Genomic DNA, 127,391 nt, shown 5'->3' with positions numbered 1-127,391 from the left:
TCCTCTTATAGAGGAATCAGTCTTATGGGATGTGATACAAAGATTTTGTGTAAAGCCCTCTCTAGGAGATTAGATAAGTACCTGCCCACTTTAATAATAGATGATCAACAAGGATTTATTAAAGCAAGACAAGGCTACCATAATATAAGACGGGTTCTTAATGTACTGCATGAAAAACATAATTGTAAGGACACAGCAATGTTATCATTAGATGCACGTCAAGCTTTTGATAGAATAGAGTGGGATTATCTGTTTGAAGTGCTCCCCAAATATGGATTTGGTGAAACCTTTCTAAAATGGATACGACTATTATATACTGATCCCAAAGCACAAGTTTTAACTAATAATAACATGTCAAAACTTTTTAATTTACAACGGTCAACTAGACAGGGTTGCCCCCTGTCACCACTACTTTTTGTATTGGCAATAGAACCTCTGGCAATGGCTGTTAGAGCAAATACAGGAATATCTGGTATTAGAATTGGAGGAAGAGATCATCTCATTTCCCTGTTTGTGGATCATACCATATTTTTCATGAGTAATCTGAAGATCAGTATTCCTAAATTATTACATCTAATAAAGGAATTCTGTGAATTTTCAGGATATACAATTAATAATTCTAAATCAGAGTTAATGTTTCTTAATGAAGAAGAAAGGAGAAGTCCTATTGTGACTACCCCATTTAAAACAACAACAAAAGGTTTTACATACTTGGGCATTAAGGTCACCCCATCTCTTAATGAAATAAGCATAACAAATTATAACCCCCTTGTGGAAAAAGTTACAGAAATGCTAAATAGATGGTCAAACCTGCCTATATCTATAATAGGCCGAATAAATTTATTAAAAATGACAATCTTGCCCAAATTTTTGTATTATTTTCAAACACTTCCATTACCGCTGTCAGATTCATTTTATGACAGTCTGGATAAACTATTTAATCAATTTATTTGGAGTAATAGAAAAGCAAGACTCCGCTTAAAACTACTCTATCTGCCCTATGAAAGAGGTGGACTTCAAGTCCCTAATCTCAGATGGTATTATATGGCCGCCCAACTAACATCAGCTACCCATTACTTTTGCCCGACGACACCTCCAGCCTGGGTAGATATTGAACAGCAATCTGTTCCAGATTTCCCCTTAAATACCTTTCTATATTCTTCGGACCTAAAGACATTAAAAAAGACCACAAAAAAACCCTTTTTAAAAAATACGATTATAAACTGGTATGCAGCACACAAACATGTAGGTGAGCATCCAGAGCTATCACAATTTGCCCCAATCTGGGGTAATGAAAGGTTCATCCCAGGGAAAAATGATGGAGGATTTAAACTATGGAAAACCAAAGGCATTCAGAAAATTAAAGATCTGTATGTTGATGGTAAGTTACTTACTTTTGATCAGCTATGTAAGAAGTATTTAATACCCCCGAAACATTCTTTTAAATACTTGCAATTGAAAAACTTTATGTCATCAAAACTGAAACAAATAGTTGACATTCCACCCTTAACAAAAATAGAAGAGGTGTGTGTTGGAGACTCAAAAGGGAAAGGTTTTCTCTCTGTGTTCTATAATTTGTTAATGCTTTCCTCTAGGAACTCAGCAATAGATAAGTTGGACGCTTGGAGAAGAGATACTTTCGAAGATATAGATGAGGAAGACTGGAATCAGGCCTGTTTAAAAGCACAAAAACAAACGATAAACACACGATTTAAACTTTTACAATATAAATGGCTTATGAGAACCTATATAACACCAGTTAAGCTTCATCATATGTCCAGTGATATTCCAGATACTTGCACTAAATGTTTGTTTGAAAAAGGAACTCTTCTCCATTGTTTGTGGGAATGTCTTAAAATTCAGAAGTTTTGGAAGGATGTTATTGGGTGTCTATCTGAATTGTTTAAGGTAAAAGTCCCATTAGAGGTTAAAATCTGTGTGCTAGGAATATACCCAGTGGAATTTAAACAATTACAGAGGAAAACTAAATTGACTTCTTCAACCCAGAAGATCTATAGCATTATGCTGGAGAGGCATGGATGCACCCTCCCTGGGACTTTGGAAGAAGGAAATTGCAAATTCGCTCGGACTGGAAAAGCTAACATACATCGCCAAGGGTAAACAACGGGATTTTGAGACTCTCTGGGAGCCATATATGAAGACCATAGGGACTGAAGGTGGAACTTATTAACGGATGTCTTGTCTACAGTTTCTATTCATATATTGTTCTGTTACTTTTCTTTCTTTTTTCTCTAAGTCAATCTAAAAGATTTTTGGTATTTTTGGAACCAAACAAATGCAGGTTTGAAGGGTGAGTGTGGGAGTGAATGCAAGAGTGTATAAGTACATGTTATAATGTTAAGTTTGTTGTGTGTAAATTTGTTATGTCAAAAAAGAGAAAATTCAATAAAAAAAATAAATTAAAAAAAAGTGCTAAAAGCTTGAGGTCAAGGGTGCATCTAAAAATATTAGAATATGGTGAAAAATGTTTAATATTGTATTTTGTAACTCATTTCAGAAAGTGAATTCAGTTTAGGTACACTGAATAAAAATACTTATTTTCCTCTCTCTCTGAAGTAGTACCAAACCAAAGATGTTTTGTTTGTTAGAATTACCAAAATTATTTGCCTGAAGCCACAATAATGACACAATATGTCAGAGATTAATTTCATAATGTATTCAAATCAGAAGTTTACCTTATTTTCCTCAGTATTTGCTAGCACTCCCTTTGAACTGCTTTGGTCAAATATTTTGTGTTTCCTCCCTCAAGCTTTAGTTTGATAGTCCCAATAGTTTGATCCACTCCTCCTGACATAACTGATGGAACTGGGTCAGTAACAAAGTCAATGTTATTGGGTCAAAGTCAATAACATTGACTTTATTGACAAAGTCAGAATTTGACTATTATTAACTGTTGATAGCATTTGTCAATGTATACATGTGGGCGTGCACGTGTGTGTGAAGGATGTTGGTGTATATATATATATATATATTTTTTTTTTTTTCTCACTATATATACTGTATATAGTGAGAAAAATAAGTATTTACCCAGCAACATTGCAAGTTGGAAATTTTCATCTTAGGTGCATGTCCACTGTGGGAGACATAATCTAAAACTAAGAAATAATAATATATATGTATGTATATGTTTATACATATGCATATATAGCTGTATGGTGGAGAAAATGTATATGCATATACATACATACTGTATGTATATACAGTATGTTGCACAGGGGAAACATGATTGTTTTTATTTTATTTGTGTTGTACTTTGCATGTTAAATTGTGTTGGTTTTTGTTTATTTTCCCATTTAACAATCCAAACACGCTGAACTGAAGGTGGTTGTCTAAGGAGGTGGAGCTCAATAATTAGCCCCCAATACAGGTGTCAGTAGAGAATGATTGAAGCCAAATAAAAGTAGCTGGGATGGAAGGAGGAGGTGAACTAATTCTGCGACGAACTGCAAGCTACAGCAACGAACACGCTACAGAGCGAGGGGCGGACGGAATCCACAAGGCAGGTGCAGAGTACCAGAAGGTAGCCAGACGGCTACCTCTGCCCGCGCCTGTAAGTAGTGCTCCGTCTCGACCAGAGATTACCGGCAGCCAACATGCCCTCCGACAAAGTCATGGTGCGGGGATGCTGGCATGTCCAGTTTTTTTTCCTTTAGCTGGATCGGGCTGAAGGTGGTGTGGCACGCCGAGGAGTGGCGCAGTGCTGGAGCATTGCAGAGTCAGCTGTGTGTCGCTGCACGGGATCGCCTCCAACCAGAACGGCACAGGTTACCAGAAGTGGCCCCCAACTGGTGACTCTTAGAGAGGCAATTATTGAATTCTGGACTTTATTTGAAAAAAGGAAAGAACTGTTTTATTGGGTCACCACTGAAGGTGATTTTTCTTTGCAATAAAACATCTTAAACTTGACTATTTTGCTCCCTGGGTTTTTGAGTTGCTTGCTCCCCCTTGTGCCAAAGACAGAGTGTGGGGCCATACCGGCCACATATACATGTGTACACATACACACATATATCACCATATAAAGAAGAGAACATTGGGGGCTGTAATGTGAACACAGAACTCAGGCCTAGGTATCAGACAGTGGTTCAGAACCAGTACCACCACTGCTAGATCTAGAGAAGTACAGGAGTTTAAAAGTAGCTCTGAGAATAACTGCATGGATGAAAAAAAATTGTAGGAAATTTACGCTCAGGTCAGAAAATTCAGGGAGACCTATCATCTGAAGAGCTAAGTGCAGCAGAGGTGTATTGGGTTAAAACAGTTCAAGGGGCAAAGTTTCAGCCAGGACATTTGTCAATTAGAAGCATTCCAGAAGGAAGGATTCAAAAATAAAAGATTTGAAGCCTTTCTTAGATAGAAAGCACATCATTTGAGTTGGAGGCCGGCTGCAATGTTCTGATTCTAGTTTCAGGGAACATCACCCTTTGGGTATTACCTACAAGGCATAGATTTACAGAGCTAATGGCAATGTTTTGTTATGAGAGAGTGACGCATTCTGGGGTTAGTGATACTTTAGTCCAACTGACAGAAAACGTCTGGGTTTTAAAGCGAAAACAGCTTATCATGCGTGTGTTATCACAATGCTATGGTAGGAGGAAGCTGAAGGTGAAACCAGCTCAGCAAGTTACTGCTCCACTGCCCAGAGACAGGTTCACAGAGGCTCCATCTTTTGAAGTCATTAGAGTAGATTTTGCAGGACCTGTGATGGTCAGATCCAGTAGTCAACCTAAAAAGGCATACATTGCACTTTTAACATGTGCTGTTGTAACCCAACCCTAGAATTTACCCGGGTTCAGGTAGGAATTTTCTATCAACCAGTTATGTTTATTACAAGTCACTGGACTGAAACACATCCAACTTTGTCTTAACTTGGCCATAGAGTTTACCTGGAAAACCAACAAGAAAAACATTCACTCCAAACATGAGGGGAATATATTCATTGTTCCCACAACCACTTACACCTTCTCACTTTCTGATTGGGAAAAGACTCATCTCTTTGACTGCTGTGTAGCGTAGCAGCAGCTTCAGCAGCAGAGATTCGACGTTACAGTGGGTCAAACGGCACCGGATCCTTTCTGCGCGGTAACCTCAGCTACTGTAGTTTTTTCTGTTTTCCTCAGTCTTTTTGTTATAAAGAACTAATTTTAAAGAGTATTTTAAAAGAATTTAATAAATAGCTTTTTGTACATTTGAAACTGTCTCAGATGTCTCAATCTATGCATGACCAAACCTGTGTGCCTTAAAAAGAAGGTAATATACCCCGGGTGAAATTCCCAGGGTGGCGTTGTTGAGCAATTTATTTGGGTCCAGAAATTTAAATTGCACAATATTCCTGATTTCAGTCTAGTGTCGCCACATTTTTGGCGCTGTGAGCAGGAGACTATGTGTAACTGGGTCTATATTATTAGTTGTATATTTTCACAAAATGTTTTCTTTAATTTATTTGTCCTCTTATACTTGTCTGTCTTTGTGTTCTTCTGTGTCTGCTATAAGGGGTTTTGTCCTCCAGCTCCGCCCTACTTTCTTCTTCTGTTGTTCAGGGTCCTCCAGCACCATTATAAATATTAAGTTGTTAATTTCCTCTTCCCTTTTGTTACTCGTTCCACTGGGAAGAGGCAAGTTTTATAATCCATTGTAATCCTTTCATTTATATTGTTCAAATGTTTATTTTTTTCTTCTGTATTAATGTTAGGGTTTGGATACTTTCATTTGAGTTACTATTACGCATTTATAACATTTGATGCATGTTAACATTATTATTTTGTATAGATCGGGTTGGAGAACTGGAGCACATGCTATGTGCTAATGCTAATATCTCCCGATTGACAGGTATGTTAGCTGCCCTTTTGTAACTCATTCCACTGGGAAGAGATCGGGTTGGAGAACTGGAGCACATGCTATGTGCTAATGCTAATATCTCCCGATTGACAGATTGAATAAACGGAGACCGCCTCCAAACCCAGACTTGGTGTTTTGTGGTTTGTCCGATCAACACGTAACACACAACGCAGAAGTCCACCGGTCACATATGCTTTTTATGAACATCTGAGACAAGTATTTAAGTTTTTCAATGTTTGTGAAAAGAAGTCCATAACGCTTGTGCACCTTTTGAGCCTGTTTGGTTAGAAAGGGACCAAAACAGTCCATTCCACAAAATGTAAGCGGTGGCGATGGCTCTAAGCACACTGTTGGTAGATCAGACATTTTCTGTTCCTCTGTTCCTCTTCTGAGTCTGCGACACTTTACACATTGGTGTTTGCTACGGCTTTGTTGATGCCAGGAATCCAAATTCCATTTGATCTCATCTCATTGATTGTCATTCCTTTCCCTTGGTGTAGCACCTTACTGTGGAAATGAGCAATTAGTAGCTGAGTGACATGGTGACCCTTTGGAACTAATACTGGATGTTTCAGTGAGGAAGAGAAAGAAGCATCCTTTAGCCTTCCTCCCACCTTAAGGAGTCCATCACTATCAAGAAAAGTGTATATTTGAAACAGCTTGTTTTTGTGAGGAAGTGTCTTTCCATGTTTAAGCATCTTTATATCCTCTGCATATTCATTTGCTTGTACGTCCTTTAGAATAACACATTTAGCATTTTGTCTTTCTTGTGCTGTGCTATGACCTGTTGTTTTATCTCTCTTGGCACAGCAAATCAGTCGAGCAATGGCTTGAGTGGCTTTGTAGTACCAAGAAGAAAGCTTTGTTAACTTGTCTGCCAAACCTTTCTTCTCTGTTTTGAAAGTGTTCAGCGCATGTGCCCTTTCAACCTCTGGATCTCCGAGTGGTAAGTTCATGTCGATCTTCGCAGCTGGAGGGATTTCTTTGTCCCACAGAAACTGTGGCCTTTTGAATCAGTCTGATGAGATGAGCTCACCTGCGCTTGAACCTCTGGAGGCAATATCTGCTGGATTTTACTCAGAAGAAACATATCTCCACTGCTGAGGGGTGCTGTTGAGCCTTATCTTTTGAACTCGTTTGGAGACAAATGTGTGAAGACGGCGTGCTTCATTATTGATGTAGCCTAAAACTACCTTAGAGTCCTTCCAGAAATACTCAATCTGTGTCAATCCAAGCTCATCCTTTAGCATGTTGCTTGCAGTAATGGAGACAACAGCAGCTGTTAGTTCAAGTCTTGGTATTGTTGTTACCTTAATAGGAGCAACTGCTGTAACTAAAGCACAATGCACCTTATCGTCTTTGTTAACATATCTTAAATATGAACACTGACCATAACCATATGAACTTGTGTCAGAAAAATGATGCAGCTCGGTTTTTACTATTTGATCAAAGTCTTTAGGAACATAACAGCGTGACATTGTGATTTTCTCCAAGTTCTTCAAGTCATCTTTCCAGTTATCCCACACTGGCTTTAGTTCACCGGGAAGGGGATCATCCCAGCCTGTGCCTTGTTTGCATGTCTCTTGAAGCACTCTTTTGCCTGTGAGTACAAAGGGGGAGATGAATCCCAATGGGTCGTACAAAGCTGCAACCATAGATAGAATGCCACGCCTTAGCAGGTTGGTCATTCGAAAGCGAAACCTTAGTGTGTCTGAGTCAATGTGCCAGTGAATGCCCAACACTCTTTCAAGTTTGGAGTCATTAAACGCTAGGTGGAGAGGCACGTTCAAATGGTGGAATACTTTCTAACACTGTTTTATCATTACTTACAAACTTGTGTAGTCTGAGGCCACCTGAAGCACAAAGTGTCTGAGCCTCCTGGGCGAGCTGAATAGCTTCCTTGATGCTTGCATTACTTGTTACACCATCATCGACATAGAAATCTCTCATTATGAACTGAAATGCAAGGGGAAACTGTCTTGTTTTCTTTTGCCAGATGTTTTAGTCCATAATTGGCACATCCTGGTGAGGATGTGGCACCGAAAAGATGCATCTTCATTCGAAACTCTTGGGGCTTGTTAAGGAGGAATAATTTATAAATTAACTTTGGAAAAAGTTTGTCTCTCTCTTCCTCTGATCCCAGGCCCTCTCAGCGGGCGACGTGCGGCCACAAGGAAAACAACAATGCGTGTTAACGTCACAGAGTTACAGAGTTTAATCCCATACAAAGCAACGTATGAATTAACAACAAAACTGCATAGGAACAGAGATATATATTCATTACCTTATACAGACAAGACAGACAAACAAAGACAGACAAACAAAGACAAAGACGCGTCTTTGGAGAGAACTGATGCAAAAAAGCAAAATAGTGGCAGCAATCTGAATTTTTACTCCTGTGCACGAAGTCTTATACTGAAGGTGTGTCTTTCCTTTTTAATATATTCAATTAAGGCGTACCTCTGGTTGACCAACTGGAAGCTACCTTGGACACTCAGAGAAACTTAGAACTCCCCCTAATTTACGCCAAAGATCAAAGGCCATTTGCTCTCTGCTTTTCAACAAAAGAGCCAACAGCTGCGTCCTGGCCTCCTGGATTCTACGGTCATTTGAGCAAAGAAAAACATGAGATAAGATTTCACAGATACCTGTGAAATCCGAAGTCTCTCCCGTTATCTCTCCTTACATAAATTCTCAGGAGAAACTTAAATGCAGTAATTTGGTTCAAAGAAAGGTTATCTTCACAAGACCCCCTTTAGCATAAATCCTGAGCAATTTTCTAATACTAAACAAAACATTTTCATTCAAACAATTTCCATTTGATTCTGATATTGTCACAGATAGTACAATTTTCAAATACATTCATCATTTACTCAATCTCCATTAAAAACATGCTATTAATACTTAGAAAAATGTCTTAGAAATTAAATGTTAGTGGTTTCAACATTCTATGTTGTATTCAGTTTTACACCATCCCAGATGTTGTTTCTGCAAGACTTTTGATCCTCTGTGAACCAAACAGACTTCTCTCCTCCAAGCTCAAGTGATAGTGCCTTGGAGGAGATGCTAATTTTATGGCCTCCTGCTCTCCGAGAACACAGCAGGAGCCCCATTGAGAGATTCCCTTTGATCTGCATTTGGTTCCTGTACTTTTAAATACTTACCCATCAATGGTTTAGTTTTAAATCCTTAACACAAACCTGTTCAAAATTAAGAAATTTGTTCAAAATAAGAATGTTCAATATACCTTTTACACATGCCGTAAGATTAACTGTATTAAGCACTAAAAATAATCATTTTTCCTCAACAGGTTCAGTGTCCAGGTTGCCATTTCTCCACCATAAAAATCTTAAATAGTCTCTATCTGCTTCATACACATGAAATTGATGGAACAGTTTTTCAATGTCACATAGTAATGCAACTTGATGCCCTCTGACTCTGATTAGAACACCATTTAGATTGTTCAATCTGGGCCTGAGCAAATTATCATTGAGACTGTTACCTTTGTATTTTGCTGAGGTGTCAAAGACTACTCTGAGTTTGTCTGGTTTTTGGGGATGATATATTCCGTGGTGGGGAATATACCACCTTTCTCCTTCTTTTGCTTCGTTGTGAACTTCCTCTGCATCACCCTTGTCTATGACTTCATCCATAAACTTTACATATTGCTCCTTGTATCTTTGGTCTTTTAACAGTTTGGTTTTTGAGGCTTTGAAGTTGCACAGTGGCCATTTGCGTATTGTCTGGTGACAGAGGTCTCTCCTTAAATGGAAGTGGCATTTCATAATGTCCTTCATCGTTTTTATAAATGCCTTCCTTTAGTGTATTCAGAAAGAGAATATCATCTTGAGACACTGATTTGTTATCAGTGTCTTGTTATTATCCTTAAAGTCAGACTCGAGAATCTTGAGTGCATCAGTGGGAGTCATTAAAGGGAGTTCTTTGACTGTGACTCTGTGGCACACAGTAGATATGCTAAAAGAATCATTGTGAGATGATGTGGGGCCTACAATACTCCAGCCCAATGCTGTGCGGACAGCATATTGTTCACCTTCTCCTCCTAAGATGACCTGCTTTGGCGCTAATGTCTTGGAACAGTTGTAGCCAATTAAACGCCCAACTTCACGTTCTAGCTGTGGTGGAATCTCATTCACTATTACCTTTAGATGATCCCATTGCCTTGCCGTTTCACAGGAAGGAATGTGAGAGCGGTTAACTGGTATACAGTCTTTAGTGTAAGCAGGAGGGAGTTCAATTATTTCTGAGGAGTTGTAGCCTCTCACTTTGAGACCTGAGACATGCTTGCTTGGCACAACTGCATCTTTACCAAGCATTGTGGTGAATCTTAACCTTATTGGGATTGACTTAGCTTTGAGATTGTTAGACACGTCTTGGTCAATGAATACTGTATCACTTTGGGTGTCCAAGAGTGCATAAACAAGCCTTTCTTCATCTGGTTGTTGCTCTGAAGAAACCCATACTGGTACAATCATAGAAGTGCTTACACATTGTTCATTGGTTTCTGCATTGAGAGACAGGGTTGTTGCAGCCTGTTCTGTACTCTTTTGAATTTGGTTTGTCTGTGATTTGTCGCTGTCATAGTTAAAGTTGTGCAGACAGGTAGGGTGTTTTTTCTTACACATTTCACATGCAAGTCGATAATGACAGTCCTTTGCGCTGTACCCGGGTTTGAGACAACCGTAACAAAGTCTTTTATCTTTTATGTATTTTCTTCGTTCCTCAAGTGATTTGCCTTTGAACTGAGGACAATTGTGAAGCTTGTGTCCGTCGTCTTGACAGAGCATGCATGGTGGTTTAATATTTGACCTTTGTTTGGTGCTTTCCGTTTCTGTTACCACCTGCGTATGGAGAACACTGGAGGTGGGCCTTTTTTCTTTCTGGTAAACTTTACTGGTGATGTTGGTGAAGTCTGTTGAGTGGAGAGCCTGACATGACGTGATTGGATTGCACACAATCTCAGCTTCAGAAGACATGAACTCAGTAAAGTTTAGACCTTGGGACTGATCCCTGATTGGGACAGTTTTTGTCGTGGAAAAAAAACTATTTCCAAGCACTGTTTGGAAATATATTGTGCACAATACAGAGAGCTTGTAGGACAACCAGTAATGAAGCAGGTCTGGGTGAAAGCTCTGCCAGGCAGAGACAACACATGAGTTTTATACAAAGGGATGTGGGATCCTAACCATGGGAAACAGACTGGTTCCCATGCAACTTTGAAAAACAACGTCCGACCTTGTACATGTAACCAAAATAGTTTAACTTGGTGGGAATATACTGGAACTTAGAATAAACATATAGCAATACAACTAGCAGGTGTGACCTTACTTTAATTTTTCCACTACAGTTTTGAATCGGCCATCGCCGGGTCGACGATGCAAGAACAGGGGGTAGAATGTAGTGGTATAGAAATACAGTACACATATTTTTACACAAACAGTTTCCAGGTAAGAAGTTCCAGTTGGGTAAAGTGGGCGTGGTATATAAGAAGCCGCTGCGTCCAGTCAGACACTGTGTGGCTCGCGTCTCAGGGGTTCTGGCGGTAAAAAGGCAACATATCGCAAAGTGTGGTGCATGCTGCTCTGATTTATTGGTGGGAGGTCTCCTCTCTCCCTGCACTATGGCTGATCTTTATCAAAAAAATCTACATTTAAGTGTGGTCGTAGGTAAAACGCTACTGTGCTGCTCTCCTCCTGTGAGTGTGTGTGTGTGTTTGTGTGGATTGGCAGGTAAGGAATTAACCCTCATTGTAAGCTCCAGTTTGTTGCACTTCTGTTTGAAATGGTGACTAACTTTTGTACTTCTCCCCATATTTGGACCATTGCTGCTCTTTTGTCTCCCGGATTACTGCACGTTACTAATCAGAGTCGGACTGTGGTGGCGGCTACACGCCCTAATTAAAGTGGTGTTTGGAGTGCGGCATCAGTGCGCCCAGTTCGCCTCCTGCTGCAGCGTGGCCAGAGGGCCACACCTGGTTCTGATGAGATTTTAACTTGTATTTTCTATGTTTTCTTATTTATTTTGTTTCCAGCTCTTTCGGTTCTTTATATAACTGTTTATTAATTTGGGCTGACATTGTTTTCTTTTGTTGTATTAGGTTTAAAGGTTGTTGCATTTATTAACTGTCTTTTTCTGTTGGTAGTTGCTGAGGTCCGGTGGCGGTGCTGGTGTGGTGATGGTGTCTTCCTCTTCTGTGTGCCGTGATTCTGGAGTTTGGGGCGTGCTGTGGTGGCGCAGGGGGTTAGCACGCCCCACATTTGGAGGCCTTAGACCCGCGGACGTCGCGACTTCGACTCCTGGTCCCGACGATTTTTGCCGCATGTCCTCCTTCAAAAATGGTGCCGGCTCAGCTGGCTGCCTGCAGACGCAGCTCCTGTCGTGTGTGTGTTAATCTGTGTATAAAAAAATTCTTAGACTGACTTTATTGTCATTTTGCATGCACAGGGTGTATACAGAACGAAATTTCGTTGCATACGGCTCAGGACAGTGTTTTGAGCTTTCAATGTTGTGAGGTTACTCCAGAATAAAATAAAATACAGTATAAAATATGAATATACATCTAAATATAAAATATAAAGTGCAGGAATGACAGTAAAATAGAAGTTATTTAGCTCTGTACATGTGCAAGGTATAAAGTGGAGACCAGTTTTTGAGTTCAGCAGTCTGATGGCAAGTGGGAAAAAGCTGTTTCGGAACCTGGTGGACCTGCACCGGATGCTGCGGAACCTCTTTCCAGAGGGCAGCAGGGAGAACAGTCCATGGTTGGGGTGTGAGGGGTCACTGATGATGTTTCGGCCTCGGGACACGCAGCACTGGGGTGAAATGTCCTGAATGGAGGGAAGGGGGGCCCCGATGACCCTCTCTGCTGTCCGCACCACTCTCCTCATGTTCTTCCAGTCGGAGGTGCTGCAGCCTCCACACCACACAGAGAGGCAGCTGGTCAGAATGCTCTCTATGGTGCTTCTGTAGAACGTCTTGAGGATGGGCGGGGGCAGGTGTGCTCTTCTCATTCTCCGCAGGAAGTACAAGCGTTTCTGTGCCCTCTTGACCAGAAACGTGGTGTTCCCAGTCCAGGTGAGGTCGATTGTGATATGCACCCCCAGGAATTTAGTGCTGCTGACCACCTCCACAGCCGAGTTGTTGATGAGCAGTGGAGCGTGGCTGGGCCGGTTCTTCCTGAAGTCGACGATAATCTCCTTCGTCTTGTCAACGTTCAGGATCAGGCTGTTGTCTCTGCACCAGTCCACCAGCTGCTCCACCTCCTCTCTGTAGTCCAGGTCGTTGTCGTCTCTGATGAGGCCCACCACCGTTGTGTTGTCCGCGAACTTCACGATGTGGTTGGTGGCGAACCTGGGGACACAGTCGTGTGTCATCAGAGTCAGCAGAGGGCTCAGGACGCAGCCCTGAGGGGAGCCTGTGCTGAGGGTGAAGACATTGGAGGTGTGTTGTCCGATCCGGACTGACTGAGGTCTGTCGGTGAGGAAGTCTAGTAGCCAGTTGCGCAGGGGGGTGCTGAAGCCCAGGTGTCCCAGTTTTCCTGCCAGATGCTGTGGGATGATTGTGTTGAACGCTGAGCTGAAGTCCAGGAACAACATCCGCATATGAGTGTTCTTCTCCTCCAGGTGAGCCAGGCTCAGGTGTAGGGCGGAGGAGATGGTGTCCTCAGTGGAGCGGTACTCTTATAAAAAATTTCTATACTCCAGCTTTTGGTTTATGTATTCATGTTCAGTGAGTTTAATAGATGAACTCTCACCTTGCCAGACATTTATAGCTTTTGTGTTTACGTTAGCGACGGGATTTGACACCTTTGTCACACACAGAAACACATCTACAGGGGCGCAACTACATACTTTCTGAAGTGTATGTGAACATGTTATCCCTCCCCCCCAACGACATAAACTTGTACAACTCATTTTTAATTAAAGTATCAATAATAATAAATGTACATATATGTGAATAAATTGCTGCCTACAGGGCAATTAAAAAAGAATGAAACAAAAAATGTTGCAATATTTCATCATTTAATATATTTGAGCCAAAGAGCCACTTCTGTTAGCCTGTGTCTAGAACCGCCTGTGGGCTGCAGGTCTGAGGCTTTTTGTTAGCATGTTTTCTATCATTCTTATATTTTGATAGGAAGCCTTATCCAAACTGACAACCCACATTAATAAAATGGTGAAATATATTGACCACAAAGGTGCGAAATAATTTCCCTGCTGGGATGAATAAAGTAATTCTTCTTCTTCTTTGTCTCACTGCGTCTGATGCTTTAAAGCAGTGGTACCCAACCCCCAGGCAGCAGACCGGTACCGGTCCATGGACCAATTGGTACCAGGCCGTGCAAGAAATAATTAAATAGTTCCATTTTATGTATTATTTGAATCTGGAGGATTTTTTATTTTGAAAATCCTTTACCCGGATTCTCTCGGTTACGTCTTGCGTGCCAACATTGAGCCCACAAGCAGCAAAATGAGTAATAAACCGATCAGATGTCCTTGGAAAGTTTCTTTGCGAAGGGGAAAAGGCCCAGAGAAGAGACAGGAGAATGGATTTATCCCGGTAGGTGATTTCCACCTTCCAAGCTCTGCATGATATGATATGATATGATATGATATGATATGATATGGTGACCGGCTCGTTAATGAGGCAATGAAGCCTTCAAACTGCTTCGCTACTAGAGACCAAGCACCCTGTGCATAAGCAACACTTCGGGTGTCATTGTCTCTCATTGCTCCCAGATGGGACCGTCTGGTTGCAGAGAAACAAGCTCATGACTCCCTTTAGTCGTTATCAGTTAAAATTTTCACGAAAGTAATATGTTAATTTTTGTGGAGCATCTGTATTTTGTATCTTATTTTGAAGGCGGCGCGTGTAGATGCAGCGGCTTTGTGCTCACCGACTCGAAGTTTGTCTTTTCCACTTTGCGCGGTTAAAAACACCTACAACCGACAAAATTTACTGGCCATTGGTCAAGCAATCGGGGAAAGTCTGTCACAGGACCTTTTCCGTGTCCACAACAACATTCCGGTCGATATTGCACGGATACCGGGCTCTCCCTGGATTACAATCCCAATATCTACGACAGGGCGACGGCGCAGAGACTGTAAACAAAAGAGGGGGTGTTGCAGCGGCATGTTAGCGAGGCTCAAGAAACAGCCACACAAACCACCGCTACCTAGCATTTTTCTCTCCAACGTGAGGTCTCTCGCTAACAAACTGGACAAATGGAAGCTGTGGGTTGCAACTGACAACCTCATCCGGGAATGCTGCATTCTGTTGATCACGGAGACGTGGTTAAATCCAACCATATCGGACCCGGAGATCGAGCTAGCAGGCTATACAGCACACCGACAGGACCGATCAGCGAGCTCCGGTAAGAAAAGGGGAGGTGGACTATGTGTTTATGTAAATAACAGCTGGTGTACGAACTCCACAGTAGTTCTTAGCCACTGTTCTCCAGGAGTGGAGTTCATCACAATTAAATGCAGACCCCCGATACCTCCCACGTGAGTTTAACGCCATTCTACTCACTGCGGTTTACATAGCACCGGATGCTAATGCTAGCTCCCCAAATTCCATCAACACGTAAAGTGCTAAAAACTCTGGACAAGCTGTACACAAACATCAGACAAGCATACAGGGCTAAACCCTTAGCACACCTTGGCTAGTCTGATCACGTGTCCCTGCTACTGATCCCTGCTTACACCCCCCTGCGGAAACGTGTCCCCAGTACAACCCGGACTGTCACCATCTGGCCTGAGGATGCCTCTCACCAACTACAGGACTGCTTCCAGAGAACTGACTGGGAGGTTTTTGCACATCAGGACCTGGAGAACTACACCTCAGCAGTCTTGGACTACATCAGGTTCTACACGGACAATGTCACCAGGAACAGACTCATGAGGATCTATCCGAATAGGAAACCCTGGATGACTAAGGAGGTCCAGGGCCTCTTGAAAGCCAGGAACGCTGCTTTCAGGTCTGGGGACAAAGCACTCTACAGTTCTGCCAGAGCCAACTTGAGAAGAGGCATCTGCCAAGCTAAGGCATCATACAGAGGGAGAATACAGAAGCAGCTCAGGAGCAACAACACCAGGCAGGTGTGGCAGGGTGTTCAGCACATCACAAACTACAGATCCAGCAACCACCCATGCACGGAAGGAACCACTTCCCTGGCAGAGGAGATGAATATCTTCTTTGCCCGCTTTGAGGCGACACCTACCACAGCTCCATCACAGCTGTCTGTCCACAGCAGCTCTGCTCTCACAGTAGAGGAGTGTGAGGTGAGGCAGGTGATGAGGAAGGTGCCAAAGGAAGGCTGCGGGACCTGATGGTGTGTCGGGACGGGTGCTTAAAGACTGTGCAGACCAACTGGCTGGAATCTTCACAAAGATTTTTAACCAGTCCCTGTCTCAAGCCACTGTCCCTCCCTGCCTAAAGTCCTCTACCATTGTCCCCCTGCCAAAAAGAACCAACATCAACACCCTGAACGACTACCGTCCAGTGGCACTCACACCGATCATCATGAAGTGCTTCGAGAGACTGGTGCGGAGTCACATCCTCGCTGGCCTGCCTGCTGAGCTGGACCCTCTCCAATTTGCCTACAAAGCAAAGAGGTCCACAGAGGACGCTGTATCCACTGCACTTCATGCTGCCCTGACCCACTTAGAGAAGCAGGGGAGCTATGTCAGAATGCTCTTCGTGGACTTCAGCTCAGCATTTAATACTATACTTCCCCAACGTCTGGTGTCCAAGCTAGCAAACCTTGGGCTCCCATCAGCCACCTGCAGTTGGATCCTGGACTTCCTAACAGGTTGCTCCCAGAGGGTCAGACTGGGCCCCCACACCTCCACTGCTCTGAGCCTGAAACCGGATCGCCACAGGGTTGCGTGCTCAGCCCACTTCTCGACACCCTCTACACTCATGACTGTGTCTCCAACCACCTCAGCAACAAGATCATAAAGTTTGCAGATGACACGACTGTTGTTGGTCTCATCTCAGGCGGGAAGGGGGAGCTGGAGTACAGGGATGAGGTGAAGCGGCTGTCAGAGTGGTGCAAAGTCAATAACCTGCTCCTCAACAACTCCAAAACAAAGGAGCTGGTGATCGACTTCAGGAAGAACAAAACGGACATCGAGCCTCTCACCATCAGTGTGTGGAGAGGGTCCCAGTGTTCAGGTTTCTGGGCATGGAGTTGGAGGACAAGCTAACCTGGAGCACCAACACCAGGGAGCTGTTGAAGAAGGCACAGCAGAGACTGTACTTTCTGAGAATACTCAAGAAGAACCGTCTCCCCTCAGACCTGCTGCAGGCCTTCTATCACTGCTCCATAGAGAGTGTGCTCAAGTACGGTCTGTGTGTCTGGTACGGCAGAAGCACATCCGCGGACAAGAAGGCGCTCCAGAGGGTTGTTAGGGCAGCAGAGAGAACCATAGGCTGCCCCCTCCCCACTATGGAACAGATTTACACTTCCAGGCTCCACAAGAAAGTTTTGGACATTTTAAATGACTCTTCACACCCTGGCCATGGTCTCTTCCAGCTGCTGCCATCAGGCAAGAGATACAGAGCAATAAAAACCAGGACAAATCGCCTAAAAAACAGTTTTTACCCGATGGCAATCATGGCACTAAATTCAAAGGCATAAGAACTTCTGCTCTTGACACCACTTTGTTAAAAATGTAAATTCTGTTGCGACACCTCCAGGCGCTGCAACCATCTTCTGATGTCTATTTATTTCTCATTTTGTACTATTTATTTCTTTATCTTTGTATATTATGTATATACACATAACCTGCATCTTAACTCGAGTCAAGCAAATCTCAATCTCGTTGTAATCTGTTGATGACAATGACAATAAATCTTATCTTATCTTATCTTATCTTATCTTAAGGGATATGTAAACGTTACCATAGCGACCAGAGTCAGAGCATTAGCAGTGGTCGAGACGAGACGAGAGGAGTAGAACTTGTGAGTTTTAGGTCTGGTTCACACGGCACGATTTAAGGATTGTCGGCCGATTTTCCAAACCTCTGTGACCACAGAGCCGATAAAAGTCCAACAGGTTCGATCGGTTCATGTGTCCAGCCACAGGGCAGGAGCAACACACCACAGAACCGATTCCACATGAAAATCCAGTAAAACTCCAACATACCATACGTGAATTTAGAATAATCAAACACGGATGACGATGTAGAAGCAGTAGTGACAGTTTGTGGACTAATTTTAAGCGATAAAAAAGAAAAGGCGTTTGATAAGAGACGGCGGGAGCAGCCGCTCTATTTGCTGCTCTATGATTTGGAGGCAAGTTATGTTTGTTTGTAGTTAACATTTTTAACTGAATAAGCATAACCACATATAATAAACATGTATAAAAATGACCTTTACATATAGCAATAATCATTTCCACATATCACCTCTGATGTCCACCGGACTCTCAGTTGCCACGTCAACGGTTTGGGATTTCCCTCCGTTCTTACATCACCGCGCTTTCTGATTGGCTACCTGTGACATTCAACAGGCTGCGTTCTCGCTCCTAGTCAGGGAAAACCCCACAGGCTGTAATAATCGGGCCAAGACAATGTTGAATATGCCCGATTTTACATCGGGCATATCCAACACACCACACACTGCAGGATGTTGTAAGATTGTCGTAAAGGGAAAATCGGAGCCAAAAAAAAAAAAAAAGGCTTTAGCGGGAACACCAACATGCAGAAGCATTACCTGACGCCCCCTACCCCCCGGGCCGCAGCAAAATTGCCAAGTCCTGACCGGTCCGCGGTAATAAAAAGGTTGGGGACCACTGCTTTAAAGGGTTTTTGTTTGCTGTGTTTGGTGGATGCCGTCCCTATTGCGGCCCCTTCTGCCGGTAACCTCAGCTACTGTAGTTTTTTCTGTTTTCCTCAGTTTTTTTGTTATAAAGAACTATTTTTAAAGAGTATTTTAAAAGAATTTAATAAATAGCTTTTTGTACATTTGAAACTGTCTCAGATGTCTCAATCTATGCATGACCAAACCTGTTTGTCTTAAAAAGAAGGTAATATACCCTGGGTGAAATTCCCAGGATGGCGTTGTTGAGCAACTTATTTGGGTCCAGAAATTTAAATTGCACATTATTCCTGATTTCAGTCTAGTGTCGCCACAAAAGCAATTGGTATACTTGAGCAAATACATATTTTATTCACTTAAAGTATACTTTTATATAATTTTTTTAAAGTGTATTTTGGTACAATTATATTTAAGTGTGTTTTAAGTTATAATGTCAAAATTGGTACAGGCATACTTTTAGTATACTTTGTATATATTTAAAGGTAGTACACTTAAAACTTAGTATACTTAAAATGTACTTACACAATTGTTAGTATATTTGAAATATACTAAAGTATTTTTTTTTCACTAGGGCAGCCACGAACAGCACAACAGTTACCCGAGCTCCGGAATGGCACAGACATTCCAGTGGCAATTGCTCTCTATAACATGTTAATGTGTGATTCAGTTCGGTTCTAGTTCAATGGGGAGATTCTCCATATTACGGGCTGAAGCACAGCAACTGCGGTCATTTCTCCGCTGAGTTGCAGTGACACTCACCAACGGAGAACCTTGAGGTTCTGGTTGTAATGGACTAAATAAACCTAGATTTCTTATTTTGGCTTATAAAAAGTTTCTTTGCTGGCCCAAACATAATGATAAAGACTCAGATCATGAACTTTATTATTTTTTAAATTCAAATGAAAAATTTAATTCACATCACACCAAGCTAATATGTTGTGGAAGTCAGCAGAAAAAGACGAAAATATAATTTGAGTCTTGTTTTATTCTCAATGTCTTCCAATCCAAACCAAAAATAGAATGTAGTACAACCTTTGGTGTCTTCTCACCTCATGTTCTCCCCTTCACAATAACAGTATACATTCGGGTGTGAAATATACACATTGTTTATGCCACACAGGCCCCCCCTGAACACACAGAATATCACAAATACAAAAGCACATAACATGTGAAACAACGTCACAAGTACATAAAAGAAAACGCACTCAAAGGAAAAACTAAACAGCAGCAACAAACAAAACAATTGAAATACCTAACGGTAACGACTAGGGAGTTTAATAAGTTGGCCACCACGGCTTCTTTTCACAGGAACGGGTTGAAATTGAAAGAGACTCTCCAGGTCGACTGCTACCAAACTGTTCACCTGAGGGAGACAAACCAGCGGTAAGGGGAGGACCCGGAAGAGTGGGCAAAGAAACTGGGGGACAACCACGGCGAGGTGGCTGAACCAACTCAACTGGGTCCCCTGGTAACACATGAGCTGGCTTCAAACAAAGAAATACTCTCTTGATTACCCCCCAACTACACCAAAAGAATCCTTAGGTCCCCTCCTAAATTGCCCTGGTACCCTCAAAGGCTGGCCCAGGATCAACTCAGCTGAAGAAAACTGCAGGTCCTCTTTTAGAGCCGAACACAGGCCCAACAAAACCCAAGTCATGCGATTTATCCAGCTATTATCCACCAACGAGGCCTGCAATGTAGCCTTCATTGTGCAGTGGAACCTCTCACAAAGACCATTATCCTGTGGATGGTAGGCAGCAGTACGATGGAGTTTAACCCCAAGGCTCTCTGCCACTGCAGTCCACAACTCTGAAGTGAACTGGGGACCTCTGTCGGAGGTCAAGTCCAATGGAACACCACACCGGGACACCCAGGAGGAGATAAATGCCCGAGCCACATCAACCGGAGTGGTTGATGACAGCGGAACTGTCTCCGGCCACCGAGTAGTTCTGTCCACCATCGTCAGGAGATAGGTAAAACCTCTGGAAGTTGGAAGCGGCCCCACTACGTCCACATGCACATGTTCAAACTTCTGTTGCGGAACAGGAACGTGCTCCAGTGGAGCCTGAGTGTGCCATTGCACCTTGGCACGCTGGCAAGCCAAACAGGAAGTTGCCCATGTCCGTACATCTTTACGGAGTCTCGGCCACACAAACTTTGCCCCTACCAGTTTAACAGAAACTTTAACGCGCCGGTGTGAAAGGGAATGAACTGCATCAAAAGCCCGCTGACGCCAACCAGTAGGGACCCAAGGTCGAGGTTTGCCAGTCAAGACATCGCAAGGAAGGTTTGCACCACACTCATGAAAGGAAACCTCCTTTAAATGCAAACTGGATTCAGCCGCTTTAAAGGCCAGAATATCCTGGTCGGTCAGTTGGTCTGTGGCCATGGCGAGGGAGTCCACACCTAAATGCACAGAAGCAACCTTTGCTCTGGACAGACAGTCAGCCACCAGATTATTCTTGCCAGCCACATGCTGAATGTCAGTGGTGAACTCTGAAATGGCAGACAAATGCTGTTGTTGCTGAGCTGACCACGGTTCAGAAACTTTTGCCATAGCAAAAGTGAGAGGCTTGTGATCAACAAAAGCAGTAAAGTCCCTGACCTCCAACATGAAGCGGAAATGGCATGTTGCCAGAAAAAGTTTTTTTTACCGCATGTCTTCCTCCCTCTCTTTCCCCTTTTCCTGTCAGACTACTTTCATATAAGGGCCACTAGAGCCCACAAAAAGACCCCTGGAGGGGAGGGGGGGGAATGCGTGATAACTGCGGTTTTGGGTACATCTAAGGGATACACTGGAACCTGATGGTAACCTTGCACCAAGTCTGCCTTAGAGAAAATGGTTGCTCCAGCCAGGCGGGCAGTCCTGAATGTGAGGAATTGGGTACCTGTCATTACTGGTGGAATTGTTGAGTCACCGAAAATCCCCACAGGGTCACCAACCCCCGTCTGCTTTGGGAACCATGTGCAACGGAGCTGCCCATAGAGTTTTGGAGCGCCGTACAATGTCAAGACGCTCATGTTTGCAAACTCCTCTCTAGCTATTGCTAACTTAGCGGTGTCTAGGCGACGTGTTCACGCAAAAACACGTCGCCTGTGTTAGTGACTTTTATTATTTTTTTGGTAATAAAATACCTTGCGCCTGATCGCTTTTCCGTTTGGGTTTTTGAGTTGTTTGCTCTCCCTTGTACCAAGGACAGAGTGTGGGGCCATATTGGCTGTCAACATTATTTTGGCGCTGTGAGCAGGGTACAAGCAGGGAGCAACACTCTTCCCAAAAGTAAGAACACAACATGATGATGCCAGTCTTCCCTGGTGCACCTTGGGTGCCCAAGTACAAAGGGATTGAAAGTGAACTAAAATATGAGGACTGGAAAGAACAAGTGCACGGACTTTTAAATGCTCAAGAATTAGTAGAGGCAAGAAAAGTGGACATTTTAATAGGGGCCTTAGCTGGGGAAGCGAAGCAACAGGTTAATGTTTTAGATGAGGGTGAGCGAGATCGGGTCCGTAAGATTTTTAATTATTTGGACTCATTGTATGGTGATAATACTCCGGTTGCTGTGTTAAGGTCACAATTTTTTGGTTGCATTCAGAAACCTGATGAATCTGTAAAGTCCTTTACTTTAAGGTTGAGAGAACTGTGCTGCAGGTTGAGGCAGCGCAGCCCTGATGATGCACCTACTGACGCAAACTTATTGGACCAGATGCTACTTGGCCTGCGTGAAGGTCCCCTGTCCCACACGCTCAGAGCCTATGTGCGACACAATCCTGGAGAGGATTTTGTCGCTGTTCATCGAGAGGCATTGCAGCTTGAAGAGGAGCATAATGGCTCACAAAGACTACAGAGTATGTGTTTTGTAGTAAGTGAGCCAACACATAACCGATTGTTGTCCAACTCTAACTGGAAAGAAGATTTTAAAAAAGAAATAATGCATGACGTTAAAGAACAAATGAAAGATTTGGCAAAAGAAGTAATTAATGAGATCAGGCCTCTTTTACAACAAAGTCAGGGGGATGTTGCTGCTTCAGGGGTGTCAAGACTACCACAAAGACGGCCTGGGTACTCCCGGGGCTGGACCAGAGATGGACAACCTATCTGTAGGCAGTGTAAGCGGGCGGGCCATATTGCCAGGTTTTGCCAAGCACCTGATGGGGAACAGCCAGCTTTAAACTAGGTAACCCTACTGCCGAGGCCCAGGCAGTCGGGACGGGTTGTATAACAAATGGCCAAGGGGCCACAGCACCATTCATTGGTAAATGTCCTACCATAGAGTTATCTATGGGTGGAGTGAGAATGACAGCTTTGTTGGATACTGGTTCTCAAGTCACACTGGTCCAACAACAAGTAATGGACTCTTATTTTCCTCACATGAAAAGCGACAGATCTTTGGTGTTCACGTTAAAAGCAGCAAATGGCCTCACCATCCCATATTCTGGGTATGCTATTATGGACTTTGAGGTTGAAGGGTTTAAAATACCCGAAAAAGGTGTTGTGATTGTAAAAGATGACTGCTCCACCCACTCACTTATTGTGGGCATGAATGTTATTGGTGCTTGTTGGGACACTGTTTTTAAAAGTGGCACGTCAGCTTTCTCCCCTCAGAAGTGGAAGTCCTACCAGGTCTGGGAAGAGGCATTTACCATCTGCCAGAGGATTTCTGCTACTAAGATGGAAGGGGATCCCCTGGGGTACGTCCGACCTGCCTGTCGCCAAGGAATACAGGTGCCCCCTAATTGTGAAACAATGATTTGGGGCCGTGCTCCTCAGAAGATGAGGTCCAGGAATGGGTTGGTGTTTATTGAGGCACTACCTGGATCAGAACAATGGGGGGTGGCAAGAACTTTGTCAGTGGTTGATCGGGGTTGGCTTCCTGTCAGAGTCTGCAACCCTCACCCATATCCAATAAAAATAGGGCCCTACGAGAAGTTAGGTCGACTGCATCAAGTGGAGGAGACTGAAATTCAGGGTACTGGCGACCTTAGTCTAACTGTGGGATCTGATGGGGTGGTCGAAGTTGGTGTAACAGAAGTTGTAGGGATGGAAGAAACAAACAGCTGTGAAGAGGTGAACAAACTCTTAACTTCTGTGGATTTAGCCCCACAGCAGAAGGGGGAGCTCCAGGCCTTTCTGCAGAGGTGGAAAAAGGTGTTTTCTGTGGATGAGGAAGATGTTGGCAGAACAGACTTGGTCCAGCATAGCATACACACAGGTAATGCAGCACCTATTAAAGAGAGGCATCGACCTTTGCCTCCTTTAATGTACAAAGAGATGAAGACACTTCTGGCAGATATGCTAAATAAAGGAATTATCTGTGAGAGCAAGAGCCCATGGGCTGCACCAATCGTTCTGGTGAGGAAGAAAGATGGGAGCTTGCGATTTTGTGTAGACTACAGGAAGCTTAATGCGGTCACTCATAAGGATGCTTTTCCCCTTCCTAGGATCGAGGAGACCTTGACATCTTTAACAAAGGCTGAATGGTTTTCAACACTGGATCTGGCCAGCGGCTACTGGCAGGTAGAGATGGACCCTAAGGACCAAGAGAAGACTGCATTTACTACACCACTCGGACTCTTTGAGTTCGAACGCATGCCGTTTGGGCTCTGTAATGCCCCTGCCACATTTCAACGTTTGATGCAGCAATGCTTAAGTGGCGAACTTACAGACTCTGCCTTGGTCTATTTGGATGATATTATTATATACTCACCAGATTTTTCCTCTCATTTGCAACACCTTGAAAATGTTTTCCAGAGACTTTGTCAGCATGGCCTGAAACTTAGATTGGACAAATGCAAGTTGTTTCAAACTCAGGTAAAGTTCCTTGGCCACCTTGTTGACAAGAATGGGGTGAGACCTGATCCTGAAAAAAATAGTGCTGTCAAGAGTTACCCTGCTCCGAATACCATTCGCCAGGTCAGAGCTTTTCTGGGCCTGGCTGGGTACTATAGGAGGTTTGTTCCTGGTTTTGCCAAAATGGCTCGCCCTTTGAACTCTTTGTTGATTGGGATACCCGCTAATAAGAGGTCAGAAATGAAGATTACTTGGACAGCCGATTGTCAGGAAGCATTCGAACAGTTAAAAACTGCACTTACACAAGCCCCTGTTCTCGCCTATGCTGACTTCTCTCTACCATTTGTCCTTTATACTGACGCAAGTAAACATGGGTTGGGTGCTATCCTAGCCCAGGTGCAAAATGGGAGAGAACATGTGATTGCCTATGCTAGTCGGAGTTTGCATCCTGCTGAAAGGAACGATGCGAATTACAGTTCTTTCAAGCTGGAACTGTTAGCCTTAAAGTGGGCAATCACCGAAAAGTTTAAGGATTATCTGACAGGAGCCAAATTTACAGTCTTTACAGATAACAATCCAGTGGCACACCTTCAAACTGCCCACTTGGGGGCAACAGAACAACGTTGGGTAGCGCAGTTAGCCTCCTTCGATTTTATCGTGAAATATCGGGCAGGGAAGGAGAACGTTAATGCTGATGCCTTGTCCCGATTTCCTGTAGGCCTGTCATCAGAGGACCAATTTGCCTATGCAACCAATGTAGCTCTTTCTCCAAATCCTTCGGAGCCTGGACTACAGACACAGGATTGGAAGACTGCTCAAGAGTTAGATGTGGACTTGAAAGCTGTGCAAAGGTATGTGAGGCAGGGGACTTTACCGGAAGCACAAACTAGAAAGGACTTGCCAGCCAGTACACGCAAAATTCTGAAACAGTGGGGGAAACTCGTACTCCGGGATGGTGTTGTGTGTCGAAAAGTAACAGACTGTAAAACTAATGCAACTTTTTTCCAAGTTGTATGCCCCACAAGCAAGCGCAGGGAGGTGTGGGAGAAGTACCATCAAGCAACTGCCCATGCAGGAGGGGAGAGGACATTGTCCAGAATTCGTCGGTTCTTCTATTGGCCCAATATGGAGAAGGAGGTGCATCAGTTTCAGTTGGGCTGTGCTGCCTGTAGCTTGCAAAACAGGGCAGAGCCTAAGGCCCCACTGCACCCCATATCTGTGTCTTACCCCCTTGAGGTTATAGGCCTAGATTTTCTTTCTCTGGGTAGACCTACAGATAGGTACCAGAATATTTTGGTCATGACTGATTGGTTCACACGATATTCATGGGCTGTTCCAACAAAAGATCAAACTGCCCAGACAACAGTTCAGGTGCTATGGTCACATGTGATACAGACATTTGGTTGCCCAGCTAGATTTCATACAGATAGAGGGGCCAATTTTGAGTCTGCTTTACTGCAAGAGCTTTGTAAGTGCTACGGTATCACTAAAAGCAGGACCACTCCGTATCATCCCTCAGGGAACGGAAGTGTGGAGAGGATGAACCAAACTCTCTTGAATCTGTTGCGGTCCCTTGGATCAGAGAGACAACACAGGTGGCCAGAGTATCTACCTGAACTGTTGCAGGCTTATAACAACACTGTTCATGGCTCTACAGGTTATGCCCCTTCATTTCTGATGTTTGGCAGACACTTGAGGCAGCCGGTGGATGTGGGCTTAGGAGTGGGACAACTCCAGTCTCAGCATGACATGGGAGGATGGGTTAAAGACCATCATGCAAAGCTGTCCTTTGCTTATGAGCTTGCTAAAAAGCACATGACAAAAGCTGCTTTTTATGGCAAGAAGCAATATGAGAGGAAAGCGCAGGCCCTGCCTTTGGCACCTGGTGAGAGGGTGTGGGTGAGAGATAGAAATAGGAAAGGACAAGGTAAACTGCATCCAGGATGGAATGATGAACCACATGTTATTCTGGAGCAAGTAGGTGAAACAGGGGTGGTATACAAAGTGCAGCCAGAGAAGGGAGGCCGTGAAATGACCCTGCACCGCAATGCATTGAAACTTTGTATTGCTCCTTTAAAGGAGGAACCCCAGCTGGTGGCTAGTAAGGAGAGTGTGGTAGAGACTTGCATAAGTCCCCCATTTTTTGGTGTCATGTTTACCCCGTCAGCTCCTTTTCAGGAAGAGGTTTTAGGACCTCGGCGCTCTGCGAGAGCAAACCTAGGACAACCACCTGCTCGCTATCGAGCAGCAGATTAGTGACAGGGACTGTCATTGTAAATGTGTGGGGGGATGTTGTACAGGGGAAAATATGATTGTGTTTTTATTTTTGTTGTGCTTTGCATGCTTGGGGTTTGTTTTTCTTTTTTTCCCCCGTTAACAATCCAAACGTACTAGACTGAAGGTGCTTGTCTAGGGAGGCGGAGCGCACTAATTGGCCGCCGATACAGGTGTCAGCAGAGGCTGATTAAAGCCAAAATAAAAGGAGCCTGGATGGAAGGAGGGGAGAGGAACAAACAACCTGTTTCTGTAGGCTACAGAAACCGACACGCTGCCGAGCGAGGGGAAGACAGAATCTGCACGTCAGGCGCAGAAGACCGGGAGCTAGATAAACGGCCCAGTACCAAGGATTAGGGCAGAGGAGAACCTCTGCCCGCGCCTGTAAGTAGCGCTCTATTTTGATCAAGAGAGTAGCCATTAGCAGGAAGTACGTCTTCCGGCGGAGTTTTGGTGCGGGGATGCTGGCGCTTTCCTGCTCTTTCTTTTAGCTGGATCGGGCGGAAGAAGGGCGTTGCACGCCGAAGAGTGGAGCGGTGCTGGAGCATCGTCCCGGCAGCTGGGGATTGGCAACGGAGTGCGCTGCAGACGGATTACCTCCACCAGAAGCAACCTAAGAAGCGGAGCCCAGCCTATGGCCTCGGATTGGTGACTTTTAGACAATTACTGAGCCCTGGATTTTATTGAGGACAGGAGGGCGGTTTTATTGTGCCACTATTAGTGACTTTTATTATTTTTTTGGTAATAAAATACCTTGCGCCTGATCGCTTTTCCGTTTGGGTTTTTGAGTTGTTTGCTCTCCCTTGTACCAAGGACAGAGTGTGGGGCCATATTGGCTGTCAACATACACACACATATAACTTATTAGTATGGTGTAGGGCCTCCTTTTGTGGCCAATACAGCGTCAATTCGTCTTGGGAATGACATATACAAGTTCTGCACAGTGGTCAGAGGGATTTTAAGCCATTCTTCTTGCAGGATAGTGGCCAGGTCACGACGTGATGCTGGTGGAGGAAAATGTTTCCTGACTCGCTCCTCCAAAACACCCCAAAGTGGCTCAATAATATTTAGATCTGGTGACTGTGCAGTCCATGGGAGACGTTCAACTTCACTTTCATGTTCATCAAACCAATCTTTCACCAGTCTTGCTGTGTGTATTGGTGCATTGTCATCCTGATACACGGCACCGCCTTCAGGATACAATGTTTGAACCATTGGATGCACATGGTCCTCCAGAATGGTTCGGTAGTCCTTGGCAGTGACGTGCCCATCTAGCACAAGTATGGGGCCAAGGGAATGCCATGATATGGCAGCCCAAACCATCACTGATCCACCCCCATGCTTCACTCTGGGCATGCAACAGTCTGGGTGGTACGCTTCTTTGGGGCTTCTCCACACCGTAACTCTCCCGGATGTGGGGAAAACAGTAAAGGTGGACTCATCAGCGAACAATACATGTTTCACATTGTCCACAGCCCAAGATTTGCACTCCTTGCACCATTGAAACCGATGTTTGGCATTGGCACGAGTGACCAAAGGTTTGGCTATAGCAGCCCGGCCGTGTATATTGACCCTGTGGACCTCCCGACGGACAGTTTTGGTGGAAACAGGAGAGTTGAGGTGCACATTTAATTCTGCCGTGATTTGGGCAGCCGTGGTTTTATGTGTTTTGGATACAGGGTTAGCACCCGAACATCCCTTTCAGACAGCTTCCTCTTGTGTCCACAGTTAATCCTGTTGGATGTGGTTCGTCCTTCTTCGTGGTATGCTGACATTACCCTGGATACCGTGGCTCTTGATACATCACAAAGACTTGCTGTCTTGGTCACAGATGCGCCAGCAAGACGTGCACCAACAATTTGTCCTCTTTTGAACTCTGGTATGTCACCCATAATGTTGTGTGCATTGCAATATTTTGAGCAAAACTGGGCTCTTACCCTGCTAATTGGACCTTCACACTCTGCTCTTATTGGTTCAATGTGCAATTAATGAAGATTGGGCACCAGGCTGGTCCAATTTACCCATGAAACCTCCCACACTAAAATGAGAGGTGTTTCAGTTTCATTGTCCAACCCCTGTATATATATATATTTTTTTGTGTGTGGGTGTGTAGATGTACTGTGGACAACCTTCCCAGAGGAGTTGGGAAGGCTAGCTGTTCTGGCTGCGAAGGATGGACCAACATCATATTGAACCCTATGTATTAGGAATGGGATGTCACTTAAGCTCATATGTGAGTCAAGGCAGGTGTGCAAATACTTTTGGCAATATAGTGTATGTATGTAGAGAGAGAAAAGTGAATAAATAAAACAGCAGCTGGTTGCTTTATTCTGCTTTTATTCAGTTAACAGCTGAGGTCCAGTCCTACTTTCACAATACAAACTTGCTCAATTCTGCAAAGCAACACAACTTAAATGCACACATACTGAGCAACAGACACAGCAATCCCTCACACATCTTTTTGAAACACAGTTTTAAAGGAACAAAATGGTAGTCTTGTATTCTAAGTTCATAGGGAAGAGCGCAGTCACAATAACAGAGGGAGAGAAAAGCAGCCAGCACCCAAAGAGAACCACCACAGTACATGTTGACAGCACTTTAGACTCAGCTGAATCTCCAAATCATATGTGATTTTCACAACATATGAGTGAATCTCTAAGAGCAGCCTTTAAAACATGTTCACTCAGTTAAACATGGAACAATTTTTGAAAAAAGTAACTTAAAGGACCAGAGTGTTTAACTGACAGCTGACTCTCATTTGGACTATATCTGTTGTCAATCAGAGTTCCAGTATTTTGTACATTCTCCTAAATAAAACTATCCTGCAAACTATAACTTCCAAAACTAACTGCTCATTTTGATATCCTTATGAAAAACTCACTGAGAGGATCCAATGCAGATAGGATTTGTCAGGTTTTACCTGAAACAAGCAAAATGAACTTTAATCATGCCACACTGATAACAGTTTTCTCTTATATAAATCCTGTTTTGGGAATAAAATAACATTTGTTTGTTGGAGAACAAACACTGCTTTCTAAAATACATTGTCACATTAATGGCCAGTATCAGGCTGCCGGTGTTAAGGTATTCATTGTATTCATATTCATTTTGCTTGATAAAAACTATATACAGTATGTACACTGTTCAAAAAAATAAAGGGAACACTCAAATAACACAGCCTAGATCTGAATGAAAGAAATATTCTCATTGAATACTTTGTTCTGTACAAAGTTGAATGTGCTGACAACAAAATCACACAAAAATCATCAATGGGAATCAAATTTATTAACCAATGGAGGCCTGGATTTGGAGCCACACACAACATTAAAGTGAAATAACACTACACGCTGATCCAACTTTAATGTAATGTCCTTAAAACAAGTCAAAATGAGGCTCAGTATTGTGTGTGGCCTCCACGTGCCTGTATGACCTCCCTACAACGCCTGGGCATGCTCCTGATGAGGTGGCGGATGGTCTCCTGAGGAATCTCCTCCCAGACCTGGACTAAAGCATCCGCCAACTCCTGGACAGTCTGTGGTGCAATGTGACGTTGGTGGATGGAGCGAGACATGATGTCCCAGATGTGCTCAATCGGATTCAGGTCTGGGGAACGGGCTGGCCAGTCCATAGCTTCAATGCCTTCATCTTGCAGGAACTGCTGACACACTCCAGCCACATGAGGTCTAGCATTGTTCTGCATTAGGAGGAACCCAGGGCCAACCGCACCAGCATATGGTCTCAGGCAGTGACCCACTGCCAAACCGGTCATGCTGAAGGATGTTGCAGGCAGCAGACCGCTCTCCACGGCGTCTCCAGACTCTGTCACGTCTGTCCCATGTGCTCAGTGTGAAACTGCTTTCATCTGTGAAGAGCACAAGGCGCCAGTGGCGAATTTGCCAATCCTGGTGTTCTCTGGCAAATGCCAAGCGTCCTGCACGGTGTTGGGCTGTGAGCACAACCCCTATCTGTGGACGTCGGGCCCTCATACCATCCTCATGGAGTCGGTTTCTAACCGTTTGTGCAGACACATGCACATTTGTGGCCTGCTGGAGGTCATTTTGCAGGGCTCTGGCAGTGCTCCTCCTTCTTGCACAAAGGCGGAGGTAGCGGTCCTGCTGCTGGGTTGTTGCCCTCCTACGGCCTCCTCCACGTCTCCTGGTGTACTGGCCTGTCTCCTGGTAGCGCCTCCAGCCTCTGGACACTACGCTGACAGACACAGCAAACCTTCTTGCCACAGCTCGCATTGATGTGCCATCCTGGATGAGCTGCAGTACCTGAGCCACTTGTGTGGGTTGTGGAGTCCGTCTCATGTTACCATGAGTGTGAAAGCACCACCAACATTCAAAACTGACCAAAACATCAGCCAGACAACATAGGTACTGAGAAGTGGTCTGTGGTCCCAACTGCAGAACCACTCCTTTATTGCTTCTCGACCTTTTGGCTAAGACAGCGGTCCCCTCCTTTGGGTGATGATAGCGGTAGTCTTTGTGACTTGGCTGTTACCACTGATTTAGAGGTTCAGTAAATTTTGTCCCCGGTTAAGATATTGACCACTAAGTAGTGGAAAATATCTTTTACCTTTTATTGGTGTTTCCTAACTATTTATTGGTTTTAGTAAAGGAATTTGGACCTCCAGAAACTTGCTGGTGAGCAGGCGCAGGCAGATGCCCCCCGTGGCTGTGATCCGGATGGCAGCAGCAACAAGAGCAACATCAAGGGCTGCAGGTGGCACGCCAAGGACACAGCCACCAAGAAGAATCGCCTGCACCTCCGTGGACGAACGAGCCGGCGCTACACGAGTAGAGGTCCAAGCAGCGGCGGCCTGGCTCTCTGGGTGAGGCAGGAGGGAAGGAGCTTCAGGGCGGGATCCCCTCTGAGCACCAGCGCTGTCTGGAAGGTGGATACGGCTCCGGACTTGGAGGGAGTCACCCCGGTCCTGCTCAACTTTTAACCCACAGAGTTTTTCTGTTTTATACTCTTGTTCTTAGCTTCTTTTAGCCTAATTTGATGAATTTGTACGTTTCTTGAAAAATTTCTGGATAATTGAAATAATGTAATGTTTTTAAATGTTTACAGTAACAATAAAATTTTTCGAAAGAAAAAAAACCACTCCTTTATTGAGTGTGTCTTGCTAATTACCAATAATTTCCACCTGTTGTCTATTCCATTTGCACAACAGCAGGTGAAATTGATTGTCAATCAGTGTTGCTTCCTAAGTGGACAGTTTAATTTCACAGATGTTTGATTTACTTGGAGTTATATTGTGTTGTTTAAGTGTTCCCTTTATTTTTTTTTTAGCAGTGTATATAGTGATGGCATAGTTACTTTGAAAAAGTAACTTTAATCAGATTACTGATTACTCCTTGAAAAAGTGTTAGATTACTGATTACTTTATTTGGAAAGTAACTAAGTTAGATTAACAGTAACTTTTATTTACTTTCAGCAGCTGCTAACAACAACGCTCTCCCACCTGTGCTCTCCCACCTGTGAAAATTACATTAATCTTTGCCAATACGTAATTGCAAGCTATTATATGATGGTAACGTCAACAATATATCTCAACTTATAAGGTTGAACTGAAGGGGAGATTGCTTAATGGTTACAACAGTACAAAAAAACTATAGTAATTTGTGTGTGTTTTAGTGTGTTCCAGTATTGTCTGGAAAACTATAAGTAGGACTTTAGAGCCCCCCGCCCCTTCTCTCCTCTGCCTCCAGGTTCTGCGTTACAGCCCTGCGTTTGGCAGCACACAGTGCTCCTCCTGCGGCTAAACAACTCAGATGTCTCGCTGCACAGATTTGTGACATTTATCTTAATATTAATAATTATAATGCTGTTTAGTTGCACAACTTTACGGACTTGTTCATTCGTAGCTGTTTTCACATTTATTGCACTGTTCATATTAGTCACAATGTTTGCAGTTTTTTTGGAGAGCAACTCGAAGCTCAACGTCATTCACAGGTAATATATTAACTTGACATTAACAAAGACACAGCGGGACGGATTATCCGGGAAATGATGGACAGGGAGAGTCTAACTAAAACTAACTGGATGTCAGACAAATTCTGGGCTTTATGTCTGTTTAATTCCAAGTCCAAAAACCGCAACCTGCGATTCATGAAAATCTGCAAGCGACTTTAAAAAATACAAGCCCAAAGCTGCTTATAATAATCGGACATAGCAAGCGAAACTCAAAATAGTTCCTGTTTTCCATCTATCCATCCATTTTCTTCCACTTATACGGTGTCGGGTCGGGGGGGGTAGCAGCTTCAGAAGGGAGACACAGACTTCCCTCTCCCCAGCCACTTGTTCCAGCTCCTCCGGGGGAATCTCAAAGCGTTCCCAGGCCAGCCGAGAGACATAGTCCCTCCAGCATGTCCTGGGTCTTCCCCGAGGCCTCCTCCCGGTGGGACGTGCCCGGAACACCTCACCAGGGAGGCGTCCAGGAGGCATCCTGACCAGATGCCCAGGCCACCTCAACTGGCTCCTCTTGATGTGAAGGAGCAGCGGCTCTACTCTGAGTCTCTCCCGAATTAGCTTCTCACCCTATCTCTAAGGGAGAGCCCAGAAACCCTACGGAGAAAACCCATTTCGGCCGCTTGTATCCGCGATCTCGTTCTTTCGGTCTTGACCCAAAGCTTATGACCATAGATGAGGCTGGGAATGTAGATCGACCGGTGAATCAAGAGCTTCACTTTTTGGCTCAGCTCTCTTCACCACGACGGACTGATACAGCGGCCGCTTGACGGCAGACGCTGCGCCAATCCGCCTATCGATCTTCTGCTCCCTTCTTCCCCCATTCGTGAACAAGATTCCGAGATACTTGAGCTCCTCCACTTGGGGCAGGACACCGGAGAAGGCACAAGACCCTTTTCCGGCTCAAGACCATGACCTCGGAGTTGGAGGCACTGATCCTCATCCCGGCCGGTTCACACTCGGCTGCGAACCACTCCAGCGAGAATGGTGGATCATGACCTAATGAAACCAATAGGACCACATCATCTGCAAAAAGCAAAAACGCGATCCTAAGGCCACCAAAACAGATCCCCTCAACACCTTGGCTGTGCCTAGAAATTCTGTCCATGAAAGTGATGAACAGAATTGGTGACAAAGGGCAACCCTGGTGGAGTCCAACTCTCACCGGAAATGAGCCCGACTTACTGCCGACAATACGGACCAGACTCTGACACCGGTCATACAGAGACCTGACAGCCCATATCAAAGGGCCCGGTACCCCATGCTCCCAAAGAACCCCCGCACTGGGCTCCCTGAGGGACACGGTCGAATGCCTTCTCCAAGTCCACAAAACACATGTAGACCGGTTGGGCGAACTCCCACGCACCCACCAGGACCCTGCCGAGGGTGTAGAGCTGGTCCAGTGTTCCACGACCAGGATGAAAACCACACTGCACTTCCTGAATCTGAGATTCGACTATCCAACAGACCCTCCTCTCCAGGAACCCTGATTAGACCTTGCCAGGGAGACTGAAGAGTGTGACCCCCCTGTAATTGGAGCACACCCTCTGATCCCCCTTTTTTAATAGGGGAACCACCACCCCAGTCTGCCAATCCAGCGGAACTGCCTCCAATGTCCATGCGATATTGCAGAGTCGCGTCAGCCGACACAACCCCGCAACATCCAGAGCCTTAAGGAACTCCAGGGGAATCTCATCCACGCCTGGGGCCCTTCCACCGAGCAGCTTTTTAACCACCTCGGCGACCTCGTCCCCAGAGATTGGAGAGCCCAACCCAGAGTCCCCAGGCTCATCTTCCTCAATGGAATACATATTGGTGGGATTGAGGAGGTCTTCGAAGTATTCTGCCCACCGGCCCACAACATCCCGGGTTGAGGTCAGCAGCACTCCATCCCCACTTAAACAGTGCTGGTGCTGTACTGCTTCCCCCTTCTGAGACACCGTATGGTGGACCAGAAACGCCTCGAAGCCGTACGGAAGTCTTTCTCCATGGCCTCTCCAAACTCCTCCCACGCCTGAGTTTTTGCCTCAGCACCTACCCGAGACGCATGCCGCTTCGCCCACCGGTACCCATCAGCTGCTTTCAGAGTCCCAGAGAACAAAAAGGCCCGACAGGACTCCTTCTTCAGCCTGACAGCATCCCTCATCGAAGGTATCTACCAACGGGTTCAAGGGTTGCCGCCGCGACAGGCACCGACAACCTTGCAGACACAGCTCCGATAAGCCGCCTTGACAATGGAGGCACGGAACATGGTCCACTCAGACTCAATGTCCCCCACCTCCCCCAGAATGTGTTCGAAGTTCTGCCGGAGATGGGAGTTAAAGCTCCGTCTCACAGGGGAGTCCGACCAATGTTCCCAGCAGACCCTCACAACACGTTTGGACCTGCCAGGTCTGACCGGCATCCTCCCCCACCACTGGAGCCAAATCACCACCAGGTAGTGGTCAGTGGACAGCTCCGCATATATATATAGCACCTCTCTTCACCCGAATGTCCAAGACATACGGCCGCAGATCCAATGAAATAATGACAATGTCGATAATCGAACTGCGGCCTAGGGTGTCTTGGTGCCAAGTGCACATGTGGGCACCCTTATGCTTGAACATGGTGTTCGTTATGGACAATCCATGACGAGCACAGACGTCCAACAACAGAACACTGCTTGAGTTCAGATCGGGGGGCCGTTCCTCCCAACCACGTCCCTCCAGGTCTCACTGTCCTGCACTGTCCTGTGTGTTCCTGTTTTTCCAGCAACAAAATGCGCACCTCTCTCCTTTCCTTCATTGTTTATATTTCTGTCGCTGCTGATAACTGCCACATAGAAACTGCGGTTACTCCCCAAGATGCATAGAGGAAATAAAATTTAATTACAAAAGATAATAGTAACGCACAGAAACGCAAGGTGATTTCGATAAGTAACTGTAGACTACTGGATTTGAAATAGTAACGTGTTAGATTACTCGTTACTGAAAAAAGTGGTTCGACGTCCACTGACATCACTATATACACTGCTCAAAAAAATAAAGGGAACACTCAAATAACACATCCTAGATCTGAATGAAAGAAATATTCCCATTGAATACTTTGTTCTGTACAAAGTTCCATTTGCACAACAGCAGGTGAAATTGATTGTCAATCAGTGTTGCTTCCTAGTGGACAGTTTGATTTCACAGAAGTTTGATGTACTTGGAGTTATATTGTGTTGTTTAAGTGTTCCCTTTATTTTTTTTGAGCAGTATATATATATATATATATATATATATATATATATATATATATATATATATATATATATAGAGAGAGAGAGAGAGAGAGAGATACATAGATAAAGTCATAAATAGATATAGATATTAGATTATATTCCATACAGCCCAACCTTATAGTGCTGTATAATCTAAGACCAGGGGAATGCATTTTAATGCTCAATATTACCCATCAAATACCGTTCCCCCTGTGTTAAAGGGGGGGAATGGTATCTGATGGATGATTTTTAGCCATCAGATACCGTTCCCCTTGTGTGAGCAAGCCTAAAGTTTGCAGAGTTGCAGGCTTGCTTATGCTAACTGGACTTTTAAAAGGTTTCACCTTAAAACAGTAATGGGCGGTGCTTCTTTACTTTCTATTCTGGTTTTCCCTCAATGACTTTCCAAAGAGCTGACTTTTTCAACTTGAAAATAAAATAAAATAAAATGAGTTAGAAGTCATGCATTGAAGGATGGGAAGGAGAGACGATCACTCATGAAATGTTTCTGGCATTTATTACAGAATGGCATTTATTCTTATAAGTAAACTCTAAGAGACGTATGAGGAGAAACTAAAAAATAAAAGTATAATACCATGGTAGGGCTGCACAGAGGCGCAGTTGAAAGCACTGTTGCCTTGTAGCAAGAAGGTGCTGGGTTCAATTCCCAGCCCGGGGTCTTTCTGCATGGAGTTTGCATGTTCTTCCTGAGCATGCAAGGGTTCTCTCCAGGTACTCCGGCTTCATCCCACAGTCCAAAAACATGACTGTCAGGTTAATTGGGTTCTCTAAATTGCATGTGAGTGATAGCATGCATGGTGGTTTGTCTAGTGTTGCCCTTCGATGGACTGCTACCTGTCCAGGGTGTACCCTGCCTCTCATTAGAAATGTCTCACTGGAGATAGGCACCCCTCCCAATTCCACTAGGGATAAGGGTGTAAAGAAATGGATCAAAACCATGGTACAATCGAACCCAGCCTATTCAGTATTTGAGGATTCACCTATTTGCAGTTTCCAATACCAATTCCAATGATTTCTTCATAGAGCATATCTAAAATATAAAAAAGAAACTGTAGTTTGCATCGAGCCAAGATTGAGATGGATAAAGAACTCTGCAGCTGAAGAAGAGCCGGGGCCACAGAACCGTAGACTGTCCTGCGCATGGGGACCAACCCATCAACCCCGCAACATGTGGCTTCAAATCGCACTTCTCTCATCAGCTGGGTTCATACCTCAAAGACAAAGACCAAGGCAAAGACAAAGAAGAAGAACTGGTGCCTTCCTTCGAGGAGGTCAGCTCGTCTACATCTCAACGGACCAGAAAGATTGTGAGACAAGGTGAAGGGAGCTTCAGAGCCGCAAGACAAGAAGCTGAGGAACGCTACACACGAGAAAGTCATCCTAAGACCCAAGACCTGCCGCTCTAAGTCAGTACTCTTCCTGCCAGCACCCAAGTCCTGTGTGACCTCACCATACATTCAGAGACGAAAGCTCATCAGACCAACAGAGATCCCTGCCTTCGTTGATCAACTTCGTCCTCCTGCTGCAACGCCTTCTTCATCATCAGGCAAGTTCTGGGGTTTGAAACGCCATAACTCTGTCTGTCTCTCTCAAAAGTTCCCTTTTTAGTTCTCAGTATCAGAATTAGGGAAAGATAGGCTGGATGATTGATTTTACTTATTTGATTATTTCTGCTACTGAATTAAGCTGTACTGACCCTTGCAAAAATGTCTTACTAATAAAATACTTAGCATAAAGAAAATCTAAAAGATGTTGTGTACATTCAATTAATGAGTCACCTCAAAGTTCTTGATGGTCATAAAATACCTATGATGTTTGATTCTGGAGAAGAAAAAGTAGAAAATGTTTTATAGGTTGCTTTAAGCCCAAAACTATATGTAAAACAACTTGGGACTCACCCGAGTCACTAAAACCAACCTGGTTCAGTAACAAATGCAAGTTGTAATAAAGAGAAAGAGTGACCGTTAACAGGTGTTTTCTGTGAAACTAGTTGACTGCAGGCTGCTCAGTCTGGCTGATTCACAGGGGGAAGAAGGGTGAGGCATCTGAAAGAAGGTCGCCAGGAACCAGGCGAGTCTTTCTCGACACCAGCTTCAAACAGTTTACTTCAGTTCTGGACAGGGTAAATCCCAGCATGTTTTGGCTCATACATCATGTTGGTCTATGCATTCAGCTGAGCTGCACCTAAACCTGGCCTGGGTAAAAACCAGTTTCTCTTCTACTATACTTTGCTTCATACAGTATACTACTGTTAAAATGTTGAAATAAGCTGTTCAATTCTCAACAGCTCTTGGCTGTTGAGAAATGATTGCTTCCTGGAGGCAACCCTGTGCTAAGGTTTTAAATTTCATCCAATCGCTAACATTTGCGTATGTAATGCTCTCAGTTTGACACTAAGAAGCTAACCGGAAGTTGCCAGCAACAACCATTGACCACTGTGAAGAGAGACGTGCCGATCCGAATGATTCGGCTGTTAATGTTCATTCAGTTTTTGGAATTGTGGCCAATATGGACTGAACGGCTTTCTTCACTTCCTCTGCTGCCATTGCTAAAACTACAATTATAAAACATCAACCAAACCAAAATCGATGTTATTAATTTTGTGGTGAACTTCTTTTGTTTGACCCTAGTCAAAAATCGACCAGGTTCAAGGGGAGCAATACTAGACTGTGCTGGAAGCAAAAACTTTTTTGAGCGAAAATGCACAGGAAGGCAATGACCAAGCTAGCTAAAATCATAACACAGCCATCTTAAAATATCCTACCCCAGTTTGTAATGGTGGCACCTCACAGCATTGTAAAGGGAAGAAAACACTAATGTCTGATTCAAAATGAGAGAAAAAACCTCCAGAGATTTCTGATCTATTGGGACGTATTTCCTGCTTTGCTTCATCTGGCCTTCTATTAGTTAAACTGTGGTGGTTTCTTCAATTCCTCTCTTTCAACGGCTCTTCCTAAGCTCTGTCCTGAAGGAAAGATACACACACTCACAATATTATTTTACAGCCACAAAATCTGTCAGTGGTCTTAGAAACGTGATAAGACATTAATTCTCTCCTCTTCTTTCGAAGTGCATGATGGACTGCACAGTTGGCCCACACAGTCTGTCACCACAAAAGAGCTATTATTAGTGCAATCCTCAATAATCATCACTTCTACTCACACAAAAAGATAAAATATGAAGTCAAGGTTGCTCAGGCTAAAATCTTCTTTTAAAGTCTCAGGTTCTGAAGTCTTACAAAATCCAAAGGACCCCATTTAAGTAATTCAATTGTGTTTAACTTTCCTACTCCATGAACATTTTGAGTAGTTCTGCTCCAGAGGACCTTGAGCCTGGAGTGCTGACTAACTGTTATTTTCAGCTGTCATGTACTTCAGAGCAGCAAAGCCAAAGCGACGAGACATGTTCTGCTGAAACTCCTCCTTCAGGGTCTTAAGGCAGACCCGGTACTGCTTATTGGAGCGAAACTTTGTGATGTCGAAGCTGGGAGCATGGGGCATATGGATCATATAGGCATTTGGCAGGACCACAAACTCATACTCCTAGAGAGACAGAGAGAGACAGAAAACACTGCAGTAACTGTAAATATCATTGGCAAAACCTGGTTGAGTCAAAACATTTCAAAATTAAACGGTACATCAACTAAACAAAACAATAAAATTCTTGATAGGTTTATTGGATACAAGACCTCCCTCTCAAAAGATTTTATTGTACAATGCTCACAAAATTAAAGGGAACACTAAAATAACACATCTTAGATCTCAATAAATTAAAGATTCTCATTAAACACTTTAAGACAGTGTAATTGATTGAGAAGAAAGTAACACAAAAATCATCAATGTAAATCAAAATTATTACACTAGGACTTGAATTTCAATATGAAAGTGGAAAATAACATCACAGTGTATATTCCTCAAGACTACAGGAGGCTAAGTAGAGTATATGGCCTTCACATGGCATTGTCAAGCATGCTCCTACAACACCTGGGCATGCTTCTGATGAGACGTCAGATGTTCTCCTAAAGGATCTCTTCCCAGATCTGATCAGAGAGTATCAGGTAGTTCCTGGACAGTCTATAGCGTGACGTAGATGTGGATTGACCGAAACATGATGTCCTAGATGTGCTGAATTGGATTCAGGTCTGGGGAACAGGCAAGCCAATTCATAACAGCAATGTCCTCATCATACAGGAACTGCTGACACGCATCAGTCACATGAGGCCTAGCACTGCGATGCATAAGAAGGAACCCAGGGCCCACTGCACCTACATATGGTCTGGCAATGTGTCTGAGGATCTCAGACACATTGCCTGAGATGTACCATAAGGTATGCCATAAGGTGCCATACCTTATGGCATTCAGGGCACCTCTGGCTGCTGTACAGCTACCAAAAGAAATGCATCCCCACACCATGACTGACCCACCACCAAACTAGTCATGCTGGAGTATGTTGCATTTTAGTGTTCCCTAGCAAACGGCAATCATCCTGCACGGTACTGGGCTGTAAGTACAGGTCCTACATGTGCCTGTGCTTACAGGCAAAGGGCACATATAGGGTGGTATGAGGGCCTTATATGTTGAGCTCCAATAACACCTCATAGAGACTGTTTCTGACAGTTAGGGTTGGAACCTTAGTGGCCTGCTGGAGGTCATTTTGAGGTCATTGTGCAAGGACACCTCCCATTCCTCCTTGCACAATCCGGTACCTTATAGCAGTCAGGGCACCTCTGACTAGCACTTGGAGGGCTAGGGGGACCAAAGAAATGCCTCCCCACACCATGGGGACAAGGTAGCTGCTGTAGCCCTCTAATTTGCTCACGCTTCAGAGCATCTAAGGAGAGTATTTGTCATCAGCAATGGCTGAAATAAATGGAACATTTATTAATGTGAACTGATAACAGAAGTTTTCTGAGAAATAATTTTTTTTAATGAACTCATCTGAACAGTTCAAGGTCACAGGTGCACCTTAAGACCACTAGTCTGAACTGTGACAGGAAGATTTCCTGCCTCAGCATCAAGTTTGAACTCATTCTTGGATATACAGTATACTTGCATGTCTGAAAATTTTACATGAAAGGCATTTTCTACATTCCTTGCTAATGTGCCCTGTATGCAGGCAACAAAATCAGAATCACCATTCTTCCATAGAAATGAAATTTTCTCATTAGGAGGTCTCTTTTCAAGCAGAGATCATAACTCCAGTATGTGTCCTCTTTTGTAAAACAAATCTTCACAGCAATCTAATGGTCTTGAGGCTCTGATTTATTATTTCTCTAAACAGCAGAGGTAATTATGCCAAAGCTACTCGCTTTAGTTCTTGGGCGAGGAGACCGTTTCCTTCCATTGCTGCTTTTGGCTGATAAATTTGTTGATGGAGCATCACATAGACTTCCAAAGACAGGATCTGTAGTAATTTTAACTTGAGGCTCAATGAAGAAAACAGTGCCAATAAGTGTAGCTCTGTGATGCTGCTTCTCCTAGATGTCACATGTTATTGTTTGGCATTTACCTTAGCATTTAATATGGCAATCTTCTAGTCAGAGCAAGCATATTGGCACCTGTGATTAATTCAGAAAGATCATGAACTTCCTCCGTCACATTGCAACATCTACGTAAGAACAAACAGTATGCCTGAAGAGCTTTTCCATGAGTGAACTTTATTAAGATAAGCAGACGCAATAACATGTCCATTTCCATAGTGCTCATACAGCACAGTCTTTGCTTTTACATATCCAGCACCATATGTTGACAACTTTTGACAAGTTCATTGGGCTGCCCACTGGAGTACTGTGTGGTAATGCATGCAATCATCCGAATTACCAATTTTGCTTCGACAATCTTTTCAAATGTGCACATAAAGGCCTGAAAACGGAGAGGATCACAATCAAAATTTTGAATTTCACTTTTGCCGATAAACCAACATGCAAGCTAATTACTTTTGTTTCTCCATAATGAACAACAGATTTTCATTGGCTACTGAGTGAGCAGCTTGCTGCAGAGGGCCTTCTGATCTTATTGGGATCAGAAGGGCCAATAAGTAGAGTTGCAGGCTTTCTTCTTTATCATACTCTGGTGCACTGTTTTTACTTGAAGCTCTGCATTGTCATTAACAGTATTTCTCTTGTGGAACAAAAGTCTTTGCATCTGCTTTAAGGATCTCAAAAGCATTTTATTATGTTTTAAAATATGACTCCATTTAATTGGATTTCTGTGAAGTTGTGATTCGCATTGTGGATCCAGTTTTCAGCACCTTTACTTTTGCAGCAGTTGGAGCTATTTTTGTAGTCTCTAATTGCTAGTTTACACTCTATTAGTTGTTACTGAATCAGTTCTGACTCAGTCATTTTAGACATTGTGCCTAGTTGTTTGTTAACTAGAATCCATTACCTGTTAATTGTTGCCATGTCCCATCTTTCTCAACCATCTTTTTCATCTTTTTCAAAATTATTCCATCTCAACCGTCGGTGTTTGTTGTTTGAAGTGGTGTTCTTATCTTCCTTTTCACGCTTTACATTGGTAGATTTACTTACTCTCCAAGTACTCTGGTTCAACCAGGATCACTCTCGCTATGTGGCCATCTTGATGGTGGTCTGACCTGGAAGCCTCCCTCTCCCATCTTAAGACCATGACTACCCCCTCCTGGACCTGCGTCAGTTTGCCTACAGAGCTAGCAGGTCTGTAGATGGTGCCAACAATTTGGCTCTTCATTTCTATTTGCAACATCTGGATTCCGCAAGAGCCAACAACAGGATCCTGTTTGTAGGCTTCAGTTCCACATTCAATACAATCTTGCCAGATCTGCTCCAAGTCAAGTTCTCTCAGCTCAATGTTCCCGACACCATCGCCAACTTCCCGATGGATCGGAGGCAGTATGTACAGCTGGGGAAGAACACCTAAGAGACTCAGATCACAGACCCACTATTCCCTCTTGTTTTCAGGGACCTTTCCATCTCCTTCGTGAACTCCTCTTCCTGAGCACCACCATCACCAGTACCTCAAGTAGGAGCCAAATCAGTTCAACTGAGACTGATGTCATTCACGAAGACCCAATATAGGATGTTCTGAGACAACTCAAACTGCTAACTAAAGTGTTGGTGCAGTTTTATACAGAGTCCATCCTCACCTCCTATGTCACCATATGTACACTGGGGCCACATCCAGGGCATTGTGTGCGCTGAGAAAGTTATCGTCTGTAACCTCTGACCTGTATAAAGGACCTGTTCTCCTCCAGGACTCTAGGTCATGCAGGTCGGATTGTGGCAGACCTTTCTCACACCGGGCACAGCCCATTTAACCTCGTCCCCTTAGGCAAGAGACTATAGTTCATCCTGACCAGAACTACCCGCCACAAAAACAGTTTCTTTTCCTCATCCATCAGACTGATGAACAATTGTTAAATTACTCTGGCATAGCACAGTCACTTTATCTACCTGCTACTCAGAATGTGTATACGTATTTCATATTTTTCTATTTTTCTTTTTCATATTTTATTTTATTATCATTAATAATAACATTTATTTATTTATTTATTTTTGCACAGTGACAAAGTAATTTCTTAGCCAGTGAACTTGTTTACTGGCAATAGCAAAAAAGTGATTCTGATTAAAATTATTCCAAGAAAACTTGGTATTAACTTCAAAGTAATAAAGCTCTGCAAAAGGAAAAATAACTGAGAAAAACCTTCTCAAACGGAAATATTTATAACAAAAGAAAAAAATTTTTTTAGCTTAATTGTTTTAGTTTATGTAAAAAAAGAAATTGATGAATAACCTGTGCATCAAGCTCCATGATATGAGCCACCTTGTTCCAGCCAAAGCCCACAAAACGGCGGTCATACTCAGGACTGTCTCTCTTCACCATCACATAGGGCTCAAAGTCGGCCTCCCACAGCACTTTGTAAGGTGTGGTGGCTGTCCGCCATTTGGCAAAGTTAGTTGGCGCATGGCCTTTGGTCCACACGTGGTATCTATAAGGACCAGAGAATGAAAAGAGGAGAAATTAGACAATGCAATGAACTGCAATAAACAATTTTTTACAAACCAAATTAGATTTGATAACTGCTTTTTGACAATGCTTTCACTATGGCACTATGAACAAAAAAAATAACAGCTAATGACTCATACACTGCAAAATTTATTTTGTTTCATATTTAACATAACTACTGTCTTGATTTACAAAGCTATATATTAGTTGGCATACCTATAAGCCAAATATTATAAGCCAGTTTTCCATTATTTTTAACCACAATTTTTGTAAGCTAACTTCAGTGTCACACTTTGAGCTCATGTTATGGTAAATAAATGGTTGTTTACATGCAGTAGGTACATGCGGACCACTAAGGTGTGCCAGCGAACCACCAGTGTTCCAGGGACCACAGTTTGAAAGACTGCTGTAAATGGACTATCAATCTGGGTCAGTAGGACACAATCATGGGGAAGACTGCTGACTGGACAGATGTGCCGAAGACAGTTATTAACACTACCCATAATTAGTGGTAGCCACTGGTTACTCAGAGTGCTGTATCCAATCATATTCATATAAAGTTAAGTGGAAAGAAAACATTTACCTTGATTTGGGTGAACCACCTCTAGACTAAACATGAATCACCACTACAGTAAACTTGCTCTTCTAAGGATAATTTTTTGCTGCGAATGGAATGTACCCTGGTGAAAATACATTAGTATACTAAGGTATATTTTAAATATACTGTATTTTTCTGAAGAACACTTTTAATATGTTATCAAGTGGGAATACTTATTAAGATTATATTAAAAGTGTAAACTAAATGCACTTTTAGAAACATGCTTCTAGAACTTTTTTTTCAACCCTCCATTGGGTCTTTTGTGGGCTATAGTGTCCATTATATAAGTGAGGCAATATATAAAATAATAGGTGAGGTGAAAGCAGTCAAAACGTTAAGAGATGGTAATCTATTGATGTTATGCAGAGATAGAGACCAGGTGCAGGGACTAATGAGATGCAAGACATTATTGGGAAAAGCTATCAAGCCACCAAATATGGCAGGACAAAGGAAAAGTAATGGGAGTAATATCTGGAGTATCAACTAATCTGACGGAGGAAGAGATTAAAGGTAATGTAATAGGGGCTCGGGTGATTAAAGTGAAATGCTTGTTTGTTACAAGAGAAGGAGTTAAAAGTCTTAATAAGTCAGTTATGTTAATCCTAGAAGAAGACAGATTACCCGAAAAGGTGATGATTGGGTATGTCAGTTATACAATAAGGCAATACATTCCTCCACTAACCAGATGCTATAATTGTCAAAGGTTTGGACATATTGCTGCTGCTTGCAGAGCTAAGACTAGGTGTGCCAAGTGTGGAGGGGAACATCAGTATGGAAAATGTTCTGAAGGAACTAAGTTAAAGTGTTGTAATTGTGGTGGGGAGCATAGTGCTGCATTTAAATGATGCAAAGCTCATAAAAGAGCAGTGCAGGTACAAATTTTACCTGCACTGTGCAAAGGAAAAAGTAACATATGCAGATGCAGTTAAAAAAGTAAGTAATTTAAATGTTAATGCTAAAAACATTTCTTTGCCCTAAACGCTATCTCACATAACAGAGCAAATGCAGAGCCAGAGAACCTTAGGAAGTACAATGATTGTGGAGAAGAAATGTGTTGCATTTATTATTGAAGTAATAAATTGTTCACCACAGACAGATAGTAGAACAGAGGGAATTAAAACAATAAAGCAGCAGAAAAATAAACTGAGGTGGAAGACTTGTCTTTTGAGTCAATCAGTGCAGTTTTAACAACGGGGATAAATGAAAGTCAACAGTTCAGTAATGGTGAAATTTGATGGTTTTATCCATCAAGTGGAATGCAAGAAACTTAATTGCTAATGGTCAACAGTTTAAATTTTTTATTGAAAGACAGCATGTTGAACCAAATATAGTCTGTATTCAAGAAACCTGGTTTAAACCATCACTTGATTTTATTCTCAATGGATTTCTTTCTAAAGATAGAAATCCAAATGTACGAGGAGGTGTTGCTATATTTGTTCAGCAAGGAATTAGTTATAAAGTTTTGAATATAAATGAAGAAATATAAGTTATAGGGGTGGAGGTATGGATTAGTAAATCAAAATTCACGACAATATATTTTTATAACCTTCGTAAAAAATAAGTAGAGAAAGATTTGATGATATTTATGTGAAGGAAAATGGAAGAAATATTTTATGTGGAGATTTTAATGCTCATAATACCTTATGGGGAAGTAAAAGGACTGATGAAAATTGGAACATAATTGAGGAGTTTATGGATAATTATAATTTAACTTGTCTAAATGATGGAAGAGGTACTAGATTTGATGTAGGACAAGGAGCAGAATCTGCAATTGATCTTACTATAGTGTCAGATCAGATAGCAGGAATTACTATCATTATTTACTTCCCATTAGTCAATGGGAAGTAAATAATGATAACCCCCTTGGAAGTGATCATTATTCTATTCTGCTGAAGTTTTATAATTTTAAGGTAGTTGTTGAAGAAAATTGGTATCCTAAATGGAGAATGGGGGGGGCTAATTGGGCAATATATAATAAGATAGCAAGTAACAAACTTATGAAGATTATGTCAAATTTAAGCAATGATATTGAAGAATTAAATTCAATGATTACAAATATAATATGTGAAATCTGCAGAAAAGACCATTGGCAAATCTACTGTATTAAAGGAAAAGAAAATGGTTCCTTGGTGGAACAATGAATGTAAAGAAGCTATTAAAGTTAGAAATAAAGCATTTAGAAGGTTAACATTAAATCATTGATTTGAGAATTTAATATTATACAAAAAAGCACAGTCTAAAGTTAAGAGAATAGTTAAATTATCTAAAAAGAATTATTGGAGGGGGTTTTGTAGTACAATTGGAACAGAAGTTAAAGTAAACGAGATCGGAGGAATGATTAGAAAGATGGGAGGAATTAGAAGGGATTTTTCTTTACCTCTTTTTCTTTTCTATAATTAAAGATAATCAGTGTGAAGCTATAACAAACAAGGACAACGCAGAGATGTTTGCTAGGTTCTTTGTGAAAGTGCATAGTTCTCAAAATTTAACAAATGAAGAATTAACCTGAGTGAAGTTGCCCCCCACCCACCTTCTCCAAATCAGACTAAATTGGTGTCAAACGTTGGTGCTGTGTTTGTGCTCCGTTTGTGCAGCAAAAATTTTCGTGTGTGCTGTTATTATTTTAAAGATATAAAAAAATGTTTCTAGAGGTCATCAAATGTCAACCAGCCCCCACCACCTTCTTCAAATCAGACGAAATGGTTGTCAATTAAATCGACTATGTTTGTGCTGGTTTGTGCAGCAAAATTTTTTGTTTGTGCTGCTTTGGCTTTGAAGATATTAATGAAAGGTTAAAGGTCAAAAGGTCAACCAGCGCCCCCACTTTTATAAAATCAAACAAAATAGGTGTCAATCAACTCGGCTACGTTTGTGCTGGTTTGAGGAGCAAAAATTTTTGTTTGTGCTGCTATCATTCTAAAGACATTAAGAAAAATGTTCTCTAGGGGGTCATTAGAGGTCAACCATTCCCCTGGCCCTGCGCACATTTAAATTTATTTATTTAATTGCCAAACCGTCCCACCAGATCATTCGAACGTGGCAGTGACAATTTCCAGTCTCTCCTATCGGAGTCTAAGAAGACCCAGGAGGTTTCGGAGTCCATCCTTTGCCTGGTAGGGCCGCAACCTGTCCAACGCACCTCTGGCCGCTGGAGGGACCAACGTGGCCGCCGTCAACAACAGAGATGGACCACAGCTGCTGCAGCCTCTTCCTGTTTCGCTCCTCTGCCACCCTCCTCTACCTCTCGGCAGTTCTTCCCAGTGCGACAGCCAGCGATGCAGCGTCTCCCAAGAGGACGTCAGCCCGAACCATCCGGAACCGGCCAACCGCAGTGTCCACAGAGAAGGCAAGCTAGGAAATGACTAGCTGGGGGGAATGTGTGTGACAACTTGAAATGTTTTGAAATAAAACACAAACATATAGCTGAGAGCAACATTTCTGCAGGTTCCAGCTCTGTCAGATCAACTTATCTCACAGCAGCTTCCTCGCACACATTCCCCACACACAGCGAGCAGGTGGCCTCTAGACAGCTGTTTAGGAGCTCCGCGGTTTCTACACAGAATTTTTCTGTCTTAGTGGATAAGTCTCCCTCTTCTGAGCAGTCTGAATCTGAGAGTGCGTTCTGTGAACAGTCACAGCCTACTGTGATTCCGGCTGCAGCTTTGCATTCATCTCACCTTGTGAGTGGCGACTGTTTGTCATCTGTCCGGCATCGGTCCATGCCGAAACGGCGTCTTAAGCACCCTGACCCCCCTTCAGGAAGCAAGTGGCATGAACGTGGTCGAGTCATGCGGCATGGAGGCTAATGACCAGCCCTTTCTGGCTGAGCCTCCATGGGTCCCCCCCAGAGAATCTCCGAAGCAGGGGACAGCGGTAGGGGCTTTGACTTGGCTGGAGTTCATGCGAACCACAGCACCTCACATGAATGCACGCCCGCTTTCAGAACATTATTCAGAGTGATGGGGCGCATGCTCCCTGGACAGGTGGATGGGTTGGCTAATCAGCAGGGGTTACACGCTGTAGTTTGGAGGCACAAACAACAGCTCGATCGAGGATAGGCCATTCCACATGCTAACAATCAGACAAGTGCTGGAAAACGTTCACCAGGATGACTGATTCACCTCCATAGATTTAAAAGATGCATACTTCCACGTCCCCATCATCCTTAAACACCGGAAGTATCTGCGTTTCTCCTTCCAGGGGACACAGTATCAGTACAACCGTCTGCCGTTCAGTTATTCTCTCGCCCCATGCACATTTTCCAAATGTGTGGAAACAGCGCTGCAGCCACGGCACATGGCAGGGATGAGAGTTCTCTTCTATCTGGATGACCTGCTTTTACTGGCTTGGTCCAGAGAGGAAGCCGCAATGCAGACCCAGAAGCTGGCAACACATATGCTGAGCCTGGGATTTTCCATTAACTTGAAAAGAGTTTGGTTATTCCATCTCAGATGATCGTTTATCTGGGAGTGGAGCTGAACTCAGTTATGATGAGAGCCCAATTGGCACAGCCGAGAATCGAGGCTCCGCCGTGTCAGATCTCGCAGCGTAGTGACCGCTCTGTCAGTCATGCAGCTGCTGGGAATGATGTCAGCGACTCACGTGGTGATTCCGCTGGGTTTGTTGCACATGAGATGCCTCCAGAGATGGTTTGCTCCCCTGCGAATAGATCCTGTGCGTCAGGAGAGGCGCAGGATCTCTATTCCTCCTCCAATGGGTGCCGATCTGACCCACTGGGGAAGCCCCAGCATTCTGCAGAGGGGGTTCCCTTCAGCAGTATCGGTGTTCACAGACGCATCCCTGTCAGGATGGGGAGGAACGTGTCTGTCTCAGGTGGTTGGAGCACAGTGACCAGACGACATGACTCTTCATATAAACGTGCTGGAGCTCCTCACAGTGCTTAAGGTGACTCAACACTTTGCTCCTCTGCTGAAGGTCAGCATGTTCTGATCCACACGGACAACAGAGTGGCAGCAGCCTACATAAATCGCCAGGGAGGCGTGCGCTCCGCTCAGCTGTTAAACATTACCAGACAGCTGCTGTGCTGGGCGCGCGTATACCTGCTCTCAATCAGAGTGGTGTACATCCCCAGCATCTTGAACAGAGAAGCGGACATCATGTCCAGGGGTGGTCCTCACCATGGGGACTGGAGTCTCCATCCCGAACTGGTCGCTCAAACATGGAGCAGATTTGGCAGAGTGGTAGTAGACCTGTTTGCCACGCGGGAGAACGTGCAGTGCCAGCTGTGGTTCTCACTGAGCCCACGGGAGAACCCATCATTAGGGGTGGATGCCTTCGCCAAAAATCCTCCTTTATGCGTTTCCCTTAGTTCCATTGATTCCACGGCTCCTGGATCGAGTTTGGGAGGATCAGCTGTCGGTAATTCTGGTGGCACCTGAGCGCAAGAACGCGGCGTGGTTTTCCAGTCTGCAGCAGCTGGTGTCAGGTGGACCGTGGAAGCTGCCATGAAGGGAGCTCTCTCCGCTCCTCCAGGCCGGGGAAGTGATCAGGATCCACCCAGAGATAGGCCAGCGTCTCTGGGTCTGGTGGCTGAACAGGAGCGCCTAGAGAGGCTCAGTCTCTCTCAGGATGTGGTGCGCACCATTCAGGGCGCACAAGCCACTTCTACCACAGCGTTATATGCTTCGAAATGGTCAGCCTTTCAACTCTGGTGTGCACACTAGCATTGAAAAGCTCCATGCCCTCAGGGAGAGGGCGTGGAACCCATTTCATGTCCTTTAGGCTGCATGCTGTCATTTCTCCAGCAGCTGATGGACAGAAATTTAGCTTTTAGCACCATTAAAATTTGTGCTGTAGCTATTCCCTTCTGCCATGAGGGTTTTGGTGACAGAACGGTCTTCAACCACTGATGAAGCTGTTTTTGAGAGGTGTGTGCAGAAGCAGACCTGTGTCACGCCCACTTGCTCCTCCGTGGGATTTGACCCTGGTCCTGTGAACTCCGGTCGAAGCTCCATTCGAGCCTTTAACTCAGGCTCCTCTTAAGTTCCTGTCTTTTAAAACTGCTCTGCTGTTGGCCCTTACGTCTGCAAAGAGAGTGATCGATTTTTCCGCTCTCTCTGTTGTTCCCTCGTCTCAAAATACGAGCAACGGCACTCAGCTGTGCTGCATCCCAATCCTGCTTTTACTCCTAAAAGCATCACAAGCTCGTTCAGATCGAGGGAGATATCTTTGGAGGGTTTTCACCCTCCTCCTCATAACTCTGAGGAAGAAGATGCATCTCATCTTCTCTGCCCCGTGCGTGTGCTCTCTTGTTATGTCTTTCATACGTCTGCACTGCGTCGTTCTCAGCACCTGTTCGTGCATTACAGAGAAAACTCAGTGAGGTGTCCTCTGTCCACCAGGATCTTTCTCACTGGTTGTGTGAGGCCATCTCACAGGCTTACACTTCTTCTTGACTGGATTCTCCAGAGAATCTGAGAGCTCACTCTACCAGTGGGATTTCATCCTCCACAGCTCTGCATGGAGGAATGTCTGCGGAGGACATTTGCACGGCAGCTTCCTGGTCATCTCCATGCTCATTTATTCAGTCTTACCTGTGTGACGTTTCCACATTCTCTATGACCCATTCTGTTCTCAGAGTTTTGACAGAATAATTATTTTTGTTACGCGTTATTTTTTTCCTGGAGAGTTCTACATTTATTTACAAAGCATTTGAGAACAACATGGTTGTCCAAAGTGATGTATAATAAGTTACCTGTTCTGTTCATCCTTACACCTTACAGTTCGTAACCTTTGTTGTTCCTGTTCACAGCAGCAGGTCTGTTTATCTCAACCTTTCTAACCTTTCTAACCCTCTGTATGGGAGGCCGGGAGTGCGTAATTACGCACTCTAGGCTGAGACTGTTTTTTGTTATATGCGAGTAGATGCTTCATGGTGGTGGTCTGGATGGACCCAGTGAGGCATAGACTACATCCTGATTCGCCATTAACCCACTTGCGATAGCCTTAAAGAGAAAAGCCTATACGATATAGAACGTTGGTTACGTATTGTAACCCCAGATTCTATGAGTATAGGCGCAGCCCTTTAACCTGTGGGCCTCACTGGTTCCTGAATAGCTGAAGAAAAACGCTGTTAGGGAGCCGTTTGTCCGGTCTGACTGTTATTTATACAGACCGGGGAGGGGTCCTCCCAGTAGGTGGGCGTGAACTAAGCTTTTTTCAGTGCTGCGCTGCGTGCGAGGGATAAACCCACTAGCGATAGCTAGCTGTGCCTATACTCATAGAATCTGGGGTTACAATACGTAACCAACGTTTGTAAACTGCCAGATAACGCTATAGAAGAAGAAGAAAAGAGATGCGCTGCTCTTCAAATTCACCATGTTTAATTCGCACAATATTGCTTTGAAAGTAGAGAGGACCTTGACAATAGTTAGTGGTTTTTGTAATTTCAAGCTGGTGACCTCCTTTTTCGAGTTAGATGATAACAGAACAGGACAAGGACTGGATGGAAACTAAATGTGGGTCATGAAAGGAGCCTGAAGGGACGAAGGCTGCTAACGTGTTGCTAGGTGGTAGTAAGTTTGCTTAAAAATGTTAATTATCTTCAATTACTTATAAACAATGCAGTACATATACAAACAAACTTACGTTTGTGTCATAAATAGATATTTCATCAATTTTATTGTGATTATTAGTATTGTAACAGTCATTCAACTTCATGTTATAACTGCATGGAGGCACTGTGTGTTGTGACTTAATGTAGTTTTCTTCACAAACATAACCTAGTTTAATTTAGACTCAGTATGCCAAAGAGACTTTGACATTGTGAGGCTGTTATAACTTGTTCATCATTGTTATCTTCAACATATCTTTGCAGTTTAAGCAAATCAAGATTACAAACCTAAAGACTTCCCTGTCTCAGAAAAAACCCTGACTCCATCAGATCACTATACCAGTTATGAGAATGAATCTCCACAACATTTTCATGGTGTAAACTATGCTTTTTTGACAAACCTAAAGACTTCCCTGTCTCAGACTCCTGACTGTTACAGATCGGACTATCAGAGACAGCTGTGTTGACATGACCACAGATTCCTGGCTTCATTCAAGAATCCCAGACTCATCAGCCATTGAGGTAATAGTCTACATCATATGGCGTTTTGATAAGACCACGGACTGTGTGTATATCAACAGCTGGTGTACAGATACTGTGACTGTGGACAGACACTGCTCTCCTGACTTGTAGTATGTGACTCTGAAATGCAGACCCCTCTACCTTCCTAGGGAGTTCACTATAGTAATCATCACTGTTGTTTACATTCTACCCTCTGCCAAAGCAAATTCGGTTCTGAGAACACTGTACAGCAGCAATCAACAGAGCCTCTCTCCAGGGGCAGTTTTCATTACTGTCAGAGATTTTAATCATGTCAACTCAAAGATAGTGCTCCTCAAATTCCATCAACATGTAAAGTGTGCTATCGGAGGACTCGATGCGTTGGGTAAGGTCTTGTAACAGCCGTAATTGTGTAGTGTGTCTTTAAGATACTCTATTATTGCTAATGATGTCAGAAGAATGCGCCACGGATTCTCTGTAGAGAGCGTGGGAGAAACGTGATATAGATGGACACATGAACCGAGACTGACATGTTAGCTCCCTAACTTTTCAGTAATGTTACGGGTTGTTTGGACTCTGCTCAATTTTCATGTTTGATGATATAGCAGCCGTTCAACCGGGCTTTGTAAGGTTGGTGAAGAAAGTATTTATTAAAGGACAACACTGTGGAATTCCCATTACCAGTGTGGTTGTGAGTTTTTGACCATCCTGATGAGTCTGCTGTCTCCCCTCCTCCCTTAAACACAACCCAAGCGTTACAATCTACTCTAACATCAAATTGGGTTACAGAGGAATTGATAGGAATTGATACTGCTGGAGGCTAAAGGAGGTACAGCTTATCCTGCGTTCTTTAGTTTTTATAATTTTATATATTTTATTATTTCACCTTTTTATAATTTTCTATAAATACTCTAACATTTACATATATATATTTTTTTACAACTAGTCTTATATTGGCAACATCATAACTGGACTACTACAAAGCTAAGGACCATGGGATTCTCCTCTTTTTTACTTTTTGTTTTTTTTTTACTGGTTAACATGGACACTATCAGCAGCATTATACAGACTTGTAACTGTGCTGTCCTTTGTAAGTTAAGCTGGACCAGCAAGGTTGAAAACTTCACTAGATTGCTCCCTGGTAGATATTTTGTTATGTTGTTTGGTGACACTAAAGAAAAAGAAAATAGATCCAAGATGGTGGAACGCAACACCGAACAGTTTATGGAATTAAGCTGATTATTATCTTTATATTTTGTGTTTCAGACAAGATTTGTTTGTAAGTAGAAAAACACTAGACCGGAAACCTGAAATGAAAAGACAATACACAGAGTTCATTCAAAACATGCTGGACAACGACCACGCAGAGGTCGCTTCACCTTTGGACTCAGACAAAGAACACTGGTACTTACTATTCTTTGGTGTGTACCACCCACAAAAACCTGACCAGCTGAGGATAGTTGTTGACTCAAGTGTGGAGTTTGAAAGACTGTCCCTTAACAAAGTCTTATTAAGGGGACCCGACCTAAACAACACGCTAATACATGTTTTTATGCATTTTAGAAAAGAGCCAGTAGCAAATGTTTTACTGTGTTGAAGTGAGAGAGGACCATGGGGATTATTTGAGATTCCTTTGGTATGTGAATAATGATATCAACAAAGTCATTTGTGACTACCAAATAAAGGTTCATGTCTTTAGTAATAGTCCATCCCCAGCTGTGGCTACTTATTGCATGAGGCGCAGTTGAGGGAAAAGAAGACTTTGGCTATGATGCAAAGCAGTTTATAATGAGACATTTTTATGTTGATGATGACCTTTCATCCACAGCAACAAGATAAAAAGCTGTTGAGATACTCATGAATGCACAAAACATGGTGGCTCAGTCAAATTTAAAGCTACATAATATAGCTTCTAATTATCACAAAACAGTGGACGCATTTTCTGCTGCAGAAGGAGCCAAAGATCTAAAAGACTTGGACTTGGAGTTGGACGACATACCAAAGCAAAGGAGCTTAAGAGTGCTGTGGAATCTTAAAAGTGATTGTTTCACTTTTCATGCCACAACTGAGAAAAAGCCATTCACCAGAAGAGGTGTCTTGGCCACCGTTAACAGTTTATACAACCCATTAGGCTTTGTTTCACCCATCACAATGCAGGGAAAAGCTCTTCTCCGTGACCTATCCACAGAGCGGAAAGATTGGGATGAACCACTTCCGGCAGATAGAGAAGAGGAATGGGACAAATGGAGAAATTCGTTGAAGGATCTGGAGCAGCTACAAATACCAAGGTGCTACTTCTCTTTCTCCTAGTCCGTCGCTGCAAGGAAAGAACTGTGCATATTTTCAGACACCTCCACCATCCTATAGGACAGGGGTGTCAAACTCCAGTCCTCAAGGGCCGCTGTCCTGCAGTTTTTAGATGTGCCACAGGTACGAAACGCTGGAAGGAAATGGCTTAATTACCTCCTCCTTGTGTAGATCAGTTCTCCACAGCCTTGCTAATGACCTAATTATTCTATTCAGGTGTGGTGCAGCAGAGGCACATCTAAAAGTTGCAGGACAGCGGCCCTTGAGGACTGGAGTTTGACACATGTGCTATAGGAGCAGTGGCATACCTGAGAGCTCTTGACAGTGAAGGTCAGTGGCACACAGGTTTCATCACTGGCAAGTCCAAAGTTGCCCCCCGACCCACTCATACTGTTCCTAGATTGGAATTATGCGCAGCAGTTTTAACTGTAGAAATGTACAAACTCATTAGAGACTCATGAACATTGAAGTGGACACTGTCAGATTTTTCACAGATAGCAAAATCGTCCTTGTTACATACACAACAACGCAATGAGATTCTATACCTATGTGGCCAACCGAGTGATTCAAATCAGGAAGACCACACATCCAGCACAGTATTTCTACATATCCACTTGTGACAATCCAGCAGACACAGCTACTAGACCAATCCCAGCTTCCACATTAGCTTCCACAAACTGGTTTAGTGGTCCTTCCTTTTTGACACTACATGGCATTGAGACATCACACTGTGATAGTTTTACTCTCATTGACCCTGAAACAGATAGAGATCAGTGCTGATATGTAAACCTTTGTTACTAAAACCTCAGTAACGCAGCTGGAACCATCTTGTTTTGAAAGATTCTCTCATTGGATGAGATTGTGTTGCACTATAGCATCACTGAAACGTGTGGCAGCATCATTCATGAAAACGGACACAAAAAGTAAAGGCTGGAAGTGTTTCAGTGATAGTAACACTGTAGGAGAAATATCCAAAGCAGCCAAGTTTATCATTCACAAAGTGAAAACATTCAAAGAGGAGCTCGGGTGCATAAAAACAAATCAACCACTTCCAAATCAGAGTTGTCTCCAAAGGTTGAACCCTGTCATTGATGAAGAAGGACTTCTCAGAATAGGAGGACGCTTGGCACCTGCTAGCCTAACAAAAGAGGAGAAACATCCTGTCATTATTCCAAGGTCTCATCACATATCTATCCTTCTTATCAGATACCATAAGAAGGATGGTATCTGACAAGATAAAATCTGAATTTTCGTCCTGAAAGTAGCGCATCAGGGGCGTCACATAACAGAAGGAGCACTCAAAGGAGCTGGATTTTGGATTACTGGCAGTAAACGGCTTATTTCTTCCATCATTCACAAATGTGTCCTTTGTCAAAAACTTAGAGGACAAATGCAGATGGCATTTGATGGCAAAAGATGGCAGATTTACCCACTGACAGACTGTCAATCATTCCACCATTCACTAGTGTGGACAGTCTCCACACGTCGCACCAGAGGAGGAAGTGCAGACAGCAAACGCTGGGCTGTACTTTTCACCTGCATGTCCACAAGAACTGTGCACATTGAGCTCAATGTTAATATCAAACTTCATTAATGCACTAAGTAGATTCTTTTGCATCTGTGGACCTGCTCAAACACTCTGCTCTGACAGAGGGACAAATTTTATCGGAGCACGCAATAAACTGCAAATTGGTCATAAAGACACAGAGCTGAACTCTTACCTGCTGGAGAAAAGATGCACATGGCTGTTCAACTCTCCCCGCTCCTCACATGGGTGGATCGTGGGAGCGACTCATCAGAGATGCAAGGCGCATCCTGGAAGGTATTCTTTTGAAAACCGGACACATCCAACTCACACATGAAGAGTTAAGTACATTCTTGGCAGAAGTAATGGCAATAATGAATGCAAGACCACTTGTACCAATTTCAACAGATCCAGACAAACCAAACCTCCTCACTCCAGCAATGCTCCTCACCCAAAAGACAAATGCGCCATCTGCACCAGCAAGAAGCTTTGCACCTCCAGATCTCTACTCAAAAGCAATGGAAGCAAGTACAATGTCTGGTAGACACTTTTTGGAAACAGTGGAAAAGTGAATACTCATCAACTTTGCAAAAACAGAGAAAATGGACTGATGATAACCGAACATTAAAGTTGGTAACATTGTGTTATTGAAAGACGCCTCGCTCACAGAAACAACTGGTCCTTTGGAAAAGTTGTGAGAACATTTGAGAGCAAGGACAATAAGGTTCGAAAAGCAGAAGTAAAAACCGTAAAAGACGGAAACGAAAAAGTGCTTTTGAGACCCGTTACTGATATGGTTTTGCTTTTATCGGATGAAAATTTAAATATTATAGCTGTAAACAGTTCAAAATGTTTATTGGAAAAGATTGTTTGTAGTGGCACAATTATATTGTACCAGACGGGGAGTGTGCTGCCCTTTGTTAGTTAAGCTGGACCAGCAAGGTTGAAAACCGCACTAAAACGACCTCTGGTGGATATTTTGTTATAACACTCTTTCTGCTATGACAGAGACAATACTCTAACAATGGATCAGCCTAATATTGAAACTCTAGTTGTGCATGTTGAAGCTAATGATCTGGTAAAACAACAAACGGAGATTCTGAAAAAAGACTTTACCATTCTTCTGAAAGCAATAGGAAAATTAAAATTGAAGATTTTTCTTAGTGGCCCTGTCCCAGCGGCAGGATGGGTGACCTGAAATACTCTCAACGGCTTTTTATAAACAAATGACTAATAAAAGTATGTGCTGCCAGCACAGTGACATTCATCGATAACCACGGGATCTTCTCTGAATGTTTCCACTTTTTCAGATCTGACAGACGCCATCTTAACAAACATGGGACAAAGCTGTTTGCACTTACTCTCTGCAAACTTATTTAATTTCATCAACTGGAGCAACAACATGGCCACAGAACAACCGACCGAAGGACGCCTGATTAAGAAGGAACCCACCGCATATCAGGAACAAGCTGTTCCTAAACAAACAAACAAAACATCAACTGGAGAAGGAGCGACTGCTCTCCCCACTCCTCCCTGCTCCGGTGCCCGAACCCCCTTCTTCTCAGAGCCCTGGCCTCCTGGAGCACCAACTGGACAAGGAGCTGTGGACAGATGCCCCACTGACTCCACCCTCCCCACCCCTGCTGCGCCTCATCTCATCCAGGTCAGGACGACTCCACACCTCCACATACTCCTTCATCGCCTAATGCAGGGGTGTCCAAAGTCGGTCCTCAAGGGCTGGCATCCTGCATGTTTTAGTTCTCTCCCTGGTGGCACCAACAACCTTTTCAGTATGTCAATGTTCTACTTAGGCTTCTAGCGAGCCATCATTTGATCCAGCTGTGTTAAACCAGGGAGAGAACTAAAACATGCAGGATGCAAGCCCTTGAGGACCGACTTTGGGCACCCCTGGCCTAATGAGAACCAAGACTCTTCTCTAAAGGCCTCATCTCATCAAGACCTGGACAGCTCATCAGAAATCTCTACACCTGAACTGAGTTTTCTTAACTTCAATGAAAAACTGAAATGGCTTTTCTCTTGAGCACCCAAAAGGTATGTTTTCCAGATAAAACTACTTATTTTCTTAGTGCTCAAAGAGCAAAACTACCTGACTATGATTCCCCAGAGTACCCTCCAATTGTTTCTGTAGTCTGAGATTGGGTGCCAGACATTATCTTTACACCTGTCTTCTCCAAGAATGCATCTAGCCCTCCAGCACTACATAATAGGACCTGTCTGGATCACTAAAAGAAAACTTACAAAAAACAGAAATACAAAATACAGCACCCTGAAATCAAACATCAGACCCATCCCCTGCCTAAAGGAACTTGAATCTAAAGAACTATTTCCCACTAACTCACTCAAGCTGGCTCTTTTAAATATTCAATCGTTAACACCAAAAGCTTTACTAATTAATGGCTTTGTCACCCAGCATACTATTGATGTTGTGTTCCGGACAGAAACATGGTTGGATGACAATACGGAATCACCTGTACTAATTGAATCGGCACCTCAGAATTAATTTTTTTTAAACTGAGAATAGAAAACATAAAAAAGGGGGAGGTGTGGCTTCTTAAGAATATCATAAATTGTTACAAAATCTTTTTGGGTAATTTTACTTCTTTTTTATAATCTGGGTATTGAGGTAAAAGGTCATAAACTAACTAATTTTATACAAAACTGCAATGTAGAAAACTTCCTTACTGATTTTGATGAACTTTGTTGTGAAAACTGGCATAAAGTAGTAAGATCTTTCCAGATTAATGCAGAAAACAGATCATAAAAGCCTGAAAGACATAAGTAATCTTGTATTTTGATTTACTGATGGCTATAAAATAAGTAATCTTGTATTTGATTTATTGATGATTATACAAAGAGTTCGATGTAATAAAAAGCAGGTCAAGAAATGAATAGCATGATGAATAAAATGGTGAATTGAAGAATATAATTAAACTCATATGATTATTAAAAGAAGTTATGTTTGAAGAAATAAATTAAAAAGATGACTGTGTTTAATGATGATCATACAGCATAGATAGAATTGTAACTGAAGTAATCATACATTGTGTGAAGCATAGTGACATGTGATTCTCAGACTGTGTTATAATTAGAGCAGAGGTCAGGGCCAGTAAAGGGGCAGGAAGACAGGGGAACTCCAAAGAGGAACTGGAAGGTTTTCTCTAAACCAGATTAAGGAAGTGGAACCAGATGGTAAGTGGACAAACAACAAAAAAGGAGAAGTGAACAAGGCGTTGACCGGTGTGGAAAGGTTTGGTACTGTCCATGAAGCCATCGAACATTCAAGAAGTCATGTAAACCATCACCCCATACACAACTATGGGGTGAGAAAGTACACTGCTCAAAAAAATAAAGGGAACACTCAAATAACACATCCTAGATCTGAATGAAAGAAATATTCTCATTGAATACTTTGTTCTGTACAAAGTTGAATGTGCTGACAACAAAATCACACAAAAATCATCAATGGAAATCACATTTATTAACCAATGGAGGACTGGATTTGGAGCCACACACAACATTAAAGTGAAATAACACTACACGCTGATCCAACTTTAATGTAATGTCCTTAAAACAAGTCAAAATGAGGCTCAGTATTGTGTGTGGCCTCCAAGTGCCTGTATGACCTCCCTACAACGCCTGGGCATGCTCCTGATGAGGTGGTGGATGGTCTCCTGAGGGATCTCCTCCCAGACCTGGACTAAAGCATCCGCCAACTCCTGGACAGTCTGTGGTGCAACGTGACGTTGGTGGATGGAGCGAGACATGATGTCCCAGATGTGCTCAATCGGATTCAGGTCTGGGGAACAGGCTGGCCAGTCCATAGCTTCAATGCCTTCATCTTGCAGGAACTGCTGACACAATCCAGCCACATGAGGTCTAGCATTGTCCTGCATTAGGAGGAATCCAGGGCCAACCGCACTAGCATATGGTCTCACAAGGGGTCTGAGGATCTCATCACGGTACCTAATGGCAGTCAGGCTACCTCTGGTGAGCACATGGAGGGCTGTGCGGCCCTCCAAAGAAATGCCACCCCACACCATTACTGACCCACTGCCAAACCGGTCATGCTGAAGGATGTTGCAGGCAGCAGACCGCTCTCCACGGCGTATCCAGACTCTGTCACGTCTGTCACATGTGCTCAGTGTGAACCTGCTTTCATCTGTGAAGAGCACAAGGCGCCAGTGGCGAATTTGCCAATCCTGGTGTTCTCTGGCAAATGCCAAGCGTCCTGCATGGTGTTGGGCTGTGAGCACAACCCCCATCTGTGGATGTCGGGCCCTCATACTATCCTCATGGAGTCGGTTTCTAACCGTTTGTGCAGACACATGCACATTTGTGGCCTGCTGGAGGTCATTTTGCAGGGCTCTGGCAGTGCTCCTCCTGTTCCTTCTTGCACAAAGGCGGAGGTAGCGGTCCTGCTGCTGGGTTGTTGCCCTCCTACGGCCTCCTCCACGTCTCCTGGTGTACTGGCCTGTCTCCTGATAGCGCTTCCAGCCTCTGGACACTACGCTGACAGACACAGCAAACCTTCTTGCCACAGCTCGCATTGATGTGCCATCCTGGATGAGCTGCACTACCTGAGCCACTTGTGTGGGTTGTGGAGTCCGTCTCATGCTACCACGAGTGTGAAAGCACCACCAACATTCAAAACTGACCAAAACATCAGCCAGACAGCATAGGTACTGAGAAGTGGTCTGTGGTCCCAACTGCAGAACCACTCCTTTATTGAGTGTGTCTTGCTAATTGCCAATAATTTCCACCTGTTGTCTATTCCATTTGCACAACAGCAGGTGAAATTGATTGTCAATCAGTGTGGCTTCCTAAGTGGACAGTTTGATTTCACAGAAGTTTGATTTACTTGGAGTTATATTGTGTTGTTTAAGTGTTCCCTTTATTTTGTTGAGCAGTGTATAAAAACCCATGAAACGAGGAACAAGTGTTCTTAGTCTCTGGTGCTGAAGTCAAGCCAACAAGAAAATGCAGACAAAAGATGAGCAGAGGACCACAACCTGGAACCAAGGGGAGGTGAAGACTCTGAACTGCTAGAATGGGATAAGATAAGATAAGATAAGATAAGATAAGATAAGATAAGATAAATCTTTATTGTCATTGTCACAAGGACAACAAAATTTAAAAGGTGCCATCAGTCAGTGCATATGCTTAAAAACAAAAAATAACTGTCTCACAATTCACACACAATGTAAGAATGAACAAATAACTGGTAAAAAAACCAATCAAACAAAAAAACTAATAAATAAGAACAGCCACATTCTCACATACATCATTTGTGATAATTAATGGTTGTTTTCGATTGCATTTAGTTTTGTTATTGCTATCGGGTAAAAACTGTCTCTGAGGCGGTTGGTTCTTGTTCTGGTTGCTCTGTATCTTCTGCCTGAAGGCAGCAGTGTGAATAGAGAATGTCCGGGGTGAGAAGTGTCCTTTGTGATGTGTTGTGCTTTTCTTAGACAGTGGTCGCTGTGCAAGTCCTCCAGTGAGGGGAGAGGGCAGCCAATGATTTTTTGGGCTGTATTCAAAGCCCTTTGGAGAGCTTTCCTTTGAGCTGTAGTGCTACTGTTAAACCATACGCAGATACAGTAGGTCAGTATGCTCTCTATGGAGCACTTGTAGAAGGACACCAGCAGATTCTCCTTGATGTTGTTCCTCCTGAGAACCCTCAGGAAGTACAGTCTTTGCTGGGCCTTTTTTATCAGCTTGAAGGTGTTCATGTTCCATGTGAGGCCCTGCTCAATGTGGACCCCCAGGAAACGGAAATCAGCTACCCTCTCCACACATTTTCCCCCAATGGTTAGTGGTGTAATGTCTGTTTTATTCCTCCTGTAATCTATTATGAGTTCTTTTGTCTTTGAGTTGTTGAGGAGCAGATTGTTCTCCCTGGACCACTGCAACAGCCGCTCCACCTCTCCCCTGTAGGCGGACTCGTCGCCTCCTGAGATGAGCCCCACCACTGTGGTGTCATCAGCAAACTTGATGATGGTGTTGCTGTGGTGGGCAGAGGTGCAGTCGTATGTGTACAGACCATAGAGCAGGGGGCTCAGCACACAGCCCTGTGGAGAGCCAGTACTAAGGCTGAGGGCAGTGGATGTATGTTTTCCCACCCTAACTCTCTGCTGTCGGTTGGTCAGGAAGCTCAGAATCCACATGCAGGTGGAGTGAGGGAGGCCCAGGTCCCCCAATTTGTCCACCAGTCTGTGAGGGAGGATGGTATTAAAAGCAGAGCTGTAGTCTACAAAGAGCATCCGCACATAGCTCCCCTGCTGCTCCAGATGTGACAGAGCAGCATGGAGGGCCGTGATCACAGCGTCCTCTGTGGATCTGTTGGCTCTGTAGGCGAACTGGTGGTGGTCAAAGCCAGGAGGGAGAAGTGCTGTGATGTGACCCTGGACCAGTTTTTCAAAACACTTCGTCACCACAGGGGTTAGTGCCACTGGCCGGTAGTCGTTGAGGTTTCTTGGGTATGGGGACTATGGTGGAAGATTTCAGGCAGGATGGGACTGTAGACAGGGCTAAGGACTGGTTGAAGATCCTGGTGAAGACTCCAGCCAGCTGATCGGCACAGTCTTTCAGGACACGTCCAGGGACGCCATCAGGTCCAGCAGCCTTCCTTGGGTTGACAGCCCGCAGTGTGCGCCTCACCTCGTGCTCCTTTACAACGAGGGCTGTGGTATTGTGGGTCGCTTGGTGTAGTGTGGCTGCCTCTGTTGGCTTCACCTCAAAGCGGGCAAAGAAGAGGTTCAGCTCCTCTGCCAGCGTGGCGTCGCCTTCCGCAGCTGCGAGGTTGGTCCTGTAGTTGGTGAGACCCATCGACCCTCAACCCTGGTTCCTGATTCGACTGCCACTCTGCGCTCTACCCAAGGATCTCAAGGCTGCTGCAACAGACTTGGTGAATGGACAAAGGTCACTGAGTGATGAAGATCTGAGTGTTCGTAAGACAACAACCGGTTCTGCTTTGCTTCTATTCAGAAGAGGATTTTGCCGTACAAAGACAAAGACTTTGACCAACATCGAAGCCTTCTGTTGCCGAGATCATCCATCATCTGGGTACGAGTTGAACTGCAACCCCAAAGCCTCGCTCAGTAAATTAGTAACACAGTAAAGGGAAAGGATGAATGTGATTTTACTAATTTTTATTTTTTATTCTTAATTTGTAATCATTGATAAATTACCTATCTGTCACTAACCGCTGCTAATAGCTTTCTTAAAAAAGATGCATTAAAATTCTAATGAGATCTGTGGACAGTGAAATTAATTGATTCAACTATTGTTTTTGGTTCTTCTAGTGTAAAATCCATGAACATGTTTCTAGAAATGTGGCGGCTTCAGATGTTCCTTTAGTGTTGGTAAAATAATGACCTTGGGGCTTATGTTGAGCCACTAAAAATTGTCTAGTCTGTAACTGTCATGGAGCAGGGGTTTTTGGTTTTCTTTGTGGGTTTTCTTTTTTCTCTTTTTTGTTACTCACTGTTCAACCACCAGATGGAGTCAAACTCACCTCTTCTCCAGAGATCGGTGCATTACTTGCACACTGGTGTTTCATCACCTCATCAGCCCGTGAGTACAAGAGGAACAGGCTGCCAGTACTTCGACGCCAGAGGGTTAGCCAGCAATGGTATTCTGAGGCCTCTAGAGGCCCCTAGTCTCTGTGTTTTCTCAAGAGTATTTCTCTGAGTGACTCCTCTTGTGCTTTTTCCCCGTCTTCAGGTGTTCCCTTTTGAGACGCCTTGGATCTTCCCGTGACGATCAAGTCTGGTTCCCATTCTGGATTCTCTCCCTCGTGACGCCGTGGACCATACCCACTGGTTGCCCGAGTTCCATCCTCTAGTTCCCCGTTGGATCACACGTCTTCCCTAGTTTTCTCCGGCTGGTTGCCGAACCGCTCCTCTGTCTCCGGTCTGCCCGAACTTACCTGCCCATCCTCCGCCGCGCCTCAACGGACTCCCTAGACTGTTTCCTCGCTAAGAGCCTTGAACCCTGGACCCACAAGAGACTACAAGACCTGAATCCACGGACTACTGCCCCCGGACCGAGTTTTCTCATCCACCCCAGTAAGATTGATCCATTGTTTCTGTCGTCACTCCTCTTTCCCACCGTCTGTGAACTCACCTTTTCCCCCGCTGTCTCAGAGTTCTGACTGCTCCAAGAGACTTTTCCCCCTTCCAACCCGGACCAACACCTGCAGTTTATTTTGTATATATGTATATGAATAAACCTTCTTTCACCTCTTTTCCATTTTTCCAGTGTAGTGTTCTGCATGTGGGCAAGACAAATAGAACCCATCATGACAGTAACAAGTGCTCGTTGTCGATAGGGAGAGAGGTACCTTTAACAAGAGTGGTTATTGAAGCTATGCAGTTGCGAGGGCTACTCAGCTGGTTGCTTCTTAACTGAAAAGGGTCATAACTTTTTTAAATGAAGGTAGTCAAAGGCTAGATGAGTCTCTCTCGACACCAGCTTAGACAGATTATCTCTCCTAGACCTGTCTCAGGGTAAGACTCGAGGGTTTTAGAGATTTTCCAGACCCGTTAGACGGAGAGCTGGTCAGTGGTCAGTCCATGGGAGTTGTGAGGTTTAGGGTGGGGCTGGCTATTGTGCAATAACAACTTTTATCTATAATATGCATTTACTATGATTGTTTAATAATTGTCAGTGACTACAACATTCATTTTGATCACCCCCAAGACAGAGGAACAAAAAAGCTGTGTGATATTCTTGATAATTTAGGTCTAATTCAACATATTAACCAAGCAACACACAATCGAGGTCACACTCTGGACCTGGTATTTTCAATGTCTCTGTGACTGAACTTCACGTTTATTATAAAATCTACAAAGAAAGACTGCGTAGCTGTCACTCAACACTAAAACATGCAAAGGAAACATTCTTTGCAGATTCTTAAGCAAAAACATTAGCAATGCTTAAGGTTTATTTGGAACAGTTGACAGTGACGTTACCACCTGAATTTTCCTCTCCCGGTATTTGCTATTTCAAACCAATCTTCTTCCAGGTGGTGTAGGAGAGTTACTCAGCCAGGCTCTCCTTTGGCTTGATCAAGGGGACAGGCAAACCACCCTCATGTCCTTCGTCACCTCTGCTGCTGTCTTGTGTTGAGGGAGAACAAGTGTAGCTTCCCAGCTAAGCCACACTTGTAGTTTAGCAGGGAAGGAGTCTGGAAACAAATATTTCTCTGCTTCAGGACCCATTTAGTTTCAGAGTATTTCTTGTACTATGGGAAGGGTAGTCATGATGAAAATATATCAGTTTCCCATGTAGAAGTCCTGCTTTCTCCCCCCATGCTTTTCGTACAATATCTTCCTTGGTTCTGCTGCAGAGAAATTTAACAACAATAGATCGCAGCCTGTTGTTTCTGTCCCCAGCAGGTGGTGGAGCTAGCTCTCAATGTGCCCTCTCCACTTTTTCTTGTTGCTCAATATCTGCTCCATGTTCTGTGCACACTCCTCCCCCTCCCCTTCATTTTTTTTTAACCCCTCCAGGGGGTCTTTTTGTGGGCTCTAGTGTCCCTTATATGATAGTAGGCTGACAGGAAACGGGGAAGGAGAGGGGAGAAGACATGCGGCAAATGTCGTCGGGTCCGGGAGTCGAACCCGCGATGGCCGCGTCAAGGACTCAAGGCCTCCAAATACGAGTCGCGCTAACCGCTACGCCACCATGGCACGCCCCCTCCTTCATTTTTTGATGTACCTTGATAAGTTCTGAGTAAATATTATCCAGCTGTTTTGTGTCTTTTTGAAATTTATGTAGTATTAAAATGTCCTGAGACACTGAAATTTTAATTTTCATGATCTCTAAACCATTATCAAAACAATAAATATCTATGAATCTGAGTTTCACTTTCTGAGATGATAGACAAAAATGTTTCCATCTAATTTTTTGAGGTGTACCTCTATTAAAGAATGTTTAAACGCCTATATTCTTAACTCAGAGATGTTACTTTAGACTATTATGAAAATGCTATATTTTTAATAAAAGTAAAGGAGAAGTAAAGCTGCTTGAAGTAACACTTAAACATGACAAGAAATAGTATAAGTGTTTCTCTTTCGCACCTAAAGGTGAAGAGTGTGCCCATGTCCAGCTGGGAGAGTAATTCTGCCTTAGACTTTGGGAAGGAGAGGCGATATCGCAGAGTCTCAAAGGCTGGAACTACTAGGGCTTTTTTGTTGTTGGCCATGTCAAGCTGTACCACTGATTTCCTGCAAGCAAAGACAATGAATGCAAATGAAGTCGTGCACAATAATAAAATTTAAAAAATTAATTGAAAGACTTGTCTTTCTTACCTGAGATACTCATAGAGGCCATACATGGGGAGGAAATCAATGTCTGATAGGAACATATAGTTTGTGTTGACTTGCTGCATGGCCACGTTTCGCAGGAGATTGACCGGATAGAATTGCCCCTCTTTGTAGACTACATGGTAACCTACATTTCCGCGGCCCATCAGCACCTCAGATCCTTGTGCATATCGCAAGAACTGCTGTGCCTCAGCATCTGAAAGGTATAGGGCCAAACTGATGGGGCCTTCCCAGTGCTTACAGATAGCCTCTAACATCTGGAGCCTACAGAGGGGGAAGGACAAGTATGGTGACCTTATAAAATATGAGTCACTATAATCAACCATACTTTCCAAACACTTGAGTTTGATAGGCTTACCACTGTAAGTATGTACTGTAGTTCCACTGAACTACAGTACATACCCCAACAGCTAAAATCTGCAAATCCTTGAGACATCCACTAAAAATGTTTATAGCTGCCTATTTTAATAGGGTAAAAACCAAATATACATAAAAGGGCACAGTGGAAATAGTCTTGGCACTGACACAGATGGTAAACTCCACAGTCTTCCTTTTTGCCACTCTTGGTGATTCAGCCAACCAGTGCCAAGGAAAATACATGACGCTCCTGTATTAGGGGCTGTCCAAACGGAAGACAATAGTGTATCAAGTAGAAATATGTCGAAGTATTTTAGCTTCCCAAGCTGCATTTTTTTTCTTTAAGTATTTTAGATATCGTCACCTTCCTAGAATAATGGCATAAGTCATTTTTGACAAAAGTGATTTTGCAGGGAATGACTTTCCAAGAAAACAAAAAAAAAACTGATGAAGGCCATTATTTTATGTTCTAAAAAAATCTGCAAACAGGCTTATTTTCCACAAATAATTTGGTGTTAGGTTCTGCAGAAAAATATTGAACTGCCAATGGACAGGGTCCACTGTGAAGCAAATTTTGGCTAACCAGTCTTTAAAAGATTACTTATTTTTAAGCAACCAAAAGTGGTGGTGTAACAACAATGAACTTTGCCTTAGAGCATACTGCAAATGACATAGCACCAAGAAAGTGTATTTAGTATTGGAAAAAATTTCCTGGCACAACATAATGACTTAGCAGATCCTTCAAATTTCCAATCGCAGTTATTTTAGAACTATTTGAAAAACTGTGCTGCCTTTATACATACCGATTCTGGGCTGGAATTGTGCCATTCCAGTTGTGTAGGGCAGAATTATCAAAAGAGACCATATTGATAAAATTCTCATAATATGGAGTTGAACAGTTAGAACAACAGGACAAATGAACACAATTTGCAGTCATAGAAAATCTTCCTCATGTAATCGATGCTATGATATATCCACTTTAACAGATGTACCAAAAATGTTTAGTGTACATCTCTGAAATGCAAAGAGTATATGACTCAGGTGTACAGCAGTACCTGTCCATAGATAGCTGGGCAACAAGAGTGACATCACTTTGGTCAGAACTGGGCTCATACTCATAGTGGAGAAAGTAAAGATGCGTTCGATGAACTGTAAATCTCTCTCGCCGAAACTCGTAACAGGGGTCATCTTCATCAAGCTCTGAAAGAGTCTTTTGTAGCTGCAAGCAAAGGAAAAAACACAGAAACAATTTAATGGCTGAAATACCTGAGTTACAGTTAGTGCAGAGAAATCACCCCAGCACTCCATGTTTACATTCTTCATCTAGTTACAAAATGACGGATAACTAATCATAAATCCTTAGCGATCATATTTTGAGAATAATTTTTGCAATTTAGCATATCAGCTTACTGAGTTTTTTTAAGTTGCTGACTTTGTCAAATAATGGGAAATATATTAAAGAATCTAGAGGAAAATGTATGCACTATAAGATGGTACATAGATTTTATTTCACCCTATCCAGGCTTCATAGAATGGGTCTACTCACCAATAACCTATGCTGGAAATGCAAAACGGAATCCAGAACTTTTATACATATGATCTGGGAATGTAAATGCATTTCCCCATTCTGGAAAGCAGTATTACAACACATTGGAAAGTGGATAGGTGTGGAGATACCCATGTCACCAAGACTATGCTTTTTGACGGATCAAACAGTGATGCCTAATATATCAAAACACCAAAGCACCGTATGTGTTCTGAAATAATAAAAACTTAAATAACAAAAGTTGCTGACTCTGACGCTGATATCCCCATAATATGATGGCAAAACAAATTGCATTCTCCACAGCAAATGTATGTGTTTCCATGCCAAGCCACAAAGCAGTCAACCAGCTCTCTGAACTCGGCCTCTTGTCCATTTCTGATACACCAAACAAATAAAGACTCATCCGAAATATTCTTTAGACGATAGGACTCTGACAAATACTGGGAGTCTGAGATGTACAAAGTGAAAAGTCTTAAGAACGGTCTGCTGTCTGCACCTTTTCATACATTTGAGGCCGTAATAGTCAACCTTCACTGGCAGCTTTCCTAACACTTCTAATCCACCTTTTGTTACAAATCTATCTATCTGCCCACACAGTCCGAAAGGCAGGCAGAGAGATACGGGAGTAGAATCAAATTAAGAGTTAAGTGTTAAGTTACTGAACACTTAACTCTGCATGCCCAATATGCTGACTTGATTCTTGTCAGTACTTCAAGTTCATCCCTTTTATTTGTCAAGGACCTCATAATGAGAAAAAAAGCAATGGTTTCAACTTCCTCCTTCTCGTCTTCACTTTATTTCTGCTTTGCCTCTACAACTTCTCTTCAACTTATCTGGGTTGTGGGTTCTCAGTGTCTATATAATTTCAGCTTTTTAAATATTGACCAGCTGAAGCCGGCTCTAAAAACTGTTGTTGCTATGTTTATGCAAACAGTATGAAAGTAACACCAAAAATTTTGTCTGCAGCCCATAATCAAAAACCACAATAAAGTAATCTTTCAGAAAACAATGTTTGGACCAAAAAAAGGGAGGAAGGAAGGTTTTTAAAGAAGACGTTATGCAAAAGATGTCATCTTGTGAAGCAAAAATTTCTAGTTAGGATTTCTTGAAAATACTGAAAAGAAATGTCAAAATTAACATGACATTAAAAAGTTTGGGTATTGCAGTTCCTCATAAGGCCAAAAGACTATTAGAAAGTTATTTTACAATTGAAAAAGCACTGTTCATAGCACATAAGTGGTCTTCAGGGGTTTTTTGATAGCACATAAGTGCTATGAACAGTTGGTTTATTAATTTCTTAACTGTCCATAGCTCTACCGTGCTGCAATACAAGGTATTTCAGAAAATGTTTCACCTACATTTTCACTGTTGGGGTCAGCCTCGCTTGGACAGCCAAACAGCTCCCGTCGCAGTAGGTTACCATCATACTCCAGAAAAGTAAGATAAAGATTTCGAAAGAACTCAACATGCTTATTTTTGACTCGTAGCTTCTTGGGGGAGTTCCAATGGATCACCTGTTTAGGAGAACCATACAGAAAAGTTAAATCAACTTCCAACAGCTTAGAAAACGCTTAGCCACTGGGCTGGTAGTCAGCCTCTTCAACATTTGTTTTATTTCCTACTGTACCACATCTCATCTGATGGATAGGCAAAAAGTTAAGTCACGTATGTTCCAAGTCATATTATTTTTGTTGTCATTGTAATGGATTACTTACTTGTTCCAGGTTAGAGAAACTATATTGTTCCATGAATTTCAGTGTCTTCTTGCTTATGTTCATTAGCTTGGTTTTTAACCGACATGTTTCTGTTCCACAATGCTCTTGTGCATCAGTTGATAAATTCAAGAAATATTTACAATAATTCACACAAAGTCTGATGAACACAGTGAAGTTTACTTTCTCTTTGAGCAGATATCAAAACAATTCTTCAGTGTTGCACAGCATTCCACAAATAACGGTCAAAAAAACTGCATGGAACCAAGCTAACTATATTACATCCATTTTTCTTTCTTATCTACTGTCACACAGCACATTTCGTATGATTTTTCAAGTACTAGATGACTCTTACACAAAAACATACTAATTGAAGATATTACTGCTAAGGAAATACTGTATCTAAATATACAAAATGTATACAATAATCATACACAATAATAAGCAATGTAACAAAATTACATTTTTGTTTTTTACAGTCACCTTAAATATTGGCAAAGACTGATTGTAGAAACACCTGATCTCACCTTCAGGTCTGATACATCTTTGTAGCATTTTTCAGAGCGTGTGTGGTCTGACAGTTGAACGTTCCAATAGCAGGGCAGCTGGTAAACAAGGAACGGGTTCTGCTTGATCACTGCATTAAAGATGTCCTAAGGACCAAATGGCATACATGACAGTGACAGATTTGACAAATTTGAATAAAAAACAATAAACATTTAGTTGTCTACTATTTTCTTTTTTTTAATTCAAATAAATTTAGCAAGTTTTAGATTTTGTATCTAAATGTGAGTTTGTGAAAGATTAACTTACAGTAATAAGTTGTGTTAACCTTTATTAATTTTGTCAAACCTCCAAGAGTTGAATAAACTAGAGTTTTTAGGTTAGCACTTAAAAAACTGAAATAAGACATAGACCAAAGTGGGAACTATTTCCCAGTGTGCTTAGCAGCATGTTTTTGCACTCTGCGTTGCGCCGCAAGTCAGATGGAAGTGTGTTACATTGATCTGATGCTTGTGTGTTAAGGCAAATGTTCATTTTAATACAAGTCTCAGTTTGCAAAGCTTGAGGATAATGTCCTGATCACACTAAATGTTTTTAAACATAATTTATTGTGATGTTTAATAAAATTCATTATCAAATTAGAAATTTTGTTTGTGCAATTTGAAACAAGAATTTTAATAATTCTAAAGTAAAAATAAATAGTTATTATTAACTTGATATTATGAGTGAAAATAAAAGAGAATGTGTCCTCTGTAACTAGGTGAGGGCAGTTTTTTCTTACATATTGTGAAATAAGTGGTTTAAAATGCAGCATTAAGTTAAAACTCACAATTCAAGATCAATGAACTTAAAAAGCAATGTTTAGACAACTTGTCTCTTGTTTTTAAACCAACTTTATGAACTTTAATTTTTGAGTTAAAACCAATACAATTTTCTTGTTGGGCAGCAAGTGAACTTTCATTTTCAAGTTAGAAAGTGAAATTTTGAAAGTTACGGTGTCTCTTCAGGATTAATTGAGCATATTTCAGTTTACACTGAAATTATACACATTTCCAACATTTATTAGATTAGCTATGATTTTTATAAAACATTTGAAAAATAATAATCAAGTTTGTGCAGGTGCAGAAAAGAATCTGTATTAATGTAACCTGGTCTGCCAATGAGGTGGACAGCATGCTCATTAGTTCTCTTTCTGCAGTCAGTCTCCACATCTGCTCCCATCTGACCTTCCGTAACCGATCCAGGAGAAGTAAAATAACCCCTAAAAAATGCAAAAACATACAGGATTATGTTACAGTTTCAAATAATGTTCTTCTGAAGTTCAAGCAAAAAGTGGACTTATGAGCTAAATGAAGAAACTCAGTTGGGCAAAAGGGTGAGAACAAAAATGCATACAGCTCAATCTATTGTTTATTCAGATCGATTAGAGCACTATCAACAGTCTTTCACTGACTGAAATATTTTATAACCATTAGGAAAATTAAGAACTACGTAGAACTAAGATTGAGAACTATTTTTCCAGAACTTTGTTTGGTAACACTTTATTTGACGGGGTGTGAATAAGACTGTCATGACACTGTCATAAACATGAATAAGTCTTGTCTGTTATTACGCAATAGCCAGCCCCGCCCTCTTCATCACAACTCCCTTGGGCTGACTACTGACCAGTTCTCCGTCTAACAGGTCCGGAAAATCTCTGAGACCTGGGTATTACCCTAAAAGTGATCTATGAGAGATAATCTGTTTAAACTGGTGGCGAAAGCGATTCGTCTAGCTCTAACTACCTCCGATCTAGAAGTTACGACCCTTTACAGTTAAGAAACAATCAGCTGAGTAGCCCTCGCAGCTGCATAATTCCAATAACCACTTCTGTTAACGGTAGCTCGCTTTCTAAAATATAACTCGCTCTTGGAACCGGCTAGATTAAGTTTAGTGACTTAGATATAAGTCCCAGGGTCATTATTTACACTCACCAAAGGAAATTACAAAGCCACCTATTTACTGGAATCATGTACATTAGTTTTACCTCAATTAAAAGAACTGAAAAATGATTAAATGACTCAATTAATTCCAATGTCCACCAACCTCATTAGAATTTTATATTATAAATTTATTAAGCAAGCTTAAGCAGGGATATGTGACATACAAATCAATAATCAATCGTATATAATTCGAGAGCAGTATAATAAAATCCACATGTATAACCATACTATCCTGCCTCTTTTCCCTAACTTATGTCGCAAATTCTGAGATAGATTTTTAGGGAGCAGATTCAACTCACACCCAGTTGTTAATGGATCTTTTGCAACGGGAACATCCAGAAGCCTTGGTCAGAGTCTTTGTCCTTGTGTGGGAAAATCCTCCTTAGAATAGATGCAAAGCAGAACGGGTCCAAATCCTTCGAAAACCCAGCTCCTTTATCCCTTCGGGACCTTTGTCTTTTCTCCAAGTCTGTTGCAATATTTGAGTTGAGGCATGACCGACGGTCGAATCAGGAACCAGGGCTTGGGCGTCCGGTTCTTGTCCCTTCTTGGCGGCGCGGAGTTTCGACTTCCCCGTGGTTCCGAGCTGCGGACCTCTGCTATTTTTCAATCTGCTTCCCCGTGTTAACTCTTCTCCAACGGCGCGGACTAAGAACAGTTGGTTCCTCTTTTCATCCTGTTTTTATACACTCCTCCACCATATGTGTGTATGTGGAGGTTTTGGTCTACGTGACTTCCTGAACATCTGCTGTTTTTCATGGAAAGCCCCGATGGCCCCTCCTGTCTGCTGACTCTTGTGGAAACTCCCTTCTTTCCCCAACTTGCGACACCACCTTGGCAGCAGGCTCACCCATCCTGCTGACTGTAACATTATAACTTCCTCTCTTTTCTATAACTCACTATCATCTGTTACAAATCCTTAAACACATTCAACTTGTTTTAAAACATTTAAATCACTTTTCAAATCATCATAGCTTTGATATTCATTTAAGATTTAAGAATTAATCACATTCCTTACTTATCATAATCATTTCATTGTTATAATTGTTACAATAATCAGTAAACATAATCATTACATTGTCGTATTCGTTACATATCATTGTTCAGAAACACATTTCAGAAAGTTATTTAGTGATTACTCATACCCATATTACCGATTGTATTCATACATTTCAACTTAATTATTATTTTAATCAAATCACAAGATCGCTTTATTTCTCTCAGGCCTTCATGCACCTTTTCTGCGTGTACCTGGAAAGATCTCACAACCCCATGCCAGTTTTCTTGACAGTCTTCATGAATATTTATGTCTGTTGTGATAAAGTGTCATTTGGTAAATCATGACACTTTTAATACAAAGTTGACATTATTCAAAATATCTTTGTTTTGACAACTTGACATTAACCAAGAATTCGTTATAACAACTTGGCATTAACCAAGAAATGACATAAATTTGTTATAAAAGTATTACTTTAATAACATAAAACTACATAATAGCTTTATGTTTTCATATTTTAATAGATGCGGGGTTCACCCTGGACAGGTCGCCAGTCTGTCGCAGGGCAACACATAGACAGACAGGACACACAACCATGCACACTCACACCTAGGGAGAATTTAGAGAGACCAATTAACATGTTTTTGGACTGTGAGAGGAAGCCGGAGAACCCGGAGAGAATCCACCATGAACAGGGAGAACAAAAACTCCATGCAGAAAGACCCCGGGCCGGGAATCAAACCCAGGACCTTCTTGCTGCAAGGCAACAGCTCTACCAACTGCGCCACTGTGCAGCCCCATTTGTCAACTTTTTATGTTCAAATATAAGACCCTGACTAGGTTTACTTGTGAGAGCCCAGGAAGTAGTGGCTTCACAGGCTTCACTGTGAAACTATCTCATATACTGACACAGACATGTGTCTAATTTTAGTTTTTGTATTAATTTTACTATAAGGCGGGTCAGCACCCATTAGTGCTTCAATAATGTCAGAATATAATCCAGGTATATTGGTCCTATGCTCGATATTAGGGCAATTACAGTTTGTACATGTAACTGCCTCTCTTGGTAATTTAATGGGACATAACAATTGATCAGTTTGGGCATAGTAACAGGCTATTTGTTCAGTAGTTAAAGAAAACCAGTCGATACGTGTCTGATTTGGATTTCTGTTCACATTTACAGTTGCGTGTATATGATCAAATCTAACTGACACCTCTAAGGGGATGTAATCAACAGCAGACACCTTATATAGAACCCAGGGTCAGTGCAGATGTGAGTTAAGTGAAGATCTCAAAGTTGACAAAAACCAGGAAGCACAGGTAACACGACACAGACTGGACAATGGGAGGGAGGACAAAACCACAACAAGGATCCGGCAGGAAGCAGGGGACACAGGTGAGGTTAAATACACGAGGGATAATCAGGGTAATAGCTGGGGATCAAACAGGGGGAGGATACGACAACACAGGGACTAAATTAACATAAAAACACACACAAAAATCTACACCCTCACACGTACAGATGCAGGCACTACCCTCCGATAATACGTATGCTGCAGGCACCCTTGCATCTGTGCATAATTCTGAACTTTATCCCTAGAAAAGATTACTACGTTTTATACATACAGTATTTATATTAAACATTTCTATAATTTATCTTTATTTATTTTCTACATGTAAACAGATGTTATTACCTCAATGTAAAAACATTTAATTAAAAAATTTTTTGGCCGTGCTCCCTGATAACAATTACTACTTTTAGAACTTGCTCTACCACATGCCAGTTTTCTTGACAGGCACCATGTTGGTGACTCTTCCTCTACAGAGTATACATTTCACCCTCTGTCAATGCAAATTCAGCTCTGGGAACACTGTACAGTAGTTTAACAATTTACAGAGCCGCTATCCAGATGCAGTTTTTATTATTGCTGGAGATTTCAATCATGTCAACTTAAAGGTAGTGCTCCCCAAATTCTATCCACATGTACAGTGCACCACCAGAGGATTCAATACATTGGATAAGGTCTCCTCCAACATCAATGCTCTATTGAAAACATCATCTTTTAATTGTCTCTGTGTGTGATTCTCCAGCAGCCCAGCAGCACATAGAAAGACTCTCCAGAGAATCATAAAATCTGTCCAGAAGAAAATCAGATGTTCTCTTAAACGTGTTGTTTGAAGCATCAGAATATGAGTGACTTAAAACCTCCATCACCCTCAAAACACTTACATATCAGACAATGGTTCCAAGAAGACACTAGTGTCCTCAGGACAGTTAAGAGGTTAAAATCCTAAATGTTATCTTGAATGAAGGATTTACTCTATTTTATGCAAGAGTCACCTGGAAACATAGGCTTTGAAATAAAATCAGTTAACTGATAGTACTCACCAGTGTTGAAACCTCTACCTAGTGCTGGCCAGGGTCGATGGTTCTTCCAGAGATTCCCCAGATACCAGTCACTCTGGTTCTCTACTAGACCCAGAACCTGCTGACCTGAACAAAGCACAAACAGCAGTTTTTCTCTAGAGACAGTCAAGGTCAATTAATTTGTTAGGTATTTAATGTTGGCATTTAATATTAATATGTCTAATTTTGGCTGAAATGGTCTGAAACCACCACCCAATTTTCCCAGTTTTGTGTTTAAGTTTCAAGGAGTCTCCGGCTCAGCCCACTGTCTTACCCTGTCTGAAGTCCTCCACTACTTTTCCCCCTGCCAGTTGCCTCATTGACAACTGGCCAGATGTTCTCATTCCTGTAATAAAATGCTTTGAGAAAATGGTCATGCAGTTTCTAGATCCAGATTTCATGAAAAAAATTTTATTCCCAACTTTCAGAGCTTTACTCAGTAAACTCCTTCCTATATTTCTGATACAACTTAAATAAATCCCTCTTCCTGTAGTCTTATGGTGTGTTCACACCAAAAGCGTTTTGAGAGTCAGGTGTGTCTGGTTTACATTCAAAGTCTATGTTGAGGAACGTCGAGGACTGTCGTGGCTTGTTTCGAATGTCTAGCGTGGTGAGACTTGAACTGTTTGGAGTGTTTTGAGCATTTAAGGCTGCCACGCCCCATTCATAGGCAATGACAAAAATGGGAGACAGACGAGCGGATCCATAGATACAATAATTTATTTCATCCAACATATGCGCTGGGAGAACTGCTCAGCCATTCCGAGAGAGGCATGGACCAATGCTGCTTGTCCCGGTCTGATCCGGAGGCCAACCAAGCAGACCCAGTGACTGACAGGACGTCAGTGTTACAGGCCCAGCCTCTCCCTAGGGGGGGGCGGTAGAGAGCAAGCAGGAGTAGCACGGAGAAGAAGAAGAGTAGTGTGTTAGCTGTTAGAGGCTCGAGCGGTGGAGTGGTTGTGTTGTCTCGTTTTTGCCAAGAAGGGAAATAAAGTTCAACAAGTTCTTCATCTGCCTCCTCCTTGTTTTGCCGCCAGCAGAGCAGAGCCTATGAGCTTGTTACCAGCAAACGAGCCAAAATAGACACCAGCCTGTTCTGGACTTACCAAGGTAACACTGGGGCCTCGCTCTGGGATCGCTCTGCTAAAAAAAAAAAAAAAACGGGTGGGGAAAGGCAAGAAATGGATGAAGCAAGCCAAAAGAACTTTGTGGGAATTCCCAAGATGGCTGTGACTGGCGCCAACACTGCTGCCGAAGTATCGACGCACTTAGAGGGAAGGAGCCGAAGAGTAAGCTCAAACCCCTTCGTGATGGACGTAGAAGAGACCCGACAGGACAATGCGGGTTTGTGTGATGAAATGGAGTGGCGTGGTGACGATCGGCGGGTGACGAGTATGGAATTAACTCCAGTCGCGAACGAAGCTGCCGAATACGCTCCACCATGGCCGCTTACCCCGCCGCCATCAGAACACTACAACCCCTTTACAACACCGGACCAGCGAATGACAAACTGCGGTGAGGCTTTAGCCCATTTCTATCCAAGTCATGGTGGTGCTGGAAACATAGCATCCACGCCTCATGTGACGACATGTTATATGGATGATAAGACTGATAGCCGAGGTGTAGCTGCTGTTGACGGATTTCCTCTTTCCCCGCTGACTGCACCGAACTGGGAACGCTGTGTAGCTTCATTGCTGACACACACGGTACCGCCTGTTCATCAGTCAGATGGGTTTGGCCACACACTACAAATTTGTCCACCTGCACGACTGGATTTCCCTCACATGCGCGGAGGCTCTGTCTTAGCACCATTTGGCCGAGTAGAAAACAACCACAGATTTTCTATTTCACCTAAGGCTAATCACTGGACTGAAAAGACTAAATCTGTCCAGTTAAAGTTCTGCCTCACTGGTCCGGCTGAAGCCATTGTCCATAAGAATCCCAGATCAGCTGATTGGAGCTATCGGCGGATTGTTGAGGAGGTCGAAGCTGCTTACGGGCCTTGTTCGGAACATGCTGCAGCTATTGGCATCGAACTGAGGCAAAGAGTTAGGAAAACTGGAGAAGCTCTACATGTACTAAGAGATGACATCTATGAAAAGGTGTCCGTCGTTTATGCCAACTGTACAGAGAGGGAGCAAGATCGCATTAGTGTGGAGATATTCACTAATGCTCTAGCAGACCCTGATCTGATCCAAAAACTGTTAGAGGAGCGACCGCGCACCCTTTCATTGGCTTATGGAATCGCCCAAAGATATGAAGCTACAAGGATGGCTGCCCGTGTGGTCACACAATTGATGCGGCCCACCACACTTAACCTGACATCTCAGGGGGCCAGGCTAGCAATGGTGCATGAGGACCGCAACCTGTCCCAATGGGAGCCATCCGAGACTCATCGACAGCAATCCATCTCAAGTAAGAACAAACATTTAAGCAATGTCATATGTCATAACTGCTCTGGTGTGCGTCATCTACGCAGAAGCTGCCCTTCACCACATCAACTGAAAGTCAAGCACACCCATCCCAAAAAGCCATCTGCACCAGACACTGTGATTATTTGCACTAAAAATGGGAAGGAGGAAATGTGCATTCAAATTCTGATCCATGGAATAAAAATATGTGCCCTCTTAGACTCTGGTGCCCGGAGGAATGTGCTGTCTCTGCGTGACTTTAACTCGTTTATTTTAGAGTGTAGACCCACGATCCAACCATCAGCTGCACAAACATTGCAGGGAATCGGGCCAGAGGGGCTGCCTGTGCTAGGAGAGGTTGTTCTCCCAGTCCATGTTGGAAGCAAGATAGTGGATGTGAACTTCATCATTGCTGACACGGCCGAAAGCACAGAGGTCATCTTGGGTCAACCCTTCCTGCAGCAGTCAAGTGCCTGCTTGGACTATGGGCGTAAGGAAATAACTCTGTTTGGAGAGAAGGTTCCTCAGTTGGGTTTTGACCTCCAGGCTAGCGTACATGTTGTGAGGGTGGCCCGTACCACAGTCCTGGAGCCTGGGCGCGAGTATGTGGTGCCCGGCCTCTCCTGACCCTGCCATACAGCCAGCGAGGTTCTCATGTGAAGCCCCACTAAAGCCTTCATTGAAATGCACAATGTTCTCGTAGCCCATGTTGTTGTCCAGCAGCAACAGTCAGCCAGCCTACCCATCAGGATCTTCAACCCCAACACTATCCCTGTTAAGGTAAAGAAGGGAGCGGTGGCTGAAGTGCTTCAGCCAGTACAGGTTGTTGCAGGAAAGGAGCTTCAGGCAGCTGGAGCTGACAGAGCCAATAATGTGCATGAACCTGTTAACCCCGTCTCTTTTTCTATACCAAACCATCTCCAGGAACTGTATGCTGAAAGCTGTGGTGGATTGTTGGAGGAGGACCGCCGTCAACTGGGCCAGTTATTGCAACGATACACCGATGTGTTCTCCACTGGCCCAAATGATTTGGGTCGCACCAGCATCGTGAAACACGACATCCTGACCTCTGTAGGGGCCTCCGGTGAAACAGCCCCCCCGGAAAATGGCTCGGCAGAAACAAGAAGCAGCTGACCAGCAGGTGCTTCAGAGCTTGGAGGCTGGTCTTGCCCAACCCAGTAATAGCAGCTGGGCAGCACCAATTGTGATGGTAAGAAAGAAGGATCAGAGCTCTAGGCTCTGTGTAGATTACAGGGCCCTGAATGAGCAAACAATTAAGGATGCGTACCCACTGCCTCGGATTCAAGAAACCCTGGACACCCTCTCCACTGCAAAGTTCTTCAGCACACTCGACCTAACATCGGGATACTGGCAAGTGGAGATGACACCTTGGGCGAGAAGAACCACTGCATTCTGCACACGTAAAGGGCTTTTCGAATGGAATGTGATGCCTTTTGGACTATGCAATGCTCCGGCCACTTTCCAAAGGCTCATGGACCATGTCCTGGCAGGGCTGCAATGGGAGACCTGTTTGGTCTATCTCGATGACATTATAGTTCTAGGATGAGACACTGGTCAGATGTTGGAGCGACTGGAGCATGTGTTTGCCAGGCTGCGTGCAGCTAACCTCAAGCTCAAACCCTCCAAGTGCTGCTTGTTTCGGGAGCAGGTAATTTTCTTAGGCCACAAGGTTTCGGCTGAAGGTGTTGCCATAGACCCCCAGAAGATTCAGCGGGTACAGGAGTGGCCCACACCTCAAAACGTGCGGGAGGTGCGGCAGTTTGTGAGGCTGGCTTCATATTATCGCCGTTATGTGGAAAATTTTGCCACCATTGCCAAGCCACTCCACGAGCTCACCAAAAAGTATGCACGTTTTAACTGGACAACTCAATGCCAGGAGGCTTTTGAAGAACTAAAACGATGCCTAACATCAGTGCCTGTCCTCGGCTACCCTCTGGATAGCGGTGAGTTGCTCCTTGATACTGATGCCAGTGACTGTGGTATTGGTGCTGTTCTCTCTCAGATACAGGAGGGGGAGGAGAGAGTCCTGGCATATGGCAGCAGACGTCTGTCGGCTACCGAGAGGAACTACTGCACTACCAGACGGGAACTCTTAGCTGTGGTGGAGTTCACCTCACACTTCAGACAGTACCTGCTGGGGCGACACTTTCCCATTTGAACTGATCACAGCAGCCTTCGGTGGCTCACCAGACTGAGAGAACCTGAGGGTCAACTCGCTCGCTGGTTAGAGAAACTGGCTGAGTATGATTTCCAAGTGGTTCACCACCCAGGAATTAAACACCTAAATGCGGATGCTCTCTCCAGGAAGCCCTGCCGTGAGAACTGTGCATGTAACATACCAGATCCAGAACTGAGCAGGAAGCAATTTCAACACAAGACTGTGCAGTGTGACCTAATGGATAGCTCATCAGTCCAAAATGACCTTTCAAATTCCCCAGGGCAGCCTCTAGTGGGGGTAGTGGGCAACTACATAAATGGTGACAGGCAGAATTCTATTCATCCCAATATCCACTTGGTGAGCACCTCAGCCTAACCTGTTCCGTGGTTGGACTAATGAGTAGCTTGCTGCTGCCCAAAAGAACGACCCCGACATAGGACCAGTTTGGGAATGGATGGATAGAGGGGAAAGTCGTCCTGCCTGGGCCAGCATAGCAGCGTGTAGCCCGGCCACCAAAGCTCTATGGTCATAGTGGAAGAGACTCTACAGGAAAGATGGAATCATGTTGAGGAAGTTTTATTGCAATGAGGGCAAAAGTTTCTACCCACACTCTTACCACAGCTCTGTATTGGAACAACTGCACGATGGGCCCGTGGGTGGTCATTTTGGGGCCGAGAGGACTCTGTCACGCCTGAAAAGCAGATATTATTGGTATAATATGAGAGATGATGTTACTCTGTGGTGCCGTACCTGCATCAGGTGTTCAGCCAAGGCCCAGCCAAGGAAAACACCCCAGGCAGCCACGGGAACTGTGCGGGTTGGTGCACCCATGGAAAGGGTAGCAGTTGACCTGATGGGACCCTTAAATGAAACTGAGAGACACAACCGCTATATATTGGTGGTGCAGGACTATTTCACTAAGTGGGTGGAAGCTTATCCCCTATCTGATGAGCAAGCTCCCACTGTGGCGGAGAAGATTGTGTCTAAATGGGTCTGCAGATATGGAGCCCCACACTCACTCCATAGGCCAAGTGGAACGGTTTAATGCCACTTTGCAGAAAATTCTGGCCACCACTGCAGAGCGATGCCACTGGGAGTGGTATCTGATGCTTCCATATGCACTTATGGCTTACCGGGCCACCAAGCACAGCTCTACTGGATTCACGCCTAATATGATGCTGTTTGGTCGAGAGATAACCGAGCCAATCGATCTTGTTGCTGTTCCCCTCCCTGACGATGGTTGTGCCAACATTCCACAGTGTGTCATGCAACAGAAAGAGAGGTTACAACTCTCCCATCAACTGGCCAGGGAGTGGCTGGGTAGGTCTTCTGAGCGAGCAAAGAGGCAGTATGATAAAAACATGCACAAATTGCAGTATAAGGTTGGAGAAGCTGTTTGGCTCCTGATTAAATGCACCAAGAGAGTGAGAAACAGAATACGGAAGTTCCTCCCTTCCTACGAGGGTCCCTATTTTGTCACTGGAACATTGGTTGACCTTGTTTATTGCATTAAGAAGGGTCCAAGGTCACGAGCTAAAGTGGTTCATCATGATAAGCTTAAGCTTTATTACACCAGAACCCCATTGGACAATAGCTGGGTTTTCCAAGACACTTATAGCCCAGCATCAGTTGAGGTGCCTCCACCAGTGGTCGACGGTTCTTCGGATGTGGATCATGATGGGCCTTTAAATCCCTGGGATGGCTTCTCAGAGATGGAGGGATCTACTATGGACCATCCATCACAGTCTCTGCCTACCCATTCAGTTTCATATGGAGACAACCAAATTCAGAACGAACCTTGCCAGTTGCTACCAGAAAGAGTTGACACTGAGGATTCTGCGGAGGAGCAGCTGCCTCTGGTCTTTCAAAGAGCAGGACCTCAGTAAAGACCACAAAGGAGACGCAGACCCCCTGACCGATTTGGTCAGTGGGCCAGCAGCTAGATGTCCACATGCATGAATGAACTTTTTTTTGTTTTCTTTTCTTTATTGGCCTGAATCTGGGTGTAGGCGGATCGCTGCCCGGTTCAGATGGTGGACATTAAAAGAAAAAAAAAAAAGTATACAGCATGCCTGTTCCAGTTCCTAGTGTAATGCACTACATGCCATGGATTATTATTAGTATTATTTTTTTTCTTTTAGTTGACTTTGGCTTGTTATTCTGCAAGTGTATTGTTTTGTAACACTGTAGTCTCTGTCCGCATTAGATCATCGACGAAATGTTCTAGTTTAGATTTTGGGGGATTTGTTCTAACCAGTTATGTTTGCTGGAGTAATGTTAAATATGTTTAAACATCATCCAGAGTGGGGGTAGTGTTACAGGCCCAGCCTCTCCCTAGGGGGGGGCGGTAGAGAGCAATCAGGAGTAGCACGGAGAAGAAGAAGAGTAGTGTGTTAGCTGTTAGAGGCTCAAGCGGTGGAGTGGTTGTGTTGTCTCGTTTTTGCCAAGAAGGGAAATAAAGTTCGACAAGTTCTTCATCTGCCTCCTCCTTGTTTTGCCGCCAGCAGAGCAGAACCTATGAGCTTGTTACCAGCAAACGAGCCAACATAGACACCAGCCTGTTCTGGACTTACCAAGGTAACATCAGTATTTATCAGCCACCCGGTGCGTTCAATTAACAGACCATCTACCTGCTTCCTGAAAAGAACAAAGAAAACAAATAATGGACTAGAGACACATACTGGATAGGAGGGGATCGTCACAAGGCGTTAAGAGCATACAACTCTTCCAATGGAAAACAAGAGCTGACGAGTCTGACTTGCCCTTGACATGCCTCCACATAGACTTTGAACATAAACATAAGCATTTGAACAGACGCTCGAAATGCTAGGTGTAGAGCAAAATGTGAAGCGTCTGCATTCCAAGTGCACTCGCATAGCACGGCTCTGGCCTTGTAGCAACTGAGGGAGCTCTGTCAACGCCACCCACTCACCACCATCGACGCTCTCATGCAGTTCCTGCACCCGCCCGCTAAGTGATATGCAGTGGAGTCAAATTATATATATATTTTTTTATATATATAAAATTTTTCCAAATGGACATACATAGATTAACATAACAGATCAAATTCCCACCCATCCCTTACCCGCACAAAACATCATAAAACACTTACACAGTCAGGACATGATAAAAACACCACAAATTGATCCAAACCTCTCCACAAGCATGAAAAAAAGGACAGTTATACAGGGTATTAAGCAGTGACAGGTCTGTCATTGACACTTTTTCATTGAAGGAATTTTAGTACAGGGTCCCATATTTTCTCAAACAAATTGACTTTATCTTCATTGTAATATCTCTGTCTTTCCAGATGCAGAGTATTTGCTAGTTCCCCCAACCAGAAATCAAATTTGGGCACAGAGTCCTTTTTCCAAAATCTCAAAATCAACCTTTTAGCTATCACCATACCAAACAAAACAGCCATTTTCTCATTTTTAGTGGCTGGTCGCAAAGCAATGTCCCCGATGATGGCAATAAGAGGTTCTGGATCCCATTTTTTTCCAAAAGCTGTCGAAAAATTTTTTTTAAATTTTTTCCAAAATGAGTGGAGCTGAACACATGACCAGAAGGAGTGTGTCAAGTTACCAATAGCAGTGCGACAACTAGGCCTGTCACGATAGCAAATTTTGTTAAATGATTAATTGTCTCAAAAATTATTGTGATAAACGATAATATTGTTTGAAGACCTTTTTACACTGATTTAATGGAAATGACGTAATAATGCATGCGATTTCCTCCCAAAGATAAATACACTTTATTTTCAAAAGAACACTTAACACGGGAACTGGTTAACAAAATAAAACAACCGGAAATAAAAATAAAATGGACTCTCAGTCTCTGTTAACAAAAAATGCACTTGAATAAAAACTAAGCACAAGATAAAACCACAGGGGAAATAAAAACTACATTCAACCAAAAGAGTACAGATTATGAAGTCTGTATATCATTAGATTTAAATAAAGATGGGCAAAACTGCCATTTTATAAACAAAAAGTGCAAAGAACCAAAATCACATTCTTAAATAAGACCAGATGCCTCAACAAACAAACAGTGTTAAGCATATCTGTAGCTACCTTAGTCAGGCAGATTCCGAGCAAGAAATACCAACATGTTGAGTTTGTGTGGCTTAAGGCAGGATCTCTCAGGAGTAGCAATGTTTCCAGCTGTGCTAAACATTCTCTCTGAACTGGTGCTTGTTGCACAAATACACATGTATTTTTTAGCCAAGTTTGCCATCAAAGGATATCTTCTTTGGTTGACACACCACCACATCAAGGGATCACAAGAGGCATCAATAACATCTTCTTGAAGGAACTTTGTCAGTTCTGCATCAGCCTGTTCTCTTTTTGGATATGTAGCCTATGTCTGAACTGTGAGTTCAGCTCTTCTGTTTTGAAGAAGGTCACTTAGCCTCTTCTTCTTGGTGGGTGGGTCAGCTGTAGATTCATCTTTGTTTCCTCCAGCAGCTTGGCTGGAACCCTCATCACTAACACCTTCTTCACTTACTTCTGGCCCTTTTAAGTCCAGTAGCTCTTGCACCAGCTGATGTTTGACGTCATCCAATGACCCAAAGACGGCGTCACTGAGACCTGGTGCAAAGGAGTGATTTTCGCAGATAAGAGTGTCAAAGTAAACCTCCGGAGCTTTTATAAATTTTTGTATCTGTTTCTAGATTCTGATAGTATTGCCAATGACAAAACTATTGGTATAGAGTGTTTTACTGAATTTAATGGGGCTGTTAAGGAGGGCAGTTAAAGACAAATTACAACAATGCATACGCTCTAAAGATAACCAGGTAGGACAGGTCACATCAGATGAGAGTGGGCCCTTCCTCCACCACGTTAGGATGGATAAATAGCAAGCCCAGTCATATTGCTTGAAATCTGGTAATCTGGAAATCTGGAATAGAGGGCTTGAAACCCTCCATTCCTGGTTTACATAAGTGTTCATTGCAAATTCTGACTCTTTTATAGCCCCAAATAAAGGGAATAATAATAGAATCTAATTGTCTGAAGTAGGATACACCAATAAAACATGGGACAGATTGAAATAAATGAAGAAATCGTGGTAACACCACCATTTTAATGACGTTGATCCTACCGGCCATAGATAGTGGGAGAGTTTTCCAGAAATCTATATTCTGCTTAAATTGTAGAATTTTACTCTGCCAGTTCAGCCGTAAAAGATGTTCTGGTTTTCTTGTTACCAACACGCCCAAATATGTAAAGGAATCATAAGCTATCTTAAATGATGTGGACCTCAAATATACCGAATCAGCCTCTGCGGTAAGCGGCATTAGTTCACTTTTGTCCCAATTAATAGAAAAACCCGAGAAACTGCTGAAACTGTTGATCATTGTCAAAAGAGGAGACAGTGATTTCCGTGGGTTAGAGACATACAAAAGTATATCGTCAGCATACAGCGAAATATGATACTTACAATTAAACATCTCAATAGAGGATATTAAGGGGTTTTGCCTAATGCTGGCGGTCAGAGGTTCAATAATGACTGAGAAGAGAAATGGGGAGAGGGGGTAGCCTTGACCTGTACCACCATGAATAGCAAAGGGACAGGAGATATTCTGATTAGTAATGACAGAAGCGACTTCCGGTTATGGCAGCCACGTGAGAAGACGTACTGAACTTTGCCCTGCTGCTTGTTGCTTTAATAAGGGGGAAATAACCGCTGTTCACAAAAGATTTATGCAAAAAAAGGACAAACTGATGTATAATGCCTAGCTCGACTAAACAACACAAAGGGGAAAGCGAAGCATCCAAGCAAATGAAGCTGTTCGACCACAACCTCCGTGGAGAAGCTCGCAAAGCTAACAAAGACATGGCTGCGCAAGAAGGGACAAGCGAGTCTGAAAGTAGTAAGTCAGATCAAATCCTAGCGGCATTGGAGTCATTAAGAATCGAGTTTTCCGCGAAACTTGATGGAGTGATGGTGACACTACAAGATGTAAAATAAGAAATGAAAGATTACAATGAACGTATGTCGCGAGTAGAGGACCGGATTTCCACCGCAGAAGACGAAGTGGCTAAGCTACAAGCTAACGTGAGCACCTTGCAGGCTAAAAATAAATCGATGGAGGACAAACTCATGGACTTGGAAACAAGGTCTCGCTTGAATAACTTAAGGCTCGTGAATTTGCCAGAAGGTGCTGAAGGTTCAGATTTATGTGCTTTTTTGGAGAAGTGAATACCGGGGGGGTTGGGGATTGAGGCGCTGCAACCCTCGGTGAGCTTGGAAAGAGCTCACAGATTGGGCCCGAGAGCAGACGGCGCTGCCCGACCGAGAGCCCTGATAATGAAGTTCCTCAACTACCGAGAAAGGCAAGCCGTCATTCGAGCTGCACGGGAAAAAAAGGATGTCTTCTACAAGGAACAACGGGTCCGCTTCTACCCTGATCTGGCCACCGGGCTTCACCAGCTGAGGAAAAAGTTCGATCCGATCCGGGAGGAGCTGCGTAAATTGGGCATTTGCAATGGAATAACTCATCCTGCAACGCTTCTAGTGACTTATGAAAACAAAACAAAACACTGGCATTCAAAACACCTGGGGAAGCAAGTGAGTTTCTCAAGAAAATTCAAGAGAGCTCAGGACACACAGAGCACTAAGTAAAGAACGATAGTATGTAAAATAAGGTACGCAAATAACTGAAATTCATTATGCCATCTTACAGTTCGCGCGTATCCATACAGTATACATATTTCTCTTTGCATTTCAGTGCGTTTATGTTCCTAAGTTTGTTACATATCCGCGTTCCTAATTTTGTAACAATAAACATTTAAATGTAAAATGGTCCTTTAAAAGGTTTTTAAATTTCAGTAGGCAGAGGTAAAAAAAAATTATTTAGCAGCAACGGGGATACTTCCTGCAGAATAGGCCAAGAGTGGTTTTGCTGATCCTCACTGGTTGTGGATTGGTTCCTGGCCATAAGGGGAGTCTAATGGATATGGGTGGGACTCTCCCAGTTTGGGGAAGGAAAATGGTAGAAGGGTTTTGTTTATGTTTTGTGTGTTGGATGTGTGTTCTGACATCCGGTTTTGTTGTGTCTCACATTTTTATAAGGTTAAGCAACCCACTACTTTTGTTACTTTATGCCTCAAATAATAAAATTTTATTTTATTTCATGGAACTGCAGGGGTCTTCAACGCCTCCAAAACGTAAAGCAAGTCATGAATAGATTGAAAGAAATGGACTCTAAAATTTTATTTCTTCAGGAAACACATCTTCTTGATGAGAACAACTTAAGGGTTAGGAGGAGGTGGAGGGGCAATTTATATACGGCACCATTTACATCCCATTCTAGAGGAGTTATGACTCTGATACATGAATCGGTGCCACTGCAAATTAAAAACATTATTAAAGATAAAAGAGGAAGGTACCTAATACTCCAAGGCTCCCTAATGTCAGAAACTCTAATTTTAACTAATATATATGGACCCAATGTGGATGACAGTAATTTTTATAATGATTTATTCCTCACCCTGTCAACACTTAAAGGATCACACATAATGGGGGGGGACTTTAATTGTGCATTAAATCCAAGCATGGATAGATCAACCGGACTAGATCAGTCGCATAACAACTGTAGAGCTGCAGTTCATAGAATGATGAAGGAGTTGAAGTTACTGGATGTTTGGAGAGAGAAAAACCCAGCTAATAAAACATACTCCTGCTATTCAAGTACTTTTAAAACCCACTCCAGAATAGACTATTTTTAAATTTCTACAGAGTTGCAGTTTAGAATTCAAGATTGCTACTATGACAATATTGTAATTTCAGATCATGCTCCGTGTTGTTTGGTTTATAAAGATGATAAATTAAAGAGAGACCCGCCGAGATGGCAATTTCAACATAAATGGTTACAAGACGAAAACTTTGTGAAATATTTACGAATACAAATTGATGAATTCTTCCAAATTAATACTACAGAAACAACAGCAAGTATAAAATGGGAAGCATTTAAGGCCTTCCTTAGAGGACATATTATTAGTTATACAGGGTCTAAAACAAAACAAACTGAAAAACTAGAATACAATTGGAAGATAAAATAAAAGTAATTCAAGCTAAAGTAAATAAGGGAAATGACCCACAACTAGAAAAGGAATTATTGATTTTGAGAGCAGAATGTGATAAATATTCAGCTTCAAAAGCTGCATCAAGTCTTTTGCGACTCAGGCAAACATTCTATGAACACGGCAACAAAGCGGGCAAGTTACTGGCATGGCAAATAAAACAGTTAGGAACTAAACAACCAATCACATCTATTATATCAAACGAACTAACCCTGCAAGACCCCCAAGAAATTAATGCAGCTTTAAAGAACTACTATGAAGAATTGTATAAAGCGCAAATAAACATAAAATTAGAAAACATAAATCAATTTTTAAATAATTTAAATATACCTAAATTCTCAGAGGAAGACAAGGACAACTTGAATCTAGAAATTACAAAAGAAGAGTTAGGGTTAGCCACTGACAATATGAAATCAGGAAAAAGAGCAGGACCAGACGGCATTCCAATTGATTTATATAAGACCTTTAAAGACAAGCTTTTGACCCCATTATTAGACATGTTTAAAGAAATTTTTCATTCAAATTATTTCCCCCCTCTATAAACGTTGCCATGATTATTCTTTTGCCAAAGCCAGGCAGATCTCCAAATAAATGTGAGAACTTTAGGACAATTAGTTTGCTAAATTCTGATCTGAAAATAATCTCTAAGTTGCTAGCGCGACGTTTACAAAAGGTTTTGCCAAATACAATTGACCGAGATCAAAACAGGTTTATTTTGGGGAGGCAAGGCTTTCATAACGTGAGGCGAGTATTAAACATAATTCATTATAATAAAGATACCTCAGACTCTGCTCTTTTATCATTAGATGCCGAGAAGGCGTTTGATAGGGTTCACTGGGAATATCTTTTTCAAGTTATAGAAAATTTCAATTGTGGAAACAATTTTGTAAAATGGGTTAAAATATTATACAATAATCCCTCAGCTGAAATAATAACAAACAGAAACATATCTAAGTCAATAAAGATCAATAGAGGCTGCAGACAGGGCTGCCCATTGTCGCCTTTACTATTCACCTTGGCAATAGAGCCATTTGCTATTGCGATTCGCTCACACCCTCATCTCACTGGAATCACTGTTGGACCTACAGAACACAGAATTTCCTTGTTCGCAGACGATGTGATCTTATTCATATCAAAATTAAGTCGATCAATACAAATTATTATGGAAATAATTAAATTATTTAGTGAGATATCTGGATACAAAATAAACAAAAATAAGTCTTCTATTCTATTAATGAATGCAAATGAAAGAATTAGCCCATCCTCTGATGTATTACAGTTTAAAATAAAGAATTTAAATATTTAGGGGTACACATCTCTTCAGATCTTGAACAGGTTGCTGCAACCAATTATAAACTCATATTGAATGAAGTAGATAATTCATTTGAAAGATGGATGCCACTACCAATATCTATGATTGGAAGAATAAATATAATACAAATGAACATATTGCCAAAGTTACTCTATATATTTCAGAATGTTGCTCTTCCTCCTCCTGAATTCTTTTCACAAATAAAGAAGAAGATGTTGCATTTTTTATGGAACAACAGGAAGTCCAGACTCCGTTTGTCTTTACTGTACCTCCCCTATGACCGAGGAGGCTTGAAGTGCCCAAATTTTCACTGGTATTACTATGCTGTGCAGTTGAGGTCTATGATGTTTTATTACAGTAATCATTCTCCACATTGGACTGACATGGAGACTCAGGATTTGAAATTGACTCTGCCTTCATATTTATATTCAAATTCAATATCAAAGCTTCTGAAATATACTAAAAATCCATTTCTTAAGACTATGATAAGAGTATGGAGAGATAAGAAAAATTTTAAATGAACCAAATTGTTTATCGCTGTTCAGTCCAGTGTGGGGTAACCAATTTTTTGTACCTGGTAGAGCTGATTCAATATTTAAAGTATGGAAAGACAAAGGACTCCAAATGATTCAGAATCTTTATGTACCAGACTCAGACATACTAATGAGCTTTCAGGATCTGCAACATAAATTTCACCTAGATAGGAAACATTTCTTTAAATATCTTCAACTCAGAAACTTCATAAGAACGAGTCAAAATAATGAGTTGACAAAACCTGCCAAGTCAACTTTAGAAAAAATGTTAACAGAGGACAGTTTGAAGAAAGGTATCATATCAGAATTTTATCACTCAATAATGTTACATATATTAGAAGGATCTCATGATAGACGTAAGGCTTGGAAAACAGACTTACTACTAGAGTTATCTGAGGAAGATTGGCAAGCAGCATGTAAACTGGCCCACACCAGTTCTATCAACACATCTCTTAAAATGATTCAATTCAAATGGTTAATGCGGGTTTATATAACACCAGTGGACCTTGATAGGTATAACAGGGAGATTCCTGATGTATGTCCGAAATGCACAGAGGACAGAGGAACTCTGGTTCACTGCATGTGGTATTGTAGGATAATTACATTGTTTTGGAAAGAGGTAAAATATGTAATTGAGAAAATAATTTCCAAACAAATAATTCTTGAGCCAAAGCTGTTTGTGTTTGGACTGTACCCTGAAAAACATAATTATACTAAAAATGAACGGACATTTATAAACTTAAGTTTGCTTAATGCGAATATATCAATGTTTTGGAAAAAGACTCATGGACCGACCATAAACCAACGGCTGCAGCAGATGTTATCTGCCCTCCCTCTGGAAAAAATTACGTATATATTAAAGGGAAAACAAGATTTGTTTGAGTTCATCTGGAATCCCTTCATTAGGTATGCCAATGATTTGAACATTTCGGAAGACGATAACTGCAGTTCCCAAAGACAATTCTTTTTGAGGACATATACTGTTAAAATCTCAATTTAAAGACGATATGTAAAATATGTGATGGGTTGTATTGGAACCAGGATTGTGAGAGACATTTTGTTGTACTTTTGTGCTTGTATTTTATTTTGACTTGAACAGTAATACTATCATTGTTGTTGCCACAATTTGCATACTGATCAAATTGTTTGTTTAAACCACTAAAATTCTAATAAAGATATTTTGGATAAAAAAAAAAAAAGTAACGACAGAAGCAGTTGGGTGTGAATAAATTATTTCAATCCATTCTGTAAACAGGGGTCCAAAACCAAAATTTTTGAGAACATACATCATATAAGGCCATTCTACTTGATCAAATGCACGTTGTGCGTCTAGCGAAATAACAATGGACTCATTTGAATGAGTTGAATATAATATATTGAAAAGACGCCGCAAGTTAAAAAAACATATGCCTACCTGGCATAAAGCCAGTCTGATCCAGGTGGATGATTAAACCTATGTGTTTTTTGAGTCTATTGGCTAGAATTTTCCCAAGGATTTTGGTTTCTAGAGGTAACAACGAAATTGGGCAGTAGGATGAAACAACCTCTGGATCTTGGCCAGGCTTAGGAATGAGCGAAATATTGGCTCTGTATAAAGTGGGGTGCAGTCTTGACACTTGCTTAGAATGGTTTAACATACGCAAAAGTAGAGGCAATAATTTGGAACTGAAATCTTTGAAGAAGTCAACACTGAAGCTGTCAGGACCAGGCGCTTTGTTGTTGGGAAGTGTAGAGATAACAGATTCAATTTTCTGTAAAGTTATGTTGGCTTCCAGAGCTTCAACTGAATCTGATGGTAGATTGGCAAATTCTAATTTTCAAAAAATCTTTCCAGATTTTCAACGTCCAATTTTCCCTGTGACTGATAAACACTAGCATAGAAGTCTACAAAGCAGTTGTCGATTTTATCCTGTCAAGAAAATCCGAGCTCATCCCACTTCCCCATGCTGGAGATTTTAGTTTAACAGTAATAATAAATAAAGTTATCTTTAAAATGAATCACTCAAGTGACATCAAGGCCCAACAGTAGACTTAAGTGTCAATAAAGTTAGTTTAACAGTAATAATAAATAAAGTTATCTTTAAAATGAATCACTCAAGTGATATCTAGGCCCAACAGTAGACTTAAGTGTCAATAAAATAAATCTGGTTGTGTGTGTTGTTTTTGTCTCATGCAAACTTTGCTTTAATTCTACTTTTTTCTATCTAATCATAAGAAATCATAGTCAGTCAGAAAGAGTCATTAAACAGGAAAAGCAGGTTTCCTGGAAAAAGAGGAAGTAAGTTCCAGCCTGCAGATTTATAAAAAATAGCTGAGACTATTCCTTATTTTAAATCATGAAAGTTTAAAGAATGAAATCTAAACATTTTGGTAATTTGATAAGATTCAAAGTAAAATACTTATATTAATATTGGTTTACTTGTAATAATATTTACACGAACATTTGTGGGAACAGTTACAAGAAAAACAAGTAACTGTAACTTTGGCATCAAATAATTAGAATCATGTATTATTCTTGGTTTCTTTTCAGAAAAACATCTGTAATAACTCACATTAGGATTATAATAAGTATAATTAATAAGTTATGGTTATAAAATCATAAATGAATGATAAATCAGAGAAGCTGAAGAAAATAAATGTGATATAAGTTATGGTTATAAAATTATAAATGAATGCTAAATCAGAGAAGCTAAAGAAAATAAATGTGATATAAATGTGATTTTGACATTGAACTTGAAATGGTGTAAAAGGTGTAACTGCAATTAAACATCACTGATATGTTGGAGGTAGAGAGTAGGTGAAAGGTGAAAGGCAAGGAACTAACAGGAGAGCAGAGATGATCAACGCCTTATTTAGAGAGTAGGTGAAAGGTTGTGCAGGCAATGGACAGGAGGTTGAGCAACTCTGAGACATTAGTACAGACATCAGGACATAATGTCTGTAAGACAGTGATGGATATGAAATCATCTGAGCAGTCAGCCAATGAAACAAGCCCAGCAACAGTGCTAGCCAAAGAAACCCTATAAAAGGTGGGTACAAAAGAGGAACCGTTCGTTGGATCCTCCGGGCAGCTTCGAGCCAAGATCGAGATGGACAAAGAACTCTGCAGCTGAAGAAGAGCCGGGGCCACGGAGCCGAAGACTGTCCTGCTCATGCATGGGGACCAACCCGTCTGGCCCACAACCTGTGGCTTCGAATCGCACTTCTCTCATCGGCTGGGTTCAGACCCCAAAGACAAAGATGAAGACAAAGGCAAAGACAAAGAAGAAGAACTGGTGCCTTCCTTCCTGCCAGCACCAAGTCCTGTGTGACCTCACCATCCATGCGGAGAGGAGGCTCATCAGACCTACAGAGATTCCTGCCTTCGCTGATCAACATCTTCCTCCTGCTGCAACACCTTCTTCATCATCAGACCTGCGGAGATCCTGGCCTTCATCGATCGGCGTCTTCCTCCTGCTGCAACACCTTCTTCATCATCAGACCTGCGGAGATCCTGGCCTTCATCGATCGGCGTCTTCCTCCTGCTGCAGCACCTTCTTCGTCGTCGTGCCAGGTCTGGGGTTCGAGGCGCCAGGCTCCGTCCGTCTCTCTCAAAGGTTCCTTTTTTAGTTTTCAGTGTCAGCAGTAGGGAAAGATAGACTAGATGATTGATTTTACTTATTTGATTATTTCTGCTACTGAATTAAGCTGTACTGACCCTTGCAAAAATGCCTTACTAATAAAATATTTAGCATAAAGAAAATCTAAAAGATGTTGTGGACATTCAGTTAATGAGTCACCTTAAAGTTCTTTGATGGTTGTAAAATAGCTGTGATGTTTGATTCTGGAGAGGAAGAGGTGGAAAATGTTTTATAGGTTGCTGGTAGCCCAAATTTAAAACAACATCCTTGGGACTCGCCCGAGTCACTAAAACCTACCTGGTTCAATAACAAATGCAAGTTGTAAAATAGAGAACGAGCGACCGTTAACAGGTGTGCTCTGTGAAACTAGTTGGCTGTAGGCTGCTCAGTCTGGCTAATTCACAGAGGGAAGAAGGGTGAGACACCTGGATGTAGGCCGTTAAAAATCAGGTGAATCGTTTCTCGAAACCAGCTTAAACAGAGTTTACTTCAGTTCTGGACAGGGTAAATCCCGGCAGATTTAGGAAACTCAATTAACCCGTTAGATGGAGAGCTGGTAGCACATCTCCCCTCTCAGAAGAGGAAGCAGAGAGTGAGACAGTAGAGACAGAAAGGAGGGGGGGGGTGTTGCGCAACAACAATCCGGATCTGTGAGTAAAGTTCCATCTTCAAGCTTAATATGATGTATGGCTGTATAGGCCTGTGCTTGTTTAAGCTGATGGGCTAACAGCTTATGAAGTTTATCACCGAACTCAAAGTATCTTTGAGTTAGGTAATTTAGAAACATTTCTTGACATAATAGAGTTATATTCATATCGTAGAACTGTTATTTTATTCAATGTATCTGGACACTGCTTTAATTTATATGAGTTTTCTAAGCTGGTCAACAGGCCTTCTATTTTATCCAACCTTATCTTGGACTCTTTACTTTTTGCCGCCTCAAACGAAATTATACATCCCCTTATAACCGCCTTCGTTGCTTCCCAGAGCATTGAATCATCTACATCCCCTGTCATTAGCACTAAGGTATAAGTTAAATTCGTTTGAAATATAGGAGCAAAATTCCTTATCTTTCAACAGAGTGCTATTTAAGCGCCAGTTCCACCCCCCTCCCCTCCCACCCCTTTTTTTTAAATCTAATTTAAGGTTCAGTGACACAGGAGCGTGATCTGATATGTGAATATTGTGATATTTGCAGCTTGTTACTGCTGCTAGCAACCTAGAGTCCAACAAAAAGTAATCAATCCTAGAGTAGGACTTCTGTATCAATCAACCAATCAATCAAATTTTATTTGTATAGCACATTTCAGCAGCAAGGCATTTCAAAGTGCTTTACATCATTACAAACACAGAAACACAATGCAACAGAATCAATAATCAAAACACAGCATTAAGTCAAGTTCCATCAATAAATTTGTAATTGATTACATTTCAAATACAATTCTAAACAGGTGGGTTTTTAGTTGCGATTTAAAAGAAGTCAGTGTTTCAGCTGTTTTACAGTTTTCTGGAAGTTTGTTCCAAATTTGTGGTGCATAGATGCTGAAAGCTGCTTCTCCTCATTTGGTTCTGGTTCTGGGGATGGAGAGCAGACCAGAGCCGGAACCTGAGAGGTCTGGAAGGTTGATACAACAACAGCAGATCTTTAATGTATTGTGGTGCTAAGCCGTTCAGTGATTTGTAAACTAACAACAGTATTTTAAAGTCTATTCTCTGAGCTACAGGGAGCCAGTGGAGGGACTTTAAAACTGGTGTTATGTGCTCTATCTTCCTGGTGTTAGTGAGAACGCGAGCAGCAGCATTCTGGATCAGCTGCAGCTGTTTGATTGATTTGTTGGACAGACCTGTGAAGACGCTGTTGCAATAATCAATACGACTGAAGATGAACACATGGATGAGTTTCTCTAGATCTGGCTGAGACATTAGTCCTTTAATCCTGGAAATGTTCTTCAGGTGATAGTAGGCCGACTTTGTAACTGTCTTTATGTGGCTCTGGAGGTTCAGGTCAGAGTCCATCACTACTCCCAGGTTTTGGGCCTGATCGCTGGTTTTCAGTTGTAATAACTGAAGCTGTGCATTGACTCTAGATCTGTAACTCTAGATCTATAACTCTAGATCTACAACTCTAGATCGTTCCTCTTTAGGTCCAAAAATAATAACTTCAGTTTTGTTTCTGTTCAACTGGAGAAAGTTTTGGCACATCCACACATTTATCTGTTCTAAGCATCTGTTCAGTGCTGAAAAGTATGAATAATCTCTCCCAGTAGGATATAGCAGTCTCCAAATGTCAACCATATTGTGGGATTGTAATAGGCTTTTAAGGGACTCACTGCTCTTGAATGAATTAGACTGAGGGCATTGTCTATCTAAAACTGGGCCCAGGATTAGGTTTAAATCCCCACCAATGATTATATTAGAGCCAATCCAATTCGGCACTACATTAAAACGGTCTTGAAAAAAGATGGAATCATCAAAATTAGGCCAGTATATATTTATTAGTGTCACTGGTATAGAATTCAGCAGCCCACTAACGATCACATATCTTCCCCTTTGATCTGAAATTGTCTGCTTGTGAATGAAAGGTGCGTGATTTTTTAATCAAGATTGCAACCCCTCTAGTTTTTGTGCTGAAATTTGACTGGTGTACATGGGAGGCCAATGAGGGGCTAAGAACTTTTGCAGCTGTTTTCTTAATATGGGTCTCCTGGAGAAAACAATTATCAGCCTTTAGTGAACGCAGATGTGCATAAACTTTACCTCTTTTAAGGGGGCTGTTTATCCCTCATTCCAGCTAATCAAATTAACCCCGCCCTTACTATCTGGATCAGTTAACATGAATTTGTATACATTTTAGTAACTAACTGTTGCATGACTGTAAAGATAATTATAAGGTATTCAGAACACGCCGATGCGCAAGAAACAGTACTCCCAGTAACATAACTAACCCTCCCCACCACCCAACATAACTGAACAGAACCACTAGCGGTGTCTCCATACCTCCAATTTAAAGCTAGAACTAGCCGTCCACCCAGTGGAGGACAAGTACCGTAATAAGCCTCTCCATCTTTCCTGCTAGAGTAGCCACTCAACCCTACACAATTAACGTATCAAAATAAATAAATTCCATTTCTCACCCGATGACAGGATCTTTAGTAGCTCGCTTTCTCATAATTTCAAATATAGCAACAAAAGAATAGTCGGGCCACCTGCTTCATTTAGTCCCAGACTACGGAGCCCCCTAGGGGACATGGGGAATTTTTTTTCTTTTGCGTTACCTCGCAAAACTTTTGCGTTCCCTTGCAATACTTTTACGTTACCTCGCAAAACTTTTCCGTTACCTCGCAATACTGTACTGGTCAGTTATGCAGCATAATTGAACAGTGTAAGCCTTTCTTACGGTGGGTGCCGTACTTTATGCTTTAATATAAGGTTATGTGAGGTTTTTCCATAAATGTTAATATCTTTTTGTGAAATATCTGAAGTTTTATATCTTTCTTTAGGATAGAAAGGCACCACAAGCCTACGATATAAACAGAAACTTTCCGTAAGTAGGAAAGAAATAAAAACACATTATAATTTGGACTATTTCTGAGTTATTATCGCGGGTAATAAATCATCTGACAGTTTTGATTGTGTCTCTGTTGTGTTCGTAGTCTGAATGGTTTAAAGAGCTGCTTTCAGTGCCGCTCCATCTTAGCCTTAACAGACATAAACATGCAGGAAAAAAATCAATTTTCAATCAGTGTTTTGCACCAAACAGTTAATAATAAATAAGTTTTCACTGAGGCTCTGTAAGAGCCATATGAATGAAATAAGTAATTATTGATATGACAGGAGCAGGAGGCTTTGACACTTAGGTGTGTCGACTTGGGAGTGACGTCACCAGGTATGAATGGAAGGATACTGGCTTTGTGTGTATGAGGAAGCGGTGAGCGGGGCGGTCAGTCCTTGCAAAGTTTGGAGCATGATCATCAAAATGGAATAAATCGATAATTGTGACAGAACAAAGAAGAAGTTTGGAGTTGATTGATACACGGACAGATGAGATTCCCCGAGTTAACCCAGTGCGGCCCTTTACCATCATTAGTTTGTCGTGTTTTTAATAATAAAAACTTGTTAATAGTAAAAACTGTTTGATGCAAAACACTGATTGAAAATCGATTTATTTTTTACTGCATGTTTATGTCTGTTAAGGCTAAGATGGAGCGGCACTGAAAGCAGCTCTTTAAACCATTCAGATTAGAACAACAGAGACACAATCAAAACTGTCAGATGATTTATTACCCGCGATAATAACTCAGAAATAGTCCAAATTAGGATGTATTTTTATTTCTTTCCTACTTACGGAAAGTTTCTGTTTATATTGTATATTTGTGGCGCCTTTCTATCCTAAAGAAAGATATAAAACTTCAGATATTTCACAAAAAGATATTAACATTCATGGAAAAACCTCACATAACCTTATATTAAAGCAGAAAGTACGGCACCCACCGTAAGAAAGGCTTACAGTGTTCAATTATGCTGCATAACTGACCAGTACAGTATTGCGAGGGAACGCAAAAGTTTTGCGAGGTAACGCAAAAGAAAAAAAATTCCCCATGTCCCCTAGGGGGCTCCGTACCAGACTGCCAGTCCTCGATCTCCCGGCTCAGGAATTTGTTGGCTTCCATTGGAGTGTCGAACGTAGCAGTGTTATTATTCACAGTAACCATGAACTGCGCAGGGTATCAAAATCCATAACGAATCCTCTTGGACTTGCATTGCGCCCTGATAGCTTGGAATGCCTGACATTTCTTTATTACAGCTGAGGTGAGGTCGGGAAAGATGAACACCGAGCGACCGTCGTATTGCAGAGGACTCTTCTCCCTTGCTAACCGCAGCACCCGTTCCTTCTCTTGAAAATAAAGCAGCCTGACAATGATGGCTTTCGCCTTCCAGTCTTTGGCCTGCGTTAGGCTCCGGTGTGCCCGATCCACTTCAATTGGCCGATCAAAATGGTCTTCTCCCAGTAATTCGGGCAGCAGTTTACAGACAAAGTCCGTGGGTCTATCATTCTCGGCTTTCTCCGGTATGCTTACAATACGTACTGTATATTCTGCTGGCGTGAGCTCGCCTCCAAAATCATCCAGCTTTGCTTGCTGTAGAGAGCATTGAGCAGCTAGGCTGTCGTGTCTTTTCTCCAGCTCCGAAATCCGTCTATCCTGTGACACGACTGCGGCCTCGGTTGATGTCACACGGTCACATATATCGGAAAGTGCTGCTTTGAGACTGGAAATTGATCCATTGAGCTCCACACACCTTATGTCGACCGTGCTGCTAAGCTTACTTATGGCTGCTAGGACGTCCTCATTGGTGGCGGATGGACCTGGAGAGCACGTGGGGCTCGTGTTAGCATTAGCCACCTCGAAGCTTGCTAGTTTGGTCCGGTCGTCCACATACAGATTGTTGAAAAACTGAGGTTCCAGTGACTTCTCTCACTTCTCGGTGAGAGAGGGACACCTCTAGAACACAACCAGCAAATGTCATCCACATCTGATGTTTAATTTCAAAATAATAGCCTATTAAAATAAGACATTTTCATTTGTCCCCCCTAAGTTGCCATGCTTATTGCTGAAAAACTCTGTTTCTAGTGACTTCTCTTACTTGTGGGTGACAGAGGGACACTTCTAGAACACAACCAGCAAATGTCAACCACATCAAATGTTTAATCTCAAAACACATGATGCGCGTTGGAGGTATGGTTGTGTTTTTGAAGGTGCAGTGATAGTTTTGTGCGCACATACACTCCAATAATGTCCTGCAGGCTCAATGTGCGTTTTTTTTTTTTTTTTAACCCCGTACGGTGCGGAGCAGGCGCTAACGTATTGATGGGAAACTAACCTGTTACAACAACGGAAAAAGTCCCCATAGCCTTTTGTTAGACTTCAGCTTTTATATGTTTTGTTTTCTGTATCTACGATGGACTGGGAACCTGTCTACAATGTACAGCGCCTCTAACCCATTGACCGCCGGAGATAGATACTACTAGCACCCCTCACAACCCTACAGGGATAAGCATGTAAGATAATGGATGGATGTTTTCTGTACTGCACATTACTGTGTATTTAGTTGGGCTGCCCTTCTTGTGAAGGGTCACTTTGTGACATCTGTGAAACAGTGTTATATGAATAATTTTTCCATCAACTTACCTTTAAACTTGTGAAAGACAGCCCAGAGCTCAGCAATGTCAGTGGCAAAAGTGATATCCGTGTCAAGAACAATGACCCTGCGCAGATTCATGGGCAGCGTCTTGGTGAGCACCAGTTTCATTAGTCCGTAGATACCAGAGTAGTGTTTATTAGGTATCCATGACACTTCAGACTGAAACAAAAGAGCAAAGACCATCACTTCCATAAGGACCAAAGAATACAGAGCGCAGACTTTGTCAGAAGAAAAACACAGATACAGTACAGACTGGTAAAAGTGATGGTGCTCCACTGAGAATTTCTGAAGAAAGTTAGGAATTGCCTAAGTAAGAGGACGATTTTTTTCTCACCTTAAGCTCATCTGCATCATAGAAGTTTACCCTGACAGCAGGGACCATCCAAGAATGAAACAAATAGGAGAGAATCTGCTTTGCAATAGAGTCTGTGATGAAATGGAAATGAAGAGCATTCCGTCTGAAGACACAAAAATACAACAAAATGCTAATAATCATTTTCTGCAGAAGACTAAAAAACAAACCAGACAGAAAAGAGTCAAAAGTCTTTGATTTTAAAGTCTTACTAATATCTGAATCCCACATCTTCACACCTCATCACAGAGGGATTTGAGTTGCATTTTTTTAAAGTAGTAACTTGGCCTATAAAGGCTTGGAATTAGGCCAACCCAGCCACCCCTCCATCCCTCACCCTAGCCCAGAAGGGTGTCCTGGCTCTCTGCTCTGACAGAGGTTCTCCTAACACTGTGATCTGATATCATCAAAGATCTATCAGACTGTCCTGAAAACAAGTACTACTTTTTTCATATTTTCATGGTCTTGAGTATTGATTTATGACAGTAACGTGTCCCCATATTTACATAAAGAATGACTCTTTATGTTGTAGTAACTATCTTGAGCAGCATAAATCTTAATCTTTTTTTAGATTAAAAAGGGGAATTCATAAGGACTTAAAGTAAATGAATGTTGACATACCTGTGGAAAAGGACAGATTTCACCAATGTTACAACATCTCGACTTGCGTTGTAACCTGCACATACGATGGCCACATGGATAGTCTGGGGAAAGAATAGAGTAAAGCGTGAAAAAAAACTGATTGGATTTATTTACTCCTATATCTCGTTCTTTCCCTTTAAACCTTTTGCCTCAAGTTCTTCCCTGTCTTTTCATCTCTGTGTGTACTGGCAGTAATTCTTCCCAGCCAGCAGGTGGTGGTGTTTTCATATTAAGTTTGTTATTGAACAGTAGAATGCCATTATACACATGTATAATTGCAATGAAAGTTAAGAAAGCAGAACTGGAAGCCACATTACTGGTCCTGTCAGCCATTATACACATGTATAATGGCTGACACAAGCAGTTTATAAGGTCTTCATTTAATCATTCTTCATCCTTTTGATGATCTGGGGTTGCTGCAGTTGGTCAGGTCTAGGTTCAGCAACATTGTGTGCCCAAAGAATGAGGTCAGCTGACTACCTGAATATACTGAATGACCAGGTTATTCCATCAATGGATTTTGTCTTCCCAAATGGAACGGGCATATTCCAAGATGACAATGCCAGGATTCATCAGGCTCACATTGTGAAAGAGTGGTTCAGGGAGCATGAGACATCTTTTTCACACATGGATTGGCCACCACAGAGTCCAGACCTTAACCCCATTGAGAATCTTTGGGATGTGCTGGAGAAGGCTTTGCGCAGTGGTCAGACTCTCCCATCATCAATACAAGATCTTGGTGAAAGATTAACGTAACACTGGATGGAAATAAATCTTGTGACACTGCAGAAGCTTATTGAAACAATGCCACAGCGAATGTGGGCTGTAATCAAAGCTAAAGGCGGTCCAACAAAATATTAGAGAGTGTGACCATTTTTTGGTGGCAACTATTTTTTTGGCCAGGCAGTGTATTTGTGCCCTTACTAGTTGTATGATTTGACTGCTGTTGTATTATAAAATCATGTTTTTCATCTTTATTTGTAGTTTCACTCTTTTGGCATTGAAATCAACGTCAATTAAAGTGACATTTGCCAGTCAATCGTCTAATTGTTTATCTATCTGCACAACTGTTACTTGGAAACACAGTGGGAGCAGAACAGTGAAAAAGCACAGATCTACACAACAAGCAGTGAATGTTTACGTTGAAAATCTACTATATAAACTAAAGATGTCTCAAGAAGCTGGAAAGGCTCCGTCAACTTGCAAGACACACCTGTCAAATTCAAGTAAGTCGTCTGCAAGCGTGGCTGCTGTAAATGCAAGGGCAAAAGCTGAAACAGCTTGCACTAGATCAGAATTTGATAAAAAGGAAATTGCAATGAAAGTTAAGAAAGCAGAACTGGAAGCCACATTACTGGTCCTTCAACACCAGTGTGATGCAGAGGCAGCTCATGCTGAGGCAAACGTTTATGAGGCAGCTGCTAATGAAGAAGAACATGTCTCGACCAGAGCAGCAAAATGATGATTCTTTAGAACGCACTGGCAATTATGTGAAAGAACAACTTGTCTTAAAAGGTATTCTTACTCCATTTGATATCCTAGAGTACAGTCATGGCCATATGTTTTGAGAATGATTGAAATGTTAATATTTACAAAGTCTACTGCTTCAGTTTTCATAACGGCAATTTGCATATACTCCAGAATGTTATAAAGAGTGATCAGCGTAACAGTAATTAATTGCAAAGTCAATATTTGCCTAGAAAATGAACTTTATCCCCCAAAACACATTTCAACTTCATTGCAGCCCTGCCTTAAAAGGACCAGCTAACATTGTTTCAGTGATTGCTCCATTAACACAGGTGTGGGTGGTGATGAGGACAGGGCTGGAGATCAATCTGTCATGATTAAGTAAGAATGACACCACTGGACACTTTAAAAAGAGGCTGGTGCTTGGCATCATTGTTTCTCTTCTGTGAACCATGGTTATCTCGAAAGAAACACGTGCAGTCATCATTGCACTGCACAAAAATGGCCTAACAGGAAAGAGAATCGCAGCTAGAAAGATTGCACCTCAGTCAACAATCTATCGCATCATCAAGAACTTCAAGGAGAGAGGTTCCATTGTTGCCAAAAAGGCTCCAGGGCACCCAAGAAAGACCAGCAAGCGCCAGGACCGTCTCTTAAAAGTGTTTCAGCTGCGGGATCGGGCTACCAGCAGTGCAGAGCTTGCTCAGGAATGGCAGCAGGCAGGTGTGAGTGCATCTGCACGCACTGTGAGGCGGAGACTCTTGGAGCAAGGCCTGGTCTCAAGGAGGGCAGCAAAGAAGCCACTTCTCTCCAGGAAAAACATCAGGGACAGACTGATATTCTGCAAAAGGTGCAGGGAGTGGACTGCTGAGGACTGGGGTAAAGTCATTTTCTCTGATGAATCCCCTTTCCGATTGTTTGGGACATCTGGAAAACAGCTTGTTCGGAGAAGACAAGGTGAGCGCTACCACCAGTCTTGTCTCATGCCAACTGTAAAGCATCCTGAAACCATTCATGTGTGGGGTTGCTTCTCAGCCAAGGGAGTCGGCTCTCTCACAGTCTTACCTAAAAACACAGCCATGAATAAAGAATGGTACCAGAATGTCCTCCGAGAGCAACTTCTCCCAACCGTCCAAGAGCAGTTTGGTGATGAACAATGCCTTTTCCAGCATGATGGAGCACCTTGCCATAAAGCAAAGGTGATATCTAACTGGCTAAGGGAACAAAACATAGAGATTTTGGGTCCATGGCCTGGAAACTCCCCTGAACTTAATCCCATTGAAAACTTGTGGTCAATCATCAAGAGACGGGTGGACAAACGAAAACCTAGGAATTCTGACAAAATGCAAGCATTGATTGTGCAAGAATGGACTGCTATCAGTCAGGATTTGGTCCAGAAATTGATTGAGAGCATGCCAGGGAGAATTGCAGAGGTCCTGAAGAAGAGGGGTCAACACTGCAAATATTGACTTGCTGCATTAACTCATTCTAACTGTCATTAAAAGCTTTTGTTACTTATAATATGATTGCAATTGTATTTCTGTATGTGATGACAACATCTGACATACACATGAAAACCAGAGGGCAGCAGATCATGTGAAAATATAATATTTGTGTCATTCTCAATACTTTTGGCCATGACTGTATGATGAAGTACCTGCCACCATGACATTCTCTCAACCCAAACAAGAAGCTGACTGTTCCATAGACACTCTGAAAGACTATGTTCTTCCATCAAACATTTCAACTAATCGTGAAACTGTTCCTCAATTATCCCAGTGTAATCCTGTACTTAAAACATCACCAACCTTCAAACATGCTGTCCAATCAAAAGACCAAATTAACATGTCTGAACTAACGAGGTTCCTGGCTAGAAGTGAGCTACTCACTGGAGGACTAAGGAAGTTTAGTGACACACCAGGAGACTACTGGTCTTGGAAATCCTCTTTTGACAATGCAATCCGTAACTTACATTTGTCTGCCAGTGAAGAACTGAACTTATTGATCAAATGGCTTGGCCCAGAGTCCGTGAAGTACGCACAGCGTCTAAGAGCAGTGCATGTCAATAATCCTGAACAAGGGTTGCTTAAAGTTTGGGACAGACTACAATAATTTTATGGTTCTCCTCAAGCCTTAGAAAGGGCACTGTTAGATTGGATGCTACAGTTCCCTAAGATCTCAAACAAAGATCCACATCTCCTGAGAGAACTTGCAGACCTTCTACTGGAGATCGACTCAGCAAAGAGTGAAGGTTACATACCAGATCTACTCTACCTCGACACAGCAAGGGGAATCCACCCTGTAGTCGATAAATTGCCTTTTGGAATACAAGAAAAGTGGATGAACCATGGGAATAAATACAAAGAAAAATATTCTGTGTCATTTCCAGCATTTTCTGTATTTGCCAACTTTGTTTCTAGTGGAGCAAAAATGCACAATGATCCCAGTTTTAGACATTCAGTCCAGCAACCACCATCACCTATCAAGATGTTTAAATATCAGGAAAGACACTGTTAGGTAAATTGTATTATTAGTAATTATCAAATATTTGTTGTATCATGTAGCCTTGTAGTTACATTTAGATAATGTTTCTGTATGTTAATTAATTCTGATTTCTTCCTAATCCCTCCTTGGAAGAGAGAAGTGACAGCTACTCTCAGCAGCTGTTGCCCTGCAGGACTTCCTATGAGAGATGGAGGTGTTAATTGCTCCCAGCAGAGTTTTACAAGCCTGACAATAAACTCTGCTCTGTGCTTCTTTGTGCTACAAAGCCGTTGCTTTGAAGCTATACAACGTGTCCGATTCAACGCCGTGCTTGGAGCAAAAGGGATCTAGAGTATAGATAACATGTGTCTAGATTAGTGAATGTCATTAGCGCTGCAACTATGTGCCCCTCCACCCTTTTAGAGTTGCAGCGCCCCGTGTGGCAGGATTCCTAAAGAGCAATAAAAAGAGAGGAACAGACAGATGTGTTTCAGAGCGGCTGGAGATTTGTAACTGAAAGCACATCTCTGTCTGCTCTCCTCGCGAGAAACAAAGAATCTAACTCTCTTGTCTTTCCTGTGTTTGTTTAATAGGTACTTAGACCTGACATTATTTGGTCCTTCGCAGCCGGATGCCAAAATACCGGAAGGATTCCAGCGGGCATGGTGGACCCCAGTAAAGACCGTGCGCACGGCAAGTTTCCTAGTGGAAGCTTATCAGAACCTGTTCAAGGGCTGGCGCTCTGCCTGCCTGCTGGGATCTTACGGTTGACGGCTCTGAGGGGAAGACAGAGGGTGAGTGGATTCTTGTTTAAAAGTGTGGCGAATGACTGAGGGTCATTGCGCGAATAAGAAAACCCTGTAAATTCTAGACTCTAACAGGTAAAAATAGCACACAATCCGTGAAGGACGTCCGAAGTCCTTGCGCAAAAGTTCGTGGAAATAAAGGCGCACGGAGCCTAGTGTAAACCTGCTGTAAAATTTAATTAATTAGGCGATAAAAAAAAAAAAAAAAAAATTTTTAGGCGATAAAAACGATAATAAAAAATTTTCAATTCGAAATATAATGATAAAAAATTTACTCAACAATAAAAATATTTAAATCAGGCACTAAAATTGTAATTGGAACGGATGGCGGAGTCCGGCGAAGCAAGGCGCTTAAATTCCGTGTGAGTGTGATTGGAGGTGTAAATACCACTTGGTATTTTACCTCATATAAAACAGTAGGATTGTAACCAGCAAACCTCTTGAGGATGCAGAGGTAAGAACCCCCACTCGAAAGAGTTGAAGCGTGGGTTACCTCAACAGGTTGTTTCAATTGCTGGCCTACTGAACAGAACCCCAGTTTTTAGGACTCCCTAGGCGTCGACAAACTGGGCCAAATTTTATAAAAAAAAAAAAAAAAAATGGGGAAAAATATAAGTAAGAATAAGCCAACAGACAGTTTAAAAACAAATGACTGGAAATATGTTGAAAATCAGGATCCGCATAAAATAAAACATTTAGATAAATGGATAACAAACTATAACTTTGACGGCCGTCTAAACTCACAAAAACTAACAGTACTACAGGATAAAATAAAACAAAAAACAAAGTCAAACCCAAAGAAAATGCGCAAAGAAGGGTATGAGGATGTAAAATTTTGGTTAGAATTAGCACAAAAAAGAGAAGAGGAGGAAGAATCGTTTGGTGAATACAGCCTGAGAATGCATCAACATTACATAGGATTGAAAACTGGGATTTTAGATGGATACATTAACCACGCTATACATGCAGAAAAGGTCTCAAAAGAAAAGAAAAAGGTTTCAGGAGCCTTTTTCCCAGATGAGGAGCAAATATTATATCAAGACAGGAGAGGAAGAGGAAGCTTTAGGGGTAGAGGTCAGAACCCCAGAGGACAGAGAGGGAGATTGGGAAGAGGGCACTACAGACAAAACAACTTCAGACAGAATAACTTAGGAGGATGTTGGTGTTGTGGGAAAGAAGGGCACATAGCCAGATATTGCCCAAAAAAATACATAGATCAGTCAGCATGACTAGAATCAGAAGGTTTAGAGAGTGACGAGGTCCAATTTAAATCTACAGGATTTATTATCTATGGACAGTGTAAGACCAGAAATAACACTTTTCATGCAGAGATGGCCTTATGTAGCTAGGATTAGCTTTGATTCCAACCATTGATGGGCACATAGCGGTTAACAGGCAGTCGAGCAGCAGGAGGGGGAGGGGAAGTAGCTGAAGTTACCAAATACCAAAATAACAAAACAGAAGGGGAGAAACAAATAATACAAAATGCAAAACTATACCCCGACTTGCCCTCACCCCCACAATATGAGGAAAAAGGTAGTGAGGGACCTATTACTAGATCACAAAAAGCAAACTTTAAGTGGTCTAAGAACTGGGGAGAAACTTTGGTGCAGGGAGCTACAGCTCCCACTGGGCTTTTTCTCCCTCCCCCATGTTGCCCTTCAGAAGAGCCAAATGGTCAGCCACACACGACTGATCTTTATCCTATGATACAAGTAGCAAATCCAAATGTAGGGGAAGATGGAGCAGCGCCCACGATTCTGGTATATAGAACGTGGACCTCCCCGCATGTATCTCTGTTTAAATAAAAAAAAAAAAAAAAAAAAAAAAACACAGATGATGTCTTTTCTGGGGTTAACTAACTATTGTTGAAACTGGGTGCCTAATTATGCAGTAATAGTGGTTCCTTTAAGCAAACTATTATATGAAAAAGATTTAAAAATGTCTTCCTCTTTGGAATGGACAGAGGCAGCAGAAACAGCACTAAGTGAAATAAAGCAGGCCCTAGTGTCAAGTGCTGCGCTCGCCTTACCAGACTATAAAAAACATTTTTTCCAGATGGTGGATTGCAAAGGTCAGTATATGACCTCGGTGCTAGTTCAACAACATGGTGATAAAATGAGACCAATAGCTTATTTTTCTTCCAAACTTGATAGTGTGGCGTGCGCCCAGCCTCCCTGTGTGAGAGCAGTGATTGCTGCTTCTATGGCAGTAGAAGTTAGTGCTCCTATTGTACTGTTTCATCCGTTAACATTAAAAGTACCACATGCAGTTTCAGCACTATTATTACAAACAAATATGATTTTTTTTATCACCTGCGAGGCATCTCTCCTGTATGAGTACATTATTATCGCAACCTCATGCAGACCTATTAAAAGATTTACTACAAGCTGTGCAGCTACCAAAACAACTAGCAATTTGTAAATGTGCCGCACACACCACAGGGAAAGATAACGTGTCTCTGGGGAACGCCTTCGCTGATGAGATGGCAAAAAAAAAAGCAGCGGAGGGACAAATAAAGGTCTTATATATATTAAAAAAAAAATCAAACATATGACAAAAGATCCTAAAAGACATGCAACAATTAAGTCCTGAAAAAAGAAAAGGATCTTTGGATTAAAAATGGAGTACTAAATAGAAGATCAACTCTATAAGAGACCTGCAAATAGGCCTATCTTGCCAAAAAACAACTTGTATAAGTGGGCTGCTATATTGAGCCATGGCGTTTTCGCATGTCTCAACTGGGGGGATGGTAAGACAGATACATTAACATTACTCTATTTATGGATTTATTTCTTTTTTAAGAACTTTTAATGCATTACAAAAGGTCATTTCATTTCAAAAGTGCCTACAGAAAGAAGAGAGGGCTGCAAATGAAATAAGGAAATAAAAATAAAATACAATTAGCTACAATGGGATTTTTAAAATGGGTAGAGGATACAGACAAAACAAAAAATCTTTAGAGAAACAGGCTCTAACTGTAAGAGGCATTGCTCCGATAACAACAAACTGCAGTATGCAACCGATTCTAGATAGTTTCACAATCAGTCTTTTTAAACTGACCAAAACTTTAGGATAGATAAAATATTATTAAATCTACAGGAATTATGGATGATCAAGACAGAATAAAATAGAAGTAACTCACTTGTTGACTAAGAAATTGATTGAATATAGAAAAAGTTTGCTACACTGTACAAATTTGTTGTTGAAGGATAATATTAAGTTAGAAATAACTTATGGGTTAATCAAAGAGGATCTGGTGGAACTTTTGTAGAGAATAATGTAGATCAGGGGACTTGCAGCCCCCTTGCAGCAGCTCCGCAGGGGGGCCACAGAGTTGGGCTGTAACTGCTACCCCACTAGATTCAACTAATTAACATATGAAGCCTCTTTGCAAACCACTATTTTTTTAAGTGCGAAGTAACCCCCACTTGTAGTAACTCAGCAAGACAGAACGAGAAGGTGTGATGTAAATCACTTTCTCTCCCATCATCTAAAAGTACCTCCTGACAAAATATCAGAATATAAGTTACAATTTTAGTAGTGGAACGACAAAAGGTTTTTAAGTTCAAATTTTAAAATTAGAAGAAACTAAAACATATCTGATGATTCGAGTGCCAAAGCCTAATAAAGCAGTAGAAGATTTAAGAGTTCCTCCTAAAATCCTTATTAATTCTCTTTCCTGCCATAAAGTCGGCCCCTCTGAGAAGTGAGGGAGGGGTTTATGGTAGGCTTAAGGGTTTGTTTTGTGATCTGACAATAGAGGTTGCTCGGGTTAGTGTAGATAGTTTAAACATGCAAATACATAGTGAGCAAGGAATAATGTGGAAAATGTTAAATATAAGTTTTTTGCATCCAAACACTGATTTACTGTTTTCCTTTAATATTACTTTATATATTGAGTAGTGAGTAGTTTGGATTTTTTATTTTTGAATTTGTTTTCGTTGGTCTGACTTTTTGGTTGGCTATTTGTTGTGCACTCATTTAGTTAACTTTAAGTGTCCGTTCTTTATATTTTGTTAAATATAACAAATTAATTTCTTTCTTTTGAGTTACCAGTTTCCTCTGGACCTGTTGCTCATCATACAGATGAGCTCCAGCTGATTGGTGTCCATATATGGGTGTCAAACTTCCTTAGCGGGCCATTCCATTTGTTCACCCAGGGAGGGGGAAATTTGGTTTTTAGTTTAATTTCTTTCATTTGTAGATTTGGTAATATTCTGACCAGTATTTGTTAGGTTTTTGTGTGTTTAATTACCGCTAGTGTGTGTTAATGGTCTGATCAGCCACTATTTAAGTTTCCCCTCATGTCTTGTTTGTTAGGTCAGTTTGTGCTTGAGTTTGTTCTGTTACCAACTGAATTGTACTTTGTTATGTTGATTTTAGTTTGGGCCCAATTTATCATTTTTGGATTTTCTTTGTAGACTATATTTTGAATTTTCTTCAACATCTCTCTGGCTGGTTAATGCAAAACCTTCACAGAGTCTTAATTGGTAAACACGCCTTGTCAAACACTAGTGAAAATTTTTGAGGAGTTTGTAAAATAAATTATCTGACAATCATAAGAGTAAAATGAGATAAGGAGCTTTAAAACTGTAATGTGAAGTGTTTTGGGAAAATAGTAATCTTGAAGATTTAAAGCATGCTAACATAAATTGTTTTGTTTGTTTTGACGAGTTTTACCTTTTGGGAAAAAGGCAGCATTGAATTTGGTAGAATTTCTCAGGGAACATCATAAACCTGTTTTATCAACATCGTTATTTAAAGTAGTAGAAATTGTGATGCATTAGCAGGTAATGCATCATCAGGGGGGAGAATATGTTATAGGTTTATCTTTTATATTACTTAAATAAAATTTTTTATTTGAAGAACATGTTTGATCTGTGTTACACATAAAAAGTGAAAGGAAAGATATGGTCTGGTGAAATATATGTTTCTTTTGAATGGATTTGAGTCGTTCTCCATTGAAGGATGTTCTGACAATGGGCTAAAGGATTTTGAAACAATAGATAACAAATTTATAGCGATTACTGAAGCATATTTTGGTAAATTAACTTGGGAAAATAATTATAGAAATTAAAAATATTATTGTGTTAGCCATTTTCAGAGCATTAATTTAATGGAGCAAGAATGCTTTAAGAAATGTTTTGAAGAATCTGTTATTGATTAAAGTTATCACTAATCAGTAAAAGTACTCAGGTGGGATTATAATGATTTTTCTAAACTTGATTTTTGTTTTGATTTACATCCATTTAAAACGATTTTGAATAAAACTTTAAATTCAACGACAAGTAAAAGACCTAGGTAAAATTGGTATATTTTGAAAATGTCTAGATTTGTTAAATTATACATTGACATTATAATTTCTCCAAGTTTAACTCTTTTGAATTTTGTTTAAGGAACGCATGTAGAATGTTTTAGACAAATAACCAGTAAGATCCAGTTTGTACTATAAAAGTAATTTAAACTGGACTGTCTAATTCACATTGATATTCATTGTTTTGATGATAAATGTAAACTGTACAACTGCAGCAAATTTTAAGCTTTTGTTTATTGTTTTGTTTTGTTTGTTTAGTTCTATTTTATAAGATTGGTTTAAGAGGAAGATCTGCATATGTTTAACATTTTGGCAAAACATTACTTTGGAAACATGTCTTTTGAAGCTGGTGATTACAGGGTTTTGTGCATTAGTTTCTCTGTTATTACCTGTATATGTCTATCCTACATCTGCTAAAGATCTAATACTTTCTTTGTCTAGTGTTTTGTTTCAGAAGAGGCAACACTTACAGAAACGTGAAGTGACATGGAAAAATACAGATATTGATCCGACATACATCGATGCCATCGGAGTCCCTCGTGGAGTGCCTGATGAATATAAATTAGTTGATCAGGTTGGGGCTGGTTTTGAATCTACAATTTGTTGGTGGTGCACGATAAACAAAAACGTAGACGGAATAAATTACATCCATTACAATGTACAAAAACTGGGCAACTGGACACAGGCTGGTTTCGAGGCAGTGCATGAACAGCTGGCTGCTACTTCACTGATGGCTTTTCAGAACCGCATAGCTCTTGACATGCTGCTGGCTGAGAAAGGAGGGGTGTGCATGATTTTTGGAGAAAAGTGTTGCACATTTTTGCCAAACAATACAGCAGCTGATGGGAGCTTGACGAAGGCCATTACAGGGCTTCGTACCCTTAATGGCAAAATGAAGGAACACTCTGGAGTGGATACTTCCATGTGGGATGCATGGATGGATGCCTTTGGGAAGTATAGAAACCTTGTGTCCTCTGTCTTAGTATCAATTGCAGTTTTTGCTGCAATTTTGACTTTGTGTGGATGTTGTTTTGTTCCGTGCCTGCGTTCTTTGTTTAACCGTCTCATTACCACAGCGATTTCACCCATGGAGGACCAGATGGCATAGATGTATCCTTTATTAGAGAAAAAATCTGATGTTGACAAAGGATACTCTGATGAGGATTCTTCTGGCAGGTATCCAGATCCTGGCTTTTGGACTGGGTGTGACCCCTGAGTGTAAACATGTTTGCTTTCCAAAACATGATCTCCCAGCTGAAAATCATTTGAAGTGACTGTTTTTGGAGGGATATTAGACGTCAACAAATATATGTTAAATAGGAGGGAAATGTTAGGTAAATTGTATTATTAGTAATTATCAAATATTTGTTGTATCATGTAGCCTTGTAGTTACATTTAGATAATGTTTCTGTATGTTAATTAATTCTGATTTCTTCCTAATCCCTCCTTGGAAGAGAGAGGTGACAGCTACTCTCAGCAGCTGTTGCCCTGCAGGACTTCCTATGAGAGATGGAGGTGTTAATTGCTCCCAGCAGAGTTTTACAAGCCTGACAATAAACTCTGCTCTGTGCTTCTTTGTGCTACAAAGCCGTTGCTTTGAAGCTATACAACGTGTCCGATTCAACGCCGTGCTTGGAGCAAAAGGGATCTAGAGTATAGATAACATGTGTCTAGATTAGTGAATGTCATTAGCGCTGCAACTATGTGCCCCTCCACCCTTTTAGAGTTGCAGCGCCCCGTGTGGCAGGATTCCTAAAGAGCAATAAAAAGAGAGGAACAGACAGATGTGTTTCAGAGCGGCTGGAGATTTGTAACTGAAAGCACATCTCTGTCTGCTCTCCTCGCGAGAAACAAAGAATCTAACTCTCTTGTCTTTCCTGTGTTTGTTTAATAGGTATTTAGACCTGACAACACAGAAGGAAAGAACCCATCTCAGTAAGTCGGACAGAAGTTGAAAACTCACAACTAAAACCTATAGTTGAGACAAAGATTGTGGATGTAGATAAAGAATGTCCCATCCACAGAAAACCCCATGCACTGACAAGATGTAGAGCATTCAGAGAAATGCCCTTTGAGGAACGAAAGATCTACCTTAAAAAAAACTCAATATGCTTCAGATGTTGCGCCTCTACCAATCACCAGGCAAAACTTGTAGTACAGAGATAAGCTGTGCAGAATGCGGCATCAACAGTCATGTTTCAGCCCTTCATCCTAGTCCAGCAGTTTGGGCAACAACACCACCACCAGCTGTAAGGCAGCCAGTGGACGTTCACGGCGGGGAGCAAGATCAAGCATCACCTACTGCTACCTCTACCTGTCCACAAGTGTGTGGAAGTGACATTGAAAGTCATTCTTGTGCCAAAATCTATCCAGTGTTGATCTTTCCAAAGGAGTCTCCTGAGAAGAAGCTGAAAACATATGCAATCTTGGATGACCAAAGTAACAGGTCCCTTGCTAGATCTTCAGTCTTCGATGCCTTCAGTATTACAAGGAGATCTTATCCTTACATGCTAAAGACTTGTGCAGGAACGGAAGGAGTTATGGGGAGAAGAGGTCACAGCTTCATTGTGGAATCAGTAGATTGCCAGTCACATCTGTTGTTAGAGACGTGGTGTGATATGAGTGTGATATGCTTCCAGACAATCGGAATGAAATTCCAATGCCTGAAGCTGCTCAACACCATTCCCACCTCCGGGAATTCCCGGGACATAGCTGCAGAAATTCCCAAACATTTGCCTGTCAATCGTCTAAGAGTTTATCTGTTTGCACAACTGTTACTTGGAAACACAGTGGGAGCAGAACACTGTGTCTATTATATTTGAAATAAACCCAAAGCAATTTCGGGGGTTTTTTTTGACCAGGATACTGCCTGGCCAAAAAAAAAATGTCACCACCTGGATTTAACTAAGCAAATAGGTACCAGCCTCCTATTCATAATTGCTGCATAGGCGATTATGTTTCAGCTGGCAACAAGTTATTTAAAGCCAACTGGTGCAATGAGTTCTCTCATTTCTTAAACATGTTGAAAGACAAATCCCATGATTGTGAAAAGATGTCAGTCTGTTTGAGAAGGGTCCAAATAATTGACATGGATCAAGCGAAGAAAATATCAAAGGAGAATGCAGAAACTATTAAAATTGGGTTAAGAACTGTCCAACACATTATTATAAACTAGATTAGCACTGGCATTACCAGGGTTTTCGACCTCTCCCCTGACGTCCCGAAAGAGGGTCAAAAGACCCTGAGTCCAAACTGACGACTCTGATGGCTCAAATTAGCATCCCTTCTTCAATTGTAAACGTGGCCATTGACCGTCAGGCCAGAAGGTAGGAGTGTGAATAGTCCATGTTGGGGGTGGGTGCGATCTATGATGGAGGCAGCTCTACAGTAGACTCTCTTCAGTTTAGTTTTGAAGCATACATGAAGTGTTTTTGGAGAGATGTGACCTTTTGAAGCTGATCCATAATGTTGTGCTGCATTATCCTGGTCATTTTGCCAAATGTACATAGAGTTTGCAAAACATACAATCTGTTTCAAGAAATATGCAAAGGTTTTTCTAAAAGAAATTAGTAATGTTTTTCTTTTAAATAAAGCTAAGTGGGTTTAAAATGACAGTTTAGAAATAAACTAACCAAATTAATTGTGTTGATCCACCTCAAAAAAATCATGCAAAAAGTGTAAGCAAAAGAGATCTGGGAGACTTTGCACATGCAAATTTGCATGCAGCCTTTTGTACTGTGGAGGATAAATAGGTGACTGCTTCGCCTATTCAGTTCACAAGAACTAATGGCATTTATTTCAGTCATTATCTTGCGGGGGGTGACCAAGTTTCCATCACTATGTGACAGCTGGTCAGCAAACCTGGCAAACATGATTGACATGGCAGCACTGAATGCACATGTGCTTTATCAGGCATGCATTGGGGTGCAGGAGAGACGGGTGGACTTCCTGGTTGAGCTTGCAAAAGAGTTTGGTAACTCTCATGTGAGTGAGAAGAAGGCACACAAGGAGAAACTGCTTCGGCAACAACCTTCCACACCCAGCTCAGGCAAAAGGGCGAAGTGTCAGGTCAACCATCGATGCAGGATGCGTGTCCTGAGGCCGAAACATATCAGTGACCCCTCACACGCCCACCATGGACTGTTCTCCCTACTGCCCTCTGGAAAGAGGTTCCGTAGCATCCGGTGCAGGTCCACCAGGTTCCGAAACAGCTTTTTCCCACTTGCCATCAGACTGCTGAACTCATAATGGGGACTCATCGTCTTTGAGGAAGAAACGTGGCTTGAAGAAAATCCTCAATGATCATGATAGGCAGTCACTTAAACGTTTGGGAAAATCAAAGTTAAAATTTAAAAAAAAAAACAACAACAGTAGAACTCCGGGCTATGTTTAATAATGAAAGTAAGGGCATTTTCACACACATTATGTGAAGGGAACTCAAGGGATTGGGACTGAACAGCTGTGTAGCCTTAAGAAAACCATCAATCAGTGAGGCTAACCAGAAAAAAAGCTTCAATTTGCTAGGGAACATAAAGGTTTAACTTTGGAGCATAGGAAGAAGATCATGTGATCTGATGAATCCAGATTGACCCTGTTCCAGAATGATGGGTGCATTAGGGTAAGAAGAGAGGCAGGTGGAGTGATAAACCCATCATGCTAAGTATCCATTGTACAAGTCTGTGCATTCAGTGCTATGATTTGGGCTTTCTGAAGTTGGTCAGGTCTAGGTTCAGCAACAGCATGTGGTCAAAGAATTTTTGGGATGTGCTGGAGAAGGCTTTGTGCAGTGGTCAGACTGTACCATAGTCAATTGGTAAAACATTAATGCAGCACTGGATGGAAATAACTCTTGTGATACTACAGAAGCTTATCTAAACAATGACACAGCAAATGCAGGCCATAATGAAAGCTAAAGGCGGTCCAACAAAATATTAGAGTTCGGCAAGTTTTTTACATTTTTTTATGGCCATTCAGTATATACAGCAGGGGTCCCCAAACCTTCTCCTGTGAGGGCCACATAACTTGTCCCTTCTCTGATGGGGGGCCGGGGTCAGTTTGTAACAGAAAAAGTGTGACGATTGTAAGAGTCCTAAACATAAAAATGTATTGTTTTTCAGAAAGCACAATCAAATAACCTTTTCTGGATTCTTCAGAGAACAAAAGTCAGGAAATAACACTATTTATGAAATAAATAATAACCAAATAACACTGGGTTCTCCACATAAAAAAAGGGTTAGGGTCAATTATATGCATGTATAAAATAGTTACTAACTAGTAGTTAATAATAAATAAAGTTCATTATTAAGGAACATTTATTTTATTGCAAAAGTCCAACTTATCAAATAAAAATGCACATATATGAAAATACTCTGGTATTGTTCAGGGGGCCGGACCAAATGTGGAGGCGGGCCGCATCTGGCCCGCGGGCCGTAGTTTGGGGACCACTGATATACAGTATATGAAGCGGAGCATCATGGTGAAAACCGTATTGCTCGCTTCTAAAAGCAAATCTTTTGGGCCTTATCTTAACACTCAGCCAATAATTTTACCAAAAATTACCAGACAGGCCACGTTAAAAAGAAACCAAAAAAACCCCCCTCATGTACACAGGTGTTTCTTTACTGAAACAATCATGAAGGCAGTGATTTTATTTAGGGGGAAACAGCCTGAATAGATAACCCTCACACAGTTTTCACATTTTTATAAAAAATAGAAAATGAATGTGGGATTTTTGTTCCACTTGTAGTTTGTCCTGGTCTGTCACAAAAAAATTTAAAATACACAGACATTTATGCAAACCTGAAAAGGTTCAACTGGTATGAATAGAAGGGTTAACCACCCACTTAATACCTTGATGACCAATGATTGTTGTGCCAAGTACAATATAAATTATATAATTAAGTATGCGGATAATACAACAGTGGTGGGTCTCATCCAGGATGGTGAGAAATACTACAGAGAGGAGGTAAAACTTTGTAGAACAGTACAGCAACAACAACCTGTTTCTGAATGTGGGAAAAACCAAAGACTGGTGATCGACTTCAAGAGGAAACGCCATGTCCACACCCTGTTCAACATCCAGAACACTGCTGTGGAGATTGTCACACACCTAATGTTCCTCAGGGTCTACATAGCAGACACTCTCACCTGGTCGCATCACACCAACTTCAGTGTCAAAAGGGCCCACCATTGCTGGCACTTCCTTTGCAGGCGCTTAAGAGAGCACACTTCAGCCCATAAATCGTTATCGCTTTTTACAGAGGCACCATTGAGAGTGTGCTTACCAGCAGCATCTTTCCGAGGCATGAGAGCAGCAGCTCACACAGGAAGGCACTGGGGAGAGTGGTGAGGCCAGGTGAAAAAGTGATTGGGGTCACACTGCCACCCACTGTGGGTAGCAACGCTACCTCATGAGGACAAGAATCCCTCTCACCCCTGTCATGGACTGTTCTCTCTCCTACCCTCTGGCAGAAGATCCTGCAGCCAGACATGCAGAACAGTAAGGTTCTGCAACACCTTCTACCCAACTGCCATCAGACTTTTGAATTACTCCAAATAATCCAGGACCATAATAATATTTAACTGTTTTTGATTGTTTTGCATATATTATTCCTGATACATTTCTTGCACAAATTGCAAACATTTGCACTTGCACAGCCTCCCCCTTTTTTTTACTTGGGTTTTATTCTATATTATTCTTCTTTTTATATTATTTTACAGATTATCCAGCTAGTTTCTGTTTGTGTCTTAATATACTGTACATTGTAATTTCATTCTGCAGTGCATTTCTGATGTTATGTTGAATGTCAATAAAGATCATTTGAATCTGAAACTGAATATAGTTCTTAATGCCATAATTTTATTCCTGCTTCAATAACCACTAATGATTTAATGTAGGCATGTTTAGAGTGATGGGCCTGAGGCAAACCAAAGACTTTTCTCACCTCACACTTATCCACTAACTGATGTTGTAAACAGTTGGAGTTGTTCCCCACAGCAGCATTCTTTTGTCCATCATTGTTACTGGTGCCTTCTTCTAAATGAGTTCGGCTTTGGTTTCCTTTGCTTGTGATGTTTGTATAGGAAGCAGACGAGTTCCTGAGAGGACGACTGAGCTCCTGGCGCAGGGCCCTGTTTTCCTCTTCCACCGCTCGGATCCTCAGCTCCAAGGCCAGCCGTGCATTAGCATCACCCAGTGGTGGAGGTGACTGTGCTTCCAATGAAGATAGGCGTAGGGGCTTCACTGTTGGATTATAGGATGGATCAATTTATTTAACAGGAGGCCAGAAACTAAACAGGAATGACTTTCAGCAAAAAGAGTCTTAGGTAAGGGAAACAGTAAAGCTTTTGTAGACCAAAATCTTGACCATTGTTTTACTGATATACCAAAACACACTACAGACAATAAAACTGTTTTTGATGACCACTTAAAACAGTTGTTATTGCATAGATCTAAAACTCACATTAATGGAAGATTTCTTTGTTAGATCATTTAGAAGAGTATTTGCAATGTTTCAATCATTTCTTGCTCAATAGGGCTTGGTGAAGCTTTCTTTCCTCCAGCAATAATAATGACATACAGATTGTTCAATGGATTATTTGGAAAATATAGAAAGAAAAAATATAAACATTAGTATTTAATGTAAAAGGGTAACTGGTAGCATGTGGAGGTGCGCACCAAGCTGTTCAGAAAAAAAGTATTTTAAAATGTCAATTGTAGATGCTTCCTTAAATAAAAACAACAAAAAACATTTTGTTTAGTGCTGAAAAAGAGAGGCTTTCAGATAAACATAACATTTTCAGAATAAACTCCAAATAAACAAGAAAGAATACAGACAGCAGAACTGAACAAAGAGGCCAGAGAAGAGAGAAGCTAGAGAGAGCTTTGAAAACAGCAAGAGCAATTATTGCTAAAAATAGAGGAAACAAGAAGGAAACCTTTCCAGCCTGAGATTTGTTTATTGTTTTTTTTTTTTCTTTAGTTGACATAACAAGCAAAGTAGATACAAACTTAACTTGTAAATACCAAAGCAACAACTTTGGGCTGCTTTGTACAATAGCTTAAAAATATAATAAAGTTGCATCACCACACATCTTATTTGTAAAACTTTTGTTCAATCGACACTCTTATCATCCATCCATTCTCTACAGTTGCTTATCCTTGCAAGATTGAAAGGGGTATGGAAGAGGAAGGGTATAAATATTCACTCTTACCTTGAAAATTTCCAATTGACAGGTAAAGCCAGGTGAGTGTGGGGATGAAAAGCAAGACAAGAGAGGCTGCCAGGAACTTCCTTCGTCCACGAAATATTCCCAGCATCTTCTGAATTGAAGTCAGTGTTGAGAGGTAATTTGACCTCTGTGGAGCATATTTTGTCCACTTGATTTCTCACAATTTTTCTCCCATTGTAACATTTTTACTGAAAAAAACAAGTCAATGCGTTGAGGTGCCATAACAGAAACAAAACTGAAGTAATTATCTTTGACTCCAAAGAGGAACGATCTAAAGTCTGTTCACAGCTTCAGTTATTACAGCTAGATACCAGCCTGCAATCTGGGCGAAGTGATAGAGTCAGACCTGAAGCTTCAGAGCCACATAAAGACAGTTACATAGTCAGCCTTCTGTCACCTGGAGAACATTTCTAGAGCTTGCTGGGAGTAATGTCCCAGCAAGCTCTAGAAAAACTTAGCCAGGTGTTTAGTTGTATTGATTACTGGAACAGTGTCTCCTAAGAAAATCAATCAGACAGCTCCAGCTGATCCAGAACGCTTATGATTGCATTCTCACTAAAACAAGGAAGACAGAGCACATCATCCCACTTCTAAAGTCCTTACACTGGCTCTCAGATAATACTTATCATTAACCTTCCAGACCACTGAGATTTTCTTTTTCTGATATAATCTGCATCCCCAGAACAGAACCAAACATGGAGAAGCAGCATTCAGTTTTTATGCTCCTCTAATCTGAAACAAACTTCCAGAAAACTGCAAAACTGCTGAAACACTGAGTTCCTTTAAATCAAGACTAAACACCCACCTGTTTAGAGCTACCATTGATTAATCCTGGAAAATGTATATATTTGATTATGACTATTCTAGAGTATTTCGATGACGGCATTGACAAAACGCAATATTTATGCATATTTCATAACTGATTACTCTGTTTTGTGTTTTTATCATATGAAGAACTTTGAACTGCTTTGTCGCTGAAATGTCCTTTACAAATAAACTTGACTTGAATTCCAAAAACTGGACTTATGTTATAAAGATGGATTCTGAAACAGAATAAGAAGTAATACATTAACCCCAACAACATTACAAAACTGGAATCTCATTAAAGCTAAGAAAATTAACAGTAACAAAGAAATGTGAGGGTTTAAAAAAACATGAAAGCAAAAGGGATACATTTAAATGATATTTTAAGGCAAACTGTTAATGTAGAAAAATTTAACTGTTCCAATATATTCTAATAGAATATATTAGATTATTGGACAAAGAAAACCTGTTAAGTTTTGTTTTGAAACCGCATCTTGCTTCTGCTACAATTGCAATTAAGTCCATGATCCTTTTATATTTAAAAAAAAATATGCTATTGTTATTTTATGCCAGATAGTTTATTATGACAGACTAACTTCTGTGAAAATGTTGATCATATACTCGGTGTTGATCTGCACCATCTATGGCCGCCTCAGCACCAAACCTCACATTTTAAAACTCCTATTTGTAGTTTAAGAGCTCCTCGATTAGAGAATTACAAGCTCACCTGATGCGGAGGGTTGAACAGGTTGATTTTAGAGAAAACGGAAACCAGCTTCTAAACGCCGTTATGCAGTTTCAGCACCGGATCTATTTTCAAGCAGGCGACATGGTGGCTCCACTCTGTGCTGCTCCATGTGTCAGTGTTTCCTAGGTTCGACAGCCTCAGGTTACCGGAACCAAAAGCTGGATCGTGTTGTGTGCTATAGGAAGGATAAAGGGCTAAGATAAGCTTCGGTCTGTGTCGCCGCACGGCACCCCGATCATGTGTGGTTAAGGCAGCGTCAGGTTTGGAACACTGTGACCCGTAGAGAGCGACGCAGAGTGGTGAGGGAAACAGCAGTCTGTCTGGTCTGACCGCAGGGATCCTGCCCTTCCACCATTTATTAACAAATCACCCAATATTGTATAATTATTGCTTGTGGTCCTGTTTTCGGCCTCAACACAACACTCCTTTCTTCCTGACAAGCAGTCAGCATCCAATCACAGCGTTGGAACCGCGAAGGGATAAGGGATAAAAAGGACTGGATCATTGTGGAGCGGAGTGTGGTCGGGCCGGAAGACAGAGGGCCTTGTCCGAGTCTAACGCAAATCTATGTAAGGGAAGCGTCTTTAGGCCCCCCAGTCATCGGAAGCTTCTTTGTCCTCCTTCTTTGTTTGGTGGTTGGCAAAAAAACCCAACAACAAACAAACAACAACAACAAAATCTTTAAGTAGCATTCTTCTTTTCCTTTTCCTTTCAGCTTTTTCCCGTAGGGGTCGCCACAGCGAGTCATCCGTCTCCATGTAACCCTTTCCTCCGCATCTTCTTCTCTGATACCAACTGCCTTCATGTCATCTTTCACTTCATCCATAAATCTCCTCTTTGGTCCTCCTCTAGGTCTCTTTCCTGGCAGGTCCATCCTCATCATCCTTCTACCGATGTATTCAGTGTCTCTCCTCTGACATGAACTGTTCCTCTGATGTATTCATTTCTGATTTTATCCATCCTTGTCACTCCCAAAGAGAACCTCAACATCTTCATCTCTGCTACCTCCTGCTCTGCCTCCTGCCTCTTCATCATTGCCACTGTCTCTAAACCAAACAGCATCGATGGTCTCACTACCGTCCTGTACACCTTCCCCTGCATTCTTGCTGATACTCTTTTATCACACTTGACACTTTTCTCCACCTGGTTCACCCTACTTAGACACGTTTCTTCACTTCTTTTCCACACTCGCCATTGTTGTGGACCACATATGTCACAGTCAAGGCCCGTGGGCCGAATTAATTATCTATGGCCTCCTGGATGATATTTAATTACTATTAGAACGGCCCGCAGGCCACAGCCTTTGCACACACTAGGGTGACCATATTTTACTGTGGGAAAACCCTGTCAATCTGCAGCGGGCGGGGGGGGGGGGGCATTTATTAAAAACATCTTGTGTTTTTAATAAATGCCTCTGAAGGGGTCAAAAACCGTTGGGTTTGCCGTGTCCTCCCTATTTTTTGTTGCGGCCATCCGAGCCGGGCCGTAACAGTAACAACAAGAGAGTTGCAAATATTAAGGTTAGCTTAAGCTAGGCTACAATGACAGGCGGATGTTTTAATATGGTTTAATATGTTTTAATTGGTTCAATATGGATGCCCATACGGGACGCGATTTATTCCGTATTGCTATAAATGTCTGATAGACACACCTATAACACACATCTCAACAATAAGTGTTACGGTATGCTAAATTGTCGTTGCGGGATCCCCTCCCTACGAACTGACGCTGTTGTCACGGTGGCTTAGAGACGGACACTGCGCAGCCGCAGTGAGCTGCTATCAACCGGTGTCTTTAAAATGTCCACTGATACTGCTCCGTCCGTAGAAGTAAAACCTCTGGCAAAAATACAGACGGTACTGGGAAGACGCATATTCCAGGCTAAACAATTATAGTAATGTTTAATAGGGACATTAAAAAAATGTGTCAGTGATGTTCAGTGGCGCCCAGTGAAATCTTAGTGATATCTGTGATATCAGACAGAATTGGTCAGGAGAGGAACCGCAGAACCTAAAGAACCAGACATCAGTCTCTTCATCCCTCAATCATTTCCTGAGACCGGAAAATAATATAAATGGCAATTTAAAAGAACAAATCATAAACATAGATTAATAGTAAATATATAAATGTTTTCACTTGAGGTTACTGACAGAGCCATAACAAAATATTGCTTTATTCTTTTAATGTACAAAACATGCAGTTTTTCTTTGAAGGAAATTTGTTTTTGTCTGTTTGCCTTTTGAAAAATGTTTTCACTTGAAATTACTGACAGATCCATAAGAAAATATTGGTTTATTCATTTAATTATTAAATATACACTGTGTTAGGTCTTGGTTCAATAGGTTATGTGCAATCATTTCTATATGTTTTAATAAACATTGAACCAGTCCGGCCCTCGGCTTGTAGCAAATTTGGTTTTTTGGCCCTCAGTGTATTTGACTTTGACATCCCTGTTCTGGACTGTTGACCTACCTCCATAAATTTAATTCATACTATTCCATCCATCTAAGTTGTTCTGTCATCAGGTGATCTGATAAAAAAACATTCCATTGAGTAGATTTCACCAAAATGTCTGAGCTTTCACTGTTTGCCACAAATTTTGGGTGTTTGGCATTTTGGTTTTATTGTTTCTTGTGGACAATTTAGACTTCATAGTTTCTGCCATATTACCGTAGTTATTTCTTTGAGCTCTATTTTTCTAGTTTATTCTTGTATTCCCTTTCCCCAATATTCATTTTTTTCTTATGATCTCCTATCTGTAGGCTCAAAACCAGAAGCAAAATCACCCTCAACTCTAATAAGCAATAATTGTATGGTGGTTGTGTATGTATGTTGTAAATATTACCATATTTATGTTTGTATTATATTTACATTGCATTTCTTACACTGCACTGTTTTTGGAACTAGTTATTTTTAACATTAATCTGACTGCACAAAAGAATGGTGACAATAAATTAATTCATACTTTTTTGTTATGCTCTTGCCATATTCTGCTAAGTCTCCCCCATTTTAATTATTGCTTGAAAAGCTCTTGCCACTTAAGTTTTTTTCTTTCATTTTGTTCTTTGTACATTTGTAGTTTCCTTAGATACATGTTAGCTTTTCTTGGTTTATTGTGTCCTCTATAGTTTGTCTCATGCTATAGTCAGTCTCCGGTTTCTATTGTCCTCACTTCAAGTACGGTAATCCTCATCCATGCCATCCATCTGCGATGCCACATCATCCCCATGTGTATCAATTGATTTGACACTCATTTAGATTTTTTTTCCACTGCTCAGTGCAAAGCCTATTTAAGAGGTCTCAAAATTAAATTAAATTGTAGTCTTTTTAAAAAACTTTTCAAGATCCCACAGGAACATGGGGAAACATGGGCTTCCATTACACCTCAGCAGAAACACAGTCTGATCTCCTCCGTGCAATGCCGCATTGATTCAGTAAATAATGCAAAAGGAGCCCCAATCAAGTATTCAGTGTAAAGAAAAGAACATACTTTTAAGAAATTTGACATTTTTGTTTAAAATATTCTGTTTTCTTGGTGTTATTTGATATTCCAATTAGTGCTAAAAAAAAACAGCCTGAAATATTTCACAGTCTCTAATGAATCTTTGTAGTGTTTGAGTTGGACTTTCTGAAATGAGTGACAAAAATATTATAGAAAATGCAGTAATAAGGTGGAACATGATAGAACTTCATTCAAGACAAAAAAGGACACAAATCAAGTTTTACTTTCATGCATGTCTTTAATATATCAGTTTTTCATATTCACAACCAATACATAAAGCCTCCTCCCTATATTTACAGCTTTAAATATTTGTACACTAATATCTCATCAAAATGACTTAGTTTTGAGCATCAATGAATTTGTTACATTTAAATTCTCCATGCCTTCTAGCAAACTGACGGTATATTCTTTTTACAACTATTTACAGGTGAAAAAAATGCTGTAGAGGTCACACTTGAAATTAATTAAAGGTGCAAGCTAGGTGGACAGTCGGGAGTTCTTTAAGAAAAAGAACACAAAATATGGAAAAGACCGAACTGAAAATCATGAGTGGGTCAGAGTCAATCTTTGCTCCCAGATAACTAATGATGTATCCATACAGTCATTTTCTTCCACTTATCCAGAGTCGGGTCGCAAGGGTACCAGCCTTAGTAGGGAGGCCTCAGGTTTCACTTGGGCCATCTCCTCCAGGGGAATCCTAAGATCTACTCAGACCAGCTAAGAAACATAGTCCCTCCATTGTGTCCTGGGTCTTCCTCTGGGCCTCGTCCTGGTGGGACGTGCCCGGAACACCTCACCAGGGAGGCGTCCAGGAGGCATCCTAACTAGATGCCCGAGCCACCTCAACTGCCTTGACGTGAAGGAGCAGCGGCTCTACTTTGAGTCCCTCCCAGATGACCGAGCTTCTCACCCCATCTCTAAGGGAGAGCCCAGATAAGGTTTCTGGGCTCTCCCTTAGAGACAGGATTAGGAGAAAGCTCATTTTGGGTGCTTGTATCTGTGATCTTGTTCTTTCAGTCATTACCCAAAGCTTATAGCCATAGATGAGGGTAGGAATGTAGATTGACCAGTAATTTGAAAGCTTTGCCAATATTCATTATATTTGCAATAATATGACAGAAATTAAAACAGATCTTGTAAAGTTATCACCATTTGCTTCCTCAAGTCTCATAGTGTGCAAGCATCTGTAGAAAATACAAACACTGAAGGATGAATCCAAAACCTCGGGACAAGAACAAAGGCTATACTCGGACAAAGGTCAACTAGGAGCTCACAGTTTTACCTCAGTCATGATCTTAAATTGGGTCAAACACTTTACGAGGTATAGAGCAAAACACATACACACTTCTGTTTGTGAAGTGTGTAGAAGATGTGACACATCTTTTTGTTAAGCCTGTTCTGATTGGATGTTTGTATCTATTTCGATTCAGCTCAACACAGTTGTGCTTCACATAGATTAGCTGCTCAGTGGTACAAAGCTATTTTCACTCATTTGACTTCACTTTGACTGCAAAAGGGGGATAGTAATGAAAAGTGATAAAAAAAAAGCAGATGTTTTGAGTTCAACTTACTCAAATTGTAGTTGCAGTTATTTAAAGACCATACCTTCAGTCTTAGAACACTTGAACTTGTAGAATAGCTTGGTCAGAAAAATGAGGCACGAATGCTGACTGAATTATCTGAGGAGTAACAAAATAAAACTGCACGCGGACAATAACCAACCAATATGACAGTAGTAACATAGTCTCTATATTGTAGGAAGAAATCTAAACTTGAATGAGATTCAGTAGCTTGGAGAGCTAACAGACTGACACCCTACCCACTAAGTTAAATATGCTCTACTGTAAACCAAGTCTGCCTGTATTTCCTGTAGTATCAAATGACTATGTGACAAAAAACTATTATTGAAAATAATCAAATAATGGCAACATTCACTAGAAATGTTGTAATTTCTAGTGAATGGCAAAAACATTACTGGTTTTGACCAGTAATGTTATTCTGATGTGCATGGATGTCGCAAACACCTTCATCCAATAACAGTTACCTGAAACATCCTGCTTCATATTAGGAAGTAACAATAGTTTCTGAAAGGGAAGACTTTCCCTCTTTCATTCTGATTCAAGATTCATTCTTGATTCAACAGACCATCATAAGTATGCTTTACTTATGATGGTTTAACTCAGCAACACTAACAAATATGTAAACAGTCTAAGGATACTGACACCCTGCCCTAACTGTCTACAATTTTGTCTTTCAACAGAACATCATTTGGTCCTGAATGCCACTTCAAGCTAATGCCACAGATGGCAGGTGGTAGGGAACTTAAAACGGTGATGGACATTAGATGACAGC

The 127,391-nt window shown here is 41.9% G+C and overlaps 1 protein-coding gene across 1 annotated transcript; it reads right to left on the bottom strand.

Moving 5' to 3' along the window:
- Nucleotides 1-38,133: 38,133 nt before the first annotated feature.
- Nucleotides 38,134-122,570, bottom strand: LOC102231387 (LARGE xylosyl- and glucuronyltransferase 1). The gene is made up of 15 exons (XM_023350436.1): nucleotides 121,517-122,570; nucleotides 119,968-120,173; nucleotides 118,698-118,996; nucleotides 101,659-101,741; nucleotides 101,020-101,143; nucleotides 100,673-100,844; nucleotides 76,328-76,432; nucleotides 72,108-72,220; nucleotides 70,983-71,108; nucleotides 70,102-70,257; nucleotides 68,253-68,416; nucleotides 66,826-67,104; nucleotides 66,595-66,741; nucleotides 43,775-43,970; nucleotides 38,134-39,547 (listed from the first exon to the last, which is right to left on the bottom strand). Exons 2-15 carry the CDS (start codon nucleotides 120,071-120,073, stop codon nucleotides 39,350-39,352), a joined length of 2,268 nt encoding a protein of 755 aa, XP_023206204.1. The 5' UTR covers nucleotides 120,074-120,173; nucleotides 121,517-122,570; the 3' UTR covers nucleotides 38,134-39,349.
- Nucleotides 122,571-127,391: the final 4,821 nt, after the last annotated feature.

This window comes from Xiphophorus maculatus, chromosome 17 (assembly GCF_002775205.1).
Source record: "Xiphophorus maculatus strain JP 163 A chromosome 17, X_maculatus-5.0-male, whole genome shotgun sequence".
Lineage (NCBI taxonomy): Eukaryota > Metazoa > Chordata > Actinopteri > Cyprinodontiformes > Poeciliidae > Xiphophorus > Xiphophorus maculatus.
Note: the sequence above shows the minus strand (reverse complement) of the source record. Positions and strands in the feature narration are given on the sequence as shown.

Excerpts from the sequence above, each read along its gene's own strand:
- LOC102231387 (XM_023350436.1), bottom strand. The coding sequence starts at position 120,073 with ATGCTGGGAATATTTCGTGGACGAAGGAAGTTCCTGGCAGCCTCTCTT. Across the intron at positions 67,105-68,252 it reads GCCCAGCTATCTATGGACAG|GCTCCAGATGTTAGAGGCTA; the intron begins GTACTGCTGTAC and ends CCCCCTCTGTAG. Across the intron at positions 39,548-43,774 it reads TCATGGAGCTTGATGCACAG|GAGTATGAGTTTGTGGTCCT; the intron begins GTTATTCATCAA and ends CTGTCTCTCTAG.